At 38.5% G+C, this 144,179-nt stretch overlaps 1 protein-coding gene across 1 annotated transcript; it reads right to left on the bottom strand.

Annotated features, from left to right (window-relative positions):
* Positions 1-9,309: 9,309 nt before the first annotated feature.
* HAPLN1 (hyaluronan and proteoglycan link protein 1) lies at positions 9,310-80,904 on the bottom strand. Its single transcript, XM_079918355.1, has 5 exons — positions 80,562-80,904; positions 42,469-42,594; positions 21,858-22,229; positions 13,955-14,257; positions 9,310-11,964 (listed from the first exon to the last, which is right to left on the bottom strand). Exons 2-5 carry the CDS (start codon positions 42,566-42,568, stop codon positions 11,675-11,677), a joined length of 1,065 nt encoding a protein of 354 aa, XP_079774481.1. The 5' UTR covers positions 42,569-42,594; positions 80,562-80,904; the 3' UTR covers positions 9,310-11,674.
* Positions 80,905-144,179: the final 63,275 nt, after the last annotated feature.

Here is a 144,179-nt window from a genome sequence, read left to right on the forward strand (position 1 = left end):
GTACAACATGTTGATTTGATATATTTATATATTGTAATATGATTGTCATTGTAGTGATAATACCACTATCATATTACATAATTATCATTTCTTTTTTTGTGGTGAGAATAAAATAAGATCTAGGAAAGATTATTTTCATGTTCACATCAGACACCTCTTCACCTGTCTCTCCCTCAGTCAAGCTGCACGGTTTTTTTGTGTGTGTGTGTGGTATGCGGGCCTCTTACTGTAGTGGCCTCTCCCATTGCGGAGCACAGGCTCCGGACGCGCAGGCTCAGCGGCCATGGCTCACGGGCACAGCCGCTCCGCGGCACGTGGGATCCTCCCAGACCAGGGCACGAACCCGTGTCCCCTGAATCGGCAGGCGGACTCTCAACCACTGCGCCACCAGGGAAGCCCAAGCTGCACTGGTTTTGAGATCTGCAGTGAGCAGTATATGAGAGCACAGGCTGCTGGACCATGTAGGAAGTGGAGAAGTGTGCAGGGTGTTTGATCTCAACAAACTTGCAGTTTTTCTTTATCAAAAATGTCACATGTCAGAACACAGGTGACCAAGTCCTATGTCAGAACACAGCTGACTTTGTAGTTTGTCTGGCAAACACCAATTTTAGATCTTTTAAAAATCATTAATAAGGACATTGCCTCCACAGCCTGCTGCAATCCCCCATTAACTACCAAAATTGCATTTACCTCCACTAAGGGACTGCAGTCTGTGCCAACACAGGCCTAGACAACGGATGTTCCAGGATGATCATTTAAAGATGTCTCAGACTTTTCATGCATGTAATTGACAGTGATTTTGAGACAGTTGACTCTGATTTTGAATCCTAGAGGGATGAGCTCTGATCAATGGAAAAAAAGCTTCACTTGCTACAGGAAGATATGCCAAGCCAGGAAAAATTTTTTTTGTTCAAATATCACTAGAATTATATATTAAGAAAATTATATATTCAAGTAGTTCAGCCCATGCAGAAAACTTCCAAAGGAACATGTATGGCATAAATCTTACATTGTATTTGATTTTACAATTCAGTAGGTGTCTGTAAACACAAAAGACCACGAATAGCCAAAGCAATCTTGAGAAAGAAAAAACGGAGCTGGAGTAATAGGCTCCCTGACTTCAGACTATACTGCAAAGCTATAGTCATCAAAAGAGTATGGTACTGACACGACAACAGAAATATAGATCAATGGAACAGGATAGAAAGTCCAGAGGTAAACCCACACACTTATGGTTACCTAATCTATGACAAAGGAGGCAAGAATGTACAATGGAGAACAAACAGTCTCTTCAGTAAGTGGTGCTGGGAAAACTGGACAGCCACATGTAAAAGAATGAAATTAGGACACACCCTAACACCATACACAAAAATAAACTCAAAATGGATTAAAGACCTAAATGTAAGGCCAATACTATAAAACTCTTAGAAGAAAACAGGTAGAACACTCTCTGACATAAATTGCAGCAAGGTCTTTTTTGATCCACTTCCTAGAATAATGAAAATAAAACCAAAAATAAACAAATGGGACCTAATTAAACTTAAAAGTTTTTGCACAGCAAAGGAAACCATAAAAAAAAAAATGAAAAGACAGCCCACAGAATGGGAGAAAATATTTACAAATGCAGCAACCAACAAGGGATTAATCTCCAAAATATACAAACAGCTCATGCAGCTCAGTATCAAAAGAAACAAACAACCCAATCAGAAAAGGCGCGGAAGATCTAAATAGACATTTCTCCAAAGAAGACATACTGATGGTTAAAAAGCACATGAAAAGATGCTAAACATCACTAATTATTAGAGAAATGCAAATCAAAACTACAATGAGCTATCACCTCACACTGGTCAGAATGGCCATCATCAAAAACTCTACAAACAAATGCTGAAGAGGGTGTGGTAAAAAGGGAATCCTCCTACACTGTTGGTGGGAATGCAAACTGGTGCAGCCACTATGGAGAACAGTATGGAGGTTCCTTAAAAAACTAAAAACAGAGCTACTGTATGATCCAGTAATCCCACTCCTGGGCATATATCCAGAGAAAACCATAGTTCAAAAAGATACATGCACCCAGTGTTCATTGCAGCGCTATTTACAATAGCCAAGACATGGAAGCAACCTAAATGTCCATCAACAGCGGAATGGATAAAGAAGATGTGGTACATATATACAATGGAATATTACTCATCCATAAAAACAAACAAAATAATGCCATTTGCAGCAACATGGTTGAGTGAAGTAAGTCAGACAGAGAAAGACAAATATCATATGATACTGCTTATATGTGGAATCTAAAAAAAAAAGCTGAAAATGAACTTATCTACAAAACAGAAATAGAGTTACAGATGTTGAAAATAAACTTATGGTTACTGGGGGTAAGTGGGGGAGGGATAAATTGGAAGACTGGGATTGACATATACATACTACTATATATAAAATAGAAAACTATTAAGAACCTACTGTATAACACAGGGAACTCTACTCAATACTTTGTAATGGCCTACATAGGAAAAGAATCTAAAAAAGAGTGAATATATGTATATATATATAACAGATTCACTTTGTTGTACACCTGAAACTAACACAACATTGTAAATCAACTATACCCCAATAAAAAATTTAAAAGTAAATAAATGGGGCTTCCTGGTGGCGCAGTGGTTGAGAGTCCGCCTGCTGATGCATGGGACACGGGTTCGTGCCCCGGTCCGGGAAGATCCCACATGCCGCAGAGCGGCTGGGCCCGTGAGCCATGGCCACTGAGCCTGCGCGTCTGGAGCCTGTGCTCCGCAACGGGAGAGGCCACAGCAGTGAGAGGCCCTCGTACCGCAGACACACAAAAAATAAATAAATAAATAAATGTATGTTTGTAAAAACATACATTTGTGAAGAATTTTGTTAATTCTTTTGAAAACTACATTGTCAAGGACAGAATCATTGTGTCTATTAGAAATATGGGTACAATTTATGAGGCCCAAATTTTGACTGTGGGGCAGGAACTGTTTAGGTCTTAAATTGATCATCACCAGATTGAAGAAGAAATAACTTGCTTTGTGCAGAGCATGGTATATAGTAGACTAGAGGGCAGTCATTATAAAGTTGCTATTTGATTTACTGTGCTTGAAAAGGAAATCACAAATAATGATTGCGATCCTGATGGTCATGACGACTAATGATGAATATAGCTTTCTTTGAGCACCTACTAGTGCCAGGCACCCTTAGAAGCACTTAACGCATTTAATCAGCAAATAACCTTAACCAATGGGATAAATGCCGAGATGAGTTTATTTCCCTCCTAATCTCAGGCATTCATAAATGGACCACTGCCGATAAGATATTAGAGTTGGGTAAAATATTCCAGGGCTTTTTGGAGAAGGTCAACCTTGACTGAACACCTGAGAGGTGGCTGGTTTTTCGGGAAAAGCACACTCATCTAGCTCGGGTGGATATTAAGGTAGGAGCTTGGTTGTGGCCACGTTATAGCAGATGTAGCAAAGCTCCACTTTGGCTTGAGTTCCACTGGTTTCTTTAGTTCTTCTTTTACTCTGATCATCCACTTTATAATAGAAACCTCAGGCTGTTCCCCAAAAAGACAGTATGGCCTATCTTGAGTATGTATGGAAACTTGTGTGGTGTGTTTTGAGTTATTAGATTGATCGGAAGGGAGTAGTCACTGGCAGTGAGTGGCTGGAAGAGTGAGGGATGTTAAGTGCCCTGAAAGGTGAGATAATCCCACACAGTAAAGAATCATTTTATCCAAAATGCGCATGACTCTTCTTGAAATGCAGTGCAGATGATTCAGATCCGCACCAAGAGATAGCCAGGGTGGCTTTATAGTGGCAGACCTGGAATCGAGGATGGTACAGTGGGCAGGAATTCTTAGAATCAAATCTGGAATACTTTTTTCCAAGTTTTTTGGAAATTGTTAGACTCCAGTGAGAATATGCTAATATTATGGCACGTGAGTTTGTTCAACAATTTTTGCATAACGCACCTTTGCTGTGGAAACTTCAGAAGTAGAAAGAAAAAGGATAACCCCTTTATGTTATGAGTTTGTTAGTATATATCTTTTATGTTATGTTAGTGTACATCCTTCCAGGCTTTACTATGCGTACTAATAAATTGCACAAAGATGAGATCATAAAGACAACACACAACTTTTTAAATCGCCATTTTTGAGTATTTGCATGGAAGGGAATAAGTTTCATAGCCTCAGATAAATACTATATGCTTGTAAATTTTTGATGTTTTTAAAAAATTGTGTATGGGAAGAGACATAAATATTTAGATTTCAAGTAGCAGTAAGCTTTAGTGATATTTTAAGTTTTATTTATCTTTGCTTTATTCCAAACAAGATTGGAAGTGGTTCATTTACATTACATGTCAACATTGACTTGTGAAGTAGTGCTTTGGTCAGTAAGATAAGGGCATTTCTGCAGACCACTGTCACAGGGATAGCTTTCTTCCACAGACTCTCTAAGGCATTAGGCAGCAGTCTGTAGATACTGTTATTCTGTCTATTGCTTTGAGAATTTCTAAGTTTCCAAAGTTCATCCTGAGCAGTGCTCTCCTATCAAACCCTCCAGGCCCTGATGCCTGAACTTTCCTCCAATGACCCTTTAATAGGGAGCCAGTTCTCAAGGGATTTGTCATCCTTCAACAATTTCTTCTATCTTTTTGGTGGCAGGTAACTGTTATATTGTTAGTGCACCTTAGTGCAGTTAATTTGTTATTAACTGTTAGTTAATTTGTTTTTTTCTTTAGAATTTAGAATTTTTCTTCTGGGTGGGGAGGATACAAAACAGAGCTTTATGCTTTCTTTTTGCACAGGCAGTATTCTGATAGAAAGCCTCCATGCCTTGAGGCACTAGTCTTTCTTTTGTTAGTCTAAAGCCAGGGAAGGAAGGGCCAGGTCCCACTCGCTCTGTGAATGCTAGACCGTTGGCCTCTGTGCTCTCTGGAGGGGCCAGGAAACTAAGGAAGCTGAAGAATGGCTAAAGGACATTTCAAGCTAATTTATTATTGAATTGTGTTGTGCATGTCTTTCACTTGCCTCAAGGTGAGTTGCAGCTGACTCAGATAGCTCTGTCAGATTCGTAGGCCAATTAGGAAATCACTTATAGCTTTATTAATGACATAGTTCATACATCTTATATTTACTAGAATTGATGAATCAATTAATTAATTGATTTAGCAAATGTTTAATTAAAATCTGTAATGATGACTTAATTTTTATCAAAAACCATGACCTTTTCACATACATAATGGAAAATATGATATAAAATTTAACAGTATTTTTTCCCTGAATGTTTGGATTATGAGTAATTTTCATTATCTTTCTTCCCTATTTTACCAGCATTGTGTTAGCTTGTTTTTTGTTTTGTTTTGTTTTGTTTTGTTTTGGGTCTGAGGGCCCATGTTGTAATGTAAAGCTCACAGTGAGCATAGGTCTTTTTTCCCGAGATAACTAAATCTCAGAAGCCACTGGCTTCAATGTGCAGTTTGAATTCTTGTCCCCAAAACGTTTTACACAATTATTGTTATAGCCCTTGGATTTTGGTACTTTGGATGGGAAAGAGTTTGATGTTAGGATACATGTGGTTTAAAGTAATTTTTACAGAAGTGACAATAATAAGGCAGGCAGGCAGATAAATAGCTTATTACAACACATTTGCTAATATAATGGGAACTATTACTGGAAGAAAAAGAGCAAATCAAATGAATTAAATGTTTACATTGGAAGAATTTCTAAGTTTGATCAAATTCAAACCAATTATACTATTTTTAAAAATTATTTTTAATTGTGAACTATAAATATCAACCCAATCATGTATCAGTGGAATGGCTTTGATTTTTTCCTCCTAAGTCTGTTAAGACCGGTGTTTCTCAACCCTGGCTACTTATTAGAATTAACCAGGGGTCTGTGGGGGAAGGTTTAAATGATCCTGATGTCCAGGTTATACCCTTGAGCATGATCTATGGAGAAGACCTCAAAGTTTTTCTGAAACTCGCTAGCTGATTCTAATATGCTTACAACTGCTTTGATAGATTATTGAATTTTTATGTATATTGAACTGAAAGATTGCCTTTTAAAAAGCATTTTTTTCAATTAGAAAAGCAGAATTTGCTTCTCAGCCGCTTGAAATTTGGCTCCTATCACAGGAATAAGTATCTTCCCATGGAGCAAGGATGTTCAATTTGGCAGACCTCAAGTACAGGGAGAGCCACAAAGGACTGTATTTATCTTTCCCCTGGGCTCACAGCAGTCATTACACGCAAATATGTTTATTTATCAGAATAATAAATGAGTGGTTCTGCAGTTCTGTTTCAGATTCACATGCAAGATTCTCAGTATCTTCAAAGAAGGGCCTTTCAAAGACTAAAACCTCAAACTCCCTTGCTTTTTATCTTTTTCTGCTCTCTACATATATATGAGTTTTGGCAGGCAAGATTTTCATTGACTAAAATCAAAGGGAGAAACATTAAAAAAAATTTAAAACAACAACAGAAGAATCCCAGATATTTCAAGCAGGATGAAGAGCTAGCAATCAGGCTCCTTCCTTAGAAAGAAAAATATGGGAATACAGTATTCTTAGAATTCTATCCCCATCCAAGAATCTTACATTTGTTGATCAAACCAATAGTTTCTTTGTTAGAAAACGAAGAATCTAAGCTTTCTCTCCACCTTGGGAATACTCTCCTGAATAAACGGACCTCAGGCTGTAGTCAGATACCAACTGAATGAAAGAGCCATCTTTTAGTAGCTGAGGCATGTGAAACTGGACAACCCCAGTGAACAGGGATAAGCTGAGAAGGAAAATTGTTTGATTTCAGAAAAGACATGGAGTTACCCTCTGGGCTGACCCAAGTTGTCTCAGATGATGAGTGGCTATGGAGGTGACAAAACTTTATTGGCCTGAAAGAAATATAGAGAAAATAAATAAGCTTCGTTTGCTCTTAGTGAAAAAAAAAATGTGTGTGCAGTGAATTTCCTCCTTAAGATTGGAGCGAGTAGCCTGCTGTCAGTTTCCTAAATATATCACCTATAGAGAGGCAAAGACTTCAGAGCCATCTTAAGCTCTGCCCCTAAATAATCCTAAATGAAGGGCCCAAGAAATCATACTACCCAATAATGCTTTAATGTAACGCTTGAGTTTTTTTGTGTTTTTTTGGGTTTTTTTTGTGGTACGCGGGCCTCTCACTGTTGTGGCCTCTCCCGTTGTGGAGCACAGGCTCCGGACGCGCAGGCCCAGCGGCCACGGCTCATGGGCCCAGCCGCTCCGCGGCATGTGGGATCTTCCTGGACCAGGGCACAAACCCGTGCCCCCCGCATCGGCAGGCGGACCCCCAACCACTGCGCCACCCGGGAAGCCCGAGTTTTTTTTTTTTAAACTATCCTTGCATATCTGACCATCCTGGACAGGGTCGCTTCTACTCAAGAATAGTCTTAGTATTAAGCCTTGTCACTTGGTAGGGAACCAAGGCCATCACATCTGAACAGTGAACTTGTTTTTATTTAAGCACTATGAAAACCCATAGGACCCTTCAATATTAATACCAAGCAGGTTTGTATATGACCTAGCCTTAATAATACAAGAGATTTTCTGGAAAAGTGAAGGTGATATCTTTCATCTGTGTGAGAACTTAAACACTAAAAGAAGATGATTTAATTTCATGTTATCCTTGGACTTTCTTCTCCAAGGTTGTTCAGTGTATTCCAAATAAGTATGGGCGATATTTTAAAGTACATTTTTCTGTTTGAATGTCAGTGACCCAAATTGTTTTAGGTGTGCTTGCATTGAAGTCATTGCATCAGCAAGAGACTCCTGCACCCAAGAAACCATTTTTAAATACCAGGAATATCCAGAAACTGTTTTCCACGTTGAAAATTCAGGAAGGAATGGAAATACTGAAAAATATGTTCCTTGTTATTGGAGTGTAAAGTGCTAGAGAGAAAGACTTTAGTAAGAAAATTAAAACCTTTCTTTTTTAATTCAGTACTACTAATTAAAGTCATACAGTATCTCAAGTATGTAAATCTAATCAATGACACCACAGATTCCTGGGATTGCTGACCTGGTGAACAAAATAAATTGTACTTTGACTCATGTAAAAAGCCAGTAGATTTGGGGATAGTACTATTGCTGATTTAACAACAACACAGGTGTACTCCTTTCTGTTGTTGTTGTTAACTTTACAAAATATAGGAAATGGGAATTCAGTTGTGTTTACAATTTGAACTCAAATGTATCAGAACAAGGATGGGTTGAATGTCTTTTCTTGAAATAATGTATTTATAGAGTTTGACACAAAGAAAAGTAGCTAAGATTCTATAACTCAGAAGAATCAAGAGATACTGCAGTAACACAAAATTGACTTTTAATGTTTGTTTACCAGTTCATTTTATCTTACAGAAAATGAAAACATTTTTTTTTTTTTGTAATACAGATTGGTTCTTCTCAGATTTGTACTCGGCAGGTATTAAATGCCTTGAAATACTGACTTCCTTTTAATCAGGTGGCGTAATGACTTTTGTATTTTTCATTTCTCTCGTTGTACATCATTGCTGTGCTGGCAGTAGTGAGCTATGATACAGTTAAGTTCTCAACACAACTGTGTCAGTTATCCATCGATCATTCTTGATGCATTCTATGCTGAGAATGGATGGGTAATTCCCTTTTCATCCTTCCCTCTTTAGTAGTCAGCTACTCCTTGAGACCACCATATTCTTTGGAGCATTGAAATCAAGAAACCCAGTATGGCTGCCCGCAACCAAATTGGAATCTCCTTTGAGACTACTTCTAATTGCCAAAATAATAAGTGACTATATTATTGCATAAAATAAAACTTTAACAGGTACCGGCCCCCTTTCTATGAGAGAAAGTTTAAATTTACAAATACCGTATTTGACTAGAAATTACTGTGATAAAATATGGCAGCAGTCATTAAAAGATGGCTTCCAGTGTTAACATGACTAACTTGTTTTTATTCTTATACTGTCTTTTATATGAATCATTTCTTTTTGTTTAGGTTTTCCAATGTAGGTGAGTCAGTGAAATGTGCAGATATACTTTGTTCCTTAAATGGGCCAAGTGTTAATTATGGACAAAATGATCAAAAGCTTTCCTAACCCAGACTCCCATCTCATCCCTCTGATACTCTTGGTACCCAAGTCTGAGGAGCAATTTTCTGAATTAACCAGTGTTGTACTGACTTTCTGTTAGGAATTGTGTTAGGATAACCTTTCTTTTTCGGACATTCTCAGTGATATACCTTGAGGAATGAAGTAGGAAAATAGACATTTGGTGGAAAATGGCAAAATAAGAACATTAAAGAGAAACTCTTATTCAAGGAGGAGTCCAAAAAGGTATGGGAACTCTGATCCTTTGGGGGAAGTCAGAAGAAGATAAAAATTCTGCCCAGCAGTATTCATTCTTTTAAGACATATATATATATATTTTTACAAGCATGGAAAAATGGTGTGCAGTCAGTATAGATTTTAATCAACTAACAGTCACTCCAGAGATTTTGATCAGCACCAATTCCTGTACTAGTAAGTATTCAAAAGTTAAGAAATGCTACTATGCTTAATATTATAAAGGTAGAGTTCTGCAGCAATAACTGAAAATTATATATCTGCTTCAATAGAAATTTGTGTCCACTTGCAATTCCAATAAGATTTTGTAACGTGGGTAATAATCACTCAAGTATGGGTTTCCTCCAATGAGCTAACCCCCATATTTGAGGTACTAGAGTCACTATTTTGGAGATAGTCCCTCTTTGAATAACATATTCATCTTATCCTAGACCATTCAGGTATTTTTAATTTAGAAGTTTGAGTTCTATTTGAATTAGCAGTGTTTGAGTTAAACCTCACAATCTCTTTGGATTTATATTTTTTGTACAATTTGCATATCCAACCTAATGTAAAAATGTGCATGCATACATTCTCATCTTTTAATGAAAGCATCTGAAAATTTCCAGATATGCTTTTGGTGGAAGAAATGATCTACTTTTATTTATAATATTCTGCCTAGATAATGTATGCATATAGTTATGATTTCATGGAATTCCAATTGTTCTATACCTTCCACACACATAATTCTACGTTTATAGAGTAAATTTATTAGAATTATTACAGAGCTTTGAATGCAACCACAGTCAATTCAGGAAACAGATTTATTTACTCATGTTCATGGGAGGAAAATCTACATAAAAACATTCATGAAAGCATACGAGCTATGTCATACTTGGATTATTATACTAAATCCCATTTATTAGAACTCATTGTGAAACAATGGGAAACCATGAAATGTAATTTGAATACAAATATTGGTCCCTGTGGGGTCTCAACAGTCATAAAAATATAGGAAAACCGAGCTTTAGTTAAGATTGGAGCTGCTAACAGGGAAAATTGTTTTCCTGAAGCTGTTCTTACCCTTTCGTTTAAAGCCCTGAAGATTTTAGTGTAAACTCTTTGATGACAGCTTCAGCATTTCATTTAAGCCTAATGATGATCAGCAAGAAAAGTGACATCACTGACCACATTTTCTATATGGAGAAAGGTTTAAAACTACTTTGTTGACTTTTTTCCCCAAACACAGGCACCATTTGGGCTTTCTAGTGTATATACAAATAGGAATAATAAGAATTTTTAAAGTTGGGTTCTTATTTCTTGGTTAGACAAGTATAGTAATTCCTTCCTTTTATGATTTAAATTTTTGTCATGTCATGTAAATAAAGAAATATTAAATATTTTAAAGTTATTTTTATAGGACAATAACATTTCGTAGGCTAACATAAAATCAAGCTGCTACATTTTACAATTTTTCTGTCCAGCAGTTTATCTATATAACTGCCCTGAGTAGATGCTAAATGCTGCTTAGCAAACGGCCCTTAGAATTTAAATATAACTCAGTAAAGCTACTCAAAAGATAAAACAATTCTTCTCAGGCATGTGTAATTTTAACTAGAAGAAGGTAGGAGTCTCATTGGTTAAATATTACTTGCTAATTTTAGTTTCATACTTCATATAAATGGGATTATTAAGGGGTTTTAACTGTGCTTGTTATTATACATTGGAGTCCATATGAATTTTTTTTTTTTTTGGTCAAAAAGGCAGGATTTTAAAGAGTAAAATAATTCTGTCTATTGGAGCTTTGAAATATTTTAGAAAAGTGTAGATTGTTCCCTTGTGAAACTGAGTTTTGTGCAGCCTCTCAGAATCTCAGTTTATGTAAAGAAGCCTGTATTTCACATCTGTTGCTCTAATCTGTTTATTGTAGTGCATTTCAAAATTGTACAAATGTGTAAAATTTGTGCTTGTGGCAGCTGCTACTCTGAGTAGCTTTACTTTCCTTAATTTAATCCTAGCAATCCTTAAGCTATTGCATGCCCCGATCATGAAAGGATACTTCGTTGAGATGTTGTAGCCTAAACAGTTTGGCTCTAAAGCCTCCTTATGTAGTGCTTCCCTTAAAATTATATTAATTTATAATATATATTGAATGATAGCTTTACAAAAACAAATTAATGAATTGGTCTTTATGAAAATGACTTTACAGTAAGTAAAAAAGGGTTATCACAGTTTTGGTAACTTGCATGAGTTCATACTGAAAAAAAAAAACCTTTCACATGTTCTTAATGACTTTAAAACTGACGTGCTCTGGGGGCACGCTCAGTTGTATGCTCTGAAGCAGTAGACACCATACAGCTTATGCTTTTTATCTGGGAAACCCACGAAGCGCACTGCAGCCTCAATAGGACTGCAGCGCCTTCTTGGCCTAGAGATGGGGTAGCGGACACTGCCGTCCGCCATCCAGCCTGCATCGCAACGGTCATATCCCAGAAGTTTCCAGGCAGCGAATATCTGGCCCACTTTAGCAATCTGAGCACCATCATTGAGACAGGCCTGCACCGCTTCGTCGTAGGTCAGCTTGGTGGGGTGGATCAGGTAGTAAAATCGGCCTGTGGAGAAAAGGAGAGAGGGTCAGTGGGCCTGTCTGTGGCTCAGCCCCACAGAGGTGGAAGGAGCCCTATATAGAAGTGTTTCTCAATGAAGGGGGATATAGAGCAGCGTCTGTAAAGGTTCTGAAACACAGGCTTGTCAGTTAAATGTAGTGCCCCTAGGTTGCTCTCCATTAAATTAGTTTTTTCCTTGCCCCTTAATGTCAGACATGCCCTTTTAGAGCTGTAAAAAAGAAAAGGGAAATGACAGGTCTCTTTTAGCTAATTAGTGGCAAAAAGGGCCCTTCTGTGGCACTAGAGAAGACAGAATTCCATGTTAAAAGCAAGAGCTATTTAAATTCTAGCTGTAGCAAGACTGAAGCCCAGCACAAGTTTCTAGAGAGGCAAAATTTGAATGTGAAAGGATCAAAAAACATTCCTGACAGAAAAGTCCATTTAAAAATAATCAAAAGCCCTCAAGTCCTTTTCATTACAGGTATCAATAAGACATTATTCTTATTCAAAGACTACAGTATGAAAATGCAAAACATACAGGAAGTCACTTGCCATAAATAATATGGACTCAGAATGTGAACTCAATCTGTTCACTCACTAGCAAAGGGGATGAAGTTAGTTATTTTTTTCAGTTTCCCTCTGTGGGAGCTCTGACACCTAACCATTTCTTGATTTTATAAGAAAGAGCAAGTTAGTCTCAACCACTAATTCAATTGTGTTAATTACTGAGATTCCTTCAATTTGTATCAAATATGCATGAAATGTATAAAATATGACATCAACTGACTAAAGTGATACCCATCAGTGCAAGATTTTCTCAGACTTTTAGTTTCCGGCAGAATAGAATCAGACTGTCTAACCTGATTACACATTGTAATGTGATACCCTCCTGCCTCTCTTTAAATACGGATGATTGAAGTCTAAATTAATGCTTGCCTGTTCTTTCTAGACTAAGAGGATACGATTTGGAGAAAGGGCAGCCGTCACGGGAACATTAATAAGAGGGTTAGTTCTATCATCTGTAGCTGAGGCCGGCAAACTACAGCGCACGGGTCCAGTGAGGTTTTATTAGAACACAGTCACACCCATCTGTTTAATATTGTTCATGGCGGCTTTTGTGTTATAACATACAAAGCTACATGGAGTGGTTGCAACAGAGACCATATGGCCCACAAAGCCAAAAATATTTACTGTCTGACCCTTTACAGAAAGTTTGTTGATCCCTGATCCCTTGCTGTTTTCGCCAAAGCATGTCACCAGGCACCTGAAATATAAAATAATGGGGCCAGGGCCGCACGCGTGATTTAATGCTTTACTGTGTCATCTTAAAATTCTTAATAATTGTTTAACAAGAAGCCCACGTTTTCATTGTGCACTGGGCCCTACATGTTACGTCACTGGTTCTGGAAGGAGCAAGATAGGGTTGGGAGCTGTGTCACATTCAATGAGCCAGTCATCAACACTGATACAATCTGGACCTCTCACTTCTGCTTTCACCTCCAATGTTATTTCTACTTAATTTTCTTGCAAAGGTCTCTTTATCCTGAGCCCTCTCTTTATCAGAGAGATAATGCTCTCTCTTTATCCTAAGCTTTGCTGATCATCTATGAATAAATTGACATTGTAATTTAGAGAAGAAGACCGTGACACGGATGCCGTCCTTACTTCAGTGGAGAGGTCTCTATCCGATGGAAGGCACACAGTGGCAGCATCATCTTTGGCAGTAAGAAAAAGACTCCATACAACATGACAGTTAAACTATTTCATAATAACAGTTGGATGCAATAAAACCAAAGAATCATGGAAATATGTACTTTTGCTTGATGTCTTTGGATTTTAAAAAATTATGACATTAAAGAATTTCTTGTATCTGGAGCAACACTTCAAAGCTTTTTTTCTTTTTTTTTTAAGTAGATAAGATTAAAAGTTTAATGTCACATCATAGTATGTATTGGTCTCTGGGATAGGAAACAAGGCAGTATGGTTAATATCTTACCATTGAAGTTGGATGTAAAACAGAAGACGTCATATCTGCTTTTATCTTTGTCCCAAAACCCATAGTTCCTGACTCCGGGCACTGTGTTCTGGCCTCCGCAGGGTTCTCTGGGTTTTGTGATGGGATACTGTACAGACCCATCACTGAGCCAGCCAGCATTGCACCAGTCCAGCCCACCCCTCCAGGCATCGTACAGCTGGTCAAAGGAGGCGATCACAGCGTCCTGGTCCAGACAAGCCTGCTGTGCCTCGTGAAAATTGAGATTGTAGCGCCCCAGTCGTGGAAAATAAGGAAATACCACACCTGTCCAAAGGAGAAGGCAAGGAATCGTTAGTGGCACAAATCCCACTTGAGTGGGGAAAAACATAATAGAATCTCCATCAGATGAAGAAGCAGTTTTTGTTCAACTTGCAGTGTTTTCTCATAGTCCCATTTCCCTTCAAACAACCTCTCAGCTCTGAGCATCTCACAGTTAGCTCTTTGGTCTGGTAACTTCAGTGATTTACCTCTTTCGCTAAGAGTTCAGCTCAGTCCTCACAATTCTCCTTTCCGAAACGATTCGTCTGCAGATTATAGTTTCCAAATAGCGCTCCCTGAGAACTTACCTATTGCATATCTGACAACAACATAATTAAGCGGTCTTATTTCATATTAATAAGGTAACTTTTTACAGTGAGGCACTTTCGTAAAAAACATCGTGGCTCTCTTATCTATTTCAACTTTTAGTGTAGTTCTTAATCTTATTTAATTCTGTCCTTGAACAATGTGACTAAAATAAGAGCTTTCGTTTTTAAAATGTTTCCATTACTATTTTTCAGTTTCTGTATTCATGTGTTGCAAACTGAAACTAAGCTTTTAAAAACATTTTTATTGCAAATAGGAAAAAAAAAAAAGCTTCCAGAAGCTTGTCCCGTACAAAGTAGGTACAAAATAGACATCTGTCCAAGTTATTGCCAAAGAATTAAATATTTTAGAGGACAAAAACCCTCAGTATATGTAAACACTGTGACTTGGCACTTGACTTTGGGAAGATGCGACAGCTTTCCAAAAGCATTTCTTTCCGTCAGATAATCATGGGAGATGTCTGAGCTGTTTCACAACTTTCTGCACAGTTTCTTTAAAGGGTAAGGATTGCATCATAAGAAAGCAAAGTTATATCATTTGTTGGACTCTATGAAGGACCACTATCAAAATGTCTCCCCCATGGTTGCTAAAAGACAATTAATTTCAAGTGATTATTCAAGGCTTTGCCTTGAATTTTTAAATATAATTAAAAATAATTCATATTTGAGTGTGTGGAATGTAAAAAACTGTCTGCTGACGCAGTAATTTGGTGGATTATACCAAATGTGCTATTGTATGAGACTGCGGACCCTATACAAGGTGGATGCACGGTCCACGAACAGTGTAACCAGTACACAGGAAATGTATTCTTTTAGAAATTGTCCTGGAAGACTCTACAAGAAGAAATTTCAGTAGCCTAAATCAAGTCACATCCACTGAAAGTCTCTGCTGGACATGTTTGTCCCTGTAGGGCAGTCCAGCTGGCACCATCCACTAGAGGCAGAGATCCAGGAAGGCTTCCTGATCTCATCCTGCCTTCTCAGGTTCTTGGCTGAAGGATCTGTAAGCTGAATCGGAGCCAAAAGTAAGGAGGAAAAGACTCCCTTCGTTGCCTTTGCCCCCTGCAGCAATGGGCGGAATGGAGGTGGGGAAGGCCTGAAGATGACTCCTTCTAAGAAGGGCTGTGACCAGGCAGCCAGCTAAGACTCAGTCAGCCCTGGGAAGGAGCTGCTCTGGTGATCTCCGTCCCCTCATGCCTTCCATCCTCTTTCTCAGTAACCCCAGGAATGCCAGTGAAAAGGAAAATACTTAATTTATCCAGTAGAGGTTTCCTTGGCAGCTAGACCTTAAGTGAGAGAAAATCTCAAAGTATTTAAACCAAAATTCAACCATTTAGGCTGAATTCCATTTCTCAAATAGCTCAAGATGGTAACAGTGGAGAATGTAGACTCTTTTAATTTATAATAATTTTAAAGACCTAGACAACCTCTCAGTTTAAATTCACCAGACTGTGTTTGGTGGACTCCCATAGGCATTGTGAAAATTTTTTCTTTAGTAATTTGTCCTTGATTAACCACTGAGTTATGTTTGATTCAGTTCCAAATCCAGTGTAATATATTTCTGAGTTCCTTTCACATTTAACATAATTTCATGCAATCATTACTCAAAGTCAAAGTGAAACCCTATATTAAAATTTTACTATTTTTCAATTGTAAGAATAAATGATCAACTTACAGTAACTCAAAAGATTTACTTAGCAGATTTTAATTAATGGTTGATGATGCTGGAAAGAACACATTCCAAGTAAATCAAGGTCAATTTCTGTGTCGCCACCAACATTTTAAAAGTTTCACTGTATTGTACACATTTGGTGCATACATTTCAACAATCAAATGTTTCGTGCAAGTGTGGGCATTTCTGGAACTGCATGTTTCTTAGTATTTTATTTATTTGCTCCTTTTACTTTCAGCTAGTTAAGATGTCAACATCTAAGACTATAATTACAGAAACCTTCTTGGCTCTGTGGAAAAAAGTGCAATTCCTACAGCTGAATTATGGAGCAAATGGTGATTGCTTTCATCCGACATTACAAAAATAAGAAAAGTTAAACTTTCATGGGTGAGAAAGAAGGGTATATGATTATTTTCCAAATATGATTATTTTATACTTATATGTCAAAATATAATCAGAAGCTCTTTTCCATGAAGGGCTGGTATGCATCTCTAAAAAGGGGATTAATAAGGAAGATACCTCACATGGAAAAGAATAATATCAAATGATGTGGGTAGTTTAGTCAACTGAAATGTTTTAAAAACACATTCTTTAAGACTTACAATTGCACAGACCCGTTCGTCCTAGTGGTTGGCAAATATCAATTTGTTGGATATATGAAAGGTTTTCATGCCATGGTACATATAAAAGCTTAAGGAAATTTCAGTAACTCCACAAAGTAAATATTTTTAGTAATAAAAAGGTAGAGACCATGCAGAACAATTTTACCTTCTTCAGTGCCTCTCAGAGTACCTTTCAGTGCTATGTACATATCTGAAATTAGCTTTCTGTTTCTAAAAGTTCTCAGACTACATTTTTGTGTATTTGGCCCCATTTTCATCAATGGAAGACCAATACAGTGGAAGATTGGAAGCACAAATATGTTTTTCATATTATCTATATGTTTATTGATTGTGCAAATGAATTCTGTATTGGGCTGCTCATGAATGTCTAGTGACACTCTCCTTGTTATATTCATACAAGGCTTGTCTCTTGCTGGGTGTTGTTTCTAGCAGTGTAGGTAATTTGGTAGTCATCAGAGGGCTTTACCCTATCCAAGATGCTATATGAAAAAAAATTGTGTTTCCACAGCTAATTCCAATTCATAGTAGGTCAGTGTTTCAAAGGGTTTACTTTTTTTTTAATCAGTGTGATTTGAAAAACAAATCTTAAAACACAACTAAGAGCAAGGCATTGCACTCAGTACTCTAGGGTCCCTTGAGTTTGGAGTGTGGCCTATTTCTGCAAAGAGTCTATGATTTGATACATATACTATGGATATATAAATTTGAATCCAAGACAGAATAAAATCTTATAAATACAAACCATACAATTTGGGCATCTTGAAGAAGAACGATATTTTTCTAATTGGGAAAATTCTTTGAAGCACATAGCATTTAATCTGGTATTAAAGGGCCAGTATGATTAAAGGCATTGTACAATTACAGTTGGAAAGGCAGCTTAATTATGACATTCAAAATGATACACGTCTCTGGTCTTATTTATGCATGTTAGAAGATTGACAAGGAGCTTGAGTGAAACTTGCTGATTGGTAGATGGTCCGCTATAAGGATGTAATTGGTAATGGAAAAAGGTCAGGACCTGGAATAAGAGCTAGTAGATGATAACCGCAAGGTATCTCTTGTGCTACATGTGGTTTATCATAGCCTTCAAACTCTTACGTATATGATTGCTGCACCTTGAGCATCTACCCCAGACTAGGTGGAAATTGTCAAGTCCCTACCATCCTCAGGTAGCAATCAAGGTTCCTCAGATCTTATTCTATAATTAAAATGTTGTAATTTTATTTTAAAATGAGTTCTTATCTCATGTTGAAGTATATATAGATAAAATAATGTCTTGAGATTTTCTTGAAAATTATTCATTGGGGGTGGGAGTAAATAAAGCAAGATAAAATAAGATTGGCTATATCATGACATTTTTTGAAGCTGGTGATATATAGAGATTCATTACACTAGTCTTTCTACTTTTCCGAGTGTTCGAAATTGGCTATAATAAAAAGTTAAAAATTTTTATCCCACCCTGTTGCCATGCTGAGCCTTAAACCAGTCAAGGCGGATGCTGTCTGTGGCATCTGTTATTCACATTTTGGCCTTTGAAGAGTTTCTCCCTCACACCTGTGATGCCCTCTTTCCCACTTTGTCATGCTCAGTACCCCTTGAAAGAACCAGGTGCACCTTTCATGGTCCAAATCAAATGTCTCTTCCTTTCCACCACCTTCCATTGCATGCAGGCTTTTTTGTATTTGAAAGTATAAACCCATTGTATCAAACATTAACTCACCTATAAGCTATTTACTGAGCACTTACTTTGTTTTGGCACTTGACTGCCTCAAGTAGATCCTATTTAGCAGGTGAAGACGGACAATTTGCAAATTTTACAAAACAAAATGTGATTAGAATTACAATGGAAATCTGTAGACAGTGCTCTGAGAACATCATAGCTGGGGGTGGAAGGGGAGGGCTCAAGGTAGAGTTGATCTTTTCTTTTTTAAAAAATAAATTTATTTATTTTTTTATTTTTGGCTGAGTTGGGTCTTTTTTGTTGCGTGCGGGCTTTCTCTAGTTGTGGCGAGCAGGGGCTACTCTTCGTTGAGGTGCGCGGGCTTCTCATTGCAGTGGCTTCTCTTTTTGCGGAGCAGAGGCTCTGAGCACACAGGCTTCAGTAGTTGCAGTGTATGGGCTCAGTAGTTGTGGCTCGTGGGCTCTTGAGCGCAGGCTCAGTAGTTGTGGCGCACGGGCTTAGTTGCTCCGCGGCATGTGGGATCTTCCCGGACCATGGCTCGAATCTGTGTCCCCTGCATTGGCAGGCGGATTCTTAACCACTGCGCCACCAGGGAAGTCCCTTTGATCTTATTCTTTTTTTTCCGTACACAGGCCTCTCACTGTTATGGCCTCTCCCGTTGCGGAGCACAGGCTCCAGACACACAGGCTCAGCGGCCATGGCTCACGGGCCCAGCCGCTCCGCGGCATGTGGGATCCTCCCGGACCGGGGCACTAACCTGTGTCCCCTGCATCAGCAGGTGGACTCTCAACCACCGCGCCACCAGGGAACCCCCTGATCTTATTCTTGAAGGAATATATTTTCTCCAGTTCAGAAATGAATTCATGTATATAATGTTAAATATGGAAATGTCAGTTATTTCAAGGCAGAGCCTCTGGGTAATGACTGCTTCTGCCCTTTTTATAGTACACAAGAAAGATGGAAAAACATTCTCTGCAGTGAGAATGGGCACACCAATTAATGAAGTATGACCAAAGGACAGTCCCTAAGTCATCTCCCAAATAACTTTGGGGCCTTTGAGAATCTTGAGAAAACTTCAGAAGACTGAGACTGTCAAACACCACTGTCTCTCTGAAACCTGCATTTTTTTCCCGCCCCAACAGAAACTTTCACCTTCCTGCAAACTCCCAGAGCATAGTAGATAAAAGCATGGACTTCATTCAGTGCCCTTGGTATCAAATTCTAGCCCTAGCTCTTACTCCTAGCCATGTTATCTTAGAAAAGGAGCTTTCCCTAAGTTTGAGCTGTCAAGGGACATTACTGAAAGTGAGCAAAATGAATACGCATATGATTAGAGCAATTTGTTTTACCTACTTACTTTACCAAATTCTACCTTATTTTAAAGTACTTACTTTTGAAAGTATCTTAGAATCTTTAATGGACTGTAAGATTGTTGAATGAAGGGAACGATGATTTGGAATTTTTTTGTTTCTCATGGTACGAAAACAGCACTTGTAAAAATATTTATCATTTAAATTGGTTTCTCGGACACATTTACTTAGCTCATATATACGTATGTGCTATATGGTAGAGAAGTGTTACGAAAGCATGGAAAACATGGAGATGTGGGACAGTGCAGGGCCTATGCAGGAAAAATTACTCTTCTTACAATTCCCCTTCAACACCTCTAATTGTGTCTTAAAGGAAGTCTCAGTTTGACCGTAGAGTGTATTCTCTTCTAACACGTGTTAAATCTGCTTTTCAAGAAAGGGGAGAGCTGGCTTCATGCTCAAAGCCACCAGCAAGCATGTATCCATTTATCATTAGAAATATCTTATGTTCACTGTACTTATTTTTATGGTTTCCTTCTATTTCTGGCAAGTTATACTGGTTTCTATTTATTTAAAATATATTTTTAAGTAAGTGTAGGGAGATAATAAATATGGCATGTGAATTACTTAAGTTTAAGAAAAAGTAACTTAACAGATAATACAGTTCAACCTATTATTCATAGATTGGAAGCCAAGGTACAATAAGGATAAGTAACTTGCTCTGGTTACAAAACATATACTGACAAAGCTGGGACTAACATAAGCATCTTGATGCTACTAGCGTCCAGTGCCTGATGCCCCTTTGATAAAAGAAAGTGACCCTCAATTAATATTTGATGATTGACTGTCTTCTCTAAGCCAATTACTTCTTTCATCCCGAATAATGCCAATGTTCATGGATATGAAAGTGAATCAATAAAAACTCAAAGTATAAGGTGGCATGCAATCAGGAGCCAAGAACTACAACTAAGAGAGACAAGAGAAGGTCACAAAAATGAACTTTACAACATCAAGCAATGTATCAGATACATAAAGCTAATACATCTGCATGCATGTGGTGGCACTCTGTGGGATTCAGAAGGTCACATCTTCAATGAAGTGCTAGTGTGCCAAACATATTTTTCCAAAAGCCACAAATCTGGCCTAGAATGTGGAAGGAGCTTCTAGCAAACACACACCTATAGTTTATGTAAGGAAGGAAAGTCTTCTATCAATGCAGCCAAAATTCATCCTTCCATGTAAAGAGACACTGAAATTCATGAATAAAGGGTGTCTTGAGATACATGAGAAACTAAGGAGAGGCCTAAAGGGCTTTGGGCAGAGGGGAAACAGGATGGCATGGATACATTTTATTGTTTAGCTTTGTATACATTTTGATCTCTGAACCTACTGAATGCCTTAACATATTTAAGAAATAAAACTCCCCCCACAAAATGCCTTGACCATTTGGTATTCAGTGTCTAAGAGACTCTGGACCATTAAAAAAAATTACTTCTTTACAAGAATATTTAAATAAATCTAGAGTCTACTTTTTTGTTAAATTAAGTTTTCACAGTTATTTTACAAAATACAACTAAATGTATTTTAGTTAGCAGATGTCCTTCACAAAACTTGCCATTATTTTGAAACTGAGATAATTTTAGAAGCATAATAAAAGAGTCTCCACTCTGAATTTCTTCATAACTATGTAATGAGTTTTAAATTTTGAATGGCATAAGGCAGTTTCTGAATGTTGTTAATTCAGTTCCACTGCATGTTTCTCCTACTTGCAAATAGCTTCAAATTTGCATATAACCATTGTGTGTACATTTCAAATATGAAAGCTGGAATCATAGACAGATTGCAGATTACAAAAGAACAGAAAAACATTCTTTACATGGACTTTTGATTTCTCACATCAGCACCATGGTAACCATTAGACGTTACTTGTCATGAAAAAAAAAAGCAATGATTAATTATCATTCCTAAGTTTTACATGATTTATAGATACTTACCTTGTAAATCTAATGCTACCACAGCAGTATCATCTTCTAATCCTTCAATCACCTCGCACTTGTATCTCCCATAATCCTCCAGGGTCAGGTCTGTGATCACCAGAGAAGCATCATTATCACTGCCTCCTTTCAGAAACACTCTACCCTGGTAGCCTCCATAGGTTTTCTTGTGGTATCCCATGGAAACAAAAACATCCACTTCCTTGAGGTAATCTGAAGTTAGCTTGGTCCACTTAATTCGGATTTTGTGGGTTCCTGAGCCAAGTGCTGTAGGGTCTCGGTAAAATTTACATGGCAGTGTAATATTGCCACCTCTGCGTGAGAACACCTTGGCTTGTTCTGCTTCCACGAGTAGACGGGGGCCATTTTCTGCTATAATTGAAAAGAGAGAAAAAAAGGAAAGAACTATTAATATGCTTTTAGACTTTTTTATAATATGAAATATACTACCTACACAGGGTATCTGACAAAGAGTAGCATTGGCGATAAGCTTCTCTGCATTGTTGAGCAGTGATCTCCTTTGAACCACATAGAAAGGTACCTTTAGTAACTAGAGGGCATCTACAAGGTAGTCATGTCTTTTAAGCTACTGAAAAAAGGAAGGATGTACATTATAATCAATGAGAAATATTGGCTCTAATACTCTATAGTCATCTGAAGCTTGAAGATGTCATCGTAAATTCTATTTATTTTTCTTCTACAGTTAAATATCAAAAACGTAGAAACAAGACCAAGAGAAGTGACAGGGAACCATAACTATTTCATCAATATAAACCCAAAACGTACAAGCTAGGTAAATTGATCTCTCCCCAGCTGAGCTTTCTAATACGGTAAGTCTGTATTGTATTTCTAGGAAAAGTATACAGCAACATGATTAACTTTCATTGTGCTGTTCTGGCCAAAGAATTAGAATGTCCTCCCATCTCTGGCTTCAATTCAAATATACACCTGCGATATGCCGTTCTGGAGCATTTCAAGCAACATGTATGTATTATTTTCACACAAAGGCCAGACATCAGAAAGGTATTTTTAGTGAGTGCTTTTTAAAAAACTCCAGATTTTGAAATATATTCCTCAAACCTTGGGTGTTAAAAGTGCATCCAAAGTTATATTTATTTTCTAATTAACCAGATAACTATGTTTCTTTATTCCCTTAAATCTCCTTCTACACCCCCCACCCCCCACCCCCCGCTACCCCTGCTTTCTGCTGTATCTTGGTTTACAGAATCCTCTCGCTTTGCTTCTGCCTTGCCACGCCTCGCCCTTTCGCTTCCCTCCTCCCTCCTCCAAGGACTTTACTGCCTTCCTGGGAGCACCATGATATTCCTAGCCTGCCAAGTCAGCACGGCCGCAGGCCTCTGGAGAGCCAGCTGTTATTTTCAGATCTTGGCTTTCTCTGGGGTTTCCCCTGGTTCACTCGTTGCGCTTTTGACCTTGACAAGGTCTCTTGAGGATGTGCAAGCTTTGAAAATGAGAAAGCGATATAAGAATTCCTGGACACACATACCTCATCCACACACAGCTCTCAAAGGCTGCCAAAGCTGTCTTTCAAGCAGCCCTTCCTGCTTTAGGCTGGAGGTTCTGAATAAACCTTGGTCACGAATCGTTAACGATAGTACACAGGTCGTCAGGAGGAGTAGCAAGTCATCCCCAGACAAACCTCAAAACTTAGTTATTTAATGGTGCACGTAGGATTCAGATTTTAAAATAAAGGGTCCAAGAATAGACAGTGGTTCTATTTTTATCATAGAGCAATCAAAATTCATATTTAAAAAATGAACATTTATGTCAGCCCCAGTCCTCCGAAACTGAACAGTTGAACCACTTTTAAAGCCATCAGTGCCCCTACTTTGAATAGATCATAAACTGAGAGGATAATGGCTTAAGTAAAATGAATCACAAATCCAGCTCATTAAGCATTTCCTTTAGATTCTCTTCTTTATCTTCTTATTTAGGCCCATAGAATCATAAGACATAAAAGGTAAAGGTATCCAACTCTACCCTATGTAGAATACTCCCCCTGCAATATCCCCAGGGACTGCATCCATGTTCTACCTAAATATTTGTAGTATCTTCTTTCTGGGAGGAGGAAAAGGTGCTGTTTAATAAGTCTGCTCAGCAATGCCTGAGGCCCTAGGGAGCATGGATCTACCCACTACCTTGGGAGGACGCCTGAAGCTGGGCCTTCCCATGCTGGGACTTGAGTTTAGACAAGACATGAGGCCTTCAGAAAGTTGCAGTTTCATGATTCTCTCAAGCTTTTTACTTTAAAGTCAAAACTAATGCCCAAATGCGCTGGGCTAAAGGGGAGTTCCAGTAGTTAGGAACATGGGCTTTGATGTGTCAGAGACCTTGTTCTAACCTCACCTCTTCAATTTGCTAGCTCTGAATCCTTGAGCAAGGTGTGCAAGCCCTAAGCCCCAATTTCCTTACATGTGAACTAGGGAAAGTAATGTCTACTATGCATAGTTGACCTAATAGGCACATAAAGCACTTGAAATAATGGCTGACCCAAACTGTTCCTACTGCATAGTTTTCCCCCTGTATTTCTCCTATATGATACTGCCTAATATTGAGCATAATTTTGACATATATTAACCTTCCATGGTTCCACTTACTTATAAAGTTTTTAACCACGTGGAGTAAAATAATACATACAATGCCACCTGTGTTATATAGGAAACCTGGAAATTATTGTGTGGTTTAGCATAATCATAAGGTATTCCAGAGTGAACACAAGGCCTGAGTGTTTTATAAATTAAAGAGTTAAAGCACAGATCAAAAGTCTTGTACAAGAGACTGAAATTTCTAATTTTTTTCTGAGGTTAACTGTAAATCATCTTGTAGTATTTTAGAAGTATAAGCTTATGATTTTTTTTAGGTACTATTTACTTATACTCTAGCATTCTGCGTAGATGATGACTTATGTGGTATAATGTTGAGACCTAAGCAGACACCAAAAACCCATTGGCTTCCCACAAAATAATTTTTCTAACAAGTCTGCTAGAATGTATAAATTTCCACCATTCTTATTTTTGGGGCAACTGGGGTGTTGAGGTAGTAGATGCCACGAGGCCCTGGCTGAAATTCAAAGAACCCTAAGAAAGTTGGGTAATGTGTAACTTTGAGTGACTGAGGGCCATTAACATTCATTAACCTAAATCCCCAACATGGCCTTTAGAACAATGTGTTTTATTAGCTTGTTTGCTTCTAGAAGCTCAACACTGCAGATTATACAGCATTGAGCATTGCTGGCGGGAGTGGCCTGTTGCAGAGCAGGTAAGATGTAGGAAAGAGCACTGGCCAGTGAGTCAGGAGCCCTGGGCTCTGTTGCAGGCTCTAGCAGGGCTTAGCTGTTTGAGTGACAGGTCTACATCATGAGAACATTGAGCTTAAGGTTCGTATCTGGCTCCCTATGGCAGGTTGTCATGATAGGGATCAGCCAGGAAACACACTAAGAGGGAGAGCGTAGAGGGCTGGAACAAAGGGAGCCTATAATGCTGATGGCAAACTTTGCACAGTCTTGTCTAGAGTAATCTGATCATTGGGTTAAAAATGTGGATTGGTTTGAAGTTAATGTTTAAGTCAAAACTGTTCAATCAACAGGGCACTTGTAAAGCAAATCAAAAGATAAAAATAAACCTTGATCATCAGAATGAGTATTGGTTATCCTTTTTTTTTTTTTTTTTTAAATATTAACTAGAGAAAACCAAGCAGCATACATGTGCTCATTTTAGGGGGACTGAATTTTTTAAAAGTTCAGTCTGTAAGTTACAGGAATTTCATATTTTTATTAGTGAGTGTCAGTGACAGTGATGAAAGATTTGATGGCCTTCAAAGACCACAGTTGTCTCCAGGGGAAACAGCAGGGCTTCATTATTATTTTACAGTCTGCTGTGAAATCCAGAGGACATCATTCAGTTTCACCAAATGATGAAAGCAATGGCATGACCGAAAAGCTGATCTTTGTATCACTCTGTAATTTAGATGAAATCTTTTAAACAATAGGACAAAAACAATTTAGAAATATGGTATTGGACTATTACCTATTGTTCTTAGTTCTATTAAAAGTTTAAACATTTGGGGGGGCAATTCATTGCCAAAGAAATAGAGGTGACAGAAAGTAAAAAAAAAAAGGTGTTATGGGTCAAAGTTTGTCTTTTAAAAATAAATAACTTTTTGGATTGTACAAAATAACCAGTCTTGGTGTTGGTTACTTTCTCACTGGTGTAAAATGAAGAAGCCTCCAGACTTTTGGATTTCCTAGACCAATAAAATGTAAAAAGAACCCAAACAAACAAAACTGAGGAATATATTTAAGATGGTTAAACAAAGACAAAAAATACTCCCCTTCCAAGAAAAAATTCTACCACCATCATTTGATTTTTTTATTGTGGTAAAATACACATAACATAAAATTTGCCATTTTAACCATTTTTAAGTGTGTGATTCAGTGGCATTAATTACTTTCACATTGTTGTGCAACTGAGGCAGGAGATAGATGGGCCACAGGCTGAGCAGCTGGAGTTTGTCCCCTCTGGAGAGATACTTCAAGATGAAGATAACAGCGGGAGCAAGGAGAAGCTGAGCCTGCCCAGGTAAGAGGTACAGAGACCACATATTTTTCATTCTTGAGGTCAGGGAGACCTTCCCAACTACACCTGTGCAGAAAGGCTCCTCGGGTCAAAAAGGGAGGGAGTGCCACCCCATAGTAGGTGATGTCAACCTACCCATAGGCCTCTTCGCTAGAATCCATCTTGGCTAAGAGATGCGCACGCATACAGGGGAGGACCCTGAGACAAACCAAAGATGGACTCAGAGCCAGGCAAAGCAAGATGATTGGCCAGAGGAAACCCAGAAGAAATGCCCCATGTAAGTGATTCAAACTACTACGAGGGCGCAAGTCTCTCTCTGAGTCCTTCAAGTGTGTGTGTGTGTCTATTCACACATATTCTTTTTCCTCCTAATAAACATTTTACTTGTTTCACTACTTTCCGCCTCTTTGTGGAAGTTCATTTCTACAAAGCCGACGGGCCAGGGGCCTTGTCACTGGTCACTGGCCTTGGTGGTCTAGTGGCGAGGATTCAGCGTCCTCACTGCCTTGGCCTGACTTCAGTCTCTGGCTGGGGACCTGAGATCCTGCTTCAAGCTGCTGCAGGCCGAGGCCATCTGCAATCACAACCACCATCACCATCTATTTCCCAAACTTTTTCATCACTCCAAACGAAAAACGAATTCCTCCCTGACATTCCAAACTAGTAGGCAGACACTCACGTACCAGCTCCACGATGAGTCATTTGAAAATGCTGCACAAGGTTTTAAAGATAGTTCCTTATTTTTGTGGCATCTGTTATCACTTTGGTGGGTTGAGATGTGTAAGACTAACACTCTGGAAGCTGTTACTTCCTTTAGGGTAGCCAACCTGCCCAATGATGAGCAACCTGGCTGGATTTGTATCCTTCTCGTTGTGCTTACCACAGTCTACTGAAAACAGTCACTCTGTCTCCCTAGTCCACGTCTTGTTATATTGTTCCTCCAGCATCAAAATAGTGCCTGGCATGTGATAAGTGTCTGTGACTGAAATAGACGAATGCCTCCCAGAGGCTGTGCTCAGCTATGGCAGTAGACATAGACCCCTGCCCTTGCTTTATACCATATTGCTCTAAAATGAAAACACTTTATAAAAACAGGTAAAGATACATATTAAAGACACAATATTTAGAAAGAACATAATTTAGACATTGGTCTCTCATCTTACACATTACATTTGAGTAGGATACATAATTTAGGAAAAAATTGTCTTACTCATTAATCTTTCACTGTTTATAATTACAGTCAGCCCTCTGTATCTGTGTGTGCCTCATTTGGGATTCAACCAATCAGAGATGGAAAATATTTGAAAACGACATTCCAGAAAGCTCTGAAAAGCAAAACTTCAATTTGCTTCTTGCCTAAGTATTTACATAGCATTTACATTGTATTTACAGCTATTTACATAGCAACATTTACATTGTTTTAGGTATTATAAGGGATGATGCCTGTAGGCTAGGTGCAAATACTGCAACATTTTATACAGGGGACTTGAGCATCTGAGGATTCTGGTATTGGAGTTGAGTCTTGTAAGAATCTCCAGTGGATACTGAGGGGCGACTGTGTTTTGTTTCCTTCAGACTGGAGTAAATCCCATTGTTCCCAGTGTCGCTCACTGGGAGCCAGAAGCTCCCGTCAGTGGTCTTGACTCTGCTGTGTCTTGTCAGCTTTGCATCAGAGATGTTTACAAGGCCCCTCCCCTCTGCCCCTCTCTCTCTCCATCTAGTCTTTACTGTCCTTTCAGAGGGCTTTTCATTTATCAGAGACAGAGCTTTACTTTCTTGCCCAGCTGTTCCTCAATGTAAAGACTCTGAGTCTCTGCTCTATGACTCAGCAGTTCAGGAAGGGTGACCTGAAGAGGGCAGGAAAGAAGCTTTAAGGAGGATCCATGGCTGCCCTCAGCCCTCTACTACTTGACTTGGGTTTGAAATCCTGTTGTATTTATCCCTGGCCCATCTTTGCTTTTACCTGGAGTTCAAATGCTGACCTGAAGACATATAAGAATACGTGTGCTTCTTACCATGTGTGTAACTTGGAAAGAAATATGTATACTTACATAAACTATATCTGAAGGAATCACTAGAAACCCATGAAACTAATAACCATGGTAGCCTGTGGAAAGGAAAGGTAGATGTCTGGGTCGAGAGCTCCTGGGATATCTTCACTGTGTATACTCCCATATTTAAAAATTTTTGAACCGTGTGCACGTATCACCTGTGCACGCCCTAAGTAGAAATGGAATAAAAATATTAAAAATGGTTGACAAAAATGAACAGAAAACTTAATTGACAAAGATAAACAAAAAACTTTCCCTAAAGTGTCTCTAGAAATACACACAAGAAGCTGGTAGCTTGTAGCCAGAATTGCAGTATATTGTTATAATTGCGAGATTATATTTCTGGAGAAGACCTATGGCTCTGTTAATAATAATAATGTTATATTTAAACAGGTCTTCAAAACGTGAAAATTTTACCTCGTTTTTTCAATTCCTTTAAGATACCACCGACAAAGGTATTGACTGTCTTTTAGTTTTGACTATAAAGGAAGAGTCCAAAGCTGAAAATAAGGTAAGTGAAGATTGCTCTTTGCTGTAAAGTGATTACTGCTGTTTCTCACCCTCTGTGACCCTGTCTTTTGGCCTCACAGGCTACAGGAACATACTCCTCCCAACACCCCTCCACCCTCTGCCTCTAAACACTGTATAGTCATTGTGCCCTGCTTGTTCCTATCAATCTACAGCTGAACCAGATTACCTAGAATTGTATTTCCAGTTTCCTTAAATGGTATGTGACCTGCATTACCTGATGTGATGTGCTGTGGAGCATTCCCTTTGGTATTGACCACATCCGGCTTCCTTCCTGTATGGTCAGACCACTCAAGATGGCTGTTCTCTTGCTTTCTGTACATCCCCTGCTCGACCAGTGCCTGCTTCACCTACTCCCTACTCTCATGACTCACCTTCCTACACAGTTGCCCCAGGTCCCAGCTAATGATTATTCTAGCTTTAGATCAGAACGGCTCCACCATGATAGCTTATCAAAGGGGAGGTGAGGGGTGTATTCCTCTTCTGGTTTCCCTGGTAACTGATGAACCAACCTGACATCAATTCCCCCTATAAATGGTAACCTCCCCTCTCCCTGGGGAGCTAAGACTGCAGCCAGGTCCTGCCTGCCCTCTGCCACACACAGTGGGGTGTCGCTCCAGGACCTTGCTTCAGACGTGTAAGCTCCCCAATCCATTAAACTGTTGATGTCTCTGTTGTTGACTCTGGGCTCTTTCTTCAGTCTTGAAGCTGGGCAGGTACAGGGCTTGTAGGCCTGTGGGGTGCAGCCCAACACTTGCCTTAGAGGTAAATTGATTCTGTGATGGGAGACAGCCCAACACCAACATATAGTGTTGTTTCGGGTGATGTTGATCATGAATGTGTACCATGTTATTATATCCAAGTTTCATAGTAAAAAGTAAGGATAAGTGCTATCACTATTTTAGAGCCTGAAGGTTTTTTCAGGGACAGTGGAAACTTTTCTCCCCAGAGGATACTTTAGACAGATCTTTGCCATATAAAAGGTGAGCTTCTTTGCTGGAAATGGGCATCAAGAGCCTCCAAGTAGTTCTAGGGTGTCCATTGAACGTAGTTCAAAAATCTGTGTTCTGAGACGTAAACCTGAAACTGGGTTACTATCTTGAAAAATATTGTCTCTTTTTAATTCCTTTTTCTTCATCTTTTTCAACCAGGAAGAAGTAAAGTGTGAAGAGGGTGTTTAGCTCTGTTCTACTAAATTCTTTGTGGCTTTTGTCTTTCCACATTCATTATTGTTTCATCTATTTTCGCAGCAGCTATAGTTTATTGGTTAAGCATGTGGACTGTGCCTCTTACCTGGTGTCACCTAACCTTTATGTGCTCAGTTTTCTCATCAGTAAAATGGAGTTAAGCCACCTTCTTTGCAGGGTTCTTGTGATGGTTAAAGGACGTGATACACTGAGAGCTTAGCCTAGTGCCTGGTACCCTGAGTGCCCAGTAAATGTTGGCTGTTACTAGCAAACATTTACTGAGTTTCCAAACTGTGCCAGGTATGCAAACCAGCTTCTGTCATCGACATTTTCTTCTTTCCTGTGCTCTTTCAGAAGACAGTTCCTAGAAAGTACTGATTCCTGAAAACTCGCATCTCATCAACTGATGATGATTTTCCTAATCTAGTGGTTCTTAATAGAATAGGAGCTCATTTCAGTACCACCACCTTAAAGCCTTTTCAAAAAACACCCTGTGTCTAATCCAGCTTCTTCCTGCTTCCTCCTCCCTTTCCTTGGGGGTTCCAGAAAGTCTTCGGGGGCTTCCCTGGTGGTACAGTGGTTGAGAGTCCGCCTGCCGATGCAGGGGACACGGGTTCGTGCCCCGGTCCGGGAAGATCCCACATGCCGTGGAGTGGCTGGGCCCGTGAGCCATGGCCACTGAGCCCGTGCATCCAGAGCCTGTGCTCCGCAATGGGAGAGGCCACAACAGTGAGAGGCCCGTGTACCGCAAAAAAAAAAAAAAAAAAAAGAAAGTCTTTGTTTGGTTGTAGAGGTGGAATGTGTGTATTGGTAGCTGTCACCCCACCTTGCTCCTTGAACTGCTCTTCAGAATCACTATGGTGGCCTGAGGAAAAGTTTCTCAAAGGCTTGAGACCAAATCTTTTTTTCATAGTGATTTGATTTCTTCTGGAACATAATTATATCAGTTGAATGGAATAAAATGGGAGCCGTTTTTACCCACTGCTTCACTCAGAAGTTTTTCAGAGAAGGCTTAGATGGAGGCTGTATGGTTCCTGGTGGGTCAGGAGCAGAGGAATCAGCCTGCCTGAGTTTGAATCTCAGCTTTACCACTTAACAGCCATACGACCTGGGGCAAGCTACAGACCCTCTCTCAGCCTCAGTGAGGATAACCACCTTTATGTAGTGTGGTGGTGAGAGCTAAATGAGATGACCTAGGTAATGAAGTTTCTATTGTGTATCACACATAGTAAGTGGTTTTAAATGCTAATATTAATTTATCAGTATTATTGCCATTGGTTAAGTCCAATATAACTGGTCCCCAAACTTGAGACAGTCATACTAGCTTTGTCAACTCGGAGTTGTCTGCTCTTGCTAATAATTTTCAGAATTTAAACTTGTGCATGTTATCAAAGATTTATGAGTAAAGAAATAGCATTTGATTTCTATTATTTTAGTCTTAGGAAAAAAATATCACAGATATAGAGAAATTAAGGAATACATTATAAGAAAATAAAATTTGAATGTTTTACTAATATAGTAAATGACAATCTTTGAAGAATCATACTTTCCAGGACTGTAATACAGACTTCTTTCAAAGGGTGTGGAGAAACTGAAGCATTAGCATGCGTCATTCTTCTTCATTAGGCTGTAATTAACCACACAGTCCCTAATTATTAGAAATGTGTTTTTATGTGGTAGAGGGCTCAGATCTACTTGTCTCTGCTCAGAGTATTTCCACTTTGTGGTAAAACATAAGGTCAAGTTATCCATAATTTGCAGAAAGGACACTGTTGGTTTTATACATTGGTATGGTTAGTGTCTTCACTTAGTGTGAAAGATATCAAGATAGTACTATGCAGAGTCAGTTCTGGAGGCAAAAGGGAACTTTTGACTCTGAATCAACAATCATGAATTGATAGCCTTTAATGTGTCAAGTATTAAGTTTAGTGCTGAAACAAAACGAAAGGTAAGTCGAACACAAAAGCCCAGGTGGGCAAGGCTGAGGGAAAATGAAGGGAGCACCATGGTCTTGAGAACACAAGGAGTGAAAGGGACCGTACCATTGCTGGGTGCGCGCACTCCATGCTCACGGGGAGCAAGTACTCGTTCCCACTGATGTTGTCCAATGGGAATGCAGGCTGAAAAGCAGCAGGTCTTTGGATTTTTCAACAGATGCTAGAAATACACTTTTTTTTTTTTGGCTACGCCTCGTGGCCTGTGGGATCCCACTTCCCCGACCGGGGATCCAAACCCCGCCCTTACGCTCTTGGCAGTGAAAGCGCAGAGTCCTAACCACTGGACCACCAGGGAATTCCCTAGAAATGCACATTTTAATGTGAATATCTCCTATTTTTAAAAACTTGCAATTAATTTAGATTTTAAAAATATGGTACCTGGGAAAAAAAATTACCACATATCAGAGATCAGGATTTAGACTCTGGGAAGTGAATATGTGACCTTTGAATCCTCCTTTATCCCACCTGTTGATTCTGAGGGTTTCTAAATTTCAGACCCGGGCGATCTCCTTGTTTCTGCTTGCATTTCCTCCTTCTCCTGTGATCTCATCTAGTCCCATGGCTATAAATGTTGATGTGCTGGTGATTCCAAAACTTTCTAGCAGTGTACTTTTTCCTGAGCTCCGAACTAGTAAATCCAATGACCTGCTGCTCATATATTGGATCCAAACAAATAACTTGAGTCCTCCTGTCCTGCCCAGACTTGTTCTTCTCCCAATCTTCCTCAGTTCATCTTATGCCTCCGTCATCTGTCCATTTATTCAAGCCAAAATCTAGCAGGTGTGTTTGATATGCCCCTTTCCCTTAATCCCTACGTCTAGTCTGTCAGCAAGTGCTGCCATCTCTACCTCATTTTTTTTTTTTTTTCCCAAATTGGTTCATCTCCATCCATCTCCACTGCTACCATCGTGGGCCACACCACCATGATTTCTCACCTAAACTACCTCAAGACCCTCCTAAAGTTCTCCTCACTTTTACTCTTGACCCACCATAATCCAGTAGTCACCTGGTCTTTTGTACATGTAAATCATATTACATCATCCCTTTGCTCAAAACCTTTTAGCCATTTTCAAGCACTTTTAGAATAAAATCGGAACTCTATACTCTGAACCAAATAAAAAGTACGACGGTCTCACTCATGCCTCCTCTTCCAGTCTCATCTTAAACCACACCCTCTCCACTGCCAGGCTGTAGTCCCTTTAGCTTCTCTCTGGTTTGAAAATACCATGTTTATTCCCATCTCAGAGAATTTGCACTTCCCATTCTTTCTACCTGGAATGCTCTGTCCCTGGCTTTTGATGTGACAGGTTTCTGCTCACTATTCAGAGCTCAGCCTACAGAGCCCTTCCTAATTCCCCTCTATGGGGTTCATCCTACAGCCCCCTAGGGGCTCTCTCACAAGATTTTCCCCCTTAAAAACACTTTTATATTTATTGTTTATATGTTCATTTGTTTTTATTTATTCAATTACATATGCAAGCCAAATAAATAGTTATAAGAAAAGAGGCCAAAGCTTGGTTTTGGAGCACACTTTGATTTTAATATATTATGGGCAGCCTATAAATAACTGTTATATCATACATCTTTTAAAATAAGATATTCCGTTTACATGGAAACATCTCTATGAAGTATTAACGTCCAATCAGCTTTTCAGTATTTTAAGCTAATTAAGACCCTTCGTTAATGATTGTGTGATAAAAAACAAGGCAAAGTGAGAACATAAAATAATCATATGTAAATTCTGGAGATTTAAAACCTTTCAGTATAATTTATGACAGTTTTCAAGAGAAAATAAGAATTGTTCATAACCCACATTATTCTAGGGAAGAAAACTTTAGAATTTTCCTATCCTTGAAAAAAGCAAAAAACAGAAAAGGAAAAAACCCTTGTGTGAGTGTTCATTATTTTTTACTAGCAATATTATTGGTCACAGATAATCATAAATCCATTGTGAAAAAAGGTAGCCATATAACTAAGAAAATAAAAACTGTATGTAATACACACTGTAGTTTATAAGGAAACCTGTCTTTTTTTTTTTGCGGTACGTGGGCCTCTCACTGTTGTGGCCTCTCCCATTGCGGAGCACAGGCTCCGGACGCGCAGGCTCAGCGGCCATGGCTCAGGGGCCCAGCTGCTCCGCGGCATGTGGGATCTTCCTGGACCGGGGCACGAACCCGTGTCCCCTGCATCGGCAAGCGGACTCTCAACCACTGCGCCACCAGGGAAGCCCGGAAACCTGTGTTTAACTTACATGCCTTTCACCTGTTTCATCTGTGCCTTTCCCTACCATTCAGTAACTCTGAGCCAATCGGACAAACGTCATTTCCAATGCTTTCCAGGAACAAGGCAAAGCAAGGAAGAAAACAAACACCACTTCAAATAGAATCCTCTAGAAGCGGAAATCTCCTCACTTCAAGGATATGTTTTCAGTGGTGTTTCTATTTTAAATTTATGATCTCTCTTTAGAAACAAGAGACGACTCTCCCTTCTTTCCACCCCCTTCACCTAATCTGAGCCCTTGACTGTAGTAAATGTTCCCTGTTCTAACTTGCTTTGTTAATTTTGTACTTGATGGACTATGGTCTTTCTGTGTTTTTATCCTTAATGTCCTTGTCTTGTCTGAGTGGACAGTGTGTGGGAAAGGTAGGTAGAATTCTTGTTTAACTTAATATTCTTTAGTACATTTCGCAGCGTAATCCTTGAGTATGTAAAAACATACTACTCAGAGTTTATACATGTGGTAATTAGTTACCGAGGAAGTACTCAAGTCAAGCAACCAACGTGTTTAATTAAAACAAGATTAAAATGGCTCCAATTTGCACTGACTACTTGATAATCATTTTTGAGAACATATGTAGTGCTGCTACTACATTGTAGCAATACAAAATACACAAAATGTTTTTGAAGTGATTTGTATAGAACTTTTAGATTTCTTATGCTTTCAGTGTCTTCATTTTGAAATAAAAATATTTCTGTAACAAAGATCCCCTCCCACCCCCTGGATATTTTCACTTTGATACCTCTTAATTAAATATTTTAACTTAGCACTTTGGTAGATTTTTGTACTCCAAGATACATTCCTAAAAGAGTAGTTTCCATTTTCCATTTAAAATAAAGAGCCAAAGCAATAAAGAAATCTAACTATTCTTTCTTGGTAGCTGGGAAAGTCAGAGAGATATAGCATGTTGAAATTACTTTAACATTAATCCATTCAGCTATAGGTCAGTGCTTTAGCTGAGTCAACATTGGTTCCAGCAAAGCTGCAACCAAAGAAAAAGGCTTCTGTATTTAATGGATTTTTCTGGGGGGGAAAAAAAAAGCTTTGGGAAAGTTTCCAAACAGTCATTGGCTTCCTGCATAATTTGCCAATTTCAGCACTCAGGATGGAACAGAGAACGCAATGGCTGTTAGTGTGAATTTGTTGCTACCTGAAAATATTATTAAATATAGGTTTTTATACCTGGAAATATTCTAAAATTCATTGTTTTAATAGATGCATTATAGAATAACATAGAATTCAGCATTTTAGGCTACTCTACAACAAGTTTAGAAATATTCTTAAGGTGTATTTTATGGGTTTAAAAAGTGAGTATGAATACAAAATTCTAAATACTAGGATATTTTTGTTTGGTAACTAAGTATTCTTTTCTTCATATTTCAACCTCTATATAACACTTATTTTATTGTTTTTTGTCATCTTTGTCGCCCTGATAATATTGTCATTAAGCTCACTGAGGAGATGGTTTGTTCTTCCGTAGAGAATAACTCAGTATTTTGCACAAAGAAGCCCAATGTTTAGCAAATGCCCGAATGAGTAGATTATTTCAAAAGGACACACAAATGCACAGAAGACTGGGCAATGGGCTAGCAAATGCAAAGTTGCATTTCATTCCTTGCTTTTTCTATTTATAACCGTTGTGTATGTGTGTATAAATGTATAAACTATATGTGTGTGTGTGTACCTAGTGTACCAACTATATAGTTGAGGAAAATTATTGCCATGCTTGACTTATACCTATAATTTAAAGAAACTGCTTTATTGAATGGCAGTTATCACAGTTAGTAGTTCTATATTCATAGTAATGTCTGCCTTTCACTAGACCATAAGCTTGATGAAGACAAAGACTGTGAGTTTTGGTCATCATTCTATTCCCAATGCCTATTAAGGTGCTTACTGTAGATGACACATTTGTGCCCCCCTCCCAAATTCATATGTTGAAACCTGATTCCCAATGTGATGATAGTTGGAGGTGTGGCGTTTGGAGGTGATTAGGTTATGAGGGTGGAGCCCTCATGAATGGAATTAGTGCCCTTATATAAGGGACCCAGGAGCAGTCCCTTGTCCCCTTCTGCCATGTGAGGACACAGAGAAAAGACAGCCATCTCTGAACTAGGAAGCCAGCTCTCACCAGACACCAAATGTGCCAGCACCATGATCTGGGACTTCCCAGCCTCCAGAACTGTGAGAAATCAATTTCTATTGTTGATGAGCCACCCAGTCTATGGTATTCTGTTACAGCAGGCCGAATAAGTGTATATATGTATGCGTGCAGTATTTTTCCATATGTATGTATATGCCTATATACATTTTCCTTCATCTCTTTTGGTTTTATTTATTGTATTTATATGGTGATATTCTTATTCCGATCAAATGATAAGGCTGTGTTTAAAGCAGTAGGTTCTTATTAGCATATTTGGTTTCACATCCTATAGTAAGTTAAGAAGAGATTTTGGAATTAGGATGTTGCTAATTTTTATAATTTCATGATGAAATTCTCTAATATTTTATAGCTCATAATTTCTAGATAGTATTATTAACAGTATATGCATTTAGCCAAATGCAATTTGGAAAATATAGTTGATATTCATGGATTTTGCATTTGTAGCTGTAGATAGTGTACTCTGCCTTGAAAAGAAAAAAATAAATTATAATTTAACTTTTAGTAAACAGACTCATGGAGTCTGAGTCCAGACAAGTTTTAAGTGGAAGAGAGAATGCTTATCTAGCTCTCCCATTAAACTTTTGTTCTGTAGATGGTTTATGATCATCCATTATTAAAATCACTTCACTCCTTTTGATCCTCTCTGCACCACCAGATCCCAACTCTGCAGATATTACATAAGGAACACGATAGCATTGCAGTGACCAAATGTAAATCAAATACTCTTCAAAGCTTCGTGCACACATTAGGAGGATTGCTGCATCCTGCCTCTGGTGGATTCTCCTGGATTGTAAGACGCTATGTGCAGTGTGGGAGCAATAAAAAATGACCAAACAAAAATTGCTATCGAAACTCAGAATCCTCTTCCTTATCTGCTGCCTCTCATCGTACAAACTGTAAAGTTTCCTGAGATTTGGAAAGACTGACTAGGACTTGATTAGGAAAAGTTCCTAGATTTTGGCCCTGAATTTATTTAACAAATGTATTGATTACCTATACTATGTGCCCAGTATTAGTTTAGGTGACGGGGATACATCAGACAAAGATCCCTGCCCTCGTGGAGCTGATATATGTTCTTGTGGCAGAGATGGACACAAACAATTGCATAAAAATAAGTAAAGTAGATATCCAGGACTACAGAGAAAAGGAAAAGAAGATCAGAGGTAGATAGGGACGCCAGAGGAGGGGAAGAGCACAGTAGTCAGGGTGCATTCATTAAGAAGGCGAGGGCTTCCCTGGTGGTGCAGTGGTTGAGAGTCTGCCTGCCAATGCAGGGGATGCGGGTTCGTGCCCCAGTCCGGGAAGATCCCACATGCCGCGGAGCGGCTGGGCCCATGAGCCATGGCTGCTGAGCCTGCGCGTCTGGAGCCTGTGCTTCACAACAGGAGAGGCCACAACAGTGAGAGACCCGCGTACCGCAAAAAAAAAAAAAAAAAGAAGGTGAAAAATGATCCCAGATTTGAAGAAGGGGGTTAGCCAAGAGAAACTTCTCCTCATCAGCCATGCAGCCTGGGCCAAGCAACATTTAAGTGCTGGGTCTTGATTTCCTCATTTATACAATGGCGTATTGATCTCAATGATCTATATTAAAGTCCTTTTAAGTTCTTAAATTCTGTAAACTATGATTTACTTTATGCCAACATTACACAATGAAAGCAGTGATCTATTAACGTATATTAGGCCCACACAATGTGTCATGTGTTGCTGAATGCCATGGATGCCACAGGACTTGAGAAGTGCTCATTACAAGAGTGGTAATTTAGAAGTGTCTCATTGCACTCATTCATGTATTCAGCACATATATTAAGCTCCTAGTATGTGCCAGGCACTACTGTATAGCTGGAGTGTTACAAAGCTGACAGTCTGATGCTAAGCTAGGACGTAAGAGTGGTTTGGGGCACGAGAAGGGGGAACCAACCACATTGAGTGGAGAGTGTCTACTTCTGCGAGGGATTCTAGATCTCCATTATTTTTGCCACCCACAGAGATGAACTTCTGACAACTCTTTCTTTAAAAAAATCTAATTGCTTTATCTTTTGAGAAAAGTGACCATAAGTTTTACTTATTATAAAGAAGGGAACTGTTTTCATCTCTTAAGATTTCCTCTTATTATTCTTTTAAAAAATTTAATGTAGCTTATTTGTGTTCACCTACTAAGTATATTAAGGGGAATATTATTTAAGTTTGGAAAGCTTCATTTTCTACACGGAAAGTAAAAGTGATCAGATAATGTTTAATACCATTGGAGAAATTTAAAACTGGAATTAAGGAGGGCAAAGAAGGCAATTTATAAAATGTTTACTTCATTAGAACTAAGGTAATGATATGGTTCTGCTAGCAAATGAATTTGAAAAGCACGACCTTTTCCCACCAGTATTTGTGCTCCCTTTTCTATTTAAAAATCAGTTTTCCGTGACAGTGAAGAAATAATCAACATGGCGATAACAACTATCATCTACTGGTGCTTATTGTGTTCTGGGTACTAAGCACTTTTCCATATATTATCTAATTTAATTCTCACAAAGCTTTATAGAATAACAGTGATTATACCCAATTCTATACATGAGATAACTGAGACTTGAAGAGATTAAGTAAACTGCCCAAGGTCTAAAGCCAGTAACTGGGATTAGGGGAAAAACTCCTGAACTTGTCATCAGAAGACCTGCACTTGGAATGCCAGAGGCAGGAAACACTGGATCGCTGACATGGATAAGATCAGGCGGTTACTTATTCAGTATAACTATAATTGTTTTGCAGCTATTTTGGTTAATAGGCAAATGGTCATAAAATTTCTCTGCTGTCCATATAAATGTCTTCGTAAAAGTTGTATTTTACAAAGTATATTCATCATCTGTGAATTTCTACTGGTAATTGAAAGTCTACAAAGAGTTTTTTTAGAACAGATCCAAATATTTTAAAAATTGTGCTTTTGTGTGATTTAGTACTCCATATAAAAATCTTCCTAATGAACTCAAGTTTCAAAGGCTTGAGAAGTTGTTTGACTAGGCACATCATGAAATGAGGAGTATAATCTGTTAGTTGAGATTGTTATAGAGACAATGTCAACAGCAGTTATCTCTTCCTGTAGAAGTATTTGAGGAAATTACTATCCCCCACACTGCGAACAGTATATGATACAGAAGCTGATATCTTGATTGCAAATTTTTAGCAGACTCCATGGACAAGTGTAGTTTACTTTCTTAATCAAGTTGATTCAATAAAAAAATTAAAGGAAGTGAATTAGTACAAGTGCAATTTTATCTAAAGCTTTTCAGTAGAAACACTTTGCCCAGGAATCTATACTTGCCATTTTTTCCCCTGGTATTCTGACTTTTTTTTTTTAAGCCAGATTAAAAAAAATTTTTGCCTATATCTCTATAGAATCTCCCACAACTAGATAAGGAGGAAGCCTTCAGAAAAAATAATTAGGTAACTCTTATGCATAAGAGTTAAGAACGTGTTAACAAAGTGTTCAGCATCTTTATCAAGGCAGCCAAGGAGAATTTGAGGATTATGTGCATTATTCCCCTGGTATTATTTAAGCCTGGGAAACTTGAGGTACAAAAATAAAAAATTAATTACAAATGAGAGGTAGAAAAGGTGTTTTTGTAGTAACACGAATTTTGAATAATTTTCTGTCACTGAGAGAAGCTCATACTGCTTATCAGTACAATTTGGGAATTTGAGATTCAGATTACTAATTTAATCATTTGATTGCAAAATTCTTATAAAATTTTATGAAGCCTTCAGCTCCCTTAAATTCCTTCTGGGCCATGTTTTTGTTTTGTTTTTGGAGGGCTGTGTTTGATAAATAAGAGTTTTAAATATGAGAAAATAATCCAGTATGTAAGTAATGAAGGTTATCTGCTTTAATGATTATCTGCTGTGCTATGGGTTTATTTTTGTGTTATAAAAGGCAACTGAAATTATGGCAGGCCATTTGGAAGTGTTTCTCTGAAGGGCTGAGAACATGAAAGTTCAATCTGAATGCTATAATAAAGTAAAAAGAAAACTTTTTGTTGGATAAAAACCAATGAGAACAGGTATTTGGAGCAATTTTTAAAAAAATTTCAACTATGGACACAGCATCATAATATTGACCCAAATCACATTTCAGTGTTAATTTCCATAAGCAAAATGTAGGCCTTGTAGTAGTTGTTTTTTTTTTTTTGTAGTATTATTACTTGAAAGCTCAGAGCAACTTTCTAAGAACATGAATTTACAATTAAAATGAAGTGGACTAGCAAGTCATTTTTTAAAAAATTGGATAGTGTAGGCAAATAATCTGGATAATTCTGATACCTTGTGTCAGCAATTCCTTTGCACTAAATTTCAACAGAGTATATGGGAATGGAAAGACTGGAGCAACAGAAGTTTTCCTTGCTGAGAAAACTTGAGTCTGACTTACAGGCTTCCTTCAGGAGTAACTTTTAAAATGTTAATATAGTTTTAAAATAATATTTTTATACTCTGCATGAAATTAGACTAAATGATTTATACATCAATAACAGGTATCTAGTCTAGTAATGGCTTGAAACCATTGCTAAAGGTTAATCCTCCATTGGATTTAAAACTTCTGTGACTTGATGTTAAAAGGATGTGCTCCCTCATCAGAAATCTCTATGTGTAAATATCTTAAGTCTCTGGGAAACAGCTTTGATTCTACTATATATAGTAAAGGAAACAGCTGAGTCAGCAGCTTGCATAGTAAAACTTATGATTATGTAATTCCTTTTTATGGTCCAACAGTGAAAATCGTAAAGCTGTTAGAAACAAAGAGAACTGAAAGAGAAATGCCTAAAATAGCTAGACATTGTCAAATTCAGAATTCTATCTGGGTAGTTGTAATACATGCAGGAAAATACTTCCAGCCAGACCTACACTATCATTTGACCTTCACAAGTCATACTTTTCAACAGTGGATGCGATTTTCTGAGACTACACTTTTGACCTTGAAGCTATAACTTGATGTTTTATGTCTCTTAGCAAACTTATAATGCCTCTGGTCCCCAAACTGAGTTCATCTAAAATTCATACCATCATGTGTTTAAACTGTTAAATCCTGTAATTCTTATTTTAATTATTCAGCATACAAGGGCAAAGAGAGAAGCTCCACCTCCTTTAGAATTATATTTTTCTTATTGCATTGAAATGCAACATTGAAAGCTAAGTCTCATTGAAAGCTAAGTCTCTTAGCTTTCTTAACGCAGGATGTCCCTCATCTGAAGCTGGGGCTGAGGAAATAGCTGCATTGTACTGCAGCCTCAAATCCTGCTACAGCTCCCAGGCTTAGGATTCAGCTGAGCTGAAAAGAAATATGCAGGGCAATACATTGGTCTATGGGAACTAAAGCTTTACCAAAGGAGATTTTAATAGGGTAAGTTACTTTTTCCTGAACCTTAGCTTGTCTGACTTTCATTTTCATGTTTTTCTTAATGATGATTCTAACAAAATGACCTTACATCTTAAGTTTTACTTCCTATTTCTCCCCCCGCCCACCCCGCTTTTGCCTTGCCTCTAAATAAACTTTCTACCCTCCATTCTCCTTAGAAGATAGCAACTGAAAAGCCTTGAACGATTGCATCAACTCCCTGCAGCTGGACATTCTTAAGCCAATGCACTTTAATTGTCCCCCGATTCTTAACTCTACTGTAATGCAATAGCATTCAAAAGCCAGGGAGCATGTTCACCAATTCGCTGAAAAGAAAAGTCAATGCAGCAGAACTAAAATTAAGAAACACTAACCAAGCATCTCAACTCTAAGTAACTTGAAATGATTTGACTTTCATAAGAGAAGCTGTGTTTTCTTACCTTGGATGTGAATAACTCTGTCATGATCTACAGTATAGTTGTCTGAATGATGATCGGCCCAGCAGACTGAAATCAGCACCAGAAGAAGTAGACTATTCATCTTTGTAGCCCAAAGAATCTTCTTCACTGTGAAAGCATCACATACAAAGAGGCTTGTGAGATTTGGAACCCTTTGGAGTGTTGCACTGCACAACTTATTACTGCCTTATCATCATAGAATGGGTCTGTAAAAATATTTAACCCGATGTGCTCAGAAAGTTACTGTAGCTGTCTTTGGGAGCTGAAGACTGCAGCTTTGAACAATTCCAATTTCTCTTATGTAGCCAGAGTCCAAACAGTGTTTAACTCTATCTTTGCAGAATTGTAAATCTAGAAATTTATTTAGAACAGTATAGTTTCGAGGTAGAGAGTTATAGCAAGTTACAAAAAGATGTGGCAAGGATATAAACAGACTTTTCAAAAACATTTAAACCTCTGAATTTGAAGTATAAGTTAATAACACAGTTTGATACAGCTACATATGAATATTTGTCATCAGGTTTAATTCGGAACTGAATCCATTCATTTTACATATGGCTTCCTAAGCAGGTTAGATTTGCTTGTTCTAAATAGAAAAGAGGACACACACAAAAATGCCTGATTAAACAGAAGCAGCACATTTGTTACAGACTCACCATCTTAAACACTGCTTGGGTCTATGGTGAATAGTTGAAAATTATAGACAAACTAGGTTAGAGTTGTGCATGCTACCAGTGCAGTCATCCTGATTGATTTTTCATTCATTTCTACCTAAAATGCTGACGCATCAACTTGGAGTGCCAGGTAGGGTCTCTGCAGTCAGCAGAGCCACGGCTGCAGGGACCGTTCCTGCCAGCCTCCCAGGGCAATTAAGCAAATAAAGAGCTGAAATAGACAGCCAGGCGCAGCTCTAGTCCTGAGTGAAAGAGGCTGAGCCATCGCCTGGCTGTTCTTTATTGCAAGACCGATTTGACAAAAAGGGACACAATCCCCCCCAAACTTCGTCATTCTAAGGACCAAAAAGTGATTCCAAATAATACAAACCAGACGACCTTTGCAGTATTTGCCAGGCAAGATTTTCAGTGTAGCTCCTCTTTTAATGTGGAAGCTGAGGCAGATATTAACAAGAGCTTTCTTTTTCTCTCATGCACACAGCAGCCTTAACAATACTTGGCTATTTTTGAGACTGAAATTGCACAGTAATGACTTCTCACACTAGTTTGTTTTTTCCAGGAAAGCCTGAGTCCCTGGAATACTTATTAAAGAGCTCTGAGTCTGTTCCTGGAGGCCCTTGCAGGCCAGCCTCTTCTCCAGAGCCTAATGCATTACTCACAGACGTCCCCCAAGTCTCTTGGGACAGCAGTACCTCTCTGCCTTCTCCCCTCTAAAAATCGGCATCGTTGTGATGCTTAAGGATTCAGTCTCTCATGTTTGCTTTAACCCTTTTCTTTTTCTTCATTATGTCACAGAAAGAAGATGGTGGATGAGCAAATTGAGAAACTTACTTTCCCAGGAAACTAAAACTGTCACCTGCAAAATTCTCTCCGATTTACTGATCTTGTTTTCAGGAGTTCACTTGCTTGCTCCTCTCAGGTTTTTTTGGGAAATGATTATTTTTTTGAAGCAACTGACTTTTTTCCATAGGAATACTGTTAACAAATATTACCTGTTTTCAGCCCCGAACTACACTTTGGGTGAACAGATATAATAGAGGTGACCTTTTGGAATTTGGAATATGATTGACACAGTTATAGACAGACACATAAGACAATGGGCCAACGGGTATATGAGGTGTCCTGTTCTCTTTGCTCACTACGGGAGTCAGAGGAGAGGGGGAAATGTGGAAGAGAGGGTGTGAGAAAAACATACAATTTTGACTGGTAAAGGAGACATTCTAAGAAGGGTCAGGATGAGCAGAGGCAGAGAATTTGCTAGATTATCTTTCACATTAGGGTGGACATCTACAGTATAATTTATAGGGAGTTGTGTACTCTCCCCTAAACACACACACACACACACACACACACACACACACACACACAGTTATGCATCCTACCACAGAAGTCACCCTGATTTTTACTCATTTGTACCTAAAATATATCACACACAAATTTATCTACTTTAATTCCATATCATAGTATTAAAAATTATATCGCTAAGGATTCATTCCATTGTGTCACAATATTAAGTATCCAACGACCCAATTTTAAAATGCAAACATCCTGGGGTGGGAGCAGTGCTGGAGATAAATAATAATAACAGCAGTTCCTTTTAATTGAATGTCTACTATGTGCCAAGTGCTCTGCTAAGCACTGTGCGTGTAATGGCTCATGCAGTCCTTATAATAATCCTGTGAGACAAATCTTTCCATTTTTTTCTGACACAGTTACCTTGTTGGAGGTCACACATCTAAGAAAGCGACAATGTTTGTATTTGCCTTAGGCAAAAGCAACACCTACTTTGAGTTGTGCTTATTTTTCTGAAAAAGAAAGTTATTTTGTTGCCTTTCTTATTTAGGCTCTTTTACTTGAACATAGGTGATATGAAAACTTTGACTTATGTTATATGTGAGTATGAACTTTTTTCCCAAGGCTTTCATATGAGAGTCAGATGGCACTTTTCGTGGCAAGGTCGTGCCTGCCTTGTTTACAGCACCACTCTGGTACCATGAGCACTACCACGGTGGTTCACGTGTGGGCACACACACGTGCGTTCACACGTGCACCATCTTTAATTAAAATAGCTGAGGACATTACACATCCTCAGTGCAAATACCCCTACACGGGCATCAATGCAGTCCAGGTAGGAGAAAGTGGAGATGGTCTCTGTTACCCTGGCGGTATAACAACTGTCTCACCAAAAGACATGAAACTAGGAAAGCAAACCTCAGGGACACAATTTTCAGGTGTTTAAGCAAACTGCAAGTACACACGAGGTGCTGCACACTAGGTTGAGGTTCCTGAGGATGAGGGCTGTGCCCGCTGTCTGTGTGCTGGTCCTCAAAGGAGAAGGACACTGAACCCTGTTTATTTGCATTTGTAATGATGTCTTCTCTGAATATCCAGGTATTTTTGGTTAAAATTTTTCAGTTTTTGATAAGAGCAGAATTTAGGAAATTTGGGGGCTTCTATACAACCAGTTATTGCCAGCCTTGAATTAACAGTCTTAGTTCCCCTGCAGCTCACACACTGCTGGTCTTTTTCTACAGCCTATCAAACCTTGCCACCGTGATGCTGTAGACAGCTTCAAGATGAGTTCAAATTGAGATGTCTGTGTTCACAGTCACAGGCATGATAGTACTGTGATTTTACAGTTCTGCTTTGGTGACAACTGAACCACTATTTGGAAGCAAGATATCGGCCCAACCTGAAAGTCTAATAGTTTGATAGACACAAAGACATACAATACCAATAGTCTAATACCAAAGTGGCCGACTGCTATTTCTTAAACACCTACTGTGTTAAAATTATTGTATTGGGCAATGGGGAAATAAAACAAAGTGGAAGGCCTGTATGCTATTTTCTGTGTCTTGAGAGCTAATGCCACATATTTCCTGAAATACTATTACAGTGGGCCCTCTGTATCCATGGGTTCTGCATCCTCGGAGTCAACCGATCTCAGAACAAAAATATTTGGGAAAAATATTGCAGAAAGTACCAAAAAAGCAAAACTTTAATTTCAAATATTTTCATAGCATTTACATCATATTAGTTATTATAAGTAATCTAGAGATGATTTAAAGTATACAAGAGGATGTGCCTAGGTTATATGCAAATATATTAGGGACTTGAGCATTTTATTTTATTTTTTTTAATAAATTTATTTATTTTTTGGCTGCATTGGGTATTCGTTGCTGTGCGCAGGCTTTCTCTAGTTGCAGCGAGCGGGGGCTACTCTTCGTTGAGGTGTGCGGGCTTCTCATTGCGGTGGCTTCTCTTGCTGTGGAGCACGGGCTCTAGGTGCATGGGCTTCAGTAGTTGTGGTGCATGGGCTTAGTTGCTCCACAGCATGTAGGATCTTCCCGGACCAGGGCTCAAACCCATGTCCCCTGCATTGGCAGGCAGATTCTTAACCGCTGCGCCACCAGGGAAGCCCTTGAGCGTTTTGTATAAGGGACTTGAGCATCTGTGGGGTTTGGTATCCACAGGGCATCCTGGAAGCAATTCCCACAAGGACTCTGGGGACAACTGTACATGCTTGGTACTGTCCTTGAAGCTTCACCCATTTAATTGTTATTTCTCAGAACAGCTCAATTGAAGTATGTTAGTATACACATTTTACAGAGTGGTGAATTCCGCATCATGTGAAGTGAGAAGCTGGGGATCTGGGCAGTCTGATGTGACCCCAGAGCCTGCACAATCCATCGCCATCACTGGTGTCCGGTGTACCCTGAGGAATGCCATCAGCTCTCACAACTCTTCCAAGGCTTCACACAAGCTGGAGTGCTTCTCCTCCTTCTCTCACTGGGTTGTAGGCATAGCACTGATCACAGCACTGTTGGCACAAGACGTCTGTACATCCAAAGTTGGAATGCTTTCCTCACTGCACGTGCATCCTGTGTGCCAAGAGGAAGGGCGAATGGAAAACTGGACCTGGGAGAAACCAGGACTAAAGGAGCCAAGACTGAGGCGAGTTTTTACACTGTTTAAAGATCACGTGTGTAGTTACATAGAGGACAGGTGAAGAGTTGTTTTTCTTCTCCATTGAGGGCATAATTACATACACCAGGTTTCAATTCAGCACTTGAAATTTAGTTTACAGGTTATGAGAATCCATACAGAGGTTGCTAGAAGCTGAATGAGCAAACCATAGAATCTGATTGGACAGAATTATTTTAAAATAGACTGAACCTTCTCCTTCTTGATATCTTTCAAGTCTGATCTAGTTACAGGCAGAAGCTGGTCCATGATCAGTGGTGCAGTGAAATGAAAAAAAAACAAGGGACTGCAAAGTATACTTTTTCATTAGGTTAAATTAATTCAACTTTTAAAAATTGTTTTTTTTTCTGACCATTCTTCTGTTAAAATGGCCTTTATTTCATGGAATTATAACTTTTAGACTTTTTAAAATTGTAGATTATTTTATACTTACTAAGCAATATATTTTTAATGACAATCTTATGCTGACTCATCACTTGTTTTGTTTTTATTGGTTGGCTTTGTTTTCTGTTTTGACTCTGCAGGTGTGTAAAATCCAGGAGTCAGACCACTGACCCAAATGATGGCTAAAGAACTCAGACTACTGATGCATTTGAATTGTTCAGTGTGCGGAGGGACCCCTGGTGTTTACCTAAGCCCCAGGATTTACTGCACACAATGGGGCAGAATGCAGAACTGCTTGGAATATACCCAGTGATCAAAAGAGAAGCCATGAATGAAAAAAATCTGTGTTCAGTTATACAACAATAACTACCCTCAGGGAGTGAGTCTGTATAAACTCCAAGTGAACAAAACATCTGCCCTGTCATCTTGCATTGTTCTATGAAAGTGCAAACTACTGAAGAAGTAGAAGAGAATTTATGATGCCCTGAATTAGATGTCTAGCCACAGACATTGTGGTAACCTCCTTCTCAGGCCATGGTCAGTCTGCTGCTTCCTTGGCGTGATCCTTTGGCAACCTAAGAAGCTGGAAAAAGTCCTAGGTCAGGAGGAAGAAAACATGAGTTCTATACCAGGTCTCATAATCGACACATCAGGTCTCAAGTTTTTCACCTACAAAATACTAATAATTTTTTTCCCCAAGGTGAAAAGTGTTTTTGAAAAGTATAAAAACTATGCAGACTAAGGTATTGTTATCAAGCTGGCATGGCTCACCTCAAACCTGATCAGTTTTCATGGATAAATGTAAGAAAATAGCAAACTAAAGATATCTCCTTCTCAGAGGCAGGTGAGTTCTAAAAAGTTCACTATCTCTTGTATGTGGAATCTAAAAATGATACAAATGAACTTATATACCAAACAGACCCACAGACAGAAAACAAACTTATGGTTACCAAAGGGGAAAGGTGCGGGGGAGGGATAAATTAGGAGTTTGGGATTAATATATTAACATAACACACTACTATATATAAAATAGATAACCATCAAGGGCCTACTGTGTAGCACAGAGAACTCTACTCAATATTTTGTAATAAACTATTGGGGAAAAGAATCTATGTGTGTATATATATATATATATATCTGAGTCACTTTGCTGTACACCTGAAACTAACACAACATTGTAAATCAACTATACTTCAATTAAAAAAAAAAGTTCACTATTTGAAATGAGTGCAGGAATCAAAATACAGAGGAGGGCCTGAAGCAGCAGTAGTAATACCAGGCAACTCATTAAAAAATCGAATTCCCTGGGGCTACGACAGATCTCCTGAATCAGAAACTGAGGGTAGGGCCCAGCTGGCAGTGTTTCACAAGCCCTGCCCCCTCCTCCAGGTGAGTCTGACGCAGGCTCAGATTGGAGAACCACGTGTCTAAGCCCTTAAGAATACCAGGCGTTCTTCATCTCGTGCTTGAGCTTCAGGGAGTCAAAGCTGAGTTACGAAAGGAAAGGATCACGCCAAGGACAAGGAAGCAACAGACTGACCGTTTCTAGACTACGAGGTCACCAGGGTGTCCGGTAATGTTAAAACCTTAGAATAATTGAACATAGGGTCCTCACGACTCTCAAAATAAGCTGCATTTTAAATTTTATGACTTTTTTCCTTCCTCCTCCATACTTTGAAATCAGCCTATTTAATTTCCATTTTGCCCCTAAATTTTTCATTTCAAAGATGTTTTTTATCTTTTGCTTTTCTGCTTCTATTTCTCCATTTGTTACCTACAAATCTTACCCATCCACTGTAACTTCATTTTTTTCTCTTCTCTTTTCCCTGTATTTATTATATTTATTACATTATTTGATATTTGATGTGATCATATGATTTATCATCCAAACCAGGGCAGAGAGTGAACAGAAGAACTATTTATAACTGTATGGGAAACCAGTACCATGTAAATGGGGGCTATCCTAGGGAGATGGGCAATATGTTATGAGTGTGATGGAGGAAAGGCAGAATTTAGTTTCATTCTTTGCTTTGTCACTCCAGTTGTGTGACTCTTAAGAGAAGTAATTCAACTGCTTCAGGGTCAGATTTTTTTTTATCCATCAATTAGAATAGTTGATGACAAATGTCAAAGTCTTCCACACATTCTTTGTTGTTATTATTATTCAACTTTTTCTTAACAGAGATATCAGGCCCTCCATTCTACTTACATTGCATTTTAGGACTGTTCACCTCAAAAAACAAATTAATGGATTTTTAAAGGGATGACATCAATAATGCTTGTTTAAGTAGCATTTTGATTCACTTATTGCTTTTTGGCTGGTTATTCTTTGCCAGCTGTCTCTTGGAGGAATATTGATAGAGTTTGGGACAAACTCAGCAGCTCTTCACTTAATCAAATCACATTTGCTCCAGCCTCTCATTGACCCATCTGAACCTGCTTTAGATAATTCCTGAGACAGGGGTTAGACTTCTCCAAAACCAGCTTTATGAAAGGGTTCCACAGTGGTTTTGTTTGTTGATTGCTTTTCTAAAACAAACATAAAAAGCATATAGAAATAAAAGCACAAATTATATTTGGTGTTTATAGTGTTCAGTCCTGCAAGTTTTTATTGAATCCCTAGGGAGTATGGGGGAAAGCAGTGCATATACATACTAATAAGTACGGTGACTTATTTGGACTTTTCTTGTTTCTGAGTATCTAATAGCCTGGCATTGCTGAACGAATAAATGAATGAGGTATATACAGCAGGATTCTGACACTCCCAGGTTATAGACGATGTGAAACCCTAACCTTATAGTGATGCTTAAGAGCTGGGAACATTTCATTCAACGTTTATTTACATGCAATACCTTTGGTTGGAATTATATTGGAGAGTAGGCAGCATGAACTGTGCCTCTCCAATCTTGTGAGTTAATACCAGTGGACAGGTAGATGTCAAAGTCCACTCATAAAACAAGACGGAAAAAATATAAGTTGTAACTATAGTAATGCCTGCCCATTTACACGGGCAGTCAGTAAGACTGTCTTCCCAGGTCATGCCAAGGAAATTCCAGACTTCCTCTCATTGTATTCCAATATTCTAGTTCTAATGCTAGTGGATAATTCACAATCTGTTGGAGAAAAAACTAGTATAAGATATGGGCAGGACTTAAGGTCTCAAAGCCCTGGAGTGTAGTGGACGTTGGTACAGTAGCTTGGGCATGTTCCTGTGAGCTGTCTGTCTGCCACCTGCAGGGTTCTCACATCTACTCAAAAGCCTTTCAGTTACATGAGATTTGTAGGTTTTTAGGGTTGGGGCATGTCTTCCATAATTAATAGTTTGTTTCTTAACCAGAGAGTTATTAGTAGGGGAGGTCAATAAATACATGTGAAGAAATACGTTTTGATGATAATGGTAAGATTAAAAGAAAATGAATCTTTTACCTTCCCTTCTGTTTACCTGTGGGGAACTTATCCTACATTTATTGCCCTAAAAAAAAGATCATGATTTTACCATAGAACATTAAAAATTAGACTATAACTGATACGAATATTATATTGCTATGCAATTAAAAATGCATCCTTCATAGAATGCAGAAAACATTCATTTTCTGTCATTACACATAAAATTTTCAAAAATCAAATCGCCTCACGAGCAATTCTTAAAAGATGATTAAACCTGTTGGTATATAAATTAGCAATGCTGTCACTTCCCAAGCTCACTCACAATTTCTTTTATAGTTTGATTGCTAAATGCTGCCATGCTAAATGGTGTCTTGGCATTATAATCATGATCAAATTATGGGAATAATAAGTCCACATGCTAGAGGTAATTTTGACTAAAATTTCGTTTCTGGACTAGAATAATCTCAAAAACCAAACAAGAAAAACTTGTACATATGTTAGCATTGTTCTGAAAAAAGTTTTTTTACTCTAAAGCATATACTTGCTAGGCATACTTGTATAGGAAACACATCATTTTATAGATTCATTCTTCCTTGAGTCCATGAGCAAAATTCTCAGTAGCATCAATACAAAGCATTATACTGAATAATATAAAATTAAATGTTAAAAATATTTTTAATGTATAAAATCAAATGACTTACTGCCATTCTCAGTAGCACTAAGTGATTTTTGAATGCTGACGAGAAATTTGGCACTAAATTAAAAACTCTACAAAGGTAAACATTCCCTAGTGAATTGCAATGCAAATAGAACTTAAACACAGGCATTTTAAAGAGATTGGAAGGCCCCTTTTAACCAGTGATGTATAGTAAACACTTTTTCCTGAAGCGCTGTAAAAGAATGAATACATATACACCTATATGAATATTAAGAGCTTAGATTGCTATCTCATTGTTTCCTAACATAATAAATCTAAAAACACAAAAGTGAATAAAATAAAACAACTTCCATTTTTATTAATCTTTTACATCATTTTAACACCATGGAAAATAACTCTCCTCTTTGTATTTTAATGTGCAAATATGAATAAGATGGTGTTAGGACTGCTTTTAAATGTAGGTTACATAAAAACAAGTTACTCTAGCTCATATTCACACAACTAAATGAATCCAAACCTCTTAGCTATAGACTTTACAATTTGAAACAATTTTTTTAAAACTAGAAGTAGAGTTTATACATATAGAAAACTGATCATAACATGAATTTCAACTAAATTGCTTTTTAAAGTTTCTAATTAAGCTAGCAAAACAGTATTTTAAGGCTCCATTTTGTTTAAAATGTTAGCATTTCTTATAAAGTTAAAAATTTCAACAGCTGTCAGTTAAACATTATATTAACACTAGATCTAAAAATACAACTGCAAATTATCTACAACACAGCTTTGGCGCATCACAGATGTGACAGTAACAAGTTTTCAACATAATGCAAAATCCAACTCTAAGCTCCCCACTGAATCCTACATGGAATTCTAAACTAGCTGACAAACAACAAGAATCAGGCAACTCACAGATATTTTAAACGATGATCAGACTCTGAGAAGGTGTAGAAAGGTTTTAAATATATGTCAGTTCTGATTTTTTACTGAATACAGTGAAGGGTTTTATGATCAATGTTTTCCAGAGGTATCTGATCATACTAAGTCATGATAAAAACAAAAATAAATCCATTAATGATCTTTAGAGCATAAACGTCTCTCCTCTTTGCTTGATGCAGTCCCCCACCTCTTTTGGCTGTCACTTTTAAGATATCTTCCAAGACCCTGAAGCAGGTTTACTATTGGTCCACATCCTACGTCAAAGCATGATCTCATCAGAATTCAGTTCGTTGGCTTATGAATAACAAAGCCTGTTCCAGTCTGAAAGGCTGTGTCTACACAGCACAAAAAGGGAGAATCCAGTATTCTCCAATTAACTTGGCAAATATTGACTGCTAAGCTCATTAAATCAAGTTTCCATATTGGTTTTGCGATACAAGATACAACCCAAGAATATGTCTTAATAGATTAAGTTACAGTGATCTTTCAGTGTTTAAGCTTTTAAAACTAAATAATCCTCATTTACATCTTCTTTAGCTGAGGAATTTTTTCATTCTGAAAACATTTAATCAACCTTCTTTATAGGCACTGAAGCTTAGACAGAGCTCTAGACTCTAAAAATAGCTACATAATTTATAACTTTCATAAAGAAGAATGTCATTTAAAACTTTTATGTAATATAGGTATTAGTCTTGCCATTGACTTAGAAGTAAATAATCATCTGTGAGTATAATGCATAAAAATATGGGCAGTATTATCAGAAGTATGGAAAGTAGGTATACATAAATCTCGAAGGTTTTTCAATGTCCTAAATACCATAAAATTACCAACCCGAACCCTCCCGCAGACTTTCAATCTCCCTCCATATTCCCACCGTTAGAATTACCAACACAAAGTTGCCCAAGGTCTTTTCCATTTCAAACTTGACCATGGCTTTGTAAGATATTATGGAGAGACACAAGTCCATGCTAGCGAGAGCAGTGTAAAGGTGGCAGAGTTCCTGGGTGGGTGCTGTTAGAGTTAAGAGGAAAAGAGTAACCATAAAAGCTAAGTTTCATAGAAAGAAATGGCTGTTCATGAACAGTTACGTAAAGATCAGAATTCTCATCAATGCCGGGTAAATGACAGTTGAGGATTATTTGTGTACTAATGACCTCTGAATAATCTCTTTCATCTTGCTAACTTCAGCAGTACGCAGATCTATCTGTATCTAGGCGATAAAAAGTAATCCTGAGAATAAAGTACCTAGAAAGCAAGGGAAATGGTAACACTGTACAACTCCTCAAAACATGAGCTGCTATTAAAAAGTTGTAGAAAAACCTCACTAACTCAGCTGTCAGTCATCACCCTCAGGTGTTGGTAATAACTGCAACCTGAAAATCATTTTTAGTTTACACAATACTGCAAATACTGAGAGAACCACGAAGGGTATAAATGTCATGGGAAATAAAATGTCAATGGCTGATGCAGAGTGTGCATTTGCAGACAAGCGTTGAAAAGGCAAAAGCTCCTACCACTGAGAAGGAAGCAGAAAAGAACAAGAGGAGGGAGAAGAAAACAGCAGCAGCTGGGCGGTGGCGAAGGAGCAGTGTCCTTAGAGCTAGTGGACTCCTGAAAAAGGCAGCCAGCAGCACAGCCACTGGCAGTGGGAGGAATGACTTGAGGGACAGATATCCCCATAGAGAAAAAATGGCCAGATAGGCTAAGTGAACAATCTGAACAGATCCAGGGAGGGAAAAAACAGCCTGACATATCTTGAGGGCTCCTAATATGTACCGTGCCATGTGAAGCCATAATTCAAGTAATTATCCATTGAGCGCCACTTCATGCCAGGCAAATAGAAATAAGGTGCAGCTTCAGATGGCAAAGCAGTTACCCTTTGGGAGGCTGTGAAGCAGTAGACAGAGCAGGATGCTAAGCATCTAGAGGCATCTCCGTAGGATACTACGGAAGAAGGAGGAGCTCTCTGGTATGCAGAGGGTATGGCACCCCCTGGAGCTGTGAAATGCAGCAGCCTCCACAGGCACCTAATCCCGTGCCCGGGGGGGGGGGGGGGGGGGGGGGGGGGTGGGGTGGGGGGGGGCTCGGACTGATTTCACAAAGAAGGTGACTGCTCAGCTGGATCTGAAAGAGAAGGAGACAGAGAAGAGGGAAAGGGATATCGCTGTCTATTAGAAGAGCACATGCAAAGGACATGAGCTGTGAGAGGCTTGGGCTGCTTGTATGACTACATGTAGCTCCCTGTGACGGGAGAGTAGGATAATCAGAATGGACTGGTTGGAGACGAGGCTGGACAGGCGGGCAGGGGCAGGGACAAGAAGGCCTTGCATGTCACACTTGTTTGCATTTTTCCTGATGCTCTCAGCTCTTCTAAACAAAGTGCCACAACCACCGAGAGTTATTTATCTTTACACATCTCACAATAATATTCTCAAAATACAACCCTGTTAGAGCATATTACTAAGAGGGATTTTCTTTTCTTTTTGTTTAAGTATAGTTGATTTACAGTGTTTCAGGTGTACAGCAAAGTGATTCAGTTATACATATGTATATATATCCTTCTTCATTTTTTTCCATTATAGGTTATTACAAGATAATGAATATAGTTCCCTGTGTTATACAGTGGGTCCTTGTAGTTTATTTTATGTATAGTAGTTTATGTCTGTTAATCCCAAATTCCTAATTTATTCCCCCCCTCCCCTTTCCCCTTTGATAACCATAAGTTTGTTTTCTAGGTCTGTGAGTTTATTTCTGTTTTGTAAGTAAGTTCATTTGTATCATTTTTTTTTAGATTCCCCATGTGATATCATATATAGATAGTATTTGTCTTTCTGTGTCTGACTCACTTCACTTAGTATGATAATCTCTAGGTCCATCCATGTTGCTGCAAATGTCATTATTTCATTCTTTTTATGGCTAAGAAGTATTCCATTGTGTATGTATATGTGTGTGTATATATATATATATATATATATATATATATATATATATATATATACCACATCTTCTTTATCCATTCATCTGTTGATGGGCATTTAGGTTGCTTCCGTGTCTTAGCTATTGTAAATATTACTACAGTGAACATTGGGGTGCATGTATCTTTTCGAATTAGAGTTTTCCTCTTTTCTGGATATATGCCCAGGAGTGGATTGCTGAATCATATGGTAGTTATATTTTTAGTTTTTTAAGGAACCTCCATACTGTTCTCCACAGTGGCTGCACCAATTTACATTCCCACAAACGGTGTAGGAGGATTCCCTTTTCTCCACACCCCAAGAGGGATTTTCTTAACCATGTCATATATTCTCTGTTTACTAAGGAAGATGCAAACATAACATGCTTTAAAAAGATTTCCAATTTTTTATGAAAGTAAAAATTTTTGAACGTAACGGGTTAACTTTTAGTATTGGATTCTCACGCTTCAGGAACGCCAGATTAACATAATATTGCTATAAATTCAATGATCAGTGTAATTATGGAACACACTCGAATTGTAATACATTTTCATATTGGGTTAGAGCAAAAGACTCTCAAGCCATGTACTTTAAAGTGCTTCTAGGAATATGTTTTATAGGATTTGAGAGCAGAATCCAGCCCATTGCATGGATGCATAACAGCTGGAATGCAAGCTCCAAGAAGGTAGAAACTGTGTTCACCACAATATCCTCTGCACACAGTAGGAGCTCAGGGACGCTGGTTTTGCTCTGTGCACTGTAGGATGAATGGCAGCCTCCAGTGCTATATAGTACACAATCTGCACAACCATATGCTATAGCTCTCTAGATATTATGCCACACACACACACACACACACACACACAATCTTACTTATTGGACCAATCATCACATTTCATACAAACTTAGAAAAAATTCATTTGATTTTCAAATGATAAATGAAGCACCTAAAAGTGTTCGATTCCATGCTAATGTTACAAAAGTGTAACCCCCCTGAGTCTTTGTACTCCTGGCACGTAGTGAGCTTTCAGTGAGTGTTCAGTGAATGAATTAAGAAGATTGGCATTTCTGTGGTTCTAAATGCAGCTGATGGAGGGTTACTAGAGTTAACTAAGTAATCACTAGAGTCACTACTAGTTACTCCATTTTTTTTGTTGATTTCTGTGACCCTTTCTGGCCTGCCTCAACCTCAACCTGTCATCTTTCAAGTTTGCTGCTCATTTGAAAAGATAATCTACATAATCTGACTTAAAAGGACCACTTTTGGCCAAGAGCATATGACTGCCTGTACCTTCCTGCAAGTGTTTCCACCCAGGTTCTTGAAGTTCATTTGTAGAACAACATAAGGCATAAAATCTTTAAAGGCATTTACGTGGACTCTCATTGCTGTCTGCCTCCTCTACCCCCATTGCTAATCCCCAGCCCATCTTATTGATAGAATATTCTCACACTGATAGAAAATAAACACCATACAAGCCATTGAAGGCTTCGTATGAGTAGAATTGAGTTTTCATCAGCACTTCCTATTTGATTTCTTCACCCGGTACTACGGAGATTGTTTGAAATTGTACTACCACCAACAGCAGGCTCAAAGCAAAAACTATAGATGTAAAATGTAGTCAAATAGGGGCAAAAAAGGGAAAGAGCAAGACCTGAGGACAAGTTATCTCATTTCCTCCTACTTGCTAATTTAAAATTTGCTTAAGGATCATGACTTTTGAGGCACTCCTTACACAATGATCCGACCTCTGTCATGAAAAGAGAAAGGTATGACACGTAAAACAAAGAAGCAGCCATTGCTGGTGGTGAAAAAAAAGAAAAGGGAGCAAGACCAGTCTGTCAAACGTAATCACCTTAGTGAGGCTCTCTGAACTCTGCTGTCCTTTTCTGCCAGGCTAATGGAAGCCTCCCTGGGCTTAGAGGAGAGACAAAGAGAGTGAATAGTAAGAGCAGCCATGACGTAAGAAGTTTCAATGTCATTAGACTTCAGATGGTCATTTCTAGCAATGAATGAGTTCAGGGGCAACCACGTCACCTCTTCATTCTGCTAATGCCAAAATGCGTCAGATCCAATGCCAGCAGGGGCATATGCCACAGTCCCCATTCCACCCCGCCATGTTAGAAACAGTCTACAAGTGAGCTTAGAAACGCTCAGTGAATCTATGATGCTGGGCCAAAGGGGTGGTGGAAGAGAGTAAGCAGGTGGGGTGCAAAGTACCACAAAACTGAAGGTCATTTAAATTTCAGGAAGTTCAAGGGCAGGATAATGTTTATTTTCTTCACATCTGGAAGAGTGTGTCATTTTTTTCATTCATTCCTGAATTTCAAGGGAAGAATTTCATTCTGTCAAAATGCCATTGCTTAAAAAAAAGAAAAGGTTAATAGATTAAGTTGGCTGTTCGACAGTTAAGGTAGTTAAAGGTGACAGGTATTTTGGAATAAGATTTCCTCTTCCAAGAGGGGGAATGTGCTTAAAGTATTTAATAAAATGTATACAATAAAACTGGTATGAAAAAGGGCAACTTGTCATTGAAAAGCAAACAAACAAACAAAAAACCCACAGGAAAAGAGGAAGAGACAAGGATCTCATTGAATTATTAACTTCTATGATCTGGTTTAGGCAAAATCAATTTTTAAGAACTGCAGTTGGCAGATACTCTCTCAGTATGTAGTGAATGGCCAAAGGATACATCTGCTGTTTCTCCAATTGAGAAGAAGAGCATAGCCTGCTGTTAGGAACCTCTTGACTATGATTTGCATTTTTAGTGATAGTTTAGGAAGGTCTTTGCAAAATAACCCTTTCAGCAAAAGCATAAATTTCTATTTAATCATATGCAAAGGCAGAATAAATACTGGTATCGTGTGAAAAACATTTATTCAATAATATTTTAGAGGCAAGTATATAAAATGAAGTCTATATCACCATTATGGAGACCAAACCAGGAAGGACCTCTTTAAATCCCACAGGATTGCATTTGGTGTCATACTGATGTGATTAGACACTCAACTTCTCCAACTAGGATGCAGCTGCCTTGATCAGAGCAATGCCTACATTGTAGTATCTATCTGTCCTTGAATCTTCAGCACGCAGGCTGGAAGAATACCCTCATGACTATCTTTCAATTTATATCTGTCAATTTTAATATTTTGGAACACCCTATTCTTTAATCTACATAATGGAAAGAGAAAAAGAGAAAACATCAGGAGGATTGATAAACTTTTGTGCTCTTTGGTGTTGGGATATCTAAATTCTGGAAATGCATTTATATAGAACATTCCTAGTTAGTGCTCTTCAACTGAAACATCAGAAGAATATTTCTATCCTCTTGGTTTTCTTAAAGTACAAATATTAGCTAGACAAGAATTTCTAAGTCACAAAACAGCCAAGTGGACAAGGTAAATTTGCTCCTGCATCCCTCCATGTCTTCCTTTGTTTCCATCTTCTTTCTCTTTTTAGAACATGCTTGTGTCTGGGGTATTTTAGTTACTCATGGATCTATACTTGCAGGCTCCCACCTCAGACCTGCTGTCCTGACCCTCTCCTCCCTTGAAACCAACACTTCCTTTGTCTTGAGTCTTCTGATGACTCTTGCTTCTCTACTAATGCTTTTGATTCAAAGGTTTATCTTTCACAGTGAGCATATTAGGCAGTGGGAGAAATATTTTGTCCAAGAAGTCATCCCATTGACCACTGAATCACACCACTGAATCAAGCCATCCACCTTGGCTGCCTGTTCTGGGGCACAGGCTCCATTTATCTCCATGCAGTAGCATAGCTCCTGCCGTTCTTTATTTGGTTCTCTTCACAAATTAAACTTTTTGGTGCCCACAGTGGATCTGGCATAAGCTCACTGGCACAGTCCCACTTTAAGAAGTTCACATTCTCAACAGCAAAATCAAGCTGCTTCAGAATACTAGCATAATTGGCAAATCAAATTCCCTCCCATAATTAAACACACATGAAAAGCAAATGGTTGTTGACCTCTTTTGTTGGCATCCATGATTTTGGATAATTTCCTGGGATGGTATTTGCCAGATGCAGATTTGAGTCTTTTTGTGTGTGTGTGTGATAATGGGTACTTTAGGAAAGCTTATTTAAATGGGAGACATTAATATAGACTGGGGAGACAACAGCCCTAGAAAACGATGCATTCTGGGCAATGGTGGACAGAAGCAGGAAACCTTCTGCTTATGGACAGTGAGAAATAACTGCTAATAATTCCACTAATAAAACAATGAGGCAAGAAAACTAAGCTGAAGGCCATGACAATATTCATCCGCCAACCAAAGCTCCTTTGGCCAATCACTGATAAAGGTCAGTAGCACCATGGAGAACTTAAATTCAGTGTTCTGTATTCAGAACAATTCTTAGTACAGACATTGTATTTACACAACCAAAAATGCCATTTAGAATGAATTTGCCTGAAGGATTTGCAAAGTCTACAATAGGCAAATAGTCTACCTTATTTAAATTTGCTCAGTCCACTAGCCAACCACCCCAATTGTTAGGTCCCTGTTTGTGGAAGATTTTCTTTTTTCATGACAGAATTCATTTGACTATCCTTCCTATTTGGAGTGGGTGGATTTAGCCACCTCTCCATTTAGGAGAGGGTTTGGGGTTGCTGGATTTAGCCAAGACCAATATTGAGTGCTCTGAGTGCTAAGTGGTGACGATTTTCACTGTCAAACTGTTAGACTGACATATCCAGTGTAGTACTGAAAATCAGAGTTACAGGCATTTGAGTAGTGAAGATGACTAATATTGTCAGCCTGTCCTGTGTTTCTCTGGAGGGAATAGCTACCTAAATGGATATTTTTCAGGGAAATAAAAAGCCTCACAACTGAAATACAATTTTTTTTTTTCACTGACCAGCCAAGAAGAGTAACAAGGAAAAAGGAGTCTCTGGAAGAGAATGGAGTGCCCATAAAAGCAACTTCAACTACTTTAGTATTTTGCCTAGGGCAAGCTGTAATGGGGGATAATATTGAAAGAACACATAGGGGTGATTTCAGACCCAAAAGTGGAAATGAAATGTGCAGGCTAAGTAATAGCCAATTTTCTCAGAATTGCACAGAGTTCTTTATTTACTACATGTCCCAGATATTTTAAATTTATTATACACTGATTTTAATATAGACTGCAGAATGTGTGTATGCATCTATTTACATATAAAAATAAGCAAACCAAGTAGTTTACACACACACACACACACACACACTCTTAATTAATTAAACTTGGCTAATTCTAAGCCCAAATATATATACACACCTTTTTAAAAAAATTTTCTTCCATTGGATTTGTATAGAATTTTTCGCTCAAGTCAGAGATAGAAAATTCTTTATGAATAAACAAAAAACATTGAATTTCTCTTCATTCTTTCTTAGATTCAAAGTTAAAGGACTAAAGTTTTTTTTTTTACATTGATAGTATTATTAGTTCACTATTTTCTTCAAAGAACTATTTTTAAAAAGACCACCCAGAAGTTTCAACTAATTGAGGAAGCAGTCTTCAGCTTACTTAAAAAGAAAGGCTGCATGGGACACATTCCTGGCACCAGTACTCTGTCATATCTGTTTGGGTTGGATATAATGCAAAGGACAATCTTAAATTTTGAAAGGAACTTGGTATTTTCTTTTTGCCCCTAAAACACCCAAAGCAAGAAAATAGTTAGGAATTTCTGATACCTTTTTCAGGGAGATTATTTTATAATTTGAGGTTTAGTAATGCCAGGGAAAAAATGAGCCACCCAAGGAGATCATAAAAACCAAAATCACAGATGTAGAAACAGGTTTTAGTAGTGTGATGAGTTTCCGAGTTTGGGGAAAGTATAAGATGTTATTCAAAGTGGATCATTTAGGCCATGGAATTCTCATTAGCTGTTTGGTCATGAGAGAAACATCTGTAAATGGGAACTAAAAGGCTTTATGAAAAATATTTGATGAATACGTTGGGACCTAGAATAAGAAAAATGTTGGGTAATGGTAGAATTAAGTTGGAAATCAATAACAAAAAGATATGTGGAATATATCCATGTATTTAGAAACTAAACTACCAACCTCTAAATAACCCAAGGGTCATAGAAAAAAATCAAAAGGAACATTAACAATTATTTCCAACTGAATGAAAGTGAAGATTCAACATATCAAAATTTCTGGGATGCAGCTGAAACATTATGTAGCGAAAAGTTTATAGCTTTACATACCTACAGTAGAAAAGAGGAAAAGTCCCAAGTCAATGACTTCAGATTCCACCTTAAGAAACTAGAAAAAGAAGAGTATATGAAACCTGATATAAGCAGAAGAAAGAATTATAAAGATCACAGAAATCAGTGAAGTAGAAAACAGAACCAATGAGAAAATCAATGAAAACAAAAGACGGTTCTGTGAAAAGATCAATAAAATTGATAAACGTCTATCCAGGCTAATCTGATGAAAGATAAATAGGACTAACCATACCAAGTGTTGGAAAAGATGTGAGCAACTGGAACACTGTCACACACTGCTGGAGAGAACGTAAAATGATGTGATCACTTTGGAAGTTGTTTGGCTGTTTATTAAATAAATAAACATAGTTGGATAGTTGAAAACTTTCTGGGTGATGAACGCTTTTATTATCTTAATTGTAGTATTAGTTTTACAGGCATATATACATGAAAAATTATCACTTGTGCACTTTGAACATGTCCTATTTATTGCATGTTGATTGTACCTTAATAAATGTTATAAGTTAATACAATATCTGTAATTCCAATGGAGATTAATTTTGTTTGCATTTTATTTCATACTTATCCAAACATTTTAGTCAAATATAAATGCTTTTTATTTCTGCTGAGATGGAACAAAATTATATGGCCTTTTTAAAAGCGATTTTTAAAACAATATATAATGGGCATCTTTTCATTTCATTAAATCCTCTTTTACATAGTTTTTAATACCTGCATGTTACACTATTGTATGTGTATGTCAAAAATATTTTAAATAATTACCCGTTTTTGGATATTTAAGTATATTTGTATTGTTTTACTAATAAAAAACATTATTACATAGCTTTAGGTAAATATTTTCTTCAGCTAGATTCTACAACGTGAGGTTACTAAATTAAGATGTATATCCACAAAGTTGTGCAGCCATTACCGCTATCTAATTCTGGAACATTTCATCACCCCTAAAAGAAACCCTGTACTCATGAGTAGTCACTCTCCATCCCCCCTCTCCCCATTCTCTGGCAAGTATTAATCTACTTTCTGTCTATGTGGATTTATCTATTCCAGACATTTCATGTAAATGGAATCATACAGTATGTGGTCCTTTAATGACTGGCTACTTTCACTGAGCATAATTTCAAGGTTCACCCATTCTGTAGCATGTATCAGTACTTCATTCTTTTTATGGCTGAAAAATAATCCATTGTATAGATACACCACATGTTGTTTATCCATTCAGCAGTTGATGGATATTTGGGTTATTTTTTCACTTTTTGGCTCTAGCGAATAATGCTGCTATAAATGTCCATGTACAAGTTTTTACGTGAACATATTATACACCTAGCAATGGAATTGCAGTTCACCAGTTTATATTTCTACCAGTGATGAATGAAGGTTCCAACTTCTCCATGTCCTCACTAGCACCTGTTATTTTCTTTTTAATTATATCCTCCCTAAGTGGGAGTGAAGTGGTTTCTCATTTTGTTTTTTATTTGCCTTTCCCTAATGACTAATGATGTTGAGCATCCTTTCATGTGCTTATTGGTCATTTACATATATTCTTGGAAAAAATGTCTCTTCAAATCCTTCGCCCATTTTTAATTTTTTTAAGTGTTGTAAGAGTTATTCATATACTCTAGATACCATATCCTTACTAGATATATGATTTGCAAAATTTCTCCCAATCTGTGTGTTGTCTTTACATTTTCTTGATATTGTCCTTTGAAGAAAGGTTTTAATTTTGATGAAGTCCAAGTTATCTATTTTTTTATCGGTTGCTTGTGCCTTTGGTGTCATGTCTAAGAAAACATTGCATATTCTAAGTTCATGAATATTAATTTCTATGTTTTCTTCTAAGAGTTCTATAATTTTAGCTTTTATGTTTAGACCTTTGCTCTATATTGAATTAATATTTGTGTGTGATATGAGGTAGAGGTCCAACTTAATTCTTCTGTATGTGGCTACCTAGTTGTCCCAGCATCAATTTTTAAAACAAGTATACCTTCTCCATTGAATTGTTTTGGCACTCTTGTTGAAAAGATGGTACTAATTTTTAAGAACTCTTTGTATATTAAGGATACTGTTCCTTTGGTGTATGTTGAAGACATTTTCCCTCTATTTTGATTAATAGTGTTTTCTGTGTATAGAAATTGTGAACATTTATGAAACTAAATGTATTCGTATTTTCCTCAATGATTTCTTCTGCCATTATTAGATAAATATTTACCTATATTTCCCCTTAGTAGTAGTTTATGAAAATAATAGAAATAGTTTTATATGGTGCTTTACATTTATTATCATGGTAGATTCTCAGAACTACAAACACTATGAGGCAAATACTATCAATCATTCTATTTTTAAATGGATAATGAAACTCAAGGAGCAATTTGCACAATGTACATAGGTGGTCACAGTAAAATCTGAATTGGAATTTAAGCTCAGGTCTACCGAACTCGATAGTGCAAGCTCCAAAATAACTGAAATAACTTAAATTTGAACTTCATTAGCATGGATATAAAAAGTTGCCCCAATACTTTTCTAATGCAGCAACCTTATACATGATGCTCAATTCTATTTAAGGATTAGCCTCTCTTGATTAAGGGAAATATAACATTTTTAGTGTAGAATATGCTATTTCAAAAAATTTTAAACATGTTTAGTAAATTTTTAATCCCCATGTAATATATTAGTTATGAAAAATCAAATTCACTGTTGTGTGTAAATTATCAATGATTTTAAAAAAGAGAGAATGCTAAGTCAGTAAAAAGTAAACTATCAGTATATAAAATAAAGTTGAGGTTTTAAAAACCATAAAGTAGCCAAACAAATATTTAATACAATGTATCTTACCATCAATAAAATATTGAAGGTAATTATTTTTTAAGTATTTATTTATTTACTTGTTTTGGCTGCGCCGGGTCTTAGTTGTGGCACACAGGATCTTCGTTGAGCATGAGGGATTTTTTTTTTTTTTTTTAGTTGCAGCATGCGACTTCTTAGTTGTGGCATGGGAACTTCTTAGTTAGAGTATGCATGCGGGATCTAGTTTCCCGACCAGGGATCGAACCCGGGTCCCCTGCTTTGGGAGCTCGGAGTCTTACCTACTGGATCACCAGGGAAGTCCCTTGAAGGTGATTTTTGTTTTTCATAGAATTGATTCTTTCTGTCTTCTATCTCCTTCCATACTCCCCCTTGAAGTAAGTTTCTAATCCCTGTTACGCTTTGTGTCTCAGCCCACAGGCAAAGGTTTTACAAAACCCAAATGTAAAGATCTGGCTTTATAAATAAAGGTCCAGTTTGTCTGCATCTTCCTTCACCACTTTTCACGTGGCTGTTTAACCAGTTAGTAAACCACCAAGGGCAGATAATCTTGACGGAGATTATTTTTTATCAAGTGTGTGTGTCCAAAAACTGTTTTGGTGACCTTATATGGTGACGACTATTATTAGGGCATCTTACATAGAGCCTGTTCATGCTGAATGACAAGCACTTTTCTGGTTGTCCTTAAGGAGCATATATACAGTTCAGATTGTAAAATTTATTTATTGACTGATTGATTGGCTGCATTGGGTCTTCATTGCTGCATGCGGGCTTTTCTCTAGTTGTGGCCAGAGGAGGCTACTCTTTTGTTGCGGTGCGCGGGCTTCTCATTGTGGTGGCTTCTCTTGTTGTGGAGCACGGGCTCTAGGCACACGGGCTTCAGTAGTTGTGGCTCATGGGCTTAGTTGCTCCACAGCATGTGGGATCTTCCCAGACCAGGGATTGATCCTGTGTCCCTTGCATTGGCAGGTGGATTCTTAACAACTGAGCAACCAGGGAAGTCCGAAATTGTAAATTATCAAGGCCCAGGATGCCTTCGTTTTACTTCAAGGAGAAATCCTAAGGGCTGTGTAGAGAGTTGCTCTGCTCCTGAGCAATCTTCCTTAATCAAAGGCTCATAGGCATTACACAGAGCATGGGTGCATTTACATCAAAATCTCAACTTCACAGGAAGTCAATACACTGTAAGGCATTTTTGTGTGTGCTTAGGTAATTTTCAAGTATATGTCAGGGCACAGATGAAGGGAAATGTTTTTGAATTCATTCAAAATTAAGTTTCCTATACTGTTCACGCATGCACCAAAAATTCAGATTTGTGATTCGTGGGAACATTCTGTTACATAAATGAAAAGTGTAAACAAAGAAAGAACTGATTCCCAATATATTTAATATTAAATCAATCCTGTTCCATAGTTTAGGATAATAGGTTTAATTAACAACCGATTAAAATGTTGGTAAGAATAGGAGCATAATTCAGGCTACACTTCTACTTTAACATCAAGAGCAGAACACTGGAATTCTCCTGTTGGTAGGTTGAAACAAATGCTTTATTTAAAATCTACTGCTGTACCATGTAGAAACCAAGAGGTTTTTAAAAGTGGGAGGCCTGGCATTCGAGGTATTGCAGATGTCTCATCTCTGAATGACCCTCTTGCCTTCTATCAGTCTGAGGTGACAGCTGCTGTCCTATGGCAAATCCATTGCCTTTCAGAATTTACAATTATTATTATTATTATTCAGGAGTCACAGATTTTTCACTTCTCATCCTTAGCATAGATACTGCAATACTGGTGCAGGCAAGGAGGACTGGGGTGGAGGGAAGCATTTTTTTTCAAAGAATGTACAGTAATACAAATTAATGTCACATGTTGCTTTATACCAATTACAGTAAATTGGTATTTTCTTTTAATGTTTAGATCTCATATTCTTCAAAATATATTATTTTATCTTTGGGAAATCAGTGCATTACCACTAATCATAACTATAAGACAAGCTTGGTTTCAGTTTTTGATATCCTAACAGTTTAAGGATATAGATATTCAATGACGGTATAATGCTGTTTTCATTCTGTTATCTGAAGATTAATTTGAAATAGTAACAATACGTAATGAAATGAAGTTAATAAAAGAGGGCAGATGATCTGTTTTCAAAGGAAAGGCTTTCAAGTCTGCATTGACATTTTTTCCGTTTCTCTGGTGCACTGGTTATTTGTTTAATAAAAGGAGACCTTTCCAGTGACAAGGACATTATCTTACTCATTTCAATAATTCTGTGAACACTATCAATCAAGAGGTTTGCTTTCAAGTCACGTTAATATAAATGAAGTTTTTCCTTTCAGAGTTTCAAGACTCAAAGCCCGCAAGGGCCATAAAGCCTAGTACTAAGAGTAGTTGAAATGTGGCTTAGAAGCTACAAGAAATAAAATGATCTGCAGAGTTTGGGATGATGTGCCCCAAATAACAAAATTTCACAGAACATAACAGTGTTTTGCATTTACAATTACATTGCTCAGATATAAACAGGGGAAGGTATTAAACTTATTCAATGTAACTTCACAGGGCCAAACGGGAACATGTGGATGGAAGTTAAGGGAGCCAGTTTTGCACAATGTCGGGAAGAACTTTCTGGTAAGTCCTCTAAAAGTGAAATGAATTGCCCTGTGAAATACTAGTGCTTTCTGCCGCTGCAGGTGTTGAAGCAGATCAGCAAACATCTGTCAATTATACTACACAAGGGATTCCTAGAGTGGGAACATTGGAACAGATTTGGTTCTTTGAACTCCAATTCCCAATCTAACCTTTCAGGTCAGAACTCTTTAGGACATCAGATGGATAAACAATCTGCTAACAAGAAAGACATTTCAACAATTAAATACAGTATAACACATAGAAAGTGTGCTAAGTAATGGTGATACAGATAAAATATTAAGAAAGGATTGAGAGAAAAGTGCATTCCAGCTAGCAGTACAATGTAAAATTGCTTGGAGGAAGTGTTATATGAAGGATCCTAGCAGGAGTCGTATTTCAGGTGGGAGGGATAACGTGGTAAGGGATGCCTGCCTGAAAGGAGGGCATGAGCAAAGAATTAGAAGAGTGGAACTCCATGAATGTCTGGTAAGAGAAGAGAAATATTCTGGAACTTTTAATTATCAGAATCTTTGTGATAAATTTGTATTTACTTTGGCTGCCAAGACCTGTCTTTCAATGCCTTAAACAAATAGTTATAACACTGTAAAATATCTGGCATACATAAAAAATAATGAAATAATGCCATTTGCAGCAACATAGATGGACCTAGAGATGATCATACTGAGTCAGAAAGAGAAAGACAAATACCATATGATATCACTTATATGTGGAATCTAAAATATGACACAAATGAACTTATCTACAAACCAGACTCCCAGACATAGAAAACAGACTTGTTGTTGCCAAGGGGGAGGGAGGGGGGTGGGGGAGGGAAGGACTGGGAGTTTGAGATTAGCAGATGCAAACTATTATATACAGGATGGATAAACAACAAGGTCCTACAGTGTAGCACAGGGAGCTATATTCAATATACTGGGATAAACCATAATGGAAAAGAATATGAAAAAGCATATATATATGTATAACTGAATCAGTTTGCTGTAATATACAGTAAGTCCCCTACATACGAACCTTCAAGTTGTGAACTTTCAAATATGAGAACGGACGTTTGCATGTCCAATCATGTAAGTTCGTTCACGTGTCTGGCATACATTGTCACATGTGGGCATCCTCTACAAGTGGTTGTGCTTTTGTGTACTTTACTGTACAGTACTGTATAGAGTACAGTAGTACAGTGTCTTTATTTTAAGCCCAGGATGTCCGGAAGCAAGCGTAAAAGCAGCGGTGATGTAGCTAGTACTACTGTACTTTTCAAGGTAATGTACTCGAAGATTAAAAATGTTTTCTTTATTTTTAGTGTTTGTTAAGTATTATTTGTGTGAAAAGTATCATAAACCTATTACAGTACAGTACTATATAGCCGATTGTGTTAGTTAGGTACCTAGGCTAACTTTGTTGGGCTTACGAACAAATTGGACTTATGAACGTGCTCTCAGAATGGAACTTGTTTGTATGTAGGGGACTTACTGTATATATATATATATATATATATATATATATATATATATATATATATATCTCGCCGGCATAAATCATCAACTTCTCAATCATATTTATTTCTTCTTTGTAATCTAAAATAATCTTAGTGATAAAGATAGGAGACTCCCAAATTGCTTCCAGAATTTTCCTAGATAGCAATAGTACTATACAGCATCTGAGGACAGATTGCAGGAACTGAGTCACCACTAAGATTTATCTCAGTGCAGCTCCTTTGGGGAACCAGCCACACTGCTGTCCCTCTAGGTTTGAAGACTTTACTCTCAGAGAAAGTAGGCTGACTCGATAAGATCCACCCGGAAGACGACCAAGCCAACCGACTGATTTTTGGCATTTTCCTAAAGTGAAAAGAAAAGCAAAATTTCCAACGAGCTAATTTGGCTACTTGTTAGTCTATCTGAAGTCTTTTGTTTCTGGAAGTTTTTAACATTCTCTCTCTGTTTTTGTCAGCAGTTTTTCTATATCATGCCTGGCTGTGAGCGTTTCATTTTTTTATTTTCTGGTTTTTATCCTGTTGGGCTTTGTAGTGCTTCTTGAATCCCTGACATGGACAGTCACAAGCTATTATTTCTAAGAGACTGTTTCTGCCCCACTTGCTGATTCTCCTGCCAGGGCACCAGTGTCTATACTCCACATGCCTTTTACTTTTTTTCCCCTCCAGTATCTTTCATCCTTTTTCTATCAGGTTTCAGTCTGGTTATTTTTTCAGAACTATTTCCCAGTTTACTAATCATCTCCTCAATGTATCTAAACTTTTCATAAACTCATGTATTGAGTTCTTAATTTTGGTTATTCCATTTTCTCAGTTCTAGAGTTTCCATTTGAATCATATTTTTGTAGTTTCCAGTTCTTTGCTAAATTTCTTAGGACCCAGTTTCTTAACATAAACATAAAACCTGCATCTGATAATTCTAATATTGAGAGCTATTGATCTGTTTCTACTGTTTTAATTTTTCTGGTCATTTGATCCTGTCAGCTGGGATGCCGGGTCACTTTAGATGAGAGATGAAGCTGGAAAGGTAAGCTAGGGCTGGTCACTGAGAACCCTGCCAATCATATGAAAGAACTTGGACTTAATTTTCACAGCAATAGAAAGGCCTTGAAAGGATTTAAGCAGGCAAGTCTTTTCCGTTTACACTTCAGAAGGTGTGAGGGAATGTGGGAGAATGCATTAGAAAGCAGTAAGACTTTCTAATCTGAGCAGTAAGACACAGAGACCAGTGGGTAAGGTTTACAGGAATCTGAGAAGAGAGGGTGGCAATTAGGGGTAAGGTTTATGCTAATGGAGATAAAAAGGGTGTATATATCTAAGAGGTATTTATGGGCTAGAGTCTACATGATGATTCCCATGTTTCTGGTTTTTGGAAACTGAGTGAAGAGAAGGTGCCATTTACTAAACTAGATAAAATTGGGGGAAGTTCAAATTCAGGAGAAAGAAAAGGAGTTGATTTGGGACCTGTGGAGTTTGAGATGTTAGGGTGACTTCCTAGTTGTGAGATGTTTGTGGTCCGGACACTCGGGAGAAAATTCTGGGCCAGATATAAAGCTATGGGAGTCATCTGCACACAGGTGAGAGTGGTGTAATGCAGAGGAGTAGATGGAAGAGTACAGGTAGGGTGAGGTGTCCTGGGTGGAAGCTGTTAGAGTACAGAGCTGCTAAGGGGCAGGCGGGCTCTTGGAAGCCTGAAACAGACTGAGATGGAGTCAGCAAAGAAGTCTGTGGCAACTAGGGGAGTGGCTGTCACAGAAGCAAAGGGTAGAGATTGTTGTGAAGGGAACGTGGTCACCAGCATGAAATACCACTCAGCAAACATACTGTAAACAACTCATTGGTGTGACCCTGGTGAGGAGTGTTCTACTGGAGTGCAAGGAGAAAGCACGTTGCCAGTGGGCTGAGGAGTGGATGGGTGAAGGGGTGGAGAGCGAGCACAGGGTGCTTCTTGCCCTCAGAGTGAAGTCTGGATGTGAGGGAAGGAGAAAGCTGAGTAGATAGGATGTATGTGAGGTTAGGGAATGTCTGATAATTTTAGGACAAAAAGATTTGACCATGATCAAATGCCAAAAGGAGGAAATTACCAGAGTGGGACAGGGTGAAGAATACAAGAGAGAAAAAGCATAATTAATAGCGAATATCTTTGAAAAGACTGGAGGATTCAGGATCTAGAACTCAGGGGACAATGTCTGCCTGAGATGCTTAGAGGCAAAGGAGAGAGATCCTTTTCTGTTGTTGTTTTTCCTAACAGAAGGGAAAAGAAGGTTGTGTTAGGGATTGATTTTGGTGGCAGGACAAAGAGAGGGTTCTTTACAGATGGTTTCTCTTTTTAGCAGGATTAGGGAGGCTTGGATATCTGCTGCAGGAAGTTGGAGAAGCAAAAACTTTCAAGCAATATGGTAGAATGGCCACATAGCATTAAAGATCCAGCTGAAATCAGATACCATGAAGTTGTGCACTGGCCCCATGCTGCAGGGTGATGAGTTCTCCCAGCAGTTGCCAGCAGTTTGGAGCAGCTGTGGAGGAAAGGGACTGTTAGATGTACCCTGAAAAAGGATTTGGGCCTGCTGGGTGCCTCTGCAGACAACAGGACAAGGCTAATGAGAATGTTGACAAGTGTGATGGACAGTGGAGATGAAAGGAAGCAAGTAGGTAGAAGGAAGTCTGAGATGGAGGTTCCAGGTCTGTTTGATGAAACAGTAGACTGTGACTCTACATTTTCTAGTTTGGGTGACTGGGATTATGATGATTTTTAACTTATATATAAGAAGACCAGTTTGCTTGAGACAGTCTTGGTTTATACCTGTTTTGCTGGAGTAATTAGTAAGGCATCCCATTTCATTTCACTTTCGAAAGCGTCTTGGTTTGGATAATAAATGAAATGTCTTGGTATCTATATAGAGATGACATGGACCAGGCTTGGTAGAAGGGAGATAATGAGTTTAATTTTGGACATGTTGGGTTCAAGGAGTTTATAGGAAATTCAGGTTAAAAGGTTAAGTAGACCAAACATACAGGCAGATACAACCTATACTCACCCATAAAACATAAATTAATACAGTACTAAATGACTTATAATTTAGTGATTATCTCGAGGGATTTAATACATTAAACTCCTAGAAAATATTTACATTAAATACTTGAGGGCCCTTTCTTGGTATTAAAATTTGTGGCGTTTCTGAGTGAAATGGAAAATATTAATCATGTGAGGAATCATTGTAATATTGACCAAATTGTCAATCTGGTACAACACATTAATGGACTGAGTTAAATTGGGTCATGTCTCAAAACAGCACAAGGTGGCAGCACAACTACAATAGGACATATAATTAAGCGAAAAGATCCTTTTCAGATATTCTGCAGTTAGAATAGTTAAGAGTTTATAGCCATTGTACATTATATAAATTTTTCTAAATGTATTCTCTTTCATATAAAAGCAATTAATTTGTTTTATCATTATTGCCAACCTGAAGATGTGAAAATTAAAAAGTTTTATTTTGAAACGTACATTATTTTTTAGTATTTAAAATAGACTAAAACACATCACTGATAGACACTCATGGCATTCTTAAGATAGCTATTAGTACCCAGGGTATATCATACAGTAGTTATAAATGTTTTATAAATTTGCATCTTGATTGGTATATTGTAGTTAGATAATTTTATTTACAGTATCTTTTTAATGCATTTATCGCACTCGTGAACATTCACTCAGTAACTTCATTTGTTGGCCTTTACAAGGGGAATGTTCAGAAGTCTCAAGAAGAAATTCTTGTTTCATATTTTGGCTTTAGTAACACAAATGTGGGAGGTGGGTAGGGTTATCTGATTTAGCCAATGGAAAATACAGGATACCAGTTAAATTTGAACTTCAGATAAACAGCAAATAATCTCTTTAGTATAAGAATGTACCATGCAATATTTGGGACATACTTATACTGAAAATTACTCAATTCTTCAATATAGTTTACATGGTAACCCAAGTAGGGGGCAACAGGAGGGAGAAGAACTAGGGGGAAAAAAAAGCAAGTTGCAGAGAAATCCGGGATTCTAGACTCCAAATCTGACCTAAGATTTAGAGGTCTTCAGGACCAAGGAACCAGAAAAAGAATTATAAATAGACTTGAACTAGGCTACATTCTGTGGAGAACTTATTTATATGTTAAACTAAACAACATGGGCTAAGATTAATCAAGTACTGTGGTGAATTACTATCTACACCACACATTGGTTACTGATTTTCAAACAACAAAATGCAACAACATATATTTAAAGCTAGCTCAGTTTTGGACACAATTGAATAAATAACTGCAATTCAGACATTTCGGGGCTTACCCATGCTCAGGGTTATCATTATGAAAATCTGTCATTAGAGCCTGAAGGCTCGGAAATGCCATTTTAATTTCATTTAATTCAACAAACATGTCTGGCACCTTCTACGTGCAGAGGACTGACTAAGACTGTGAGATATAAGAAGTAATAAAACATTGATGTTATTCATCTCGGGGGACATTTATTGTTGACAAAATGAAAGTTAAAATCATATATAAATAATGGCAAACTCATTCTTACCAATTTTTCCCTGGGTTTTAGTCCTTGGTCAACTGTTTCTCCCTTTGTTCTTCCTTGGAATGAACTCCTTTCTCTTACGTATGATTTGCAACTACCATTTTAATACTAAAGACTTCCAAATATCTATTCCAGCCATGACTTCTCCCCTGTACCTAAGTATGTATGTTTAACTAATATGAGTTCTCGGCTGTCCCATGGGCACTTCCTATATTAGACTCACCGTTTTCTCCAGAAACTTTTATTCTTCCTTTATTCCCAATCTTAGTCAATTGCACCCCTCTTCATGTTATCATCTGCCCTTGAAACATTTACACGATCCTCAAATTCTCTCCTCCATCCAGTGTATCCTTACTAGATCGCGCCTATACTGTTCCATGTCCTTTCTAAACTCATTTCCTTCCTCCAGTCTCAATTTCCTTAAATTTGGAGATTTATTAAAATTATCAATTAATTTTATTTACATTATTAATTTTTTACAATAATTTACAATAATTATTTACAATAATTATTTTTTAATCTGAGAAGAGTTTATGAATTTAATGACATTGAAAGATAAGAAGAAGACTGATAAGGAAACAAAGGCAGAGTCAGGGAGTGGCCTGGGGTTGGGAGGTGTTCAGACATCTGAAATATAGGCACTTGGAAGAGAAGGTGGGGAGACCCCTCCAGCCTCAAGTTTGGCATGGTACTAGGCACTGATGGAAACAACAGGAAGCATTTATAGGACACTTACTGAATGTCAGGCACTCATATCCCCCAGCTAGGTGACTGATGCAGGTCAAAGATCACTATACTCTAAGCTGCAGGGAAGTAGGGGAAGGAAACCAAGTCTCTCAATCTGGGTCATTAGTCTTAGCGATTTAAAAAGTGATGAACACATCTTTATATCACAGGAGCATCTTACAGGAGCATCAGTGGTGGCATAGCAAAGGAGTATAATCAAAGAAAACGTAAATAAATCTGAAACAACTAATAACGTGATTATCCGTATGCCCTATGTCAAATATAAAATAGGAAAATATTTAAACAAATGACTCTGATCATTTGTTTAAAAAGCCAAGGCAAATTTTCACTGTTTTTTTTTTCCCTCCAGTTAGTTTTCCAGAATCTGTAGTTAGCATTGATGTTGAAATTTCTCTGAAACCAATTGGAAAGTACCTGAGCACACATTTAAAAAAGATGCTGGCTTTGACCCATATTTTCAACATGATGGCTAATACCTGTGCTTGTCCTATGCATATCCCTGTCTTCCTCCTTCAAAACCTTGACTTAGAGGAGCTCTGGACTGAATATGTGGATTCTCACTGCTCCGTCCATCTATTTGGGGTGACATAAGGGCTCAAACCATAGAACATAAGAAGCTATAGGTGTTCTACCTGTCCAGGGGCAGCCACCCAAGCATGGTAATAGAGGGCTGAGAGGACCCAAGCAAAGAGAACAGGAGGGTTCAAAGGGATGGGCTGGGATGCCCCTTGCGATGCGGGAGGGAGATTGTGTCTGGGCAAAGCACTGGGGGGAGGGTGGAAGGACAGGTTGATCAGGCCGTGGGTTAGCAGGACCCAAGGTCCTGCACATTTCTAGAAACAGGCCTTGAGGGAATCTCTGTGGCCTCACATATGGAATGGGGATAACAGATTGAAGACCATGGAGGACTAAATCGGCTTAATTATACACTGTGGTGTGAGGGTGGGAAGGCCCCCAGATGCTTGAAATTCTTTTCACAGAAAACAAAACATTTACTTTACAGAGATAAAAGGCTTGAAATGTAAATGCATGAGTGGAACTCATTCACACTTGGGTGTAATCAGTCAGTCAAGAAATCAATAAACAGAGAAGTATCAGATTCTTGGGGTAGGGAGCGGAGGGCAGGAGTCTCAGTTTAAGAGGTGGGGCGGGGGTTGCTGGAGAGTTTGGCTAAGTGCCACGGAAAGAGACCCAGGATACTAGGAAGGCCAGCTTCACCTACTTGGCACATTTTACTAGTGATTCATGAGGTGCGTCCATCTGTCTTCTCCACTGGCTTGTGAACTCCTTGAGCCAGTGACTCTGTAACACCTAGCATGGAGCCTGGTGCAAATGGTAAGCACGAAATCATTCTGTGCTCAGGCTGAATTTTAGTTCCCAACTGGTGGACAGCAACTGTGTGCAAATGAATTTTTGCTTTTCCTGCCCAGCCAAATAGACAGATTATTGGAACCCTTGCCCTCCTGGGGTTTTGGAGTGTCAGAGCTGCCCTCTCAGGCCCATCTGTGCCCACACAACCAAGAAACAAAGCTCTTACTCACTCAGCTAGGAGACGGCAAACAACGGAAGATGATTTTAAAGATGCATGCTCAAAATTCTCCTAATACAAAAACTATGAGGCGAGAACATTTTGGTTGTTTCTGTCGCTTAGAATGTACCTCAGCATCTTGCAACATTTTCCATGCATTATCATCAATGTGGGCTTTTTGATTTCTTTAGTATCAATTTTCATGGTATAAAGTGAAGGGCCCAGCACTCAGAGCTAGCACAGTGCCTGGCAAATAGCAAATGTTCAATAAATTTTTGTTGAATGAACAAATGAACGCATGAATGATCGATTGAGGTGATCTCCAAATTCCAAATAAGAGAGTCAAAGTGAGGAAAATTCACACCATATAGGTGGAGACTAAGCTGAAACATTATCCATAAAACTTTGTGAAAAGTTGAGGAAAATCCAGATTTATCATAAAAATAATTGAATGTTATTAACTTGATTGGATTTTATTTAATACAGTAAATGGAATTGGAATATAGTAATCAGAAATTTGGAACCAATCAAGTAAATTGTGTTCTTTTTGGGTTAAGCAAGGTTGGCCAAAAGGGGAAATTTCTGTTGCCCTTATAAAGACTGAGGACCTATCCCTGAATTTCTGTAAGTTTTCTAGGTTATTTAGAAAACTCTGTGAGTTTGTTTGTTTTGTTTTGCAAATAGCCCCCTGGCTTTCTTGCAATATGCCCATCTCAGATATCACTCCCCTATCCCCTATTGAGCTATAAAACAATTAATAGAAGCTCAAAATAGTCCAGCAACATTTGCTATTTTAAACAAACCTGGTTTTGTCTGAACATAGCTAAGAACTCTTCAGCCCCAACAAAGCCCCCTCCAGGTCTCCACCACTGAAAAAGCCATTATTGCAGAGCTCCTACAATACAGCCAAGAACCCAGTAGCATCAGACCATTTCAGAAAGCTTGGCTGGTTCTCTCTTGTAGAGTTTGTTCTTCTCTAGTATCAAGTCGCCTGAAACCGTTAAAACTTCCTGTAACGGTTTTCCAATTCATGACTAAATTTCTACTTTGAGGACCTCTGACTTTGAGGCAATTTCTCACTAAAATGAATCTATGATTCATGCTAAATCACAAGGATGATCAGATGAAATCGTTAACAGAATGCTGTGTTTCTGGTGGATAATAACTCATTGGAAATAAGAATTAAGATAATATGCTTTATTTTACATGATTGTTGATGTTGATTCCAGCCACTACCTCCGATCAGGTCAGGCTATAATTTTGTGGCATTAATGAAGAAAGACTTAATGAGCAGCTCTCCTTTCACAGCGTAGGCCTCGCTGTTGTACACAAAACCAAAGTCCCCTAAGCAGGAAGGTTGCATTCCACACGAGCAGGCCTAACTCGATTTGTGGATTACACCTTCAGAGCTCAGCAAGCAACAAATTAATCATTTTTTTCCCTCAACTGAGGCATTTTTCCTTCCAATCTGAATTTCAGAACTTGTCTTGATTAAGGCTGATGTGCTGAATGCTGTTGCCATTAAGTCATGTATCTTACAAACAGCCAGTTGGAGTAATAATTCATATATCTCCCAGAGAAAAGTTTTTCAAAAGTCTCTGTGCAATATTCCGATGGCTTAATCTCCTATGATATCCTGATGATTTTAATTAATTAATTAATTTATTTTTGGCTGTGTTGGGTCTTCATTGCTGTGCGGGCTTTCTCTAGTTGCCGCGAGCGGGGGCTACTCTTCGTTGCGGTGCGCGGGCTTCTCATTGTTGTGGCGCACAGGCTCTAGGCGCACAGGCTTCAGTAGTTGTGACACATGGGCTCAGTAGTTGTGGTTCGTGGGCTCAGTAGTTGTGGCTCTCGGGCTCTAGAGCACAGGCTCAGTAGTTGTGGCGCATGGGCTTAGTTGCTCTGCGGCATGTGGAATCTTCCAGGACCAGGGCTCGAGCCTGTATCCCCTGAATTGGCAGGTGGATTCTTAACCACTGCACCACCAGGGAAGCCCCTGATGCTTTTTTCCAACAGTGGCTTTCCTTGTAATTCTTCTTGCTTAAGATTTTTTTCTAGCATGTCGACTTAGAAGCAATGTTCCTGCTTCAAAACTACATATGAACAACAGGTATAGATGAAGTTGTTCTACATGCTGATCATTAGTGTCTGAGAGCAATATTCTGTAAAACATACCTCACTACCCAAAAGTAATTTTTACTCTTATCCTTTTGCATTTAGTGAAAAAAATCTAAAGGATATGTAATAATATGTGCTAGTATCAGTGTGCTAACCTTTTAAGCTAATCATTAGTTACCCACTTAAAATCAGTAACAGTAAACTTTATAGAAATTTATTTCCATTTGAGAAAGTGATTCAAGATTCAAACTCTCCCCATCCTTTTTTAAGCTAGGTCATGACATCTCTGCCAAAAACCAATCCTGTATTAGAAGCGAGTTACGGTTATTAGACTGTATCCTCATGGAGGCAGAAAGTTGATGGTAAATTACCCAGTAAAGAGTAAACTGATTTTAAATGCAGCTACCGGGAATTTAATCAACCATTAAGTGGTGCCTTGATTTTTAAATTATACGAAAGTCAGCTGCTGTATTTTCTACTCAGAGTACCTACCCCAACGTCTGGCCTGCAGTTAGTGTTCAATGACAACAAAATAGAAATCTCAGAATTTTTTACTAAGAGGCTGGTGAGAAAGCTTTCTTTGACTTGTCCACTAGGTGGCACATAGGGACCGTGCTTCACACGTGGAGCCTTCACAGACCCTCCCATTCATAGTGTAAATAAAGAGCTGCATTATTAATTTATACCATCGCGTCCACTCTACACCTAATATTTGTTTAACCAGCTGTTTCCTCTAATCCTCCTTAAACACTATTGATTAAAATCCTAAGAATATTCAGGTTTCCATTCCAGTTTTTCCCCAACAATATATCGTTACCTTTAAATAACAGACTAAATACATTTAAATACCATAGGCTAAGAACTAGGGTTACTAATAAGGAATACAGGAGGTCGGAAAATTAACTAAAGGTAACAGAAGACTATAATGTAAAGGTTATTTTCAAATTTGCTCTGCATTTTGCTGGAATTTTAACTGGTGGAATACCATTATTTAAAAAATGTAACCTGGAAAATAAAACATGCATGGGGCAAAAGGAAATGAAAAGAAAACCATTTCTGAGAAAGGGAGTTATTTTCTGAATATGCCTCTTGTTCATCTTTACAAAGATGAAGTGCTGTGCTACCTTAAGATTCAAAGACTTCTTCAACTACTCAGAATATACCGACATTCCACATCCAAGATGCTAAAAGGCAGGACTGTTTAGTAGACCATCTATTCATAAAGCATCTTTCTGAGTTCGCCGAATGTATTTATCCTGGATGTGTTACCAGCTCCCAAAGGAAGGAAAAGGAAGTGAAACCACTAGGGATATAATGAATCGATTCTTCTCTGTGAAAGTATCTTCAGTTCTTCTAAATTACAGTGTCAGTCATTCCTCTGAGAGACAGGGCCTAGCTGACAATAAATGGCTCACTTTATAAGAACATGATGTTCCCCTCTTGCTTGTTTCTCACAGAAAGCCCAAGCCCACTGAACACTCCTCGTTGGAATACTGGCCTCTAGGTTCATTCTCTTTGGAGACCAGTGGTCTGGAGGTTGTTGGGTTTCTCTTGATCATTAAGTTACATTTAAACAAAATTACTTCTTATCTAGTTTTCCCATTTTTAAGCTGTTTTCAATTTTCTGAAGAGATTACCAAAACATGTAGTCATTCTCTTAGCTTAAAAATTAAATTATTAGGAACATATAGTCCCAAAGTGTCTAAAGGCTAAAGCTTAAATGCTCAACCAGCATTTGGCGTACATTCTATTTTACTGAATGAAAGAAAAACTTCTTTATTCATAAAAATATATGGAACTGAAGTTAAAAACTGTTGTAAGGATTAAGAAATATCACACTAAAAGTTATCCAAAGAGAACTACTATGATGTATTTTTGGTGGAACAATATTCCCATTTTATGAGTCCATTAAAATATCTAAGCACTAAAGTGTATAAAACGACTGCAAATTTAGTACACTGAAATAATCAAATGGAAATGGTTACCAGAAACTACATTTGTAATGAATAAATATTACATTGCGTTCAGAAATTAATTCACAGGCTTTATTTCTTAAGAACCATTAACTTCCAAGAGGTATGTTTGATTTTATGACATCACGCTGGAACGTGTACAGGAACACTTTCCACCCTAAAAACTCCCAAATGTATTGGCTACTTTGTGTATTTTTCCAGGGGTAAATGAAAATAAAATAACTTATTTTCAAAATAATAAACCATCTTATTTGGAACACAACAGTCATAGTCAATGGAAGAGAACAACTTCATTTCAACCCAAAAGAGTTCAGATTTGCTTAAGATGGTAAATAAACAGTCTCAACACAAATAATTCCTTTAAGCACCTTTTAAAAGTAATCTTACCAACCATGACTTAAAAAATCTTCTTTTCAGTGCATTAATATTATCTACCAACATCATTCTATATATGAAAAGCATCATAATTCTATGATCTTAATTTCACAGTTAAGTTGAGAAGAGCAGACCAAAACTGGTAACATCTCAAAGATTATCAATCTAACAGGTATTACCTATGATTACAGTAACTTTCTTTTTCACATAAACTTACATATTCTCTAAAAGAAAACTCATACATGTGGAATGGACCTTCCCATTCCTCAGCATTTTCTTCAGTCTATACTATCCTTTTTTTCAGGTGTTATAAAAATGTTTGTTGAAATACAGATGGAAACGCTGCCACTTGGAAACCATGCATCTACCAGATTTATAGTAGCACTAGCAAAAGCTGGGATACTGGACTTAATTCTTGCCCCAGTTGAGACTGAGCTTGTTTACTGCAGTACAGTATTTTATCTGACAATACGCATCTTAAAAAAAGTTGAGATGTCAGGTTAAACTCAAAAGAAAATTAAAGAAAAGTTATTTTAATGTATACATATATCATGATATGCATTGCTCTCTGAAATCTTAAAGGTATCAAGGTTTGACAGAAAGAGTTAAAAAATTATGGAAGTTTTACCTTGTCCTAAAATCCAGAAGTTCAGATGCTCTCAAGTCCTGCTGAAGTTGGAGCCTGGAGATCAAGTGAAGCTAGGGCTCTTTCCCCTCACCTTAAGTTTGTTTCTGGGTAAGTGTGTGTGCTTGTGTGAGTGTGTGTGTGTGCCTGCGCCGCGCAGAATGTCTCTTTGTGGCGCTGGATGGCAGAGGTCCTGGTCCTGCGAAGAAGGAGGCACTTTCTCACCAAGAGCAGAAGAAAAGCAAAGCAGCGTCACCAGGAAAGTTCTCCTCCCAGATCCCCTAATTACAGCCTAACGTGCACTTCATGCAAACTTCAGGGAGGAAAGGAGGGGCAGCTCAGTGCCCAGACCTTGTGAAACAGCAGCCTGTTAGATGACTTTGCCCTCTGCTCCGATCCCCGAGTAACCCGCTCCTCGGGGGTTCAGGCAAAGCGGTAGCTAAAACCACAAGCCCCCCACTCACAGCACACCTCCTGGATCTGTCCAGAGGGGATGGGGCAAGGGGCTTGTGGAATGATCGTGGGGCAGCGGGGTGAGGCAGACAAGCGAGGACAGTGAATTTTCATTTTGCTTTTTAGCCTCTGCTTAAAAGGAAAATCCAAAGGTAGGAGAGGTCCTCGCTTTCCCGCCTCCCTCTCCCCAAAGTAGATCCAGCGTAACCAAGTAGAAAGGTAATTATGACAACAGCGGATAAAGCTTCCTAAACTTGAGGTACCCTTTCACCCAAATTGCCAGAAGTATGCTTTCTTGTTTACTGGACTCAGTATTGATACTGAGTTTGAATCTCCGTTAACAAACAAACAACTGCTGTCGTATCCCTGGGTGACAGAGCTCAAAGAACCTAGATTTATTTATAGAGTGAAGAATGCGAGGGGCAGACAGGATGGGTGGGGTTGGCTTATGGATCCATACCCAGGATTAGAACCAGATGGGTACAGGGCGCGCGCACGCACACATACGCGCGTGCGCGCCCCTAAAATAACCACTGGGGAAGATGCTGGGACGCGCGGGAAAACGCCTCCTGAACAAATAGACATTTATTTATAACTTCTGGGAGAGTATATAGGTCCATTGATTCCCGCTTTGAGTAACCAAGGGTTTTGGAGAGGAAATGGCTTCATATTTCAATAACAGAGCCACCTTTGATGGAGCCTAGGAGAGGAAAAAAAGAAACATACCGCAGGAAGCAAACGGCTGTTGCAGCCGCCGGGAGGAGGGAGCAGGGCTGGCCCGGGGATGAGGACAAGCAAACAAGCCCAGAGGCCCCTGGCCAGGGAGGAGGCGACACGCAGGCCGGTCCGCCTGGGGGCCTCGGGTGCAGGCACCCTGGGCGCAGGGCGCTCAGGGGCGTCCAGGGAATCGGGGCTGCGCTCCCGGCTCTCGCCCTCCGGCTTGGGAGGCGCAGGCCGGGCTGCGGGCTCGTCACGTCGGCCGCCGCTCAACTGGTGCACTGGAAGGGCAGGGGAACCGGTGGGGCAGAGGTTCTGGAGAGCCAGAGGACTGATGGAGCAGAGGGATTGGTGGGGCAGGGAGACTCGTGGGGAGATGATGTAGTGGGGTGGGAGGCACGGGGACCAGTGAGGCAGGGACGCCGGTGGAGCAGGTGACTCGTGGGGCTGATGAGCTAGTGCGGCAGGGGGACAGGTGAGGCAGGGGCGCGAGTAGGGCGTTGCGCGCGGCCTGAGCTGCGCTGGAGGCGGCGAGCGGCGCTATTGTCTTGGAGATAAAACCTAAGCAGTGTTGGCGGCTTCCTCTTAGAAGAGAGGCGGGAAAGAGGTCTTTAAAAAAAAAAAAAAAAGTCTTCTTTCCCGCTTTTCCCTGATGTATTTCACCGGTTCCTGCCCCCAGGCTCACCCTTGCCATTCGGGTCTTTGGTAAATTAACAAGTGCCTGTTGAAAAGATTTTATTCCAAAGACAAACCGAACACCCACCAAGTCTGACTGGATGAATACAGTTATATTGGAAATGAAATAATTAAAAACGAATCCTCCAGCAGGCAATTCTACACTTTTCTTGTAATTTCAAAACCAGGGCAAGGCGCCTTTTTCCATTTTTTCTGTTTGTCCTCACAGGCAACAGGCCGCTCTAGGCTTTGCAATTTTATGTCGTTAATTTCGTAGCTATTGAGACAGCTGTTACACTGTAGGCCTCACATTAACTGCCAATAAAAATAAGATACATCTCTGCCTTTCAACTGTGAAAGAGTTTTTATGCTATTTCTTGTAAATGTTCAGGATGGTATGTATTTTAAGGAACATAAAGGAATTGGACTTAAGAACAAATATCCTACATTTTTTACTTTAAAGCTCCACAAAGGTGGTGAAGCTGGTGGTACGTGGCTATGAAATGATACAAATATAGTTAGAATACTGATCTTGTTCCCTCAGCTTAAACACCTAATCTCTGGGAGTTGCCTGGGCAGTAAATCAGATTAGCTGGTCCATCCATCATGGCACGTGTTTCTTATTCTGCCGTCTTCTCCGTCCATATACTTATTCCAGCAGAGCATTAAGAGAATGTAATGTGTTCTCTTCAGAAATTGTTTATTAGCCACATAAGACCATCCGTTTTGCATTTTAGATCACAGTGAGTTGTACCAGAATTTTTTTTTTTTCCAGGTAAACCCATACCAATTGAGATAGGCTTCCAGACTCATCTCGTCAATCCTTCCTCGCCCCTATTTCCTATCTTCCCAGATAGGCCAGTTGCTGGTTGTGTAGTCAGGCCTCCTGAGATGGCTATTCTCTTGCTCTCTCTACATCCCCTGCTGGACCAGTCCCTGCTTTACTTAAATCCTACTCACCTGAGAGATCCTCCTACAAACTTGCCTCTAGCCCCAGCTAGTGATTGTTCTAATCTTTAGATCAGAACACCTCCACCTGGATAGTTTACTAAAGGGGAGGTGAGGGGCGTGCCCCTCTGCAGGTTTCCCTGGTAACTAATGAGCCAACCTGACTTCAATTCCCCCTATAATTGGTAACCTCCCCTTCCCCCGGGAGCCAAGACTGCTGCCGTGCTCTGCGCGATGCGTGCTGCACTCGATGGGGTGCTGCTCCAGGACCTTGCTTCCGACATGTAAGATCCTCCCCTCTCCATTAAACCAGGGGCCCCCAAACCCTGGGCCGCGGACCGGTAGGAACTGGGCCATGCAGCCGGAGGTGAGCGAGCAAAGCTTCATCTGCGGCTCCCCATTGCTCCACCCCGGTCTGTGGAAAAACTGTCTTCCCCGAAACTGGTCCCTGGTGCCAGAAAGGCTGGGGACCGCTGCATTAAACCGCTGACGTCTCTGGCACTGACTCCAGGCTCTCACTTAGGTCGAGGCTCAGCACGTACAAGGCTTGTAGGCCTGTGGGGTGCAGCCCAACACTAGCCTTTGTTAAAAGATCCCCAGTACAGTGTTTTTAATCACAAGTACTTGATTAAACCTGTCAGTAGTGTAGATTTGATTTTACTGATATTGACGCATATATTGATATTAAATATATTTCGATTCACTTGGGGGTTCACATGGTGTATTATTTAAAATTTACACTGGAATTAGCTCTAAGTCTTTTAAAAAAAGATTTTTGTGTTTAGTTAATGTTCAGTTTTGTAACTATTTATAGAGGTATACGTTACTTTGATCAGTCATTATAATTATGCATCAGGGCAAAGTCATTATAATAAGCTTTGGCTTAAAAAATCAAATCAAGTAAGTAAATTAGTACAAATCTATTTTCATGACTAAATAATTTTACAAAGGTATAAGTTGTAGAAAAATATTAGAAGACACAAATGTCTTTTCAAGGAAAAGCATATCAAAAGAGTATTCTGGGTATGAAGATTCCTTCTAATTATTAACATTAATAATTCATGTGGAAATGTTCCCGAATGCAAGTTTGTGTGCCCCATGCATGGTGAGGCCAAACAAACCTTGGAGTTTGGAGCAGAGAAAGGTTTATTGCAGGGCCAAGCCAGGAAGACAGGTGGCTCGTGCTCACAACCCCAATCTCCCCCATGGTTTTCTCGGAGAAGGTTTTATAGGCAAAATGTGGAGTAGGGGCTGCCAGGTGTATGACTTTTTTCTGATGGGTTGGTGGTGAGGTGACAGGGTGTTGCTTCCCGGAACCTGGTCCTCAGCCTGAAGTTCCCATCCTCCACCAGGGGTCTTAGTTCCTGCAGAAGAACTCAAAGATATTGTTATGTATATCCCTTCAGCGGGGGCGGGGGGGGGGGGACTGGGGAGGGGGAAACCGGGACCCTGACCCATTGCTGCACTATTGCTTCTTGACTGTTCCTCCCCTGTTTCTGCATTCCCTCACATCCCTGATTAGCTATTGTTTGAATCTGCCCTTTGGAACTCAGGTAAGATCTAGGAGGCTGAATGAAACCTATTTCCTACAAACAAGAAACTGGGGACATGGAAAGGATTTGTACCTGGGGGGGCCCCAGAGGGTCCTGCTGAATTTCAGAAACATGTCTTTCATGGCCTAAGGAAGTATTTTGTTTTTGTTTTGGAGAAGGCAGGGAGAGCAGCTTTCTTAAATTACAAGGGAAAAAAACCCCAAATATTTTCTTCAAAATTAATTTTCAAAATGACTTATATGCTTAAAATTCATGTGAAGTTTTACCTTAAATTACCTGGCTAAGTGCTAGAGATACAGAGCCTAGAAATTAAATGGCAAATCAAGGTTCTGGAAAAGCCAATACCAATTTAGAGCTAATGGATATTGAAAAGACCTTGTTTTGCATAATGCAAAAGTATTTTTTAAGAATGAAAAATAGGTCAGAATGATGTTATAACATGTAACTTCACCTTCTTTTGCTAATGGTAAGACAATTTGAGTAATGGGGTTGAACCAGATAAAATGGGATATTCAACCTTTTTTTTAAAAAAATTTTTATTGGAGTATAGTTGCTTCACAATGTTGTGTTAGTTTCTGCTGTACAACAAAGTGAATCAGTTATACATATACATATATCCACTCTTTTTTAGATTTCCTTCCCATTTAGGTCACCACAGAGCACTGAGTTCCCTGTGCTATACAGTAGGTTCTCATTAGTTATCTATTTTATACATAGTCATGTATATATGTCAATCCCAATCTCCCAATTCATCCCACCCTTCCCCTTCCCACCTTGGTAACCATAAGTTTGTTTTCTACATCTGTGACTGTATTTCTGCTTTGCAAATAAGTTCATCTGCACCATTTTTCTAGATTCCACATACAGTATAAGCGATATTATACGATATTTGTCTTTCTCTTTCTGACTGACTTCACCCTGTAGGACAATCTCTAGGTCCATCCATGTCTCTGCAAATGGCATTATTTTATTCCTTTCATGGCTGAGTAATATTCCATTGTATATATATGTACCACATCTTCTTTATCCATTCCTCTGTCAATGGACATTTAGGTTGCTTCCATGTCCTGGCTATTGTAAATTGTGCTGCAATGAACATTGGGGTGCATGCATCCTTTCAAATTATGATTTTCTCCCGATATATGCCCAGGAGTGGGATTGCTGGGTCATATGGTAGCTCTACTTTTAGTTTTTTAAGGAACCTCCATAGTGGCTGTACCAGTTTACATTCCCACCAACAGTGTAGTAGGGTTCCCTTTTCTCCACACCCTCTCCAGCATTTACTGTTTGTAGATTTTTTGATGATGGCCATTCTGACTGGTGTGAGGCAATACCTCATTGTAGTTTTGATTTGCATTTCTCTAATAATTAGTCATGTTGAGCATCTTTTCATATGCTTTTTGACCATCTGTACGTATTCTTTGGAGAAACGTCTATTTAGGTCTTCTGCCCACTTTATGATTGGGTTGTTTGTTTTTTGATATTGAGCTGCATGTGTTGTTTGTATATTTTGGAGATTAATCCCTTGTCAGTTGTTTTGTTTGCAAATATTTTCTCCCATTCTAAGGGTTGTTTTTTCATTTTGTTTATCGTTTCCTTTGCTGTGCAAAAGCTTTTAAGTTTAATTAGGTTCTATTTGTTTATTGTTCTTTTTATTTTCATTACTCTAGGCAGTGGATTGAGAAAGATCTTGCTGTGATTTATGTCAAAGAGTGTTCTGCCTACGTTTTCCTCTAAGAGTTTTATAGTATCCGGCCCACTCCATCTTAATGATTTATTCAGTTCTCATTTCTCACTCAGTTTTGAACGTTTCCTGCTGTTTGTTCTCCCCGCCTCTAGTCTTGTACCCTTATGGTTCTACCCTCTGGTCAGAACAATAAAACTCAAATCTGAACACAACACATCTAAATCATTCAATGACTCTACACTAATGCCTTTCACCCCCTCCTCTGTTTTCATTATGTTGTTACAATCCTATCCGTCTCCTTGGTTAACCTCCCCAGGTCCTTCAAGACACAGTTCAGGTGTCACCTCCCCAAGGGAGGAAAAAGGATACAACAAATATCCCTCCTGAGTACTCCTGTAGCACCTTGAATGTATATCCATCAGCGTTCCCGTCACCTTATTCTAAAATGGTTTACATCCTTATCCCCTATCCCAAAGTTTACTTTGAGGGAAGACTTTTGTTTTCTGGCATCCCCAGCACCAAACACTGGGCGTAACATATATAAGTTATTTGTAGGTAAATGGGGAAGGAAATAGAAGGTGTTATCCAAAGTTTAAGTACTTATGATAGTAACAAATGTCCAAGTTCTAAATGCAGTTTTGGCTTTATTTATCTTGGGGATTAATGCTTTGCTGCATGGCGTTTTCTTTAATTCAAATGTTATATCAACACTGCTCACTCCTATTAGATGGGTTAAGCTATCCCAGTCTCTTTTGTTTCCTTCTTCCCATCTCTCCTGCTTTCACACTTATTTCTACTTTAAAATAACTGTTTGAAAAGATGATGTAATGATGATATAAAAATATTCAAAAAGAAAAAAATCTTATTCTTATCATCAAAATACATTTTTTTTGCATCTTTATTGGAGTATACTTGCTTTACAATGGTGTGTTAGTTTCTGCTTTATAACAAAGTGAATCAGTTATACATATACATATGTTTCCATATCTCTTCCCTCTTGTGTCTCCCACCCTCCCTATCCCACCCCTCTAGGTGGTCACAAAGCACCAAGCTGATCTCCCTGTGCTATGTGGCTGCTTCCCACTAGCTATCTACCTTACGTTTGTTAGTGTATATATGTCCATGCCACTCTCTCGCTTTGTCACAGCTTACCCTTCCCCCTCCCCATATCCTCAAGTCCATTCTCTAGTGGATCTGTGTCTTTATTCCTGTCTTACCCCTAGGTTCTTCATGACATTTTTTCTTCTTAAATTCCATATATATGTGTTAGCATACGGTATTTGTCTTCTTCTTTCTGACTTACTTCACTCTGTATGACAGACTCTAGGTCCATCCACCTCACTACAAATAGCTCAATTTCATTTCTTTTTATGGCTGAGTAATATTCCATTGTATATATGTGCCACATCTTCTTTATCCATTCATCCGATGATGGGCACTTAGGTTGTTTCCATCTCCGGGCTATTGTAAATAGAGCTGCAATGAACATTTTGGTACATGACTCTTTTTGAATTATGGTTTTCTCAGGGTATACGCCCAGTAGTGGGATTGCTGGGTCATATGGTAGTACTATTTGTAGTTTTTTAAGGAACCTCCATACTGTTCTCCAAAGTGACTGTACCAATTCACATTCCCACCAGCAGTGCAAGAGTGTTCCCTTTTCTCTACACCCTCTCCAGCATTTATTGTTTCTAGATTTTTTGGTGATGGCCATTCTGACTGGTGTGAGATGATATCTCATTGTAGTTTTGATTTGCATTTCTCTAATGATTAATGATGTTGAGCATTCTTTCATGTGTTTGTTGGCAGCCTGTATATCTTCTTTGGAGAAATGTCTGTTTAGGTCTTCTGCTCATTTATGGATTTGTTTGTTTGTTTTTTGTTATTGAGCTGCATGAGCTGCTTATAAATTTTGGAGATAAATCCTTTGTCAGTTGCTTCATTTGCAGCTATTTTCTCCCATTGTAAGGGTTGTCTTTTGGTCTTGTTTATGGTTTCCTTTGCTATTCAACCATTTTTGACCTACCAAAAAAGGCAATTCATCTGGCTTAACCTAGCACAGACTTAAATATGTACATAGTATAAACATAGCAGGAACATGTAAAAAATATCGGTATAAAATATCATGAATCTTTAATGTGTGATAAATTTGCAAACAGAGTGGTATTCCTCCTGGCATATTACACTTCTAATGAAATATACATTTATATTCAAATGGAGATTATCTAAATTCATCTCCTTTTCAGACTCTGAAAGTGGCTGCTCTGTTATCTACTGAATTTCAGAGAACTCCCTCCCAGTGAATTTGTGTTTCCTGGAATTTTTGCCTCAGACTAATATCATACCTGGTGGAACATCTGCTAGGAAAAAGGTGCAGCTATGTGCACTCTGAGGTACTGGGATGGGGGTGGGGAGGAAAGCCATTTGACCTTTCCTGTCTGAGGGCTCGTAACTTCATTAAAGCATCCCTTGGGCTTATGGGCATAACCGTGAGAAAGACATCATTTGTAATTAAGTCGTTCCCACTGGCTATATTCCTGTTGAACTCCATGATTAAGATACAAATTCAATATTTTAAATGGTCACAAAACATTTGATAAAAGGTTATTTTGCTTTTAATGCAATGGGTGGGATGACTTTTCAAGGGCCCACTTTTTGTACTCTCACTCTCAAAAAGTGTCCTGCAGAGAGACTCTTCAAAGGGCAAATGAAGTAATTAGGCAATAAATTGTTGAAATGTTAAGAGCAGAGATGTTCCAGAAGCTACTGAGGCCGCGTGACCATCATACCAAGTGATAAATATTCTCAACTCTGAAAAGTTAAGTGCCTGCATGTTCTCTGGCTTGCCTGTTGGATTGGTTTTGGTTTCACAGCATCTTGTAATCAATTGTTCCCTCAGTGTGTTTCTTTTGTCCAGAATGCCCAAACTCTTTCTTTAATTTTTCAGTACATTGATGTCTATTTGATTATTAACTAGGTTACTAGGTTATACTCATTTTGCAGTAGGGCCCAGATTTAGTCCCATCTCCTTTGTTGTGCTGTTAATTGTTAAGAAACTTCTTCTCCCACTCACAATCCCATATTACTCTTAAGAGCACTCATTGGCCAATTTTAAACTACCTTGCATTTTATTTATATTTTCATGTATTTAGTTTTTTTTAAATCAGGTGTAAACTCTCTGAGGGGCAACATAATATCTTTGCATCTTCAGTTTCTAGCACACAGCCTTGCTGGTAGAAGCTGATCAAAAAATATTTATTGCTGTTGTTGAAGATGACAGTGTCATCTTTTATATTCAGGAGAGACAATAAGAACAAATGAGGAAAGCTAGTTATTGAACAAGCTAGTTCAGGGTATTTTGCATCTAATAGCCAGTGGCATAAATAGTAAATCATCAGAGGTTGATTAATAATTTGTATCATTGTTATTGATCTCATAGAATTAAAGGAAACATAATACATATTTTTCTTCCATGCTTGGCTGATGAGTGATTGTATACATGATAATCAACAAAAGTAAGATATTTTACTCTTAAGAAACTAGGTTGACGTTAGTCATAAAATAAGGTTATTGTCTTAGAATTACAATATCAGCCACTTGAATATTGATTTTTTTTGCTTGTATTTATAGTTATTTTAAATTTAGTCCAATTATAACTATCAATAAATGTAGTCCTTATTGTATTTTCTTTTTGCTCCCTGTAACCTTCAGAGTAAAGGATGTCAAGTCTAATTGAGCTGAAGTGATTTATATACAGTTCTTCTTAGGGTAAAACGGGTGAATTAGCTAATGCATCAAGGTTGGCATAGGGCAAGACTACTCAGGAGAGACTAAAGTGTAGGGCTTTGCTTATTGGGAAGTGAAGGAAAAGCCCAGCCTTGTCAGAAAAATGGAGAGAAAGACAGGAGTATATTGTATCAGAAACCTATGGAGAAGAATTTCAAAAGGGAGAGACTGGTAAAGTGCCAAGCTTAGAGACAGTTCTACTAGAGACTAGAAGAGAATATTAACCTAAATACTTAGAATAGCATGCCTCTTAGTAAATTTTGACTTAAGTGGTTTGGAATAAACATCTGGATGTTTTTAAAATTGTCTGTATCGGTCTATGCTAAACTTGATAGGTAAAATCTATTTTTTTTCTTAATATCACCAGAAATACAGAATTAATCCTTTCTTTACATCCAGGTTTTAGGCAGGCACTAGGCAGTATTTAAAATAGCTAATATACCTATCAATATCTTTATATTCATGTATCTATCATATGTATATCCCCCTCCCTTTTTTTTTTTTTTTTTGCATTAAGTTCATTAGAAAGCTCACATGTGGTCTATTTTAAGCATTGAGGAAGTAAAAGGATTTTGGAGGGAGCCTTTGAACAGTACATGCGGAAATAGTCTTACATGCATTTATCTTAAACTTCCTTTCACAGACTAGTTCAGCCAATTGATTCTACTGTAAATAGGAAATCTGCACTTCTTCCTTAACCACAATCTAGTTGTTCCAACATATGGCTAAATTAAGGCACGAAAGGTTAAATTGGAAGGAAGAAGACTCTTATGAATAAACAAAGAAAGGAAAAAGAGGAAGTATTTCTCCATTTTGTGTCTAATTGCTACTGGCCTTGTTGCTGAATGCACCGCAGTTCTTCAGTAATCCTGCCCTAATGGCAACTAGAGAATATTCGCTTGCTGGTGCAAATGCCTGGTGTTGGATCTCTTTTGAGCTTAAAGGCCGGTAATTTGGGAACATGAAAAATTTGCAAAGTTGAGGTGCCTATTATCTCATCTTGTATATGGAAAGAAATGTCAGTAACTTTAGAATCTGGTGATCTCTAGGAATTTTTTCCCTATTAATGTTCTCTATTCTAAACTCTGTTGACCCCCTTCCAGTAACACTTAAATAGAAAAAGAAAGTGTTTAGAATGAAAAGTAAGCTGAAACGATTTAATTCAATCCTTCACTTTCTGGATAAGTAAACTGAGTCTGTTCAGATTAAGTAATTGTCCCCAAAGTTACGCACATATCCTGATGTAAGTCTGTGAATTGTCAGAGCCACCCATTTCCGTGAATCAGAGTAGTACTTAGGATGCAATTGTGACCAATGTACTTCTTTTAGAACATAGCTAAGAATTAATTATTTCTTCCTCTCCATTTATTACCTTATATCTCTGTTATGGAACTTTGCACAGCTCAACTCATCAGCTGGGTATATATCTATCTCTCATTATACTGTGAGCACATTACTTGTTCATGTCTAATTCATTCTTAAATCTTCCAGTGTTGCCTCCACCCCATCCCAAGTACAGTGCCTTGCCCACGTAGGGGTAGAGAAAAGTTTGCGGAATTGAATCACGTCAAAACCATAGAGAAAGCATGTTAGCAGGGAGAAATTGGAAAGTGATTTCTAGTCGAACTTTTCAGGTTTATCTTTCATTAAAAAATAGCCATACGTTTTGATTTAAAACCCAGCTTGACTCATTGTTGTGCCCTTTATTTCTTCCCTCTTAGTTTCTCTCTTCAGCATCTTCATGCCTCACCACACAAATGCTTGATCTTTCCTGCTAGTTGGAAATTACCATGTCAGTAATCTGTTGACTCTGGAGGGAAGTCTGAAATGGTTCTCACACCTGTCACCTCTTTTGCATTTTGAATATGCCTTTCTTATTTGATCCCTACTCTTTTGTAGTGGCATCCTGGTGCCTTCCCCGACTTAGTTCTCCTTTGCAGGGGTCCATTTCTACATGCCTGTAATGCTATTTTCCCCTGCCATAGCTCTGAACATAGCACTTCCTTCATCAAAAACTTTGATAAGGCTTGCTGGATAGCTGAGTTCTAAAAACTTAAGATGTGTATTTAGTTTTGTGACCTATACATTAAAATCTACACTGCTTTACTGTAGTTGGCCTGAGAGTGGCATTCTTTACTCTTGTGTGTAAAGCAGTTTCAACTTGATCCAGAGGTAGTTTCTATAGCCTCCAAACAAAGCAGTTCAGAATGCCACTTAACTGCTTTGTTTGGAGGCTATAGAAACTACCTCTGGATCAAGTTGAGTGAATATACCAATAGTGGTTCATCAAACTCTGGCAACTCCTAAAATATATATTTTTCATTACTAAATTACTGTGCATGAATGTTTCTTAAATAGGTCTCTGCTGAATGGAATTTTGTACTCCAATTTCATAGATAGTCACTATGCTCCATTTCTGTATATCTAGGCTCATAAAATGATAGACAAATATTTGTAGAGCAAAAAATATGCTTGATAATTTTGTATTATGGTTTGATCACTTTGTGGATTTTCTTGTGGATAAAAGGCTTTGTGTTATTTGAGTGTTACTTATTATTTGAGTACTACTATTAGAATTGTGTGCAGAGAGTTCAGAAGCCCCCTCCCTCAACTGGAATATTTGTAAAAAACTAACAAGCAAACAAACTGTGTGCATGGCCTTCTTGAGATTCTATTTCTTTTAAAAAGACAATTTTTTAGAGCAGTTTTATGTTCATAGCAAAATTGAGAGGAAGGTATAGAGATTTCCCAAATACCCCCTGCCCCGACACACGCAGAGCCTCCCCCATTGTCCACAGCCCCCATCAGAGTGGTATATTTGTTACAAATGATGAAACTATATGGACACATTCTTATCATCCAAAGTCCATAGCTTACATGAGTGTTCACGCTAGGTGTTGTATATTCTGTGGATCTGGACAAATATATAATGACATGTACCTGCCATTTCAGTATCATAGAATATTTTCAGTGCCCTAAAAATCCTCCGTGTTCCACTTATGCATCCCTCCTTCCACCTAACCCCTGGCAACTGCTGACTGAGTTTCCATTTTTAATGCCTCTAGATAATTTAAGAAGCTAACAGTGAGCTTCTGTGAGATCCCATACTGAATGAAAATTTATAGTCCTAGAAGCCACTTAAAAAACACAAATTAGGGAGCTTTAAATACATGTTATTTATTTCAAAATATGTCTAATATTGTCTAGTTCTATATAGAAGGGAAAATAAAAGTTTTGAGGTAAAATAATTCAGTATATCAGGAGTATATTCCTGTCTCTTAAATGAGAGTAAAGCTTCATTACTTCCTAGTACACTGTCATGCAGCCTGCTTCACTACTACTGATATTCACTAACTTTCTTTCAATCTTTATTAATGGTATTATTTTCTATTTTGTAATTTTGCTATTAAAAATCATGAATTGTTTTAATCAACTACATAACTTAAAGTGAAATTAAGGTTCACAGCATTATTTTCATTTCAACATAAAATATGTATGTCATTTGTGATTACCCTTTTATAAGCTAACTATGAAAATGACTTCTTTCTACCACCTTTTTTTTCTTTTTTAATAATTAAACTTGAAGCATATTTTGTCTCACTGATGCTTCAAAGTTCTGGCTGTCAAAAGATATCTTTTTCCTTAGAGGAAAAAAGCACTCAAATAATAAAATACTTAATTTTAATGTCTGTATTCTTTCTGTATGCTGATATTATCAAAGAGGAAGAAAAATAACAGGCCCATGACTGTAATTTCCATTCTTGACCTCTAGGAATGAAGTAATTTGATGCAATACATGTTTGTTGTTTTGATGGGATGACTATTTTAGTTAAGGTTAATTGACCAATAAGATAACAATCTGTTCTTAATGCTTTAAATTCTTTAGTTTGTGTTCTTTTTTTTTTTTTTTTTTTTTTTTTTTTTTTATTTTTTTATTTTTTTATTAACATCTTTATTGGGGTATAATTACTTTACAATGGTGTGTTAGTTTCTGCTTTATAACAAAGTGAATCAGTTATACATATACATAAGTTCCCATATCTCTTCCCTCTTGCGTCTCCCTCCCTCCCACCCTCCCTATCCCACCCCTCCAGGCTGTCACAGAGCACCGAGCCAATATCCCTGTGCCATGCGGCTGTTTCCCTCTAGCTATCTACCTTACTACGTTTGTTAGTGTGTATATGTCCATGTCTCTCTCTCGCCCCGTCACAGCTCACCCTTCCCCCTCCCCATAACCTCAAGTCCGTTCTCTAGGAGGTCTGCGTCTTTATTCCTGCCTTACCCCTAGGTTCTTCATGACATTTTTTTTTTTTCCTTAAATTCCATATATATGTGTTAGCATACTGTATTTGTCTTTTTCGTTCTGACTTACTTCACTGTGTATGACAGACTCTAGGTCTATCCACCTCATTACAAATAGCTCAGTTTCGTTTCTTTTTATGGCTGAGTAATATTCCATTGTATATATGTGCCACATCTTCTTTATCCATTCATCCGATGATGGGCACTTAGGTTGTTTCCATCTCCGGGCTATTGTAAATAGAGCTGCGATGAACATTTTGGTACATGACTCTTTTTGAATTTCGGTTTTCTCAGGGTATATGCCCAGTAGTGGGATTGCTGGGTCATATGGTAGTTCTATTTGTAGTTTTTTAAGGAACCTCCATACTGTTCTCCATAGTGGCTGAACCAATTCACATTCCCACCAGCAGTGCAAGAGGGTTCCCTTTTCTCCACACCCTCTCCAGCATTTATTGTTTCTAGATTTATTGATGATGGCCATTCTGACTGGTGTGAGATGATATCTCATTGTAGTTTTGATTTGCATTTCTCTAATGATTAATGATGTTGAGCATTCTTTCATGTGTTTGTTGGCAGTCTGTATATCTTCTTTGGAGAAATGTCTATTTAGGTCTTCTGCCCATTTTTGGATTGGGTTGTTTGTTTTTTTGTTGTTGAGCTGCATGAGCTGCTTGTAAATTTTGGAGATTAATCCTTTGTCAGTTGCTTCATTTGCAAATATTTTCTCCCATTCTGAGGGTTGTCTTTTGGTCTTGTTTATGGTTTCCTTTGCTGTGCAAAAGCTTTGAAGTTTCATTAGGTCCCATTTGTTTATTTTTGTTTTTATTTCCATTACTCTAGGGGGTGGGTCAGAAAGAATCTTGCTGTGATTTATGTCATAGAGTGTTCTGCCTATGTTTTCCTCTAATAGTTTGATAGTTTCTGGCCTTATATTTAGGTCTTTAATCCATTTTGAGCTTATTTTTGTGTATGGTGTTAGGGAGTGTTCTAATTTCATTCTTTTACATGTACCTGTCCAGTTTTCCCAGCACCATTTATTGAAGAGGCTGTCCTTTTTCCACTGTACATTCCTGCCACCTTTATCAAAGATAAGGTGTCCATATGTGCATGGGTTTATCTCTGGGCTTTCTATCCTGTTCCATTGATCTATCTTTCTGTTTTTGTGCCAGTACCATACTGTCTTGATAACTGTAGCTTTGTAGTATAGTCTGAAGTCAGGGAGCCTGATTCCTCCAGTTCCTTTTTTTGTTCTCAAGATTGCTTTGGCTATTCGGGGTCTTTTGTGTTTCCATACAAATTGCGAAATTTTTTGTTCTAGTTCTGTGAAAAATGCCAGTGGTAGTTTGATAGGGATTGCATTGAATCTATAGATTGCTTTGGGTAGTAGAGTCATTTTCACAATGTTGATTCTTCCAATCCAAGAACATGGTATATGTCTCCATCTATTTGTATCATCTTTAATTTCTTTCATCAGTGTCTTATAGTTTTCTGCATACAGGTCTTTTGTCTCCTTAGGTAGGTTTATTCCTAGATATTTTATTCTTTTTGTTGCAATGGTAAATGGGAGTGTTTTCTTGATTTCACTTTCAGATTTTTCATCATTAGTATATAGGAATGCCAGAGATTTCTGTGCATTAATTTTGTATCCTGCTACTTTACCAAATTCATTGATTAGCTCTAGTAGTTTTCTGGTAGCATCTTTAGGCTTCTCTATGTATAGGATCATGTCATCTGCAAACAGTGACAGCTTTACTTCTTCTTTTCCGATTTGTATTCCTTTTATTTCCTTCTCTTCTCTGATTGCTGTGGCTAAAACTTCCAAAACTATGTTGAATAAGAGTGGTGAGAGTGGGCACCCTTGTCTTGTTCCTGATCTTAGTGGAAATGCTTTCAGTTTTTCACCATTGAGGATGATGTTTGCTGTGGGCTTGTCGTATATGGCCTTTATTATGTTGAGGAAAGTTCCCTCTATGCCTACTTTCTGCAGGGTTTTTATCATAAATGGGTGTTGAATTTTGTCAAAAGCTTTCTCTGCATCTATTGAGATGATCATATGGTTTTTCTCCTTCAGTTTGTTAATATGGTTTATCACATTGATAGATTTGCGTATATTGAAGAATCCTTGCATTCCTGGAACAAACCCCACCTGATCATGGTGTATGATCCTTTTAATGTGCTGTTGGATTCTGTTTGCTAGTATTTTGTTGAGGATTTTTGCATCTATGTTCATCAGTGATATTGGTCTGTAGTTTTCTTTCTTTGTGACATCCTTGCCTGGTTTTGGTATCAAGGTGATGGTGGCCTCGTAGAATGAGTTTGGGAGTGTTCCTCCCTCTGCTATATTTTGGAAGAGTTTGAGAAGGATAGGTGTTAGCTCTTCTCTAAATGTTTGATAGAATTCGCCTGTGAAGCCATCTGGTCCTGGGCTTTTCTTTGTTGGAAGATTTTTAATCACAGTTTCAATTTCAGTGCTTGTGATTGGTCTGTTCATATTTTCTATTTCTTCCTGTTTCAGTCTTGGCAGGTTGTGCATTTCTAAGAATTTGTCCATTTCTTCCAGATTGTCCATTTTATTGGCATAGAGTTGCTTGTAGTAATCTCTCATGATCTCTTTTATTTCTGCAGTGTCAGTTGTTACCTCTCCTTTTTCATTTCTAATTCTATTGATTTGAGTCTTCTCCCTTTTTTTCTTGATAAGTCTGGCTAGTGGTTTATCTATTTTGTTTATCTTCTCAAAGAACCAGCTTTTAGTTTCATTGATCTTTGCTATTGTTTCCTTCATTTCTTTTTCATTTATTTCTGATCTGATTTTTATGATTTCTTTCCTTCTGCTAGCTTTGGGGTTTTTTTGTTCTTCTTTCTCTAATTGCTTGAGGTGCAAGGTTAGGTTGTTTATTCTAGATGTCTCCTGCTTCTTAAGGTGGGCTTGTATTGCTATAAACTTCCCCCTTAGAACTGCTTTTGCTGCATCCCACAGGTTTTGGGTCGTTGTGTCTCCATTGTCATTTGTTTCTAGGTATTTTTTGATTTCCTCTTTGATTTCTTCAGTGATCACTTCATTATTAAGTAGTGTATTGTTTAGCCTCCATGTGTTTGTATTTTTTACAGATCTTTTCCTGTAATTGATATCTAGTCTCATGGCGTTGTGGTCAGAAAAGATACTTGATACAATTTCAATTTTCTTAAATTTGCCAAGGCTTGATTTGTGACCCAAGATATGATCTATCCTGGAGAATGTTCCGTGAGCACTTGAGAAAAATGTGTATTCTGTTGTTTTTGGATGGAGTGTCCTATAAATATCAATTAAGTCCATCTTGTTTAATGTATCATTTAAAGCTTGTGTTTCCTTATTTATTTTCATTTTGGATGATCTGTCCATGGGTGAAAGTGAGGTGTTTAAGTCCCCTACTATGAATGTGTTGCTGTCAATTTCCCCTTTTATGGCTGTTAGTATTTGCCTTATGTATTGAGGTGCTCCTATGTTGGGTGCATAAATATTTACAATTGTTATATCTTCTTCTTGGATCGATCCCTTGATCATTATGTAGTGTCCTTCTTTGTCTCTTTTAATAGTCCTTATTTTAAAGTCTATTTTGTCTGATATGAGAATTGCTACTCCAGCTTTCTTTTGGTTTCCATTTGCATGGAATATCTTTTTCCATCCCCTTACTTTTAGTCTGTATGTGTCTCTAGGTCTGAAGTGGGTCTCTTGTAGACAGCATATGTAAGGGTCTTGTTTTTGTATCCATTCAGCTAATCTGTGTCTTTTGGTGGGAGCATTTAGTCCATTTACATTTAAGGTAATTATCGATATGTATGTTCCTATTCCCATTTTCTATATTGTTTTGGGTTCGTTATTATAGGTCTTTTCCTTCTCTTGTGTTTCTTGCCTAGAGAAGATCCTTTAGCATTTGTTGTAAAGCTGGTTTGGTGGTGCTGAACTCTCTCAGCTTTTGCTTTTCTGTAAAGGTTTTTATTTCTCCATCAAATCTGAATGAGATCCTTGCTGGGTAGAGTAGTCTTGGTTGCAGGTTTTTCTCCTTCATCACTTTCAGTATGTCCTGCCACTCCCTTCTGGCTTGTAGGGTTTCTGCTGAAAGATCAGCAGTTAACCTTATGGGGATTCCCTTATGTGTTATTTGTTGTTTTTCCCTTGCTGCTTTTAATATGCTTTCTTTGTATTTAATTTTTGACAGTTTGATTAATATGTGTCTTGGCGTATTTCTCCTTGTATTTATCCTGTATGGGACTCTCTGTGCTTCCTGGACTTGATTAACTATTTCCTTTCCCATATTAGGGAAGTTTTCAACTATAATCTCTTCAAATATTTTCTCAGTCCCTTTCTTTTTCTCTTCTTCTTCTGGAACCCCTATAATTCGAATGTTGGTGCGTTTAATGTTGTCCCAGAGGTCTCTGAGACTGTCCTCAGTTCTTTTCATTCTTTTTTCTTTATTCTGCTCTGCAGTAGTTATTTCCACTATTTTATCTTCCAGGTCACTTATCCGTTCTTCTGCCTCAGTTATTCTGCTATTGATCCCATCTAGAGTATTTTTAATTTCATTTATTGTGTTGTTCATCATTGCTTGTTTCATCTTTAGTTCTTCTAGGTCCTTGTTAACTGATTCTTGCATTTTGTCCATTCTATTGTCCATTCTATCTCCAAGATTTCGGATCAACCTTACTATCATTATTCTGAATTCTTTTTCAGGTAGACTGCCTATTTCCTCTTCATTTGTTAGGTCTGGTGCATTTTTATCTTGCTCCTTTATCTGCTGTGTGTTTTTCTGTTTTCTCATTTTGCTTATCTTACTGTGTTTGGGGTCTCCTTTTTGCAGGCTGCAGGTTCGTAGTTCCTCCTGTTTTTGATGTCTGTCTCCAGTGGCTAAGGTTGGTTCAGTGGGTTGTGTAGGCTTCCTGGTGAAGGGGACTAGTGCCTGTGTTGTGGTGGAAGGGGCTGGATCTTGTCTCTCTAGTGGGCAGGTTCACGTCTGGTGGTGTGTTTTGGGGTGTCTGTGGCCTTATTATGATTTTAGGCAGCCTCTCTGCTAATGGGTGGGGTTGTGTTCCTGTTTTGCTAGTTGTTTGGCACAGGTTGTCCAGCACTGTGGCTTGCTGGTCGTTGAGTGAAGCTGGGTGCTGGTGTTAAGATGGAGGTCTCTGGGAGATTTTCGCCGTTTGATATTATCTGGAGCTGGGAGGTCTCTTGTGAACCAGTGTCTTGAAGTTGGCTCTCCTACCTCAGAGGGAGAGCCCTGCCTCCTGGCTGGAGCACCAAGAGCCTTTCATCCACACGGCTCAGAATAAAAGGGAGAAAAAGTAGAGGGAATTAGTAGACGTATGAGGAAAGAAAGAAGGAAAGGAGGGAAGGAAGGAGGGAAGGAAGGAAGGAAGGAAGGAAGAAAGAAAGAAAGAAGCAAAGAAGGAAAGAAGGCAAGAAGGAACGAAAGGAGGGAGGGAGGGAGGGAGGAAGGAAGGAGGGAAAGAAGTAAAAACAAAAAGAAAGAAGATACAGTAAAAATAAAATAAAGTATAATAAAGTTATTGAATTAAAAAATTCTTAATTAGAAAAAAAAAAAAAAAAAAAAAAAGGACGGATAGAACCTTAGGACAAATGTTGGAAGCAATGCTGTACAGACAAAGTCTTACACAGAAGCGTACACATACACCCTCACAAAAAGAGGTAAAGGGGGAAAAATCATAAATCTTGCTGTCAGAGACCACCTCCTCAATTTGGGATAATTCGTTGTCTAAAGGAGGGAAGGAAGGAGGGAAGGAAGGAAGGAAGGAAGGAAGAAAGAAAGAAGCAAGGAAGGAAAGAAGGCAAGAAGGAACGAAAGGAGGGAGGGAGGAAGGAAGGAAGGAGGGAAAGAAGGGAAAACAGAAAGAAGATACAGTAAAAATAAAATAGAGTATAATAAAGTTATTGAATTAAAAAATTCTTAATTAGAAAAAAAAAAAAAAAAAAAAAAGGACGGATAGAACCTTAGGACAAATGTTGGAAGCAAAGCTGTACAGACAAAGTCTTACACAGAAGCGTACACATACACCCTCACAAAAAGAGGTAAAGGGGGAAAAATCATAAATCTTGCTGTCAGAGACCACCTCCTCAATTTGGGATAATTCGTTGTCTAAAGGAGGGAAGGAAGGAGGGAAGGAAGGAAGGAAGGAAGGAAGAAAGAAAGAAGCAAGGAAGGAAAGAAGGCAAGAAGGAACGAAAGGAGGGAGGGAGGAAGGAAGGGAGGAGGGAAAGAAGGGAAAACAGAAAGAAGATACAGTAAAAATAAAATAGAGTATAATAAAGTTATTGAATTAAAAAATTCTTAATTAGAAAAAAAAAAAAAAAAAAAAAAAAAGGGACGGATAGAACCTTAGGACAAATGTTGGAAGCAAAGCTATACAGACAAAGTCTTACACAGAAGCGTACACATACACCCTCACAAAAAGAGGTAAAGGGGGAAAAATCATAAATCTTGCTGTCAGAGACCACCTCCTCAATTTGGGATGATTCGTTGTCTAAAGGAGGGAAGGAAGGAAGGAAAGAAAGAAAGAAAGAAAGGACGAAGGTAAAGTATAATAACGTTCTTAAAATTAAAATTGATTATTAAGAAAAAAAATTTTAAGAAAAAACCATGGACGGATAGAACCTAGGACAAATGGTGGAAGCAAGACTATACAGACAAGATCTCACACAGAAGCATACACATACACATTCACAAAAAGAGGAATAGGGAGAAAAATCATAGATCTTGCTCCCAAAGTCCACCTCCTTAATTTGGGATGATTGGCTGTCTATTCATGTATTCCACAGATGCAGGGTACATCAAGTTGATTGTGGAGCTTTAATCCGCTGCTTCTGAGGCTGCTGGGAGAGATTTCCCTTTCTCTTCTTTGTTCTCACAGCTCCCAGGGGCTCAGCTTTGGATTTGGCCCTGCCTCTGCGTGTAGGTCGCTGGAGGGCGTCTGTTTTTTGCTCAGACAGGACGGGGTTAAAGGAGCCGCTGATTCGGGGGTTCTGGCGTACGGAGGCCGGCGGCGGGGAGGGAGGGGCACGGAATGCGGGGCGGGCCTGCGGCGGCAAAGTCCGGCGTGACTCTGCACCAGCCCGAGGCCCGCCGTGCGCTCTCCCGGGGAAGTCGTCTCCGGATCCCGGGAACCCGGCAGTGGCGGGCTGCACAGGCTCCGCGGAAGAGGGGAGTGGAGAGCGACCTGCGCTCGCGCACAGGCCCCTTGGTGGCGGCAGCAGCAGCCCCAACGTCTCCCGCCCGCCTTGGGGTCCGCGCCTCCAGCCGCGGCTTGCGCCCGTCTCTGGAGTCAGCGCCCTCAGCCGCGGCTCGCGCCTGTCTCTGGGGTCCGCGCCCTCAGCCGCGGCTCGCGCCCGTCTCTGGGGTCCGCGCCCTCAGCCGCGGCTCGCGCCCGTCTCTGGGGTCCGCGCTTTCAGCCGCGGCTCGCGCCCGTCTCTGGAGTCCGCGCTTTCAGCCGCGGCTCGCGCCCGTCTCTGGGGTCCGCGCTTTCAGCCGCGGCTCGCGCCCGTCACTGGGGTTCGCGCTTTTAGCCGCGGCTCGCGCCCGTCTCTGGGGTTCCTTTAAGCAGCGTTCTTAAACCCCTCTCCTCACGCACCAGGAAACAAAGAGGGTAGAAAAAGTCTCTTGCCTCTTCGGCAGGTGCCGGCTTTTCCCCGGACTCCCTCCCGGCTAGCTGTGGTGCACTAACCCCTTCAGGCTATGTTCAAGCCGCCAACCCCAGTCCTCTCCCTGCGCTCCGTCCGAAACCGAAACCCTAGCCTCAGAGCCTCAGCTCGCAGCCCCGCCCGTCCCGGCGGGTGAGCAAACAAGCCTCTCGGGCTGGTGAGTGCCGGTCGGCACCGATCCTCTGTGCGGGAATCTCCCCGCTTTGCCCTCCGCACCCGTTGCTGTGCACTCCTCCGCGGCTTCGAAGCTCCCCCCTCCGCCTCCCGCAGTCTCCGCCCGCGAAGGGGCTTCCTAGTGTGTGGAAACTTTTCCTCCTTCACAGCTCCCTCCCACTGGTGCAGGTGCCGTCCCTATTCTTTTGTCTCTGTTTATTCTTTTTTCCTTTTGCCCTACCCAGGTACGTGGGGAGTTTCTTGCCTTTTGGGAGGTCTGAGGTCTTCTGCCAGCCTTCAGTAGGTGTTCTGCAGGAGTTGTTCCACGTGTAGATGTATTTCTGGTGTATCTGTGGAGAGGAAGGTGATCTCCGCGTCTTACTCTTCCGCCATCTTCCCTTCGACCCTAGTTTGTGTTCTTGTAACAAAATATTCATCAACAATTGTTGTCTATTTTCATTTGTTCAATCATCATGAGACAATGAAATAATAATAGAGTAAGGGCTTCCCTGGTACTGCAGTGGTTGAGAGTCCTCCTGCCGATGCAGGGGCCACGGGTTCGGGCCCCGGTCCGGGAAGATCCCACGTGCCGCGAGGCGGCTGGGCCCGTGAGCCATGGCCGCTGAGCCTGCGCGTCCAGAGCCTGTGCTCCGCAACGGGAGAGGCCACAGCATACCGCAAACAAAACAAAACAAACAAACAAAACCCAAACAAACAAACAAAACCCAAACAAACAAACAAAAGTAATAGAATAAAAGCATACATGTATATATATGCTTTTATTCTGTGGCGGGAACTGGAAAAGGGTGCATTACAGTAACTGAATGGTTTTGAGGTCACATGCTTAGTTGAACTTGTACTTTCTATATTGGTAAAATGATTCTCCATAAAAGCCTTTGCATCCTCCTGTCCAACTGAACACATGTTCTGTCAGGGAAAGATTTATAATTATGAATCTTTGATGTTTGGAAAAATTCCAATTGCACAGTAATTTTGGAATCCTAATTGTCTTGCTAGGTAAATTTTTGTTGATTTTTCTCAAAGACATCTTATGATTCTCACTGCCTAAAAAGTGTTTATCAGCACATTGATAAAAGGGGCTGTAATAATTTCTGGTTTTTACTGGTACTTGAGGAATAGATTTTGGGAAAAGTCATCCATTTAATCTGCCAAAATACTGAGAGACTTCTGCTTATGCGGTCTTAGAATTTCAGTCTCTATAAAGTGATATTTTAAACCGGATTAAGCTGCTATCATTATAATAGATAAGATTGCTGCCTACGGAGATCTAACCATTTTTAGGAATTAAGAGTGCAGTTACATATGAACAAGAAACAGAAAAGGGCCAGAACTTTAAGTTTTCTTTTGCTCCCATTATTAAGGTATTCTTCATATGAGGGACGATAAACGATGGAAAATGTAATAGATTTGGAAGTGAATGTTATCTAAATTTTTTGCCTTAAAGAATTACAGCTTTAGCTTCTCTGTCATATACTCCCTTAGCATCCTGAACCCCTTAACAACATATTTTTATGACTTGTTTGATATCTGTCTTCCTTGGTAGAGTTTAGGCTACCCTAGGGCAGAAACTAAGTCCATTTTATTCACTGCTTTATCTTCAGTGCCTACCATGTGGTAAGTTATTGACAAATATTTGACAAGTATTTTAAAAATGAAGTTTATTTAAAAAGTAATAAAAATAGAAAAGAGCAAAAGCTCCTTAACTAAAATGAGGTTTCATGTCCAGGGTGTCCTTAATTGAAGCTTTGAATGATATTGACATTTGAGAGAAAAATGTTTCCCTACCGTAATTTATACATTCCTCCTCATAAGTCTTCTTCCAGATCTATTAATAAGAAATGGTATTAAATTCCTTTGAGCTGGGATGATCTTACTTATAAACAGAGTGGGAGGCAATGTTAGTGGTATACTTTGAGGGACAGCAAGAAGTAGGTCTGTTCAAAAATAGCTCCCACCTGGTAGCCAGAGTATTTGGAAGCCCCATCATTGGAGTTGTTTTGTTGTTGTTGTTAAGGGGTCTCTAGGAGGACCATTTTAAATTTATATCTTCTGGTCATTATGAAAACAAGATGACATGCTACCTCCTTTCTGGGGCAGGACTTGTAATTAGGGGTTATTGTGTGAAAGGTAACATAAACTTTTGATCAGCAAAATGATATATGATGGGCTATCATTTTGTTGGATAGGCAGAGATTTTCTACCTGAAAAAAATTTAAGAAAGAGAAGAAAACATCTCTGAAAAGTTCTCTTAAGCGTCAGGTAAGGATTAGAAGCTATTCCTTTATGGAGGGTAAGCAGAGATTAAACAATATTAGCTACAAGATTAGTTGTGGAAAATTTAAGGAAAAAAAAGAAAACTGAAATATTCCTGAAGCATGAAAGAACCCGTTGAATATGGACACTCAATGTATTATTTATGTATTTGGATTATGGAATGGGTAGGATGACAGGGCCAGAGTTTGAAGAGCAGTGATGGGTAGGACACATACAGGGGTGAGGAAGGGGTGTTGCTTAGCAACCCAAAGGCCATCAAGGCAAGGAGACCTTTTCAGAAGAGATGCCCTGGCTTATGGAATCACCATTTGCCCACTTACCTAAGCCAGGAAACAAAGGAGAGGTGGGAGATTTTACTTGTTTTACTTAAGGCTGACTGTGATATCGTGATTTATAATAAGCACTATATCTTTGATATTGGTTCTCATTTCTAAAACCCTTGGAATTCCCCAAGTGATAAGAGAGACAAAGGTGTCTTTTGTTATGTTAATGAGGGGACTTCCGGACAGCAGCTAGGGATGGGGGCTGGTTGTCAGTGGAGCCAACCAGGTGATTAGAGGGCTGGGACTTTCAGTCCCATCCCCTGACGTCCTGGGAAGAGAGAAGGCCTGAAGGTTGAATCAGTTGCCAATGGCCAATGATTTAGTCAATCATGTCTTTGTAATGAAGCCTCCATAAAATCCCCAAAGGAGAGAATTTGGAGCGCTTCCAGGTTGGCCAACACATAGAGTTTGGGGAGAGTGGCACATTCTGAGAGGGTGTGAAAGCTCCCTGTGCTTCCCCACACCTTGCCCTATGTGTCTCTTCAGTCTGGCTGTTCCTGAGTTATATCCTTTTAGAATAAACTGGTAATCTGGTAAGCAAAATGTTTCTCTGAGTTCTGTGAGCTCTTCTAGCAAATTAATTGAACCCAAGGACAGGGGTTGTGGGAACCTCTGATTTATAGCAGTCAGAAATACAGGTAACAACCTGCACTTCCGCTTGGAGTATGACGAACAAGGAGGGAGTCATGGGAGCCTCCAATCTGTAGCCAGTGGGTCAGAAGCACAGATAACCACCTGTCTGATGTGGGAGGGGAGAGGCAGTCTTATAGGCCTGAACCCCTAACCTGTGGCATCTGATGCTCTCTCTGGGCAGATGGTGTCAGAATTGAGTTAAATTGCAGGATCCCCTGCTAATGTTCTGAGCTTTGCTTGGTGATGTGGGGGAAGACCGTCCCCCTCCACAAACCACAAATGAATTGGGTGCTGTTTGTTGGTGTGGAGAGAAACCTCCACACATTCGGTAACTGGAAGTGTTCTGTGTGGCTGTGTCAGTAGCGTGAGAGTAAAAGAGAAACACAGGGGGAAGGACTGGGTTTCCCCTACACAGGTAGCTGGAACTGCGTTTTTCCCATTTATTGACTCTCTTGTTTGGCATTTACCTTTTCTATTTTCTGCTTTCTCTCTGGTAAAGATGATACTGTGTTCTGTGGTGGGTAGAAGGCAAACTCAGGAAAGAAGGAAGGAAGTAATTCATGACTTATTCCCATGATAAATAGGCTCCTGAATCATTAAGAATATGAGTCATTTGCTACTTGTTTTCTTAACCCAGATTTTCCTCCACTGAATAAATGAATGGTGTACAAGTAGAGGAAAAGCAAAGGATGAAGCCACTACCCGGTACAGGCTATTTATATTCAAATCTGGGCCCTGCCCTTCCCCAGCAGAGTCCTCTCTCAGGTCATCTAACCTTTGTAAACTGAAATTTATCCGCTACAAAATGAAGATCATAATGGCTGCTGATTGCCGGCTATGTGAGGGTTAAAAGAACGTGAAGAGATCATAACCCAAGCCGTGTTCGCAAACTGCTCAGTAAATATCAGCTATTATTTCTCAGGAGATAAGAACCCCCAAGCCTGGCCAGGCTGGAATGATCTCCAAGTTAAAGATGACCCAGAAATTCCTGATGTATTTGGAGATTCCAGTTTTGACGTCTTTCTAGCCAAATATGGGAAATTATCCAAAACCAAAAACCGCTGAGGGCTTCAAATGGCATCAGGAAGTAACTGCCTCACTGTCACAAATATGAGGAAAAGGAAACCTTTGATCTCTAACAAAAGTGACATTTCATTGAGCCAGTTTTCTCCCTAGAAGATTTGAATCACGGGTGGTTTGTTTCACATGAAGTTAATGCTAACTCGTAACTAAGTTAATAGAGAAATGTTAATGAACTGTAATCACGGAGAATTTAAAATACTACACGCTGGATAATTAACTTGACAAACAAGTCATGCTGGGCAGGCTAATTTAAATACTCAACCTTTTGAACTTCCCTCTTGCACATTACAACCGACCTACTTTTTTTTTTTCTTTTTTGGTCTAAACTCTTGTCACTGTTTCAAAATTTTCCACGAAATTTTCCACGAGAAGCTTCTGAAAGTGTCTTCTTTCCCTCACTTTTAATGCCCAACCAACTGTAAGTTTGGCTGCTGCCTCATCCGCTTTGCTGCTCTCCTAACAGCATCAATAGTGTCAACTTTAAAACCAGTGGATACTATTCAGTCCTCATATGCTCCTTTTATACTGTTGCCCATATTACATGGTTTTCAAATTATTTATTCCTTTCGCTTTGGTGATGATATTCTCTCCTTGTTCTCACAAATCTCTAACCACTGCTTTGTTTTGCAGGTTTTTTCTCTTCTGCCATCCCTTTAGTGTTTCCAAGGTTTAATCCTTGGTCTGTTGCTCTTTTCTTTTCACCTGTCCTTAGATAATCTGGTCTGTTTATTATCAACGTGTCAATCACTCCGAAATCTGAATCTCCAGGGTTTAGACGCTAATTTTCAGATGTATGGCTGACCGTCTGTCCCAAGTGAACATCTGCACCTAAACCAGCCCCCTCCTTCTCTTTATTTCTTGTCTTGGCTTATGGACTCACCATCTACCCATTCACCTACAGCAGAAAGCCTAGGAATCACTCTCAACTACTCTTGCATCTTCACCCATCTCAAAGTCCAGTCAGATTTACTTCCCAGTATTTCTCATTTCCGTCTAAATGCCTGAGTCTTTACTGATGTGAGTCGCTGTGTCTTTATTATTTTAGTAGCCTTCTAAATGCTCTCCATTCTTACCTTTTAAATAATGATGATAACAAACCCTGAAATAGCAGTTACTACTTGCCAATCTCTGTTCTAAGTGCTTTATTTATATTAACTCATTAAATTCCCAAGATAAGCTCCCAAAGCAGGTACTCTTATTATCTGCTTTTTACAGATAAGATCACTGAGGCACATAACTTGATCACAGAGCTGGGGGAGGCAAGATGTAAACCCAGGCAGTCAGGCTCCTGAGTCCATCCTCCTCACTGTCACCAGAGTAATCGATACACAAGGACATTTAACTATGTTGTGTGCCTGGTGCCCATAGCCCAAAGAACAGAGCTTAATTTCTTCAATGGGGCATAAAAGCTCGGACTCTACCTGTCTGTATGGCTTCAGTTGTCACCTCCCACTTCACACTGTGTTCTGGCCACACTCACCTGATGCCATACTCTGGCAATAATCTCTACAGCGATGATGTATTCTCAACCTTTGCTTGTCCACCATGCAGCTCGGCATTCATTTCCTCTGTTCTCATACTGATATATTTCTTCAACACACAGTTACGAATGCTGTAATAGTTCAGCCAGTTTGTTAAAAAGGTATTGCGCCAGACAGAATTCCAGGATGCCCCTGTCTCCCCCAGTTCCTGACCCTTGGTGTATGTATAGCTTCTCCTAGTTATTCAAACAGACACTAATCTAGGTATTGCTGTGAAGGGATTTTGTAGATGTAACGAGGGTACCCAATCAGTTGACTTTATAATAAGGAGATTGTCTTAGTGGGCTTGACCTAATCACGTGATCCCTTTAAAAGCAGAGTGTTGTGTTTTTTTTTTTTTTCCCCATCAGGAGGAAGTCAAGAGATTCAAAGCATGAGAAAGATTGGATGTGCTATCACTGGCTTGGATGGAGGAGGCCCCGTGGCAAGGGCTGAGGAAGGCCTCTGGGAGGTGAAACTAGCCCCTGGCTGAAAGTCAGCATGGAGACAGGAACCTCAGTCCTACAAAGGCAAGGAACTGCCTTGTGCCAACAAGAATGAGCTTGGATCTATTTTTAAATACAAGATCACACCATCTGTGAGTAAAAACTGTTTTACTTTCTGCTTTCTAATCTGAATGAATTTTATTTCTTTTTCTGCCTGATTTCCCTAAGTAGAACTTCTAGTACGATATTGAATAGAAGTGGCAAGAGTGGAATCCTTGTCTTGTTCCTGAACTTAGTGGGACAAACTTTTTTTTTTAAATTTATTTATTTTTGGCTGCCTTGGGTCTTCGTTGCTGCGTGTGGGCTTTTCTCTAGTTATGGTGAGTGGGGAGTGGGGGCTACTCTTCGTCGTGGTGCATGGGCTTCTCATTTGCAGTGGCTTCTCTTGTTGTGGAGCATGGGCTCTAGGCGCATGGACTTCAGTAGTTGTGGCACGTGGGTTCAATAGTTGTGGCTTGCGGGCTCTAGAGCACAGACTCAGTAGTCGTGGTGCAAGGGCTTAGTTACTCCGCGGTATGTGGGATCTTCCTGGAGCAGGGCTCAAACCCATGTCCCCTGCATTGGCAGACGGATTCTTAACCACTGCACCACCAGGGAAGTCTGAGGACAAACTTTATTTAGTCTTTCCCCATTAAGTATGATGTTAGCTTTGGGTTTTTTGTAGATGCCCTTTTTCAGTTGAGGAATTTCCCTTCTCTTCCTAGTTTATTGAGGTTTTTTTTTTTATGAAATGATGTTGGATTTAGTGAAATGATTTTTCTGCGTTGATTGAGGTGATCATGTGTTTTTGTTATTTACTCTATTGATATGTTGTATTACAGTAATTGATTTTGTGATGTTAAGACTATTTATTTCATTCCTGGGGTATATCTCACTTGGTCATAGTGTATAATCCTTTTATATGTTGTTGGATTCAGTTTGCTAATACTACATTGAGGATTTTTGTGATTCATAAGGAACGTTGGTCTGTAGTTTTCTTTTCATGTATTTGTCTGGTTTTGGTACGATGATAGAATAAACCACAATAGAATTATATTATAAATCAATAAAAGAATGAAATTTAGAAAATTCACAAATATGTGGGAATTAAAATAGTCATAAATAACCAATGGTCAAAGTTGAAATCACAAGCAAAATTTCATTAAAGATGAGTGAAAACAAAAACACAACATGCTAAAACGTATGTGATGCAGATAAAACAGTGCTTTGAGGGAAATCAATGCTGTAAACACACAGATGAAAAAGAACAAGAAAATCTCAGATCAATAACCTAACCTTTTAACCTTAAGAAGCTACAAAAGAACTAGACTAAACTCAAACTAAACAGAAGGAAGGAAACAACAGTGATTGAAAATAAATTAAATAGAGAATAGAAAACATTAAAAGAAATCAGTAAAACCAGAAGCTGGTTCTTTGAAAATATCTACAGAATCTATAAACTTTCATTTATAGAATGACCAATAAAAAAAAAAAAAAGAGAAAGGGCTCAAATTAGTGAAATCAGGGTAAAAAGAGAACATCACTATCTGAGCCCTAATTTCCTCATCTGTAAAGTGAAAATTATAATATATGCCTCATCAAGTTGTTATAGATATTAAATGTGAAATTACTGGCTACCGTGCCTGGAATATAATAGGCTGTTTATGAGAGATTGTTTCCCCCTTCCTCTTTTGTACTTCTAGTTCGTTTTACACTGTTTAATTCTTTCCAGAGTCTAGCTTAAAAACCAGAAGTGATTATCCATACCTGTTAAAATCTACTTCACTGCTTATCTTCCGTGCCTTCCATATTCTAATCCCAATTTACCTTTCCATTTACAGTCCTCCCTACACTTTGGCATTGACGCTTAGCTTCAGCCAAACTGTTTCATTCACTTCTCCTTGGATCGTAGATGATGTAGGGATTTGTTTTCATGTATTTATCTGTTTATTTTCTGGCTCTGGCTTTCCCTTTATCTCTGTTCTCTCACTGGTACTCTGCAGACTATTCTTTTCCCCTCCAGCCCAGACCAGAGCAGAGCAGAGCAGAGCAGAATCAGTGAGTCAAGGCATTTCTTATTTGAGTGAAAGGCAGAAGCTTTTGGCTTCTGCTAGCAGATCTGTTTCTGGGTCCCCTACTCCTTATATAAACAGCCTTCAAATTTTTCTCTGTCCCCATACTATATACCATTTAGGCCCTCAAGTCCAGCATCCCCCTTTAACTTTTCTTTCATGTCCAGTTTGAAGCTCAGTCCATTTCTGAATGTGATTGCAATCAACTTACTCAATTATTTTATCTTTTGATTTGTTTAATTGCTTCATGACCAAAGCTTTAGTAAGGTGTGTATACCAGTGTATTGTTACAATGTTACCTTGGATTGAATTACAAATATCAAAAGAAAAATCTCAAAATTTTAAAAGGTGTGGGGCTTCCCTGGTGGGGCAGTGGTTGGGAGTCCGCCTGCCGATGCAGGGGACGCGGGTTCGTGCCCCGGTCCGGGAGGATCCCGCATGCCGCGGAGTGGCTGGGCCCGTGAGCCATGGCCGCTGAGCCTGCGCGTCCGGGGCCTGTGCTCCGCAACGGGAGAGGCCACAACAGTGAGACGCCCGCGTACCGCGAAAAAAAAAAAAAAAATCATAGATGTATCTTAATAATGGCGTCTATATGACACACAAACAAGCAAATAATTTAGAAAAAAAAAAAAAGAAAAAAAATTTTAAAAGGTGTGAGTATAAAAGTAAACAATATTTCAGAGAGGGGTTAATAAAAGGAGTTTCTATGCAGTTTGTTCCTGCATAATTTTGCCCACAGCTTCTAAAATAAAAATGAGGTATCGTTTAAACAATGCCATTCAGAAAACGGTAACTTCAGACAGCACCTACTGCATACCTACTGTAAAAGATTAGGAAATCAATCACACACATTTTCCCACTTCCTGTCAAACAACTTTGTCCTGTTTTGTCAGGCTTATTATTTTTTTTACATTTTGAGGTTTATGGTCTTGACCTAAAGATAAATAGACTGCCAGTTAATTCCCTTGCAAAAATAGGTGTGTTCGAGATCAAAAAAGAATTGAAATTCGGGTCTGCAACCGTGGCGAGCCATATGCAAGTCCCCAGGCAACAAGAAGAGAACTGTTTTAAAGAGGGTAAAAGGAAGCTGGGAAATTTGTAGTAGACAAAGTGTTCATTGGCGAAATTGAGATTTCGAGATGTAGTGGCTTTTCATTGGCTGCATAGTGACAGTCTCTCATTGGCTGAGCTCTTGCCAGACAAGAAGAGGAAGTCTTTCTTCTTCCTGTTGGCCTCTGCTATCATGATAGGGTATGAGAGCTTCTCCTTCTAGCCTCCTGATTTTATTTTAATACAGGTTTCTGTTCAATTTTTATAAGAGTATACGCATTCTTGAACTGGCTTGTTAAAACAAAGCAACAAAATGTCTACATCCCTTTGAGATGATAAATATATTTTTCAGCATTTGTTCTGTGGATGCATAGTAGATTCTGTTGTATGGCTGTACCATAATTTATGTAACCTATGTACTATTATAAGACATGTATGGTTTTCCATTTTTCTTATATAAGCAATATTCTGATGATCATTTTTATAGGTAAATTTTTGCTCATATATTTAATTTTTTTCATTCTTTCCTAAGTCTATCAAGATAAAACAAAGGCAAGTTTAAAAATATAAGTCTGGGTAGTCATTGGCTATCATGTTGACCAAGCACACAGGAGTTTCAATTAATGTATACTAAACCTACTGTAGTTCACCCGTAAAATTAAAATGTAATGTCTTTTTCCCCAGGGTTTTGAAAGTTGCATTTAGATAACATCTGAAAAAGGTACGCTGTCAAACAGTGCAGAGTATTACTAATTTCACTGTTGAGGCAGTTTTATGAAATCACTGCCCCCACAGCACTGCTTTTATGCTTTATTACCTTTTGACGTGAATGACTACTTACAAAATCTGAAAACACAATGAAAATGTCAGAACAGTCATGGTTTCTAACACATCCTTGGCTTTATAGACTCTAGCGCATTGGGAGGTTTCAAGTGTGCTGTCATTAAGAATTCCTAACACACATCTCTTTGGAAAAACACAGGGTAATGACTTTCCCAAACATTTCCTTCACTGACTGTTGTATTCAAAATTCTAAATCTAAAATTTTATTTTTATTTATTTAGTTTTTAGTTAATTAATTTTTGGCTGCGTTGGATCTTCATTGCTGCGTGCACGCTTTCTCTAGTTGCGGTGAGTGGGGGCTACACTTCCTTGTGGTGTGCGGGCTTCTCATTGCAGTGGCTTCTCTTGTTGCGGAGCATGGGCTCTAGGTGCGCGGGCTCAGTAGTTGTGGCTCGTGGACTCTAGAGAGCAGGCTCAGTAGTTGTGGTGCAGGGGCTTAATTGCTTCACGGCATGTGGGATCTTCCTGGACCAGGGCTCGAACCCGTGTCCCCTGCATTGGCAGGCGGATTCTTGACCACTGAGCCACCAGGGAAGTCCCTAAACCTAAAATATTAATATGCAGAATATTGTTCCCACAACTGCAGTATAATCCCACCCATTTTAGTGATGACATTTTGTGTGCTTAAGGAGAAACATCGTCAGAGGCTCTACATATGCATCGTAAATATAGAGACTAAAAGAATCACTGTTAGCTAGGTAGTACTTTTCATAATATTTCCAAATAACAATGACTTCACAAAATGGGTGAAGTTTGGAGGAGTTTATTTTTAAGAATCTAGCTGAATATGTGCTTAGGTTAAAGGAGAGGCAGTGTGCATTAATAATTCAAAATGCTATCTTTTATACTTGCCTAATTAAATAGGCTCTTCACTGAATCTGTCGAGTGGAGTGACGTGTCTGTATGCTACTAACGTCTCCACGTCATTGGCTTTCCTCTTCTATTTAGAAGTGTTTAACAGAGAAGCAAATACTATTGTAAATATGCCATGGCTTTGCAAGGGATAGACAGTTAAACAAACATTTATTGAGATCCTACTATGAAGCGGGCGCTATGCTACTTGGTAGAGGTCTTAAGATCAACGCTCTGTGGTTTCTGTCTTTGAGTTTACAGTTTAGAGGGAGAAATAGACACACAAACAGCCCATCTCAATATAATAGTTTTAGATTAGTATTCAGGCAGAAACATTCAAAGTATTTTGGGAAACAGAGTATTGACCCTGTCTGGTAAGGTAAGGAGGGCAATGCCTGAACCAAGTCTTCAAACTTAAAAGCTAGCCACATAGAGGCCAGTCCATGCAGCTGAATGGATGGGAGCAGTTTCCACTTGGTTTTATCTAGTCCTGCCTTGGCCAGTGTGCTGAGTGCGGTTGTTCAGGCTGTGCATTGGAGTTCAGCCCATGCTGCTCTCACTTGTACTCTTTTGCCAGTATGTAATTCATCTGCCTAGAGGGGGCACCTTTCTGTAATTCCCCCATCCACAGAGGTGCCTTTTTAGATTTGTTCACTCAGAAGGACCTGTTTTCTTGCAGTTTTACAAAGGTGTTATACTTTTAGCCTTGTACTGCTGGTCAGAGAGCAAGGCTTGCTCTTCATACCATCTTTAACTCACGAGTTTTCTAAGCATCTAACAGTCCCTCATCCTCTTTTCTGAAAGCTTCCAAGTGTCCTAAGTTTTCTACCTGTGGGTTGCCAGCAGCTAGCGAATTGGGAAGCGGATGGAGAGGCTGGCTTGCACCCTGGGCTGTCTCTCTGTGGTCTAGATCAAAGTCAATACAAACCAAAAGAAATGTAGACAACAGGCTGCCCACTCAGGGAGTGTATCTCAAAAGGGAACAACTGCACAATGAGTTAGCTTCCAGAAAAGTGAGCTCCCAGCGGCTCGAATTTTCTCCACTATCTTCTCATTTCTACATGGTGCCTCCCTATCTTTTTATTCTTTCCTCCCAACTGGTTGCTTCTATAGGCTCTGCCAGTGGAAAACTTCTTCTGCTATAAGCCTCCAAACCGCTTTCTCTTGCATTGTTCTCAGGCTTTATTTATCTTTGTGCGGTAGGTGATCATATCTACCTGTCCCTGTGCAAGCCTGGGAAATTGGAAGAGGTCCCCTGGGTGGGGGATGGAAGAATTCACTAAGTTCAGGGAAGGTGTGGATGGAAGGAAAAGGCAGGTTAAAATTTAGAAATATATTTATTACCGCATGTGTATATGCTGGAAATCACTCACAAAAGAACTTTTAGGGGCTATCTAGGGTAGTGGCCAGTACGTATAGCCACTTGTTTTATGACTCCTTCATTCAGGTAGACTCAGTCTCTGAGAACTAGGTCTAGTACTGGTACTGAACAGTGTCCCAGTACAATTTCAGAACTCCAATAAGCAAAGAGATGCGCTTGGTCAGCACCTGACTGTCTTTGAAGTCGTTTGGCAAATATTAACCCTGTAGATAATAAAGGATGATGATCAATAGTTTAAATTCCTTTTCTACTCCTTGGGGGAGACATAAGGAGGCCCCTAAGTGTATTGAAAAGCCTTTGAATTTCTTATTTAGTATCTCTGAGGCATTCCAAGGAAAGGTTGCAAACTGGGAAGCATGACTTTGAACAGAAGTTGTGTGATCTTCGGGGAAGTCCCAATCTAGCAAAGTCCTGCTTTACTTAGAAGTTGGACACAAAAATCTGATCTCTAGCCAAGAAAACCAGCAGTAGCTGTTCAGCAGCAATCAATTGGCAAGTAAAATATACACTTTGGAGAGGAAAAGTACTGAGATATTATCTAGACATTATCTAGGCAAAGACGAGAGTAGTCAGGTGCAAAGTAATTTCGGCAAGGTGAACAAAAGTCTGCACACTCTGCCATCACCTTACGCACAACCTTATGGCAATGCTTCCTAGGTGTAGGCTGAAGACCACTGAGAGCACAGTGTCCTGGGATACTGTAAAGTGTCTGATTCCTGGATCCTACCCTGGCTTAATGGCATCCATCTCTCTGAGAGTGAGACTTGAGAATCTGGCTGTTTTTTTATGACCCTGAGTAATTCCTGGGTCTATCATTGAAGAATCATTGACTTATAGAATACTATGTACTGTATACAATACTAACAGGCAACCTTGTGGGAGTCTGTTTACACAGAGAGGCTAGAGAAGTAAACTTGAAGATGTAGAAATTCCATGGTATGCACGTCTCTTCATGGGAGGTCTGCGGAGATATATTGCTACTTAAAAATAAGAGTACTCCTACCAAGCCAATATGTTTCTCAATTAGGTTTTTCCTCCATTAAAAAAAAATTAAATAGAGAGGTTTTTTTTTTTTTTTATGGATGAACTGGGAGTGGATAGATGAGGAGGAAGGGAAGAAATGTCTGATGTTTATAACTGAAGTGATAAATGTGGGTGCGTAAATTGCACTGAGTGCTCTGGTGGTATGCTGGTAAATGTTGAAGCACTAGCTCTTTGGGGAAAAAGTCCCGATTTGTAGAATTCACTGACTTTTGTGGTATACATACTTCCAGATTTATCCATTTCAAGCTACCAGTGATTTAACAACCAACTAACAAATTTCCTAAATTTTTTTTTTTCTGTACGTGGGCCTCTCACTGTTGTGGCCTATCCCTCTGCGGAGCACAGGCTCCGGACGCGCGGGCTCAGCGGCCATGGCCCATGGGCCCAGCTGCTCCGTGGCATGTGGGATATTCCCAGACCGGGGCACGAACCTGTGTCCCCTGCATCGGCAGGCAGACCCTCAACCACTGCGCCACCAGGGAAGCCCCAAATTTCCTAAAATTTTAATATCAGTTATTATGAACCAATACAAGCCTACCAGCCAGCTCCACTGATTTTATACAGATGCTAGTATATTTATATCTATTTTTCAAAGTGAATTTTGTAACTTATTTATTATATTGAACAGTACATTGTTTCCTCTCCAAGTCCCAGCCAACATTTGTGTGTCAACGTATTTTTTCCCTTTTGCTGCTCTTTTTGCATCATTATGACTTTGATATGTTAACGTGGCCAGTGCACTTTTCATTCAATGTGATTTTCTAGAATTACATATTCTTAATGTGCTTTGAAAAGGAACAAAGAGACTTTATAACAGTAGTGGAAAATGAACTACAACTACTATATGACGTAAAAGGTATTTTTTAGAAGTATTTATAAAACTAAATGCACCAATATAGCAGATACCAATCTGATTTGTCTTAAAACAGTTTTCTCCTTTGCAAAATAATTTGTTCGTAGACTTGGAGAATAAAGAGGTATCTGGTTCAATTGTTAGAAAACTCTGGCAGGCAGTGCATCTGTCGCGGAAATATTCGTTGTATAATTTGCTGAAAGGAAAGTAAAGGCATGAGGAGAAATTTGGGAAGATCTTTTAACAGTACCTACAGATATCCACATACAACTTTTCAGAGTTGGAGAGATTAGTGAGAAAGACAGGTATATTTTGAGAAAGCTTCCTATGATAATTCTGATTTAATTATTATGTAACTGTCTACAGGCTGTGTTCCCTGCTTCTGCCCAACTCACTCTCTCTTCAGAAGCACTTTGGTAGGATATAAGCAAATATTGGAGTATAGCTATGATTATAGTAACTTGGTTTTACCTGAAAATGCTATTCTTAGAGGAAATTTGAAATTAGGAATTTAATTTTTCAGAGTGCCATTAAATTGTTTTACTGAGTAATGCAGCTAAAGCAATGTGGGCTAAGTAGCAGGGAGGAGTTGCATGGGGACATTGGTTAAAAATGGTAAACATCTGGATTATGTGTTATGGACTGAATTGTGTCCCCCCCAAAATTCATAGGTTGAAGCCCCAACTCCAGCCTATGACTGTATGTCTTCCTGCTTGATGACATATGCAGCTGCATATGCAAAAACATTATTTTGAACATCCAGCATTACCAGGTGGTATGAGTTAATCAGAAAAAGTAAATAAAAATCTGTCTTCAGTGAGTGTCCATCATAGTTGGCGAGCAAATTCTAATATACCGTGGAGAAAAAATTTAATATAAAGAAAATACATTTCAAGATTGGATGGAAATAATTTAAGGTAGGACTCTATTGTCCAATTATCTGTATTATTTTATTTTAAATATAAATTTAGCTGTTTCCAAAATAATTTAAGGTAGATTTTAAAACACTTATGTACATAACTGATAAGTTCTTCTGTATATTGCTGTATGTGGGAGCTTATGGTAAAGGAAAAGTAGTTCTGTTCACCAGGGATAACATGGTCTGCAGAAGTGCAATTAAATTGGCTCTGGGAGTCTTGGTATTTCAAGGAAGGAATAATCTAATAGCTTGCATAGCTCTCCTTGTTGGTATTACTTGCTTTATCACTTTGCAGTACATTTCATTGTCCAAACTCTGCTTAACATTCTGCTGTAGAACAAAAACAGCTGATTTCTAAGAATGAATCATGATGGTTCTGTAGGGTTTCATCAGTTCACTTAGGTGCAGTTTTTCCTTGTGGCCCTTAGCTTTCCCTTGCAGCTGGGTGATTGCAGTATCCCACATACTCTGGCTTCATGAAAAGGAAGAACGTGCTTGCTACTGCCCTGTTTTCTTTTTTTTTAAGTATCTGTATCTGATACATGTATGTGTATATTTCCTGGCTAAAACAAAGGGTGACAAAGATCCTTCCTGTTTTTGCTATCTTTGGTCTCTTCCTGCATTCTTCCCTCTGGCTCCCCAGCTTCTTCAGATCCCGTGTTGCCCATTTGCTTGAACTTTGACCTCCCATCCGGCACCCTCTGTATTAGTCATGCTCTTGTCTCTGACTGTGTAAGATCTTTAGTATCTTTGAGGATTCTTCTTTTCTTTTTTTTCAATAGATAAGCTACTCAGGTTAGTTGTGGGTTCCAATAACTAGAATTCAATTTATTGAATTCACAAGTTCAAAAACTTGTGAGTTCAATAAGAGTAAGTTATTGTTTTTAGCTTACAAATCTTACGATTATAATTTTTAGGTCCAGCAACTTTTGACCATCATTTTTGTACCATTTCAAACTTAGTTAACTAATAAACACCTTTAAATATATTTAGCTGAATTTATAAATTAAATATATTCAGTATTCTTCTTAAATATTTCAGTTGTCCAAAAGACATGTTCAAAATTAAAAATCATCTTTCTGCATAGTAAATATTTCCCATTAATGTGACAAACAAATTCTTGCAATTCTCTTTATATAAAACAGTTTAACTTTTTTTGAACTCTATCCTGGGACACTTCGTCTTAAGACTGAAGGTTTCTGCTTGGTTCTACCCAGCTGTCATGTGCTACCGAGAATTTCCTTTAGAGGAAAGCCATCTAGATATGGATATCTCTCAGTGCAGTACCTTCTTCAGTTTCTGCCTGTTTTTGATCCCTCTCCATTGCTTTCAACTAGTTGTTTTCCATAATTTGTCCAAAATTTTAATTGTTTTCTGTGGGAGAGTTAGTCTGATACCAACTACTTTATCATTACCTGAGCTGGACCTCTTGCCTCAGAGGCTCTTGATTTGTTAACCTGTCACTGAATATAAGGTGAAGGCTGGGGAGGTAAAGATACAGCAGATAGTTACCAAAGAACAAATTAAGTCTTCTTTCATAGGCAAAGCTGGAAAATGAAATGCAGAATTGATACATATCTTGTGTCATACCAATGAAGTAAAATGTCTGAAAATCTATTCTGCTGCCAGCAAACTGTTGGCCTACTAACTAGCAAGACTAAAGAGAAGCTGTCTTTTCATTAGTGTGACCAGCAGTGCTCTGCACTTGGCAGTGGCCCACAGCTGGTCTTTCAAAACTGTGCCCTAGAACCAAAGTTGTATTTTGTTCTTCTTCAAGTGGCTCAGATACCTGACAAATGGCAGATTATTGGCCTTTTAGCCTGCAAAAAATAATGGATATGTCTTTGGCATATTGAGACACTTATGCAGACTTCAATAACTGTAAATTCTGTGAGTCTAAACCCATAAGAGAATTTGTCATTACTCCATTTGAAACGTACATGCTATTAAAATGCCTCATTAAATGCGATGGATAAAAAGTAGCAAGGAACAAGTACAGAGAAGGATAGTGGAGGAGAAGATAATTTCCAACAGAATATTACACATAAAATGTATCTGAGAAAAAGGAACAAAGAAAAGTAGGGAGATAGGATAAACCATCTCCGACAAAAGACTAACCCCTTTTGTGAACGAATCTAAGTCAATTTAGCTGGCCAGCAACGTCACCTCAGATGAATAGGAATATGTGGGGGCTACGCATTCCCCCCTTCATGTTACCAGGTGATGTTTTATGAGAAAAGCAAGTCTGAACCTCGAACCCAGTTCTGCCTAATGTACAAACATCTGTTAGCAAACAGGAACAAATACAGTCATATAATCCATTCTTGTTACTTCTGGAACATCCGTCTCTCTGTCCTCAGCCCCTCTGACATGCATCTTACTGAAGCATTCAGCCAGAGGCCAGTGCAACCAACACTTACTGGGGTCAAATGACAGGGCTGTCCTTGAAATGGAGTGGCCCAAGGCTGTCGGAACCCTAAATCTCCAGCGATTCCCAATTTAGATTTGTTGAATTTTTATGCCTTCTTTATTTAGTCTCACATACCCTTTCTAGCCAGTCATATATTTCAGAAACCTTTTCAGCAATGAAAACTTTTTTTTTTTAAGAAGATACACATTTCCTACTATATTTTTCAATCATGTGGTTAGAAATTACAGAAAGGATTTTGGATAGCCCTTCTACCAGAAGAAAATTACTTTCTTCAGTTTCAAGTTTAACAGTTATTACCTTTGCTACACTTCCAGAAATAAAAACTGAAAACAGCTCCCCCCGCCCCATAAGAGCTATCTCAAGCTTTTTGCAGATGATTTACTACATTAATCACATCTGTTCATTCTTTTTTAAATTAATTTTTATTGGCATATAGTTGATTTACAAGGGTGTGTTAGTTTCTGCTGTACAGCAAAGTGAATCAGTTATACATATATGTACATCCACTCTTTTAGATTCTATTCCTGTATAGGTCATTACAGAGTATTGAGTAGAGTTCCTTGTCAGCAATGAAAACTTACTGCTAAGATTTCTTTGTGATTAGTAAAATTTCTCATAAAGATTTTGATAACATATTAGAAGGACTTAAGTGCACTTCCAGAGTATGGTTTCCTCTTTAAACCAAGTCAAATGGTAACTGAATGCCCCACCTTGAGGATTAGAGTTAACCTATACCTGTATACATGACACTGCTTACAGCTGGATTTTGAAAGTAATTTATTACACAGATAATATAACACTCTCAATGACAATCAGATTTGTCTAGAATCTCTTAGCCCAAACGAATAGATTTGAATCACCACCCATGTACTGAGGGTAGACACTGCTAATGAATAATTAACTGCTTTTCTTCTAGGTTTAAATGTAGATTCAAATCTTCAGTGGCAAAGGCAGCCACTACCAGTCAGAATTTTCAGTCAAGATATAACTTGTCATCCTAGCCTTAGTCCTTCCTCAGTTTAATATCAAACATTTATCTTATTTAAACATCGAAGTAATAACCAACATTCCCCATTTCACGTATTGTATGGCAGCAGCTTCAGCAATACATATCTGACATTTGCAGTCATTAAGCTCTTTTTTTTTCTAGTGGAGACAAATAAAGTGGAAAGCAGTTCAGTTCTGAGCATCACAGCTTTAAGAGAAGTCAACATTGCAGATGATTGCTTGGAAGTTGTAGCAGCAAGAGACCACCTATGAGGAAAATAGAGATAATTACAAACAACAATCACAGCTGTTAGTGGCAGCCCTCATAACACATCCTCAGCATGAAAAGATTGCAACTGATGCATCAGATGTTCAGCCTCATTCAGTTACTGTGAAGGACCCGGAGTAGAGACAATCTATAGATGAAGCCAACATTAACGGCAGGAGAGGTCAGAATTAAAGTCCAGAGCTTTCCTTGCATGAGAAATTTTTAATCATTTCAGAATTAAGGCCTAAAGTCTTAACGTATTTTGCATAAGAAATATATTACCGAAAGTTTACTTATCAATCAACGCTGTAAAATCTCTTACCATACTTTAACATTTCCTATAGATGGCACTTGAATCATTGTGCTTATTTTTCCCAACTGCATAAAGAACCACCCTTCATGCAGATACTGTGCTCTGCATTGAGCTCCAAAGCCGTTTAGGAAACATTTCATTGCTCCCAGACAGGAACATATAATTTTCAGGAGCCAAGGACTAAAGTATGTTGGATTTTTCTCCAGAAAAATAATTATGATTGATTGAAGAATATTCATTTTTGGAAACACTTATTCATTTCATTTCCTGTAAAGCATATTTAATACTGGAGTTGTTTAGTGTCTTTTATCCTCTAATTTCTTTTGTGTTAATATCTTACCAAGCGCACGAAATGACCAGCCACCATGACAAGTAATACAAAAAAATAAACCATGCATAAAAATAATAATAGTATAAGTCCAATAGACTAATTCAAATTCTGATAAAATCACATATAATTTAAACATAATTAATACTACTTTGAAATAAGCAGCGTAATCAGAATATATTAAGATTTATAGAAATGATAGAATAAGATGATATTGCCATCACCTCTTTTCTTTGTGTCCCAAATCTGCATATCCTGTTAACATGAATTATATGCATTTGAACTGTTGATTGTGACACACAAAAAAGATGTTTTGCCTTTGGCAAAATGTTAGTATACAATGTATTTGCTTAAGGGACACTGAAATGCAGGAAAATATTGACGAATTTAGTTTTTGTTTGAAGTCAATGCGGGTTAGCTGGTCTGTAGTGAGATTTAGCTGGAGGTATCTATTTGAGAGACAAAATCCTGCAGATTAGTTGCAGCCTTGGCCAGAAAGGAGCTTCTACAGGGAATGTATAGAGGAACCTCTATCCTAAGCGCAGAGGAAGGCAAATTATGATGTGTATAGAGTTAGACAACGTAAAAGAGAGAAGAGGGTTATTAAGAGAATTCCTGTGTCATGTATTGTTTTCTCTTAGATGAGAGGTGAGGTCAGTTTAAAAACCCATAGTGATAATTACTTAGAAGTCTAGAAAGTAGCCCCATTTCTTTTTCAAACCTTAGTTTTTTCCCACAAATCTGTTTGTTCCCTCCTGCTGATGGTGATTTTGGGGGGGACCTTAGAAAAACTTACTTTTGCCATACACCTGGATGCATATCAATGTGGAGATATAACAGTGGGAAAACCGATTTCTTACCTTCCTTAACAGATCTTCCATCTGTGTTAATAAGTCAACCAGTTAAGCAACTTTCGAGTATATCCGAATGCATTCTCCATGGAAGATATATTAAGTTTTCAAAGCATTGTCACATTTAGTATTTCTCTTGATCTGAACAACAGTCCTAAAAGTAGAAAGGAAAGACATTCTTGTTATTACTAAGACACTGTCAGCATCTCATATCTATAGAGCATATAAATAATATGCAAAATGTTTTCATGTAATTTTCTCATTCCAGCTTCAAACAAATTATCAGAGTATCAGAACAATTTGCAATAGAATAAATATGAGTAGTTAATATTCACAAAAGTTGTTCAAGATCACTTAAGATCAAAGAAGTAAAAATCAAAATTACCGAGAAATATTTTCACCTCTCAAATAATTGAGGGAGTGATATACTCAATGTTTTCAAGGGCGTGTGTTGGCAAAACAGGTACTGTTAGGTGCTGCTGGGAAAGTCGTAATTTGTTATGCCTTTCCTGAATGATATTTTGGCGCTAGGAATTTATTCTGAGGAAAAATGGGAGCTATAAACAAAGGTTTACCTGTAAATGAATTCATTACAGAGTTTTTTTATAATATAGAATATTAGAAACACACTTATCTGGGCAAATGTAATTTGAGACAGTCATCTTGGAACATGAGATCTTGGGAATGTAGACCCTATACTGTGAAACCAAAGTTGGAAGAAGGTTGGGATCATAGCTGCCCTAATCATCTACACTGACATCCCTAGAGTTTAATATGAGAAAAATAAAATACTTATGTAGGGCACTATTCTTTGGGGACTCATTTGTTCAGCCCAACCTAATTTTAACTGGCCTAAGTATACTTGCTTGCTTATGTATGTATGAATGCGTTTATTTAATACATAAAAATGTGTCTTAGGAAAACTCTCAATCTCTTTATTATAAGCATAGAATCTGTGTTATTAAGGAAATTGTAGGAATGAGCCTACAAGGTAATAACTTTACCCATCGCAAAGCCAATAGATTTTGAAAGCCTAAAGTTATTTTTAAAACTATCGAAATGTATGTCTCTGATTAAACTGGCTGAGGTAATATCCTTTATTCTGATCCTAGGACTTGATAATTCTGAGATTTCTTTTAGCTTTATGAGTCTATGGCTGATTTAGCAGCCACATTTATTATCTGAAGAAAGTGAGAAAGATGGTGTGAAATGTTCCTCAAAGTGGAATTGAGGTTTTAATTATTACAGGATATATGGGGAGAGAGTCACTGAACAGTTCAATTCTACGCCTGAGAATTTTTCAGTGACTATTTAAAAGTACAACAGTGTGGCTCTTCAATTAGAAAGCTCTTGGTATTTGTTTATTTGCTTTCACTGGGCACAAATTTGGCCACTCAAGTCATTACAGCACTTCCAAATTAATAAGGAGAAAACTTCTTTAAAGCACTGATTAAAACTCCCTTCCTTTTCACTTAAAATCAATGCTATAAAAACTGTAACACTTGTGGCTATGGGTGCATATTTTGTGATGTAAATTAAAGGCCCCCATAACAGTAGTGAAATCTGCAAAGTTGAATTCAGTGTAATGGGCTGTAGGAAATTCTCAGATTTCTTCTCTTCCTGAATTATTATAGTAAAAATGCAGACTTCTTAACTATTAAAACAACTTTACTTAGAGAATACAGAGTCTCTTCCACAGATGCTCTCTCAGCAGACTTTGTTCTTTTTTTTGTGACAACCCTCGTGCTGTTTAACTCTTCTATAGCGCCTTACATTATTTATTATTTTATCATTTCTCCCTCTCTCCCTCCTTTCCTTCTTTCTCAGTTATTGAGATCAAAATGTTGGTGCTACTATAGATAAGGACAATGGGAAATTGTTGCTTCATTTGGGCAGCCAAATGGGCCTAAAATACTCCCTCGAATGAATTTTCGCCCTGGACACTGACGTAGATGAACCTGCAGGGCAGTGTACCTGTCATGTGTGACCTGAGGACATGCGGCTTCAGAGGCGAGCTCTGCCTTTTTGGAAATGCCCTCAACCCTTAGTTTCTGTCCCAGCTCACTATCCTGTTCTTCTCTGCCCTCTCTCTATCTCTTGGATGAAGCTTCTTTCTTCCCTGCTGTCTCTTTTTCCTTTACCATATTATCCTTAGGCTCAGATAGTCCTAAGGTTCGGTCTTCTTCCATATACCCACTTCCTTTGGGCCCTCTTTTTATACTTGTGGTTTCACCTATTATGAAAGCAGACACCAAATATATTTCTCCAGTTCCGGCTTCTGGGCCCCTCACTGGACATCAATATTAAAACTCGTTTTTAAAACCAAACTCTTTCTCTTTCCCCTTTATAAACCATTCCTTTGATGTCACATTTTTGCTACTATATCAGCACTTTTCCAGTCCCCCAGACGCAGAAAGTCCGATATCCTTTCCTCTAATCAGACATTCCTTTGCCATATCTCCAGCATCCATCCTTTCCTTTCTATTTCCACTGATACCAGGCTGGCTGCATTCGCTGTGAGATCAATTGCACCGAATCTGAAAGGACCACACAAAGATTAGTTTATGCTCGCTGTGTTTTCAGTCTTTCCCTTGTCCAGCTCACCCTGCATACGTCTGTCTTTTCTAAGATTAATCTTCTTTGCCTTTGGGATTAAATCCCTTTATACTGCATTGAAGGGTTCACACAATTTACCTTTTATATACCTTTGCAGCTAATCTACTTCTCTCACACAAACTTTCCATTCCAATCCAACTTAACTAATCGCTATTTCTTTAATATTGTTTTTCCTCTATGTCTTTGATCACTCTGTTATCCCTACCCAGACATATTCTGTACATTTCTCTAGCAAAATCCCACCCTTTCTTTAAGGTCCAACTTAAACTTCACCCCCTTTCGTGAGCTTCTCTCAACATAAAATTACATATGCTGCCTTTTGAGTTCAGTGATGAGTTTCTATAACATTTCTTGTTATTTATCAGTTTTATGATGCTTTGTTGCTTTGTATATTTTAATACATTTTATCTCTAGTTTTAGATTTTAAGCTACTTGAGGGCAAGGAGTTTATTTGTATTTTCCACTGTTAATAGGAAGGTTCAACATATCAGTTTACTGATTGTTACCTAGGGATTATGTCATCTATTATAAAAACTACTTACCTCCTTTCTTTCCATGAATGATGAGTGATTCTGAAACTTATTATTCAAGATAGCTACCTACATAAGAGGAACTGAATTTTTCTTGATGACATATGTACTTAGTTTTTGTTTCCCACTTAAATACTGATGTGGGTTTTACTCTATTATTAATTTTATTCAACTCTTGGGGGACTCTCAGGGTCTTTAGAGCTCTAGGGCTCTATTTATCCATAGTAAATCATATCATCATCCAAAAAAGGAAATCAGCAAACCAAATTTCCTCATTGTATAACCACACACAAAACTGCCAGATTCAAACTATCTGAGAACAGGAACTGCCCCATAAGATTTCTTTGTTAAAATCCATAAAGCTTTGAAGACATTTCCAAGGCTGAAAGTAACACATAGTCAAGTCAGGGGTCCAAAAAAACCAAGGAAAAGACTTTTCCCAGAAAGACAGTGTAGTTATCGCTGTCCTGGGACATGATCTTTTTCTCCCCCCAACAAAAAGGTGTGTGTTGATAATTAAGCTAAGAGTAGATTCCCTTTCAGTTTTTGAAATCAAGGGTTGGTAGCTGGAAGTAAGAAAACTAGCATAATGACAGCAATTTCCTAGTATAAAAAGCCACATTGCTTAAACTTCAGCATGAAATCAAAAAGTTTAAGTAAATGGAATTGATGTTCTAAAAAGCAGTTCACATAATTTGCAGTACTTACACTATTCTTTTGCAAAAAAAAGTGTAGGAGAGCATGACCAGAAAATGATGTAGTTGCTGACAGAGAAAGCCCTTTATTCTCAAATGTGAAGTAATTTGGACTCTTTTATATATTGAAAGCAGCATTGAGTTACAGCCATGCTGGAGTTGTAAAGATCTATAGAGTCCTCTTTTTACAATAATTTTTACTGCTTCATCTATAAGCAGAAATATTAGAACCCAATTTTCCATAAACTGCATTCATCAAGTATTCATTAAAATATTCCATATTTCCCATAGCCTCTTTTTTGCATTCTCTTTTCCAGGCAAGCTAAACTAGGAAGTGCTCACTTGGTATAATTCCCCATCTCTGAATTTCTATCTTACTGTCTTTCCCTCAGAAGTCCCAGGGGATTGCAGTACATAGGCAACCCAGTCTTAAGTCATTTAAGACACAACTAGCCACACCCTTTCTAACAGCAGACAAATATGGATTCAAGTTCAACCTTAAATTATATCAAAGTCATCTAGCACATACTCAATTCCAGCTACTGAATAAACATCATCTTATATCTAGCAAAGGGAGGAGCTCTAAATAGTTAAAATAGTGGGTGTATAAACCACCCTTGTAGTTTGAACAGTGATCTTGGAAAAATATCACGGTCTCTAATTTTTGGATCTTAAGATACTTGCTGAAAGAGCAAGAACGTAGAGTTTTTAACATCTAGATTTCATTTTCAGGACTCCATAGAGCACTTTTATAACACAACAAGTCTGTAGTCATTTCAATTGCTGTTTATGTCCACTGTCTCAGCCGGTTCAAGTGGAGGTTAAAGTTGACTGCTTCAATGGTGCTCCCTATTTTGAAGTGGACCAATTTTCTGTTCTTTGGCAGTGTGTGACTTTTTAGCACTTCAGTGCAGTGCTTACAATCTGTATTTTGATTGCTAAGGTTTTCAGACTTTGTTTTGGAAGGAAGAACTTTTGATTATTTCTTTGAAAGTTCTAGCTTTAACTGATCATGTTCAGCATGTGCTTAGAAATTAAAGAAACAACGTCTGATTAGATGCTTGAGAGACTGCTGAGCAAAAGACAGAAAGCTAACGTTCAAGTCAGTAGGTGAAATGCCTGGACTGAACTGGCTTATCTGTGTAAGGAAGCTTCTTAAAATATAACTGCTGAGAGTCACCGTGTCAGGGAATTTGCTGAAGTTATCTCATGTATTTGTCATGGTGACTCTGTAAAATAGGGATGAATAGACCATGCTGTGGACGTCGGCTGCTTTGTGAATTGCTTTAATCTTTTTCTTTCGGAAACTACCTCTCCACGTAATTCAAGTGGTGCAGTAAGGTAATTGTGCTTTCACTTCCGTGTGACGTAGATGAAATTTGCCAATCTGTACTAATCTCAGTAGCCAAAGTTACTGTCCCAAGAGAAAGAACTCAAGAAAAGCCATCCAGAATCCACGCTGGAGATTCATGTGGTTCTTGGAGGGGAGATACCTTGCCATTTTGTCTGAAGTTCCTAATATTGAGAGTATGTATACTTGGAATGGCAAGGGACCATCTTTGCTACTCCCTGGGAAGAATATTCCTACAAATGAAGCCAACCCAGAGGAAAGCAGAGCCAAAAACTATGTTAACCAGTACTCTTTTTTTTTTTTTTTAATGCTGAAGCCAATTTTAGTAGGGTTACTGACATTTACAATCAAAAGAATTCTAACTAATATTCCCTTCCAATTTTGTTACATGAAAAAGGTTACCTAAATTTGCCATATATACACAGCTAGTAGGTGGCAGGCCCAGGATTTGAATACAAGTCTCTACGATTCTAGAACCATGGTCACATAATGACACTTAGAGTAGCTTGGGGAATCTTGGGACCAGTCAGTTACTTAAGACCTCAAGATGGCCTTGGACTCTGATTCCAAATTGTGCAAACCATTTTCTTCCCAAGAGGTTTTTGTGTGTCCCCAAATGATAAGGGGACTAGTTTTTGAAGAGTGGATGTAGCCCCACAGATTCTCGCATATCTTATCTATCTTTGTTAAGACAATCTTACAGCATGTTTGCTTATCTTAACCTTGGCAAGTGAGAATGTTTTGTAGAAATTGCCTCTTTACCTCTATCAGTTGGCTTGCACTAGTTAAAAATCCTGACGTTTACTGTTGTACAAATAGTCAATGTAATCTGGTACCAAATGATGGGAGTTGCTGAGAGAATCCCTGGATTTCGATCACCACCCTCTCCTGAGACGGACCTTCCCACTTTCGTAGGTGGAGCAGGGCTGTTTCTCCTCTCTGGCCCCCACTGTGTTTTGATGACCCAGTTGGTAAGAGGTCTCTGCTTGGATGGCATGGATAACTGTAACGTGGGGAAGCTGCTTCTCTGATGTTTGAGACATTCTATGAAGTCTTATACGCTGATAAATAGTCATGGACCACTAAGTATATCCCCTTAGGTTGAGATAAAAACAGCTGTAGGAATTTCAAAAGATTTCAAAACCCATTCTAAAATGTCCTTGAATTAATATGTTGGAAAAGGAGTTACAGTGTTAAGATGGTAGTTAGTTGTAAGGAGAATTGCCTTCATTTCTTTCTTCATTTCTTTCTTCATTTAAAGGAATTTAAATCTCTTAATAATTTATGGGGATAGGGTTGCAGGTATTCAATTAATTTAAGTGTCTCAGACTTAATGCAGTGAGAACTTATGAATGGTAGATTGTTCAGGTGTCATAGATGTTCAGGTTTTTGTTTTATTTTTTGGACTCTTTTGTTTACTCCAGAGCATGAAGAAAACTTTCAATACATTGATTCCAAAGGCTAGGGTTCAAATATTCAATATTTATCAGAGTGTACATTTTAAACTCAGTTTACCCAAGTTCCAGGACAGAGGCTGAGTTAAATACCTTATCAAAATTACTCTAAAGTGAATTTGTATTGCCTGCTATCCATTCATATTTAGTTAAAAGAAAAAGAAAGCCTACAACTTTCTTGTTAAAAAATCTGGTGTTTTGGGATTACAATAAATAAGCAGACATGGCTAGCTTAGCCTCAATATTAAAGTCTATAAAAGTATACTATAAAATGCAAATTGGAAAGTTAAACACAGTGAGTTGCACAAGCATTAGCTTCTGTTGCTTCCTGAAACTGCAATAAAATGACAGTAAAAAAATAAAAATGACAGTAAAGGTATTTTTTTAAGGTTGTAAATAAACAAGGACAATGAGAAGAGACGAGAAGATGTCAGTAACGCAATGTTGGAAGCTGAAGAACAGATGGAAGAGTTATAACTGACTTAGCAGATCCCAGAAAGCTGAGTCCCAATCACACAGTGGAGAAAGCAAAGAGCAAACTGATTTATACCATGGGACCTCCAAAAGGCTCCAGAATTGCTGTTGCTGGCTAGTGCTGGAAGTGGAGATGCAAGTGCGCTGAAAACAAGGGTTTGGGTTGAAAGTTTTTTAAGAAAGGTAGTCCTCTAGTTCTTTCCTCCTCTCTGTGAGGCTCATCACTGCTCTTCCCCAATGTGGCAGGTTTGCTCTCTATAGAAGGTCTCTGTCCTGTTTCCGTTCTAAGGCACATGGAGAACAGAATGCCCCATGTAAACAGGGAATGAAGTGAAGATTTAGGTACTCTATGTTGACCCGCAAAGCTTGGCTGTTAGGCTTATATCCTCAAGCAAGAATTGAAGAAGCTGTCTGTGAGGGATCTGATTGGTCACCCAGTGGACTAATTTAGGCAGACAGCACTGAAAAGAATTCACATTCAATAACTATCAATACCTATGGAGGCAGCTCCATGTAAACCTTCTAATCAACAGTTGACGGCTCAGTCATAAATTTGAGCAGACGGTCAAGGATCACTAAGTATTTGAGAAAGCCTCCAATGTGAAAGCCATAAACCAAAATAAAGAAACAAAACAATTAAAAAACCCCAATAATTTGGAGGAAAGAGATACATGAAACAAGGAGAAAAACAATAATGACTCAAACCCAGTTCTCTTCAAAACACTCAGAGATAAGAAAATATGTTGTGTCCAAAAAATAAAAAAAGAATGCCAATAAAACAAAATACTTTCATAGAATATAACAGAGCTCTTGGAAATTAAAAATATATGAAAGAACAGAAATGAAATACTTTGTAGGAAAGTTGGAATGGTTGAAAAATTCCCCCAGAAAATATAGCAAAAAAAAAAAAAAAAGAATAAAAGATAAAATTAGAGCACCAATGTAGAAAGTTCAACATCTGAGGAGTTTGGGGTGGGGAAGTGGGAGAAGATCACAGAAGAAATAATTCAGTGAAATTCTGAGCATTGAAAGTTATGAGTTTCTAGATTTAAAAATGTATACTATATCTGATACAAGGAATGAATAACAAAAGGCCTCATACCTAGACACTATTTTGAAATTACCTTGAAATTTCACAACATTAGAGACAAAGAGAATAAACTAAAAACCACTTTAAAATTCTGATGGGAAAATGGCTTCTAATCTAGAAATCTGTGTCCTGCCAACCTATCACTCAAGGTTGGGACAAGATTAAAGACATTTTCAGAAATGCAAGACCCCCCAAATTTTAGAACCCATGCTCTTCTCCAGGGATATTAGTGAAGTGTATGCCTAAAATAAAGAAATAAACCAAGAATCAGAAGACACAGGATCCAGGAAAGACATCCAACATAAGACAGAAGAAAAAGGAATCTCTAGGAAAAAGTTCAAAAGAATAATTGGCCTTTATTGAAGCTTATCATCGGGCTCTAGGAAAAATTTTTTCTAGAAAATAAATTTGAGTGCCTAAAAAGTTTCAATTAATTTAGAGGAGATTTAAGTAATGGGTGGGGGAATAGTATAGAAATCAATTAATAATAAGTTATAAAGAAACAAAGCGCACAAAAATAAGATGCTTATTAACAATAGAGACAGTAAAATGTTTTGTAGAAAAGGCAAAGTAATCATGGTATATACTAAATAGTATACTACAGCTGAAAAATGAACATTGATCTAATGAAAATTATGTTTTGATTATCTTGAGCGAAGGGGAGATGGCAGGATGAATGCATGTGATGGGAGCCTTGTCTGCCCAGTGGTAAGTCAACAGTGTCTAAAACTCAAAGATCAAGAAGAAGCACTTTAAGTAAATTAGTCAGAATAAAAATAAATTTAGAAGTTTTAAAATGATTTAAAAAGGGTTGCCTCTGAAAATCAGGAAGTAGTGGTACATGGGAGGTCAGAGGCGTGCTGTTTTTTAGAACAAGCTATTAACTCTAAACTGTGTTCAGGTATAACTTTTCAAAAATGAAAAACCAAATTAAGAATAACGATAAGGAAGGTACATGCTGGAAAAATGTTTCAAAGGATACATAAGCATTTGGAATACAATTTTCATGGACCTCCTCCCCGTTCTATGTCATAACATGTAGTCATGATTCTGTGTGTATATAGACATACATATTGTACACACATGAATACATTTTCACATTTCTTTTTACTAAGAATAAATCTGCAGTGAATATCCTTAATCATAACTTTATTCATAAATATACACATGTGCACACACATGCTTATACATATATCCAAATAACTATTTTGTAACTTAGAAATGAGGGTCTCCAGAAGGGAAGACAACAGAGAAAGTTCCAAAAGCGCACCAGAGCACCCTCTGGTACACATAAAGCATGAATTTTCATTCTTACCCATGTGTTAGGTCAAGCTGAAGTGCTACTTCTTTTTTTTTTTTTTGGTGATTAATATAATTTTATTCATTTATTTTTTAAATTTAATTTTTTATTTTATATTGGAGTATAGTTGATTTACAATGTTGTGTCAGTTTCAGGTGTACTACAAAGTGATTCAGTTATACATATACATGTATCCATTCTTTTTCAGATTCTTTTCCCAATAGGAAAAGTAGAGTTCCCTGTGCTATACAGTAGGTCCTTGTTGATTATCTGTTTTATATATAGTAGTGTGTATGTTAATCCCAACCTCCTAATTTATCCATAACTCCCACCTTTCCCCTTTGGTAACCATAAATTTGTTTTCTAAGTCTGTGAGTATGTTTCTGTTTTGTAAATAAGTTCATGTGTATCTTTTTCTTTCCTTTAGATTCCACATATAAGTGGTATCATATGATACTTGTCTTTCTTTGTCTGACTTACTTCACTGAGTATCATAATCTCTAGGTCCATCCATGTTGCTGCAAGTGACATTATTTCATTCTTTTTTATGGCTGAGTAATATTCCATTATATGTATGTGCTGCATCTTTATCCATTCCTCTGTCAAGGGACATTTAGGTTGCTTCCATGTCTTGGCTATTGTAAACAGTGCTTCAGTGAACATAAGGGTGCATGTATCTTTTCAAAGTATGGTTTTCTCTGGATATATGCCCAGGAGTGGGATTGCTGGATCATATGGTAGTTCTATTTTTAGTTTTTTAAGGTGCCTTCATACTGTCTGTTCTCCATAGTGGCTGTATCAATTTACATTCCCACCAACAGTGTAGGAAGGTTCCCTTTTCTCCACACCCTCTCCAGCAATTATTGTTTGTAGACTTTTTGATGATTCAAATGCCACTTCTTTCATGAGCCTTCCCTGACCTATCCATCTGAAAGTGAAGTGTACTGTCTGCGCCTTTCTCTGTCTTACCTTTTGGTGTCACAAGTGATTTTCTTTCTGTTTCTTCCCTCTAATCTTCTGATAGCTCCTTAGCTTTACATTCTCACAAATTCAATCTCTTGGTGAGACTGCTTGATTATTTCTTTGGTTCCAAGTTCAAAACCAGCTTGGGTCAGGTGCCCGTCTCTATGGCCAGGGCTTAGGGAGGATTTCGTTGACCATAGTGGCTCCTCTAAAACTGTGCGTGAAGGAGAAAGGCTGTTTCCATAAGAAGGTGAAGGTACTGGACAGATGCTCCCTCAAGTGTTTTCTCCACTGGTATTATTATTGCTTTGGGAAAGAGATTATTGAAAAGATCACATTGGGTCAAAACTGTTAAGAGGACGAGATGTAGAGTATGTATGCGTGTATGCATGCATGTATGTATGTATGTATGTAGAGATTTGGTAAAGAAACCGAGCCGTGTAGCCTGGTTCAATGATGCTCTATTCATTACATTAACTTGTTCCTTTGTTAGGTTTAATTAATATTGCATAACATTATTTTTAACAATTTCCATTTTGCCATATACAAATCTGGCAGTCAAAGCAATAATTTGATGAACTATTAATTCTCTTTACTAATAAAATTTATCCAACACAGCATCTTCAGAGGCATGTTCTGAAGTGTTTAAATCTTTTTAATTTCTGTAGAAATTCCAGTGAAAGGTTAGGATGAATCATTATGGAAAAATTAGATTAAACCAGAATCTGTTCAATAGAGAAAGGGACATGACTATGGAAACAGAAGACACTGGGGGGAAATGCAGTGTTTACCAGTTTAATGTAGCAATAAAATTGTCCAGCACAACCCATTGATTCAGGAATTATCATTGCACATCCTGTAACTGAGCAACAAAGTATGGCAAGAGAGCTTTTAGAAAAATCTATGTGACGTTTAGATTATAAATACTAGTTGGAGGGGCATTCACCTCACTGAGAAATGATTCTCGTGAACAGCATATTCAGATTCGTTATTATTTCATGGTTCAGGTTTTCACACTGAAAATACCTTGTCCTTTCTTTGTCTAAACATGTGTCTGTTCATTTATACTTAGCCCCGAACAGAATGACTTAAACATTATAATTTTCTTTAAAGAAAGTTGTATTCTTTGAGGAAAAGTTGCATTTTTATGTTGGATTCCTTTGTAATTAATGGATTAACGTTGAGCTCTCCTTACTTCTGCATAAATGGGTATCTGATTGCTTCTGTATTCAGTGTACATAGTCCTAATTTAAAATACAGAACCTAATCATCCGATTTCCCCTGCTTTGAGAGCCTTGTTCTCCCAGCTAACCATTCATCATTTAAATTGCTGCAGGCACGCAGAAAAGGATTTCCTTTTTTATATTTTCTTAGTATATTTTCACAGAAAAGAAAGTTAATAGAAGTGTAAAAGACTCCCTGAGAACTTCTGGGCCACTGCGATTTAGAAATGTTACTGAATTGGTAAAAAAAAAAAAAAAAAAAAGTATGAAATAAAAGAAACAAAATGAGGCTAAGGAAACCTGCAATTTTGATTTTTAAAGTATTTGTGATGAGCAAAAAAAAAGCAACTAAAGTTCAGGCTGCCAACCATAGTGTTTCAAAACCTACAGCTAAGCTGGGACTAACACGTTCTCATACATCCTCTCACTAACACAGCTGCTAGATGATGGTGGCAAACGCAGACACACCTACTTTCATTCTTAATGAAAGACAGGTAAATTACAACTGTAATGAAATACTGTTTCCAGCTATCACACTGGCAAAGTTAAAAAGGTTTGCTTCTATGCTCCGAGGGTAAAGGTGTGGGGAAGACAGCTTTCTACCTTCACACACCACTGGTGGGAACGTAAATTGGAATGATCTCCACTGAGGATGATTTGACAGTATTTACCATAATTAAAAATGCTCATACTCTTGGCCTAGAATTCTACTTCTAAAAATGTATTCTTCAGAAAATAGATCCACATGTACAAGGATATTCATTGTGACTTTTCTTTTTGCAGATAAAATAATAAACCAGGGAATACCTTAAATGTCCATCAATAGACTGCTGGTAGATTTATGATAGGGAAAGTCTATGCCATAGGCAAGAGGTGTTATTAAGTGCAGAACAGTGTGTGAAGGTGAAACACTACCATTCATGGTTGCTTTTTCTTCCTTCATTTTTTAATTTTTATTTTTAAGGGTTTATGGAAGGCTTCAGAAAAGCTACGTAAGAAACTATTTACAAAATTGGCATTGGGAAGGGGGGCTTGAGGAGGACTGGGGTGGTCTGTTTCCATACAACTTTTTGTATTGTGGAAAAAAATGATGCCAACACAACATTTTCTGTTCAGTTAAATCTTCAAAACAAAATGGCAAACCTAGTTCCACGGGCTCAAGTTCCTACTGACAGCTGCAGCTCTCACCTGTCACAGCTACCCCTAAATGTCCACAGGGAAGCTCTGGAGGTGCAGGGAAAGTGGAAAACAGTTGGATGGAGCATATATTGTGACATGAGTAACATTAGGAACCGTGATGTTCCCTCACATGTTTTGAACACTTACAGCATGCCAGGTGCTGGTCAGTTTTCCATGCATTAACCTACTTAATCCTCACATCTATCCCAGAAAGTATGTATAGTCATCATCTTCATTTTACAGATGAGACAGACCTGAGAGACAGGGAGGTTGCAGAAACTGCCCCAAATCACGTAATTATGAAAAGACTGCCTATAATTTCAAGGGCTACAAGCACTGCACGCAGCAGAGCAAAAGGTCCCTGCCTTCCCACCAACACTCTCCTGCCCTTTTATGACCAACTAGATCCCCAGTCCAATAAAAAAGGTATTTTTCTCTGTCAACTCATTCTCAAAAAGGGAGACCTGTTTTGATTCATTATTTGGATTTACAAATATTTGCAGAGACTGTGTGGGCACTGTTAAGACTAGTTTCTTGGAAATTGGAAGGCTAAGCAAACAAAAGAATGAGTGAAAGGTATGCCAGGCAAATGCCAAGAGAAGGACAGTGGGTTGTCGATATTAATATCAGAAAACACCATGCAAAAGTCATAATACAGGAGGCAAATTTTTAAAAATATTGACAGAATATTAAATTTTCATAGTGAAAATATCCGCAGCCATGAATGTTGAATTGTTAAATATGTAAAACCAAAGATATTAAAAATTCAAGAGGAAATGGACATAACCACAGTCAGTATGGCAGATTTTGACACTCAGCCCCTTCTGTCTCTGTCACATCAAATAGATGAATAATGATGATATCAATAATAATAGAGGAATAAAAGAAAAAGGAATTAAAATATATTTACTGCCTTAAAATGATTTACAAATCTATCTCATAAAATTTGAATATGCATTTATTAAAATTTTTAGTGGTCTAGGGATTTTGATGCTTCCTTCCCCTATACACTTTCCTGAAGATAGAATAGATTATTTTAAAAGGTAGAAAAAAACATGAGCATACTGTAGGAATTATGCTCAGATGCAGACAACAGTACCATTCTTAGTAAGAATAGAGAAAAGAAAGTCTCTAATAAAGTATCTGGAGTCACACCGTAAGATACTGTCAATCTTAGGGGTAGAGGGTTATTTGCCTTGTATCTCTTTCACCCTGTTGCTGGACCAGGAAAAGTAGAATTTCTTTAACATCCTCCTCCTACAAGCAGGCCCTGATGTAATTGTCAGTAACCAAATGCCTGACAACCTAGGCCAGAGCCCATGCCAAAGAAGCAGAAAGATGCTGATGGGAGATCAGAAAGGATAAAGGACCATGGAGGGAAAGATCACATTTTTATGTTGATTGAGCACCAGGATTTCTTCTTCTGCGAATTGGCTACTCCCAATCTTATATCCATTTTAAAATTAGGGTTTCTTTCACTTACTGGTTTATAGAAGCTCTTTATATATTATTTATAGTAACTATTTATATTCAAATTAAACCTATTATGTCCAAATATTTTAATATTTCTATTCAAATAATTATATCTGTTATATTGACTGTTAATGTTATTTTATATACAAATATATCTAGCATATTCACATATTTCCAGTACATTTTTCGGTTTATTTTTGTGTAGACTTTTTGTCTACAAATGTTTATATTTGATATAGTGAAGTGTGTTTATTATCTCCTTTATAGCTTCTGGGTCCTTGTTTGGTTAAGCAAAATTTAACAACTCCTCCAGATAATATTTTTCTCCCAAATTGGAATTTCTAAACTATATCCTGGTAGTTCAACTTACTGCTCTTTTAGGTGTTTTAATTATTACATGGACCTCCTTTAACCTTCCGCATCTATTCCTTACAGTAACTTTGGAGTTAACCCCTCACCCAGGGCTCAGTTTGGAGAATAACCTTGGTGACTCTTCTCTTCCTTGGACCACTTCATTTTCATTCTCTCTTCGCCGTCTGTGTTATGCAGTCTGTGCTCTGCTTGGATGTTCATTTCCTAAAACCTGTCAGCAGGGAAGAAATAACTATAACTGCCTTGATCCATAGAGAGATACAGAATATCTTTATTTCCGTGTCAGATTTTATTTTTCCCTATTGCAATTTATAATTTCAAAATTTTCGTTATCCAAGCAACACATCAGTAAGCATACAAGCATATTAACATGCCCTTGATTACTCTCTTCCTGTGGGACATACACCCTGCCACATCTCTTTACTGATTCACAGCCCTCAGCTGGTGTCTTTAAGTGGTATCTGTCCCCCCAGTGGGGCGGTTGATGCTGCCTCTGCTCTGAACCCCATATTGGACCCCACCACTCTTTGGAACTGCTTTGCAAGGACTCTGTTCTCTCACTGTTCTATCAGTCTTTCTCTACTTGTCACCACCTTGAATCTTCATGGTGCTGGGAGCTTTGAGAAAGTCTGGCAGAGTGGGCCAAGGGTCTTTCCCCCAGCTTTGTATTATACCCTTTTAATGGAATTCAAAAGCTGAGTTATTTGGACCCAACAATACGTGGAGTTCAGTGAGTATCACTGTTCGGATTCCTCAAAAGCCAACTCCAGGACAAGGATTTGGGAGCAGGTTGTTGATTTGTGAGATATTCCAGTAAGCATGAGTAAAGGAGTGAGGGAGAGAAAGAGAAAAGGAAGAAGCACTGATCAAGGTTATGATAAGCTGGTTATGTGGAGAAACAGGGGCTCCATCTGATGAGGGGCCGTCTGAGATATTGGGTGGAATACACCACAGACGTGTCCGCTGAGTATCTAGGAAGCTTGGGTATTTATCCGCTGACTCCCGTTTCTCATTTGTTGCGGGGTGCTCCTGAGGGCGTTAAATCTCCAGCATTTCTGAGCTGTGCTGCTGCACTGGGAAAACTCCCATAGCTTTGGAGAAAGCCCTAAGACTGAGAAACAGAGAGCTGGCCGCCTGTGTGGGAATGTCCACCATGGCTGCCAGTAAATGGAGCGGGCATGCACAGCACCTGCCACTGAGAAACTGCACCTTCGTTTTATACGTAAAACTCCCTTCTACCGTCACTGCAAATGTATGTTCCGGTGTGTTTTCTCTGAGCCAAGTTCACCGCGAATGCTGCTGTCCTTTGTGGGACGCACTTGCTGTCAGCACACTCCTCACCCTCCTCCTGTCCTCCCCCATTCACTCTGTCAGCTCCTCCAGTTTTCCAGGCAGACCTGAGATGTCTGAACCCCACAAATGTATACAGGTTCAGTTATTTCCTAGGAGTCCCATGAGGCTTCCATGCAAATAGATTTCCCAGGAGTTCACAAGCTGCGGCCCATGACATATTTGAACTCTCAGCAGTGGACACAGCCATGGTCAAGCTGAGCATCACACCATACAACCTTAAAATACAATTTAATCTTTTATGTCTTTTTTCTTTCCTGAACTCTGCCAACTGGTACTTGACTTATTCTATATGATATAACGTAGATTTACTTACAAACAGTTCTTGCCAGGTTTCCCTAGATACCTTTAGCAACCGGCTTCTTAAAACTTGCCTAATGTGCAGACTTAAAGTGACAGCATTTCTTTTAAAAGGACAGAAAATTAATCGGTTCTATCATGCGTAGAATGCCACATTATTGTTGTCTCTGGCTTGTTATATACAGCCTCTTCCATTTATTCACTTAACGATGAATTTGGAAGAAATGGCATTCAGTCAGAACCATTCCAAGGACAGAAGAGAATGACTGGGGCTCAGATGATTACTGAAGTCCTCCCTCTTCTGCTGATTTATGCTAAAGCGCCAGGCAAGCAGGCCAGCTCCTCTATGTTGCATTTCCCTCAGTTTTAATATGGAAATGCTCATGTGCTAAAGGACTCCAGGGAAGGAAAACCAGGGGCAAGATGAGTTGCCCCTGGCAGAATTGGAAGTGGAAGGACTTGACAGAGGGACAGTGTGTCAGAGTTTGCAGACTCTTGTTAGCAATTGACATTAGGTGAAATTAACTTGTGTGTGGGGTACCTCCCCAACCAGCCATGCATCTGAAGTAGCCCTTGTTGGGTTGAAGAATTTGTTGTTTGAGTTATTTGAGTTCTAATATTGGTTCATATGGGTTGTAATCTGATTGGTGTCTCCTCTAGAGGACTTAGTGTAGTGCTTTATCCACGGTGTACTTAATAAATGCCGAGTGATGTATTGCTGTACACTGAGGCTGTATTAAATAGCCTCAAACCCCTATTTAATATTTTTCTCTGTATTCGGGGGAAGGGTGTGATAAATTCAGAGAAATAAAGAATTTCTCTTTTCCTCTAGTTCTAGAACTGAGGGAAGAGAAAGCAATCAGTCTGTTTGTTCATTTCTCTCCAGTTCACATCTCTGTGTCTCTGTTTACCCTATTTCACACACACCACACACACACACACACACACAAACACACCACACACAATATGTAGATTCTCTTTTCCATCCCAAGGTCATTCCTCACACTTAAAGTTAGTCTTGACCTGTCTTGCCCTTTTGAGATCCATGACAGAGGCAGTGTAGAATAGTGTAAAGAGCTGAGGTTTTTTTTTTTTTTTTGCGGTGCGCGGGCCTCTCACTGTTGTGGCCTCTCTCTTGCGGAGCACAGGCTCCGGACGCACAGGCTCAGCGGCCGTGGCTCACGGGCCCAGCCACTCCGAGGCATGTGGGATCTTCCCGGACCGGGGCACGAACCCGTGTCCCCTGCATCGGCAGGCGGACTCTCAACCACTGCGCCACCAGAGAAGCCCAAGAGCTTAGGTTTTGACAGTAAACAAACAGTTTTGAATCCTGGCTCTGCTACTCAGCTACATGGCCTGCAAGTTACACAAACTTTCCTGAACCTTCCTTCTCTGAAGGTCCAAATAGTTGCTACCTCTTGCAGTGAGAGAATGATACATCCCTTCCCACGGTACGTGGCTCATGGTACAATCTCCCTGAGAGAGGATTAGACTTCCAGCCGTTATGTCCCCCTTGTCCATGTATCTTGCTTTAGCCAATAGAATGTGAACAGAAGTCTTAGGAGCCATGTTGTGGTTCCACTATTGGTCTTTTCTCCTGTCACAAGATGAGTATGTCCCAGATAGGGGCTGTTCCTTCAGCTTTGGTCCAGAAGAGTGGATCCACAATGGAGGCCTATGATGTGAGCAGAAAACAAACTCTTATTGCTGTAAACCACTAAGACCACACAGCACCTTAGCCTAAAGTGATTTATACATTTCCTTATCTGTAAGATAGGGATAATAATATCCACTCTGCAAAGCTAATGTAAGATAGTGAGATAACTATATAAAAGCCCAGCAACTGGTAGTCAATCAACAGCTTGGAGATGGCAGTGTAAAAGTTTTAGGAGCTAGAAAGGAGGAATTTCTGGAGCCCGTACTGCATTATTTTTGAAGGTGCTTCTCATCAAAGGAAGACCCTTCTTTCTGAAGTAATCTCTTTCCTCCTTTCTAGGAAATGTCAGCATATAATTCAAGTCACCGTTCTAATTTCACATCCTCAATAAAGCTTTACCCAACCCTCTGTCCCTGCGCAAAATCAATTGCCTCTGTATAGCCATAACAACATTGTATTATAAATGCTTACATGCTGAATTTCCCACGAGACTGTGCAGACCTTTAAGGTAGAAACTGATTTTCACATTCAAACATCCAAAAAGCAATGGAATAGGTAGAAATTAGAGTGGAACCTCATCATAGAAACCATTTTAATTTTTGCTGAGAAACATAACAAAATTTGATATTCCATTGTCTTGCACAATGACAAACACATCTAGTAATGTGCGTGCCAACGATCGGGTTTATGGTGTAATGGAATGCAGTAGGCACTGCATGTAAGAAGGATGCCTGAGAAGTTTTCATCTGACTCTTCATCACTGGGATTAGAAGCAGAATGGTTTGAGTGTGTGCATATTTTCCTTTTGTCTTTTTTTAGTCTACTTTAGTGGGTCTCACAGTATGCTCTGTATAAGAATGTCTGTGTGTAATATATGTGTGTTTATTGTAGTTTAGGGGCAAGTTAATGGGTTTTTAAAGAGAAATTTTTAATAACCTTATTGAAGTAAAATGGACATGTGATACATTGCACAGACTTTAAAAGTACAGTTGAAAAGTTGTAATGTATGTTTATACCAGTAAAACCATCACACAGTCAAGATAAATCTGTTCCAGTAGAAGTTTTCCTGTGTCCCTTGTAATCTCACCCTCCCCCCCATTCTTCCTCACTGGCCCTTCTATCCCTAGCTGCCACTGACCTGCTTTCTGTAATATAAATTAGTTTGCTTTTTCTGAGCTTTATATAAATGGAATCATATAGTATGTACTCCTTGTTGGGCTTCTTTCACTCACTATAATTATTTTGAGATGAACATTTGGGTTTTTCCCAGTTTGGGGCTATAGCAAATAAAGCTTCTTTGAACATTCATGTACATGTCTTTGTATAGGCATATGTTTTTATTTATCTTAGGTAAATACCTAGGAATGGAATGGCTAGATCATATTATAAGTTTATATTTGACTTTTTAAGAACCTTCCAAACTGTTTTCCAAAGTGGTTGACCATTATGCATTCCACTAAGAGTGTATGTGAGTGCCAGTTTTTCTACATCCTTGTCAACACTTGGTATGGCCAGTCTTTTTAGGCATAGCCATTCCATGAGGTATATATCTCATTGTGGTTTTAATTTTCATTTCTCTAATAGCTCACAATGTTTAGCATTTTTCCATATGCTTATTTGTTACCTATATATTTTCTTTGGAGAAGTGTTTGTTCAAAATATTTTTTCCATTTTTTTTGTTACTTGGATTTTTACAATTGCAGTTGGTGAGTTCTTTATATCTTTTCAATACAAGTCTCTTATCAGAAATATGCCTTGCAAATATTTTCCCCATCTGTGGCTTGTCTTTTCATACTCTTAAGAACGTCATTTAGAGAGCAGAAGTTTTTAATTTTAATAGTCTACTTTATAATTTTTTCTTTTATGGATATACTTCTAGTGTCTAAAGAATTGGTTCCTAACCCAAGGTCATTTAGATTTTCTGTTAAATTCTCTTCTAAAAGTTCTATAGTTTTAGGTTTAACATTTAGTTCTGTGATCTGTCTTGAGTTAACTTTTATTATAGTGTGAGTTAGAGATCAAAGTTCATGTTACTGAATATGGATTTTCATTGTTTCTGCCACTATTTGTTGAAAAGACTATCCTTTCTCCACCTTTGCAACTTTGTTAAAAATCGATTGTCCATACCTTGGCAATTGTGAATAATGCTGCAATGAACATGGGAGTGCAGATACCTCTTCAAGATAATGATTTTGTTTCCTTTGGACAGATACTCAGAGCTGGGATTGCTGGATCACATGGTAGTTCTTTTCTTTTTTTTTTTTTTTAATTTCTTGAACAACCTCCATACTGTTTTCTATAGTGGCTGTATCAGTTTATATTTCTACCAAAAGTGTTCCATTTCCTGGACATTCTTGCCAGTATTTGTTGTCTCTTGTCTTTTTGATAATAATCCTAGCTGGTATGGGGCAGCCTCTCACTGTGCTTTTGGTTTGCATTTCCATGATGATTAGTGATGTTGAGTACCTTTTCATGTACTGTTGGCCTTTTGTAAGTCTTCTTGGAAAACTGGCTATTTCAGGTCCTTTGCCTATTTCTCAATTAGGTTATTTGTGGGTTTTGCTATTGAGTTGTATGTGTTCCTTGTATATTTTGCATATTGACCCTTTATCAGTTTTGTGGTTTGCAAATATCTTCTCATATTCATTATTAGGTTGCCTTTTCATTTTGATGATGGTTTCCTTTGATGTGCAAAAGCTTTTTAGTTTGATTTAGTCCCACTTGTTTATTTTTGCTTTTGTTACCTTTGCTTTTTTGGTGTCAATTTTTAAAAAATCATTGCCAAGACCAGTGTCCAAAGGGGCTTACCCTCTATAAAGAAAATGTGGTATGTATACATAATGGAATATTATTCAACCTTAAAAAAGAAGGAAATCTTGCCATTTGGAACAACATGGATGAACGTGGAGGGTTAGAATATCTAGTATAATGTTGAACAGAAGTGATGAGGCTGAACATCCTTGTCTTGGTCCTGTTCTTAGGAGGAAAAGATTTAGTCTTTCACCATTAAGTATAATTTAGCTGTAGTTATTTCATAGATATCCTTTTTCAGGTTGAGGGAATTCCCTTATATCCCTATTTTGCTAAGAGGTTTTTATCAGA

Source organism: Stenella coeruleoalba (assembly GCF_951394435.1).
Source record: "Stenella coeruleoalba genome assembly, chromosome: 3".
In the NCBI taxonomy this organism is placed as follows: domain Eukaryota; kingdom Metazoa; phylum Chordata; class Mammalia; order Artiodactyla; family Delphinidae; genus Stenella; species Stenella coeruleoalba.

Bases quoted from the DNA above. Each gene is read 5' to 3' on its own strand.
- HAPLN1 (XM_079918355.1), bottom strand. From the start codon at position 42,568: ATGAATAGTCTACTTCTTCTGGTGCTGATTTCAGTCTGCTGGGCCGAT. The intron at 22,230-42,468 runs GTAAGAAAACAC...TTTCAATTATAG, and splicing joins CAGAGTTATTCACATCCAAG to CAGAAAATGGCCCCCGTCTA. The intron at 14,258-21,857 runs GTAAGTATCTAT...TCCTTTGGACAG, and splicing joins GGTAGCATTAGATTTACAAG to GTGTGGTATTTCCTTATTTT.